General features: G+C 33.0%; 17 protein-coding genes and 1 non-coding gene across 38 annotated transcripts in view; 10 read left to right on the plus strand and 8 right to left on the minus strand.

Moving 5' to 3' along the window:
* LOC101249019 (U-box domain-containing protein 33) overlaps nt 1-6,253 on the plus strand; it is an 11,607-nt gene extending 5,354 nt beyond the window's left edge. For 4 of the 7 annotated variants that reach the window (XM_004229840.5, XM_019216099.3, XM_019216101.3 and 1 more), the window contains 5 exons: nt 223-649; nt 795-962; nt 1,234-1,764; nt 2,618-3,379; nt 3,778-6,253. In XM_004229840.5, coding sequence (XP_004229888.2) covers nt 223-649; nt 795-962; nt 1,234-1,764; nt 2,618-3,379; nt 3,778-3,960 — 2,071 coding nt within the window. In that variant the 3' untranslated portion in view covers nt 3,961-6,253. The remainder of the gene's footprint in view (nt 1-222; nt 650-794; nt 963-1,233; nt 1,765-2,617; nt 3,380-3,777) is intronic. The other 3 variants (XM_010328167.4, XM_069287986.1, XM_069287991.1) reach the window with 1 other exon arrangement.
* On the minus strand, nt 4,061-6,038 carry LOC101254132 (aberrant root formation protein 4). Its single transcript, XM_004229858.5, has one exon. The coding sequence runs from the start codon at nt 6,036-6,038 to the stop codon at nt 4,275-4,277; it is 1,764 nt and encodes a 587-aa protein (XP_004229906.2). The 3' UTR covers nt 4,061-4,274.
* A 7,242-nt stretch (nt 6,254-13,495) lies between the features above and the next one.
* On the plus strand, nt 13,496-25,782 carry LOC101252720 (signal peptide peptidase-like 2). Of its 2 annotated transcripts, none has more exons than XM_004229854.5 (14): nt 13,496-13,900; nt 16,031-16,189; nt 16,293-16,404; nt 16,727-16,846; nt 17,019-17,170; nt 17,316-17,498; nt 17,811-17,845; nt 19,953-20,115; nt 21,247-21,300; nt 22,734-22,826; nt 22,953-23,095; nt 23,509-23,579; nt 24,095-24,178; nt 25,153-25,782. In XM_004229854.5, the coding sequence occupies exons 1-14, from the start codon at nt 13,754-13,756 to the stop codon at nt 25,254-25,256; spliced, it is 1,620 nt and encodes a 539-aa protein (XP_004229902.3). In that variant the 5' UTR covers nt 13,496-13,753; the 3' UTR covers nt 25,257-25,782. The 2 variants fall into 2 exon arrangements, with proteins under 2 accessions (XP_004229902.3, XP_069144104.1); XM_069288003.1 differs by having other exon boundaries at nt 13,670-13,900; nt 16,538-16,846.
* Nucleotides 25,783-28,148: 2,366 nt separating this feature from the next.
* Nucleotides 28,149-30,944, plus strand: Aqp2 (protein). Of its 2 annotated transcripts, none has more exons than XM_069288177.1 (4): nt 28,149-28,551; nt 29,500-29,795; nt 29,872-30,016; nt 30,449-30,880. In XM_069288177.1, the coding sequence occupies exons 1-4, from the start codon at nt 28,227-28,229 to the stop codon at nt 30,568-30,570; spliced, it is 888 nt and encodes a 295-aa protein (XP_069144278.1). In that variant the 5' UTR covers nt 28,149-28,226; the 3' UTR covers nt 30,571-30,880.
* Nucleotides 30,945-36,107: 5,163 nt separating this feature from the next.
* On the plus strand, nt 36,108-39,245 carry LOC101254424 (glycerol-3-phosphate 2-O-acyltransferase 4). The gene is made up of 2 exons (XM_010328173.4): nt 36,108-36,972; nt 38,203-39,245. Exons 1-2 carry the CDS (start codon nt 36,343-36,345, stop codon nt 39,076-39,078), a joined length of 1,506 nt encoding a protein of 501 aa, XP_010326475.1. The 5' UTR covers nt 36,108-36,342; the 3' UTR covers nt 39,079-39,245.
* A 4,604-nt stretch (nt 39,246-43,849) lies between these two features.
* LOC101263257 (ascorbate transporter, chloroplastic) lies at nt 43,850-50,018 on the plus strand. The gene is made up of 11 exons (XM_010328176.4): nt 43,850-44,132; nt 45,486-46,072; nt 46,538-46,645; nt 46,940-47,095; nt 47,412-47,627; nt 48,080-48,289; nt 48,852-48,989; nt 49,110-49,211; nt 49,298-49,363; nt 49,499-49,583; nt 49,686-50,018. Exons 1-11 carry the CDS (start codon nt 44,078-44,080, stop codon nt 49,781-49,783), a joined length of 1,821 nt encoding a protein of 606 aa, XP_010326478.2. The 5' UTR covers nt 43,850-44,077; the 3' UTR covers nt 49,784-50,018.
* Nucleotides 50,019-53,838: 3,820 nt separating this feature from the next.
* LOC138337730 (uncharacterized) lies at nt 53,839-56,668 on the plus strand. The gene is made up of 3 exons (XM_069288009.1): nt 53,839-55,190; nt 55,476-56,045; nt 56,146-56,668. The coding sequence occupies exons 2-3, from the start codon at nt 55,629-55,631 to the stop codon at nt 56,587-56,589; spliced, it is 861 nt and encodes a 286-aa protein (XP_069144110.1). The 5' UTR covers nt 53,839-55,190; nt 55,476-55,628; the 3' UTR covers nt 56,590-56,668.
* On the plus strand, nt 54,346-55,616 carry LOC101263555 (uncharacterized). Its single transcript, XM_069295017.1, has 3 exons — nt 54,346-54,542; nt 54,640-55,190; nt 55,600-55,616. Exons 1-3 carry the CDS (start codon nt 54,346-54,348, stop codon nt 55,614-55,616), a joined length of 765 nt encoding a protein of 254 aa, XP_069151118.1.
* Nucleotides 56,669-57,376: 708 nt separating the features above from the next.
* Nucleotides 57,377-64,685, minus strand: LOC104649288 (uncharacterized). Its single transcript, XM_069288005.1, has 12 exons — nt 64,557-64,685; nt 62,904-62,959; nt 62,602-62,822; nt 60,750-61,577; nt 60,173-60,634; nt 60,012-60,089; nt 59,815-59,925; nt 59,476-59,601; nt 58,910-59,384; nt 58,483-58,824; nt 57,864-58,390; nt 57,377-57,764 (listed from the first exon to the last, which is right to left on the minus strand). Exons 1-10 carry the CDS (start codon nt 64,580-64,582, stop codon nt 58,619-58,621), a joined length of 2,589 nt encoding a protein of 862 aa, XP_069144106.1. The 5' UTR covers nt 64,583-64,685; the 3' UTR covers nt 57,377-57,764; nt 57,864-58,390; nt 58,483-58,618.
* Nucleotides 64,192-66,700, minus strand: LOC101262353 (cytochrome P450 86A22). Its single transcript, XM_004229886.5, has one exon. The coding sequence runs from the start codon at nt 66,319-66,321 to the stop codon at nt 64,741-64,743; it is 1,581 nt and encodes a 526-aa protein (XP_004229934.1). The 5' UTR covers nt 66,322-66,700; the 3' UTR covers nt 64,192-64,740.
* A 2,362-nt stretch (nt 66,701-69,062) lies between these two features.
* Nucleotides 69,063-73,444, minus strand: LOC101260082 (origin of replication complex subunit 5). Its single transcript, XM_004229878.5, has 5 exons — nt 72,207-73,444; nt 71,160-72,016; nt 70,659-71,072; nt 69,673-69,988; nt 69,063-69,561 (listed from the first exon to the last, which is right to left on the minus strand). The coding sequence occupies exons 2-5, from the start codon at nt 71,993-71,995 to the stop codon at nt 69,508-69,510; spliced, it is 1,620 nt and encodes a 539-aa protein (XP_004229926.2). The 5' UTR covers nt 71,996-72,016; nt 72,207-73,444; the 3' UTR covers nt 69,063-69,507.
* A 174-nt stretch (nt 73,445-73,618) lies between these two features.
* Nucleotides 73,619-78,820, minus strand: LOC101260970 (ATG8-interacting protein 1). 2 transcript variants are annotated; one of them, XM_004229882.5, is made up of 5 exons: nt 78,653-78,803; nt 77,467-77,780; nt 76,937-77,355; nt 74,078-74,202; nt 73,619-73,999 (listed from the first exon to the last, which is right to left on the minus strand). In XM_004229882.5, the coding sequence occupies exons 2-4, from the start codon at nt 77,762-77,764 to the stop codon at nt 74,098-74,100; spliced, it is 822 nt and encodes a 273-aa protein (XP_004229930.2). In that variant the 5' UTR covers nt 77,765-77,780; nt 78,653-78,803; the 3' UTR covers nt 73,619-73,999; nt 74,078-74,097. The 2 variants fall into 2 exon arrangements, with proteins under 2 accessions (XP_004229930.2, XP_004229929.2); XM_004229881.5 differs by having other exon boundaries at nt 76,937-77,780; nt 78,653-78,820.
* A 1,631-nt stretch (nt 78,821-80,451) lies between these two features.
* LOC101268429 (uncharacterized) lies at nt 80,452-83,246 on the minus strand. Of its 2 annotated transcripts, XM_010328193.4 has the most exons (4): nt 82,692-83,246; nt 81,917-82,045; nt 80,807-80,946; nt 80,452-80,725 (listed from the first exon to the last, which is right to left on the minus strand). In XM_010328193.4, the coding sequence occupies exons 1-3, from the start codon at nt 83,016-83,018 to the stop codon at nt 80,809-80,811; spliced, it is 594 nt and encodes a 197-aa protein (XP_010326495.2). In that variant the 5' UTR covers nt 83,019-83,246; the 3' UTR covers nt 80,452-80,725; nt 80,807-80,808. The 2 variants fall into 2 exon arrangements, with proteins under 2 accessions (XP_010326495.2, XP_025887754.2); XM_026031969.2 differs by having other exon boundaries at nt 80,677-80,946.
* Nucleotides 83,247-87,559: 4,313 nt separating this feature from the next.
* Nucleotides 87,560-90,619, plus strand: LOC101255033 (bifunctional L-3-cyanoalanine synthase/cysteine synthase 2, mitochondrial). The gene is made up of 9 exons (XM_004229861.5): nt 87,560-88,152; nt 88,699-88,808; nt 88,891-88,948; nt 89,130-89,393; nt 89,478-89,615; nt 89,707-89,838; nt 89,966-90,025; nt 90,161-90,241; nt 90,338-90,619. Exons 1-9 carry the CDS (start codon nt 88,021-88,023, stop codon nt 90,434-90,436), a joined length of 1,074 nt encoding a protein of 357 aa, XP_004229909.1. The 5' UTR covers nt 87,560-88,020; the 3' UTR covers nt 90,437-90,619.
* Nucleotides 90,620-90,871: 252 nt separating this feature from the next.
* Nucleotides 90,872-90,957, plus strand: TRNAY-GUA (transfer RNA tyrosine (anticodon GUA)). Its single transcript is given in 2 exon segments — nt 90,872-90,908; nt 90,922-90,957. It is a non-coding gene; the product is annotated as a tRNA-Tyr (tRNA).
* Nucleotides 90,958-99,780: 8,823 nt separating this feature from the next.
* LOC101245796 (ATP-dependent helicase BRM) lies at nt 99,781-112,158 on the plus strand. 4 transcript variants are annotated; one of them, XM_010328205.4, is made up of 15 exons: nt 99,781-100,099; nt 100,365-100,582; nt 102,490-103,824; nt 103,935-105,278; nt 105,606-105,718; nt 106,053-106,140; nt 106,253-106,339; nt 106,583-106,675; nt 106,750-106,833; nt 106,922-107,125; nt 107,647-107,889; nt 107,961-109,520; nt 109,612-110,151; nt 110,784-111,035; nt 111,328-112,158. In XM_010328205.4, the coding sequence occupies exons 2-15, from the start codon at nt 100,421-100,423 to the stop codon at nt 111,952-111,954; spliced, it is 6,732 nt and encodes a 2,243-aa protein (XP_010326507.2). In that variant the 5' UTR covers nt 99,781-100,099; nt 100,365-100,420; the 3' UTR covers nt 111,955-112,158. The 4 variants fall into 4 exon arrangements, with proteins under 4 accessions (XP_010326507.2, XP_069144116.1, XP_069144119.1 ...); XM_069288015.1 differs by having other exon boundaries at nt 99,921-100,099; nt 101,865-103,824; XM_069288018.1 differs by having other exon boundaries at nt 99,930-100,099; nt 101,492-103,824.
* A 1,185-nt stretch (nt 112,159-113,343) lies between these two features.
* LOC101265863 (ubiquitin-conjugating enzyme E2-23 kDa) lies at nt 113,344-118,431 on the minus strand. Its single transcript, XM_004229897.5, has 6 exons — nt 116,461-118,431; nt 116,255-116,334; nt 115,554-115,668; nt 115,409-115,461; nt 115,170-115,298; nt 113,344-113,668 (listed from the first exon to the last, which is right to left on the minus strand). The coding sequence occupies exons 1-6, from the start codon at nt 116,502-116,504 to the stop codon at nt 113,535-113,537; spliced, it is 555 nt and encodes a 184-aa protein (XP_004229945.1). The 5' UTR covers nt 116,505-118,431; the 3' UTR covers nt 113,344-113,534.
* A 635-nt stretch (nt 118,432-119,066) lies between these two features.
* LOC101263855 (AT-rich interactive domain-containing protein 1) lies at nt 119,067-124,244 on the minus strand. Of its 8 annotated transcripts, none has more exons than XM_010328229.4 (4): nt 123,794-124,069; nt 123,399-123,441; nt 122,444-123,317; nt 119,067-120,179 (listed from the first exon to the last, which is right to left on the minus strand). In XM_010328229.4, exons 2-4 carry the CDS (start codon nt 123,431-123,433, stop codon nt 119,373-119,375), a joined length of 1,716 nt encoding a protein of 571 aa, XP_010326531.2. In that variant the 5' UTR covers nt 123,434-123,441; nt 123,794-124,069; the 3' UTR covers nt 119,067-119,372. The 8 variants fall into 8 exon arrangements, with proteins under 8 accessions (XP_010326531.2, XP_069144138.1, XP_010326535.2 ...); XM_069288037.1 differs by having other exon boundaries at nt 123,816-123,965; XM_010328233.4 differs by having other exon boundaries at nt 123,545-123,925.
* Between the last annotated feature and the right edge of the window lie 1,776 nt (nt 124,245-126,020).

The raw sequence follows: 126,020 nt of genomic DNA on the forward strand, positions 1-126,020 counted from the left end.
GATGTTATTTGGGTGGACAAGTGGGGATAACTTTGTACAATATTCTGTGTTGTTTTGTAAATATCATTTTTCTATGGATTTTTGTGTCTGCCGTTTCTCCCGGGAGATTGACCTCCCTTCGGATTGGGATGCGTGATCCGTTGGGACAGGATGGGGTTCATTCTCTTATGTCACTTAGAAAACATGGGGAACTCTAAATGGTGACTACATTATGTCCTGCAGAGAAAGTAAGTCAGACAGACTTAATACAGACAGTGTGTCACTGTCAGTTCCAGCAAGTCCAGTTAATGATATTATTGTGAGATCAGGATCTGCGACAGAAGGTTACAGCGAACAAGTAAAGCTCAGGGGGGCTTTTACAGAATATCCCAGAGTTTCTTCTGACAGTCATGGGACAATCTTCTCTGGACATCCCTCTACTGGGACTTTACAGGCTAATTTTCCATTTATGAGTTCAGATAGAAGTGCTGATAGCTGGGATGGCATACCGCAAATAAGTTCCTCAGTGGCTTCACGTTTTTCACCAAGTTCATCTGTTGAAATGGTTGATGATTCCTTTTCAAAGACTGAAAGGAACGAGACTGCATTCGATCCATCCGGACTGCGCTATTTCAATTTCGATCCATATCAGTCGTCTGCTCCAAGTATAGTAAGTAAATCATGTTATTTCTTTTGTCTCTTTAAATTGCTAAATCACAAGCAGTTCCTTCATTTCTTGCTTCCTAATGAAATGGGCCATTTCTGTTCAAAGAATCAGAATTAATATGCTTTTTAAATTTTGGATGGTTCTGGAGATACAGGCAGAGAAGGTGAATAACGAGCTAGCTGGAAGCATGAACGATGAACTCTATGATAGATATGAGCAGCATGTTGCAGAAGCAGAAACCGCTAGGCGGGAAGCTTTTGAAGAATCAATCAAGCGTAGGAAAGCGGAAAAGGATGCAATTGAGGCTAGACGAAGGGTGATTTATTCATTTTATATTTTACGTCATCTTTTAACTGAATGTTATGGTACTACAATTTTGTTCTCTCAGTTGTTTGCAAATATTACCCCTTTATGTCAAGTTCCCGTTCGTTGCTTGATTTATGAGAAGCTTAATTTGATTGAGATAAGACGGTAAGACCTAGGCTGCCATTTTTGAGGAGGAGATTGTTCTTTCAAGCATGTAACTCTCCTAGGGAAGCGGGAATGATGGAGAATCAGAGATTCTTATTCTGATAGTTTTGTTTCAGGCAAAAGCATCAGAAACATTCTATGCTGATGAGTTGAGATGGAGGAGAGAAATAGAGGAAGCACTTGCAAAAGACAGAGAAAAAGCTGATCAGATGAAAGCACAGCTAAACAAACTTCTGAGAGATCTGCAAGCAGCTCAAGCACAGAACTCTTCACTGGAGGGTCAACTCTTAGTTTCTGACGCTCAGGTACAAGAGTTGGAACAGAAAATGTTCTCTGCTGTCGACCTTTTGCAGAAGTACAGGAAGGAGAGAGATGAATTGGAGGTGGAGCGTGATGAAGCACTCAAATCAGCAGAGGCACTGAGGGAACAGCACTCAGATGGGTCTTCATTAACATCTACATCTTCACTATTTGCTGAATTTTATTTTCATGAAATTGAAGAAGCAACTCGGACTTTTGACCCAGCCTTGAAGATTGGCGAAGGTGGTTATGGATGCATTTATAGAGGCCTTCTTCGTCACACACAAGTGGCAGTAAAGATGCTGCACCCTCATAGCTTGCAAGGGCCCTCAGAGTTCCAACAGGAGGTCAGATTTTTTTGTGTTTTGCTAATTCTGTGTCGGTCCATAGAAGCTAAAATGTGTGTCGTCTCCTGAATTATTGTGTAATTTCTATTTCTTTTGGGTCTTGATATTTTCCCTCTCAATTGTATACCTTGTTTTGTGCATATTCTACTTATATCCTTGTTTTTGGGAGGTAAAACAACTAAACCCAGAAATACTTAGTTTGGTGTGATATCTGCTGATGGTGGTATCACAAAAGAATAGTGAAAAGTAAGCGTACTTTCGTGTTTATTTGGTATAGTAGATGTTATCACACATACAATCATCCTCGATTCGAGGGAATTGTTTGATCTTAAAAGGTATCATATTCAATATATTGTGGCTACACTTAGTTCATTGCCATTTCCCACTCACTAAACGAGAACAATCCTTTCATCTCTGAAGAAGTTCTCTCCCACAAATCTCCTCTTAGATGGTAAATTTTCTGCTAAATGGATTTTATGTTGGTTGGACCAATAGGTTTATCTTGGAAGGGTAACTTTTAGTGATCCCATCTAGAGATAATTCTGCACGTTGAAATATCTAAAAGCCAGTCATCTTGTCTGTTTTGCTAGAATGTATTACCTTGTAGGGCTTGTTTACACATAAACCTTGAGTAGTATCAGTACACCTGATATCTTCCATGCTCAGTGGTATATACACCTATTCAATTTGATGCATACTAGTATGTTCTTTAAGTCCATTTTCTGTTCTACTTACCTTCGTATATTTGCTTTGTATACTCTGCTTCTCTCTTAAGCATGTTAAACACAACGTTTTATTTCTTTACCGCAGATATCTTTCGGACAATTCATGATATTTTGTTGGTATGATATAGGTCAATATTTTAAGCAAATTGAGGCATCCAAATGTTGTCACTCTTATAGGAGCGTGTCCAGAAGCATGGACTCTTGTATATGAGTATCTTCCCAACGGAAGCCTAGAAGATCGTCTTACCTGCAAAGATAACACGCCTCCACTGTCGTGGCAAACTCGAATCCGTGTAGCAGCAGAGCTCTGTTGTGCTCTCATCTTCCTCCATTCCTGCACTGCTCGGGGCATAATTCATGGTGATCTAAAACCAGCAAATGTTTTGCTTGATGCGAACTTTGTGAGCAAGCTTAGTGACTTTGGAATTTGTCGAGTTCTCTCAGAAGATGAATTTTCAGAAAATAGTACTACACTTTGTTACAGAACTGACCCGAAAGGCACATTCGCATACATGGACCCTGAATTCCTCCAAACAGGAGAGCTTACTCGAAAGTCCGATGTCTATTCGTTTGGGATTATATTACTTAGGTTGTTAACTGGAAGATCTGCATTCGGGATAAAAAATGAAATCCAATATGCACTGGATAAAGGAAATTTGAAAAATTTGCTGGATCCAACTGCTGGAGACTGGCCATTTGTGCAAGCCAAACAGCTGGCTCACTTAGCTATGAGTTGTTGTGATAAGAACAGTAGGTGCCGGCCTGAACTTTCTTCAGAGGTGTGGAAGGTGCTTGAACCAATGAGAGCTTCATGTGGGGCATCATCTTTTAGAATAGATTCCGAAGAGCATTGTGACATCCCATCCTATTTTATTTGTCCCATATTTCAGGTTAGTATATTGCTTGTTTTAAATCTAGCAGTCAACTCATTATAAGTTCCGTACAGTTTGAACTGAGCAGTCATTACACACGATTAAAAGAGTTAAATGCTCTAGTTGTCAGATAGTTCTGGGGAATTAGCATCTCTCACTCTTTTGAACCCCCAACCACCACATTTGACTAGAAACCAGAATCCCTTACTGTCGGTTCTCAGTTCTGCAAGATTATAACCCGTGCAAGTTTGTTTTTTGGTTTACAGTTTACCATCCAACTGGGGGAAGTAAGGGTAGTTAAGAAAGTCTCGGTTTTATCTTCAATCGAAAAGAAAGTCTGTGCTTTCTTTGTTCTTCCCTCTCAGAAATCATCCATTTTAATCATTTCTTGTCGTTCATGTGTTTCACTACAACAGGAAATCATGCAAGATCCTGTAGTAGCAGCAGATGGCTTCACATATGAAGCAGAAGCATTAAGAGGATGGTTGGATAGCGGGCATGAGACCTCCCCCATGACAAACCTCACGCTGTCCCATAAGAACCTTGTTCCTAACCATGCTCTCCGTTCTGCAATTCAGGAGTGGCTGCAACAGAATTGACAGAAGTTTTCGAGCTCTATGTAATTATCTCATTATATCCCTTCTTTTTTACCTTAGTTTTCGACAGATGTTGATCTCTAGTTCTATTGTAAATCAATACTCCAAAAAACATGTTTAGATAAAAATAGCATAAACTGAACTGAAGTCTGAGCATGGACAAAGTGGTTTGATAAACATACAAGAAATAGAACAGGTGGAGACTTGTTTTATGTAAATTTGCTCTAAGGTCCATTAGAAAGCGCAAAGCCGAGGCGAAACACTCTCACAATTAGGTTCTCAATTATTTATAATATTTTGGTATATTAGTGATAAAACTATGCATGTTTCAGATTATCTTCAACGAGTTCAATACAGCGATATAAAACTAACTCAATGGGATTCAAGGCACACATTGTGTCCAATGCTAGTTGGTCATGATCCTGCTGGTTTGCTGCCATGACTCCTGTGGCTAATGTACGCAAAGGAAGAAGCCATTCGTTGTAAGCCTTCTGCAACATGTCCTTCGAGAGCACTCCAGTATAGTTTGTTTTTCCTGTTGACTCTCTGATCACTACAAACCGATAGAGATTGAGCGCTGATAAAACAGCATCACCGTACTCAGGAAGAGATGGAGGGCCACCATTTGGAGGCTTCACAACCAGCTCTACTAGTTCCACAACCCTAGCACTCCAAAATGAGAGACATTGACTGTTCAGTGAGATACAACTACTATATTCCTCGTGCATTTCCCTTCTGATACAATCTAAGAGGATTGCAATCATAGAAGAAGACTGGCTGTTCTGTATCAAAGCCGTTAAGATGTCAAACCTTAAAGAACTTGGAACATCTGCAAGCACTTTCATCATAGCATCAAAAGATTTCTTCCGCAAAACAGCATTCGGTGCATATATAATGACCATTTCAATCGCCTGCAATGACGCATATAGAGTAGGCACATATGTGGAGTAGTCCATTGCATCATTTTGAATTTCTTGATGCGTACATCCATCCATGACGCAAAGCAGGAAATCAAGAGCGTGCACTTTCAATTCCCATGATAGATCAACACTTGAGAAGACGTGCTTTAACATGCCTATTGCCTGCCATCTTTTAGTCTGGTTCTTCTGAAGTTTATTTTTCACTGCTTCAAAATCTGTACATGTCTCATTGGATTTGTAACCCCAGATTACTGCAAGTGATCCACCATGCTTGACATGAGAAAAGCAAGCCATGTTATCATCTCCACATATGGTTGCAAACTTATCGACATCATGTCCAGTAATTAATCCCTCGTATGATAAACCACAAATTGGAAGAAACTGTGATAGGTGTACCATAATGGGAAGAACACTTGAAATGTTATGCCCCATTGCAATTGAAACAAGAGCCATGACTTGCAAGACGAACATGCCCAACAGAGCACAGAGTTTTTTCTTATCGTTCTGTTCCAACCCTTCGCAAACAGCTTGTATTGAATCTGCAATAGCAATTGCTTTGTGGAATATGTCCTCAGTATCTTTGCCTTCCTCGTCTGCCTCTAAGGACATGGACTTTAAAACACCAAGAATAACAGGAACTGCAGCTTTCACTTGCTCAAATTGCCGTCTTTTGATGAGTATTAAAACTTTAGCGAGGCCACCAATAAGAGGAGAGAAATAGCAAGGAACCCTAAACATTTCCGTTGGAGAACTTAGCGCCTCGCAAAGAATCGATAGCATTTCCCGCGGAGAACACATACTAACGAGATGCTCAACAATGAGTTGAGCAATTTCAGAGCATCTTTTGGATGCAGATGCATATTTACATACCAACTTGGGCAACTCAAAGGACAAAGCATCAATAACTTGCTGGTTTCTGGAAGGTGAAGTTATGAAAGAATGAATTTCAGTAAGAATCTCGAATGATGTGATCTCTAAATCCAGATTTGATGGTTCTTCCACCACTGAGACGGAGATCGGAGAAAGGAAATCGGCAAGCTCGGTGACTAATCCATCGGAATCGCTAAAGTGACCGGCTTCAATCAACTGAGAGCATGTAGTCAGGGTCTGTTGGAGGCGAGGAATGAGGGAATCGGAGAGATGTGGTTTCTCTTCCGACATTGTAATCGGCGGCGATGCTGTGGGAGGGGGATTAGGGTTCTAATTATCTACTGAATCGATTAGGTTAGTTTCTAAAACCTAAAAGAGTACTGACAGAATTTATGGTAAGTTTAATAATTTCAATTGATTATTAAACTTACATACTAATATGAGTAGCAACAACACAATGAACAGAAGAATTTGTATGAGATGCATGCTTCAGAACACAAGCACACAAGAGTTTCTTCTTGTTATTTATATCTACTAGAATTGTGTATTAGACTTTTAACTAAATTATAAAGGCAGAATAGTTTAGTACCCTCGTATTTGTATTAGATTGTATTATGGAATCTTCTATTTATGTGACATTAATATAGATGAGTTGGCACTAGAGTGTAGACACACGTGTAAAGGCAAGTGAAGATGATATTTGAAATTTCAATTTTTACTTTTAAATTATTAAAAAAAAATTTAATAAAAATAAATTTAAAAGGAAAAAATTTTCATCTTCTTCCTCACACTACCTCCAACTTCCTCCCCACACTACTTTTTTTCCTGTCACCCCAAGTCCAACCTATTTTTCTTTCTTATCCACACCATATTGTTATTTATTTTTCATTTTTCTTTCACTTCTTTCTTCTTTTCCCAACCTATCCTTATATCTTTCCTCTTCAATCATCACTTTCCTTCTTTTTTCCTCTCACGTACCTGAATTTCTATTTTTTTGCCTTTCTTGCTCTTTTTCAAGTTCTTTCTTGGTTTTTTTTGTTACCCTAAATAAAAAACGAATTTAGCAAAAAAATTTGAACATAATAAGCAAAGAAAAATCAGAAATTGATAAAATTATTCTTGTATTTGTAAGCAATTTGAGGTGTAAATAGTAGTTAGCATTGGATTATGAAAAGTTTGGTTAGGTCAGGTTGTTAGGTGACTTGGTTATTGTTATTGTAGTTGTTAGATGACTTAGGTTGTTGTTACTTTGATCTCGCAGGTAAAATTGGCGATGACGCCGGCAAAAATGGACGCCGCTATCAAAAATGGAGACGGCGCAATGACTCAATCGATTTCTCCGGCATCGACGAGATCCTCTACCTTGTTCCGACCAATTTGTATTGCTATCCATGCCGAAAAATTGAAAATGCTAAATTGGGTTTTACAATTGAATTCTAATGGTTTTTACGACGCCGATTTGGTGGTGAAATAGTGAACATATGGAGGATTAGAATTGTCAATAATAGATTAAAATGATACTAGCGGGGATTGAAGTAGTTTCATGACTTCATCAGATTGCTGGATTGTGAATAAATCGAAGAAGAAAAAAATAGGGATATGGAGATGGTGGAGTTTTGACAGTGATGGTGGGTTAGGGAAGGTGGAGGAAAGGTGTACAAAAATAATTATTTTATTTTATTTGATAAAATAGTTTTTTTAAAATTTATCTTTTATTTAATATTTTTACTAATAATTAAAAAATTATTATAAAGAAAATTATGACTTGATATTAATATATATGACATTGATATAACATGTCATCTATATAAGGGAGAGTGAGGTACAAACATGGTTAGAGGGATTTAAAAATCTCATTTTTGTTAAGTTCAGGAGTCCAGATGATAAAAATTTAAATAAAAAAGTCCATAATACAATCCGATACAAGTACGAAGGTCCACCAAACTATTCTGTTAATTATAAAATGATAGTTATTCTATTCGTTCACTTTTACTTACTAGTTCCTGGACACGTGCATCGCATGTGTTATCCAATGTCAATTGCATCATAGAAAATAATCTTAAATTGCTTACTTAACTTTTTATTTTTCCATCACCACAATAATTAACTTCAAAATTAAAGATCTATTGAACCTCGGTAAAATGACAGAGAATAAATTTTAGAAATTAATTAAATAAAAATAATAAAGCAAGATTGTATTTCATCTATAAAACGAAGTAATTATAATAAACTATAAATAATGAACCAATTGACTAAACTAACAAAATCAGTATACCTGAGAAATCAATTATCTAAGCTTTTGAAGCTTCCTTTTGAGTTTTTTAAAAATAATTTTAATGGCAATTTCAATTATTTTTTATTTCTTTCAAGATCAACAATCCATCTAGTATAGTAAAATTGCATTACACTCTAATTTATTGATATTTATAATCATAATAAAATTCAAAATAAAAATATGTTAAACCTTAGTAAATAATGACATGGAACAAAATTTTAGAAATTAATTAAATGAAAATAATTAAGCAATATATCATTTAAGACTCCCAACAAATACACTATACACTTCTTTAGTAGTGTAACATATTAAATTGTACACATTGTTTTTCATCTATAAATAATATAATCATAAGAAACTATAAAGAATAAATCAATTAATGATTATTATAAATTTCTTTCATACCTCATGAATCTTGCTAATGTTGATGATGAAAATGGTAATCTTCATATATCATCCCACAAAGTTTGAATTTGACAATTCTCTGATTTCATTATATATACCATCTATTATTTCATGCAAATGTTACTTTAAAGAAAAGGGGGAAATGATGAAAAAGAAGTTGTAAAACAAAGATTAAAGAAATCCTACTCAACTGAAATAATGTCCATGAGAAAAATAGAAACATTTTTCTTTAATGTTCTTTGAGATTCCTTTAACAGATTTATTGATTATATGTATTAAATTAAATTAGTTTACATTTAATTACTATAGAGCTTTTGAAATTTTACAAAAAAAAATAAATAAAATAATAATAATAATAATATATATATATATATATATATATATATATATATTATGCATAGGACATGTACCATTTATTATTTATTGGGGAAAATGCACAAGTACCCCCTCAACCTATGTCCGAAATTTCAGAGACACACTTATACTATACTAAGGTCCTATTACCCCCTGAACTTATTTTATAAGTAATTTTCTACCCCTTTTTAGCCTATGTGGCACTAGTTTGAAAAAAAAGTCAGCTATCGTTGGACCCACAAGATAGTGCCACGTAGGTCGAAAAGGGGTAAAAAATTATTAATAAAATAAGTTCAGGGGGTTAATAGGACCTTAGTATAGTATAAGTGTGTCTCTGAGATTTCAGGCATAGGTTGAGGGGGTTTTTGGGCATTATCCCTATTTATTGTAAAAAGTTATTTTCTTAATGGTAGTTTATCAATTAGTAATGACTTTCGAACTTCTTCATTGTTTATCACTTAGAAATAACGTTTCATCTTTTTTTTCTTATAAAAATTTCATGATTTTTGATAATGTAGTACAAATGAAATAGATACATGAACTATCTAATTCCATATTTAATTTCTTTTTCAGTTTTTCTTAAGATAAAAAATAGTTAATGAATTTTGTACGTGCATTTAATATTTAAATAATTTGATGTGTTATAATATTTTAATTTGATGAAGAACATTTTCGTAATTCAACTTTAAACTCAAAATTTCCCCACTTATAATAATATATGATATGATTATATTTGAATTTGACACACATAACTAATTAATACTAAGGGTAAGACATGTGGAAAATTTTAAAAAAATTTGTTCGTTAAAAATAATAAGTAAAAGTGAAAATTAATTTTTGAAATTGTGAACAAAGAAAAATATGCATATATCGATTCAGTAGTGCCATACCACTTTACAACGGTGAACAAGTAAAATCGAACAATTAAAGTACTTATATATATAATTCATATTTTTTTTCTTCCCTATTTTTGTCTTATCCTTAAAGAAGCAAATTTTGTTTTGGTTAGTTATTCGATTTGTTCGCATCAAATTTGTTTATAGATTCACAAATTAATCTAAAAATTAAAAATTGACCTTAACGAATATTCAAATTAATAGGCCTTGTAAAATTCTGATACCAAATAACTGTATAAATTTAAATATATTATTTTGATTTAATTATTCAATTTCCACCCCCTTGATTTGGCATTTAATTTACGTGACATAGAGGTAGTTTGTAAGTTGTTAGAAATAATAAAAGTATTTTCTATAAAATAATTCATTTTCTGACAATCAAATTTCTCCTAAAAAATTATCCTACTGTCCCAAAATGTCCGGATATTAATTGGTTGTAATAATAACAATAAAAGTATTAGCAATTAAACCTAGAATAATAGTACTGAAACATGATAGAGATGTTTATATGAGATTTTAAAATTATATTATTATTATTTTAGAATAACTAAAAAAAAAATGAGTTATATAAATTAAGAAGAACTATTTACTTATACTAGTAAAACAACCACGTAAGACTAATGAACTTTTAATATGTACTCCTTTTGTTTTCTTAGTTGTTATATTGCGTTTTCTGAAAATCAGTTTGAATAACTTTCGCAACTAAATTAGATTGCTTAATTCGATATATTAAAATAAAAAATTAAAAACATTCAAAAACTATAAAATTGTGATCTTTTTTCATATTAATGTGATTAAAATACACATCTTAGAATGTTCATCAAAATTTATATCCCCTGACTAAAAAAAAAACGTAAATTATATATGAGTATGACAACTAAAAAGGAGGCGAAGAAGTACTATATTGTGTATTTTTATTGTTAAATTTAAGTTTTAGTTTTTTTTTAACTTTCTTAGGAAACTTTCACCCTTTTTTCTCTCTTAGTGACTCAAACTCGCAACCTTCAGATTGAAAATAAGGAATTTTTACATCCGAGCAAATCTCTCTCGTCAGATTTACATTTTAGTGAAATCCTAAAAAAGTGAAAATACATAAATAAATCATTGAGTAGTTTGAACCAATTAGGTGAAAGGAATAAAACTAGACACGTGAGGTTGAGTACAGGTGATTATGACCGGCTACCTAAATGTGAATCTCAGACCCATTTACAATTATGGCGCTTTTCTTGTCGTACGGTTTATACGGACATCTCTGTTTACCGGTCCCATGCGTAGCCGGTAACAACCTCCATTTTTCATCTACGCGCTTTCTAATTTTCCTTATACTTCACTCTTTCAACTCTTTTTTTTATTCACCCGTTATTTGGAGTTCACGTTAAAGTTTCGATTAAATTTGGATTACACATTATAGGGTTTACTCAAGGTATGCTTTCCACATGATTTTTTTTTAATACTAAGGACTCGAAAGTCAAACCTGAAATCTCTGATTATGGCACGTCTCTCCACTATTCATATTAAAGTGAGATTTTTTTTAAGAAAATTGTATGAAATAACAAATTCTGAATTTTAAATTAAATGATATAGCTATAATTTATTTTAATTGTAATTTGCAGCAAATATCCTCTTTTTTGTCATCTGATTCGGTATATACTTAGCCATTTTCAATATACAATTAGTCATTTTATACATTCGATATAAAATGTATAAAATATGTTTATATTTTTATAAAGCGGGAGAAAAATATATGTACAAATACAAATACATGTATTTTCGTCTATTAATTATACAAATACAGATCTTATTATAAAAATTACGATGTATAAATGAATTTATACAAACCCAAACAACTTGTATAAAATTGAATCTTTATAGCGAATAAATACAAATCAAAAGTCCCATAGCAAACATAAGATATGCTATGAAACACAATTATGCAAATTATATTATAATATTACAAATATAATTTTTATTGAAATGCTACATATAAAAATTACTCTTTTTTATTAGCAAATTTTATTGAAAACAATCTCTAAGACTTCATATCCACTAATAAAATGATATTGCTAACCTTTATTAGAACTTTTATTTATTTTCCCTGATTCAAAAACTTAAAAATCTTAATATTGAAGGTGAAAAATGATTACGTATCATTGCTGAACTTTCGGTTTCGAAATAACGGAAAAAAGATGCGTATAATAATGTTGAAAAGCTTGCAACGAGAAAAATGTGATCGTGACGGTTTCGGTATCTAGGCACAAGGTTTGTCTATTTTTTTGTTGGACGTGTAAGAAAATGATTGAATTTTAAAAAAATAGTAGTACTATTGAAAATAAAATAGTTACTCCAATAAATAAATTTCCACAAATAATTGTTCATAAAATATACATTCTTCGTTTCAAAAAAGGATGATTTAGTTTGACTTGAAACGAAGACTTTTTAATCTTGTGATTCTCAATTAAAGTTATGTCACATGTATCAAAATGCCCTTAATCTTGTGGTCTTAAACATTGCCACGCGAAAAGTTAAAGTGTTGCTAAAAAAGAAAAGTGGACATTCTTTTCGAAACGAACCAAAAAAGAAACATGAACATTTTTTTTTTTTTGAAACGGAGGGAATAATTTTATTTCTTTTTTAAGACGGTAACTAATTTAAGTAGATATATCAGTATAACCTTTTTTTCCCTCCAAATTATTTTACAAAAGTTTTTCCGAAAACTAATTTATCAATCGTCATTGATTGAATAACAATTTCATACTTCATGACTTCAATTAGCTTCTAGTTTTTTTTAATACTGTTTGTTTTATCTTTTAAGTCCTTTCTATAATTTGTTGCATTTTTCACATGATTTGACAATCTAAACTAAAAGAGAAAATAACCTTAATTAATAATGTTTTGAATTGAGATTTTTTTGAAAGCAATTGCGAAAGATATACCTTATAGTTATATATAATCACAAATATTCAAAAAAAGTTAAATAATAATCGATTTTTTATAATTGTGCTACTTCAATTATTTTTAATTAAAATTAATTATCATGTGATACTCAACTATAGTTATTTAATTTTTTCTTTATCGAAGAAAAATAAAATCAAGAAAATAGGAACGATATGGGTGTACTATCACTTGATTGGCTCCACCTAATTATTAGAGATAGGTTGTGTGTGTATTCTCACTTGATTGGCTCCACAAAAATAAGTGCACTTTAGTACAAAAAATCCATTAAGAAATTAATTATAACTAAATTACAAGATTTTGAATATTGATTATCATATTCCAAATATAACTTTAAAGTGGTATTTAGAATTAACTTATTTTTTGATTATTTTTATTTAAAAAGACTCTTACTCTTTTCATTTTATTTAATGTTACATTGTATCACCATTTGACTTAACATAAAATTTAAGTTTTTTTTTTTTAAAAATAATCTTAAATCTAAAACAATGTTTAAATTTTTACGTGATTCTAAACCATTTTAATAAGAATAAAATTATTTTTTCTTTTAATAATAAACTAAAAAAATATGTTACGTAAACTGAAATTTCGTATCATACCCCTAATAGGTGTTTCTAAAAATCTCAAAGGCAATGTCACATTTCATTAAGAAATGACAATACATAATAAATATACCAATTAGTGACACATCTAATAAGAAAGTTTCCACTACAAAAATTGGAGGTGACTTATTAAAATAGTCAACTTACCTTAAAAGTACGTGTAGTTCACGCGTCATTAGTGAGAGTAGAAAATAACTCACAACAAACACAACAACTAAATTACTAATAATAATTTTAAATAAACAAAACAAATTAAAATAAAAAGACCAAAACAGTACTTCAATTGAATATTATCTTTCTTTATGTAATTAACTCATTGCTTGTTTTCATACATATATCCCCCACTTCCCATGTCTTTCTTCACATCTTCCACCAAAAAAAAAAAAAAAAGTACAAAAGGGAATAATAAAAAAAGAACAACACCCATTTCACCATTTTACTTTTGATCTCCAAGATTTGCTCAAAAAAATAATTAAAAAAGGAGTTTTTTTTTTAATAATTATTTTAGGGTTGTTGAATTTCATGGAGTTGAAGAAATTGGATTGTTCAATTTGTGCTGTTTTTGTTGTTGTAGTTGTGCTGTGTACTGGTTTAGTTAGTGGGGGTGATATAGTTCACCAAGATGATATTGCTCCAAGTAGACCTGGTTGTAACAACAATTTTGTTCTGGTAATCTTCTGATTCTTGATTTCAACTGTTTTTTTTTGTGTTTCTGTTCAAAGATTGAGTCTTTTTTAGCTACAAGTTAGTTAATTTTTTAGTTACAACAAGTTAGTTCACTAAATATGCATTTTTTAAAATTTTGGTGACATTGTTCTATCTGTACTGTACTAGTATTGTAGAAAAACTTGATTTTTTCCCCCACTTCTTGTGTTTTTGTTTTGGGGGGTGTTGATGTGTGTCTGTTAATTAGTTAGTGCTGAAATGAAATTGATCTAGAAGAGTGAAATTGATGTGGAGAATTCATATAGCTGCTGAACTGATGGAGACTCTGTTACTTGATTGTTTGTGTTTGTCTGGCGATTTATCAACAATATTTGAGTGATATACTTGCTATTATTCTGCTATATGTGTTTAATTATATTATCATTTGAACAATTTAAGGGAACTATGACATTAGCAATCAAGGGCGTGACCTAACAGTTGATAAAAAAGTTAGGTGATTTCTTCTCATGTATCTAAGTCCGAGATGATAAAGTTATCCAATGTCTGTAACGGGCAGGTATAGTGCGAAATAGTTGAGGTTCATGGGAGTTTCCACCTTTATCCTATTCACAATAAAAAGGGTTTGGTTCACGTTTTCTTTGTTCTGGTGCTGATTTGTGGGTCTCTTGACGATTAAGTTGCTTAAGTTAGTGATATGATGCATCGCGTGCCTACTTTATTTTAAAAAAAAGGGAAGGATGCATTGGTTTCCTAAGCCCTCCATTGTGCTCTCAATTTCTTTCCTCATTGTCCCATGACATGTAAATTAAGAAATAAGAGCTTGAATGAAGTACTGAATCTACTTTATTAAAAAGGAAAAGAGGTGGCGGATCTAGGATTTTAAATTAGCGAATGCAGATTTTTATTGCACTCCTTTCACTTTTCCTGAAGAGGGTGCAAATTTAGTATAATCTTTAGAAGTTCCTAATACACTCTCACAAAGAGGTTGAGACTTGAGCCGTGGGCGCTCCCACTTCCAGTTACTTGTAATTGCCCCTGATTGAGCGGCTTACCATTTAAGAGTTATGTAAAAATATGATTGTACTTCCACAGTTCCTCTTCAGCAGAAATATTATTGCACCTCCCCAATTAATCTTCAGTTAATGTATGATTATAGTTAATCACTTAATTGAATTTTGAAGTGGGAAAGTTTGTTATCTAGATGTTGTATGGTATATCGTAAGTTGCTCGGACACTTTATTTATAACTCTAGAACAACATACTCAGTGTAATTCCACAAGTGGGGTGTGGAGAGGGTAGTGTATATGACTATACGTAGCCTTGCCCCTACTTTGTGAAAATAGAAAGGTGGTTTCTGATAGAACCTCTCGGCTCATATTTTTGTAACTCATTTTTAGATATTTGAATTATTTTAGCTGAATCCCGTACTCCCCGAATCTTTAATTAGATCATGAATGATCCGATCTCTAGATCCGCATCTGTATAGGACACCTCCACCCAAATCTGAGCAACTTAGGTTATATCAAGACAAAAAGTAATATGGAACTCTACCTCTCAAGTTGAAAGTCTTTCAATGAGCCATTAGAAGTAATGGCCAACTTTCCTAGACAAGAAGCCCAAACAGGTGTTGTGTAACAAAATGACCCCCACTGAATCCCATCTTCCTTCTTCCTAATCCTAAAAAGAGATTATGTCAATGCAGGTTCCAGCATCTATACAATGTATAGTACCTTTTTTACTCTTTTCCCAAGTCGAAGTTGGGTGATCACTTTCAACATGGAAAAACAAAAAGTGAAGAATAACCACTTTCGTGATTTGTTCTATGACCTCTCTTTTCTTCCACTATGGGATATGAGACATTAGGTGGTTGTAATTTTGATGTAAGCCTAATTGGAACACGTGACTGTTGTATCTAATGCTCATATTGGATAGTCTTTGCATAAGATATCAGTCCAAAAGAATCTAAAAAGGTTGAACAAGATTGAACTGTTGTCAGTTTCAAGTGGAAGCAGACTTCCGTTTAGATGTTAATTAAATTTTGCTTGGTCAAATATGTGATTACTTGTATATTTTTATTGGAGTCTCTTTGTCTCACAGTAGTAATTGGACATATTATCTAATTTCCTCAAATAGGTCAAAGTTCCGATCTGGGTTGACGGTATAGAAGTAACAGAGTTTGTTGGTGTTGGTGCTCGATTTGGACCAACATTGGAATCAAAGGAGAAGCGTGCTAATCAGACAAGACTGGCTTTTGCAGACCCTCCGGATTGTTGTAGCACACCTAGGAATAAGGTTGTTTCACATTTATTTCTCCTGTTGAAGCATATTTGGCTTAAAGCTCAAAAAAATGTCATTTGTATAGTGAACTCAAAATTTAGGTTTCTAATATGTGTAGCTCACTGGTGAGGCCATCCTGGTGCACCGAGGTAATTGCAGTTTCACTACCAAAGCTAACGTTGCAGAAGATGCCGGTGCTTCAGCTATCCTCATAATAAACAACCAAACAGGTTCAACTGCTCTTCCTAAGTATTACTATCTGTATTGTTTAAAAACTTCCAATATGAATTGGCTCATTCTTGATTGTCTTGTGGAAACTGCATTCAGCCAACCAACAGTCATGATTTATTTTTTGAACTACAGGCAGTGCTATTTCCTTATTATCAAATTTCAGTGACCAATTTTGATGTTGACTTGGGAACATCATCACAGTTTGCCCTATGGAAAAACTTAAATCATCCGATAAATTCCTGTATTACCACCATTGCTTAATATTTTGATATGCACATGCAAACGGCTACATATAACTTATGTTCTCTTATTGCTATGTAGAGCTCTTCAAGATGGTTTGTGAACCCCATGAACCTGACTTGGACATTGGCATCCCTGCTATCATGCTCCCACAACATGCTGGCACAAGCCTGATAAAGTTTCTTGGAAATAGCTCTTCTGGTGAGTCTCGTGGTATTGTACTTTTTTTGTAGGTCTATTTGGGAAGGGTGGGTGGGGGGTGGGGGCACAGCTTATAGCTCCATTTGCATAGTTAGTTGAGATTATCTGACATGGTCTCTATTATTGCTGATTTGTTTCTGAAATAATGACTAAAAGATTTTCTGTCTTTCAGTTTCTGTACAGCTGTACTCTCCAAAGCGCCCAATGGTCGATGTAGCTGAAGTCTTTTTATGGCTTATGGCAGTTGCTACCATATTATGTGCTTCTTATTGGTCTGCATGGCGTGCCAGAGAAGCTGCAATTGAGCAGGACAAGCTCTTAAAAGTAAAGTTACAAACATTCCTCTCTCTCCCCTATTTATTATTCCTGCTCTTTAGCAGCATTCCATGTATTTTATGATTTTGAAGCACGAAACTCACTGCATCTTTCCTTAGCAGTTTGGTTGAAATATGTATCTTAAATCTCGCAGGATGGCTCAAATGAATGCAATGTCACAGAGGGGTTTCGTTCCGGTGTTGTGCTTGAAATCAACATAATATCAGCAGTTCTGTTTGTGGTGGTTGCATCCTGCTTCTTGATTATGCTTTTCAAATTGATGTCCTCCTGGTTTATAGAGGTTCTAGTGGTTCTATTCGCCATTGGGGGTGTTGAGGTATGTCATACCAATAGAAGCAGACTAAATTCAAGGGTAGCAATATATAATATTTTACGCAAATAACAAGACCGTAAATATGAATGGAAATCAGGACGTTTTCTTTTTCATGTCACAATTCCTTTCATAGTTGTTTCCATTATAATTTCATCTATTAGTGACCCCTTTCGTTAATCCATCAGAGTTAAGAACTTGCTAGCACATCCTTCTTCACATGTAGGATAGACGTGAATGGCTTGAATGAGGTTTAAATCATTCTATCTTCATGCGGAGAATATTTGAAGTAACACCTTTCTCACATTGTCCTTACAGGGTCTACAAACTTGTTTGGTCGCTTTGCTATCATGGTATGTATCTTATTGGTGCTATTCATATATGATTTTCTTAGCTACAGTGTGTCAAATACTCCACTAAGCAAAACCAGGTTTGTGTTGCTTCCAGGAGAAGCTTTTGAGAAAAGTAGATTTTGTTTAGTTGTTTTGTTGAAGTTTGTGAGAAATTAATTAAAAGAACTTCTTCAAATATCTGTATGATAAACTGTCCAAGCAAACGCTCTGCAAACTAGAAAGGCTAGTAAAGCTTTCCAGAAAAAGAAGTGATGGGAAAGTGAAGTTTCAAACATTGATGGTTGAGTAGGTTGGCTGACTTCATTGCTGCATATTTTTGTTCTGAACATCATCCATCGTCACAAGAAAACAAAGGAAAAACATCTCTTGCTTCAAGCAAATTCTCATTATTCTTACTTTTCCAACTGGCAGTCAGCACTCTTCTTGTTGGCTTCAGAAATTCTATAGTGAAACTGCTCCAAGAAAGACCAAGAATGAAAATCAATCTGTAATTAGGCAGCTGTGCATGGAAAACAAATGCAAGTTTCACATCAACTTATACAATTGCATACTTAGATCTTGTTAAAATTCTATCTAGGATTCAGGGCCCGAAAGCCTAACTTCATATCCACTATTAGATATGATCTGATATAACTTTTTTTGATTTGCTTTATCAAAAAAAGTTAGAGTGATATCAAAAAATAGTTAGAGTGATATCAGATCATATCTAACAGTGGATATGAAGCCCCCATCATTGGTTTGAAGCAAGTTTAGAGCTAGTCTCTCTCCTTCTTTGGCACCACTAGCACAACTTATTTTTCTATTTCTGACGCTCTGTGATATGTTCTGCAATCCTGGCCCTTGGTAATATTGACCTGTGGTTGCATTGTGCATAGATCTTGATCATGTGATGATAAATACAAGTGAGATTCTTGCAGGTTTTGGTGGAACTGAATGTGACATCATTTTGGTGTCTTTCAAAACTTTTATACTCCCTCTGTCCAACAATAGTTGTCCACTATTGACTTGGTACACTTCTTATAGATGGGTAATTTTATTATATCACCCTTTGAATATAATAAATACAATGTCTTGAAAAATATAATAGGGAAATAGGGAAATGAGTGAAATGACTATAATTTATGATAAGGGTAAATTAGGAACTAAGTGTAAAATTATTCATGGATTTCATGAAGTGGACAAGTATTGTTGGACGGAGGGAGTAATAGCTTTCTTGGAAGTCAACAAATTAAAAGGCAAAATGGAAAAGGAATTTCTTGTTTTCTGACTTTACATGTTATCCCCTCAATGTTTTACATCACACTTTTCAAGCATTAACCGCAATTGTATTTTCTATCATAAATGGCCACAATCATACACAACAGTAGCATTCACATTAGCATTACATGTTCGTTCTTTTGAAAGTCTGTTTCCATAAACCTGCCTTTTGAGAGGCATTTACCTTCTTACTGTACCTATATAGGAAGAAAGGCTTTTACCATCTCAAAGTTTGACTATACCATTGTTTAAAACTTCACTCAACCAAAAACACCAACCATTTATGAGTGGCATAAAGAAAGATTACGGTGGCTCTTTCTTCAAAACAAAACAAAGATTACGGTTGTTGCTGTAAATCATTCAACATCTGTTGTTTAAACATGATCACAAACTGTAACTCATGATGTTCCTTTCTAATAACGATTTGGCCATGTGAAATGTTGTTGTTGATCTTTTTACATCCTTTCATGTGTGATGGGTTATTTAGTTCCAACCAGAGTAGTACTAGTTATAAAGGTCCAGCTTTGCGTGCTTTGATGAAAGTGACTGTGGCTTAGACCTTCACTGTAAAGTACAGCTGTACAGGAGCATTATCAAATATGCCTTTTATCCTTCTTTTCCTTTTCTTATGCTGGGAGTAGGGGCCATGTCCTCTTTCAGATCACCCTGGGCGTGTGCTCTTTCATTGTGGTGCATTATATACACCTTGTCATCTATTGTTTTTGTCAAAGTCTTTGCTACATAATTCATATTTATATTTTTTTGAAATAAGATTTAAGTTCATTTTACATGCCACAACTCAAGTTGCTGGTGGTTCTTAGAAGGTGTAGCTAACATTCATTATATATAGTTTCAGATGGTTTGAACGTTTTGGACAGTCATACATTAAAATTCCTTTTCTGGGACCTGTTTCATATCTGACGCTGGCGATTTCTCCATTCTGCATAGCCTTTGCAGTTCTGTGGGCAGTTTACCGTCACATCTCCTTTGCTTGGATAGGTCAAGATATACTTGTAAGCGTTGCTGCATTTTCACGCTATTCTTTTGTCTAATATCATCTCAGTTGCTTGTATCTCCTCTATGTCCTTTTTTTTCTTCACAATTTTAACCCTGATCTATTGGAGAGAGAGTTGCACTTATCTAACCATGGTTTTCTTTTTCCCTTTTCTTTTATGGTCTTGGTTGGTGGGATGTCAAACCACTTCTTATCACCTGCTTTGGATTTAATCTTCTTGGTTAGTGGAAATTCTTAAGGTTAACATATTGTGTTGGAGATAACAAATTCATAGAAACAAAACTTTACCTCGTCGAAAAAGCCTATTCTTCCCATCTATCCTAGCCTTGGTGGGCAAAGTCACCTGGTACCTGTTGCTGGTGGCAGGTATCTCATGGAATTAATCGAGGTGCGAGAAAGCTGTTCCAGACACTACAGTTATAAAAAAATTTAAAAATTCCAGAGCAGTAAATCCTTTCTGTGTGCTACAAAAGAAAAAAAAAATCTTTTGCAGATGCTATCTTAAGGATGACACCATATGCTTAAAAAGAGTAACATGTTTTTCTATTTTATTTAGACAGTAGGTATGTGTTTAAAAATGTTGTTGTGAGGGGGGAAATGGAAACTTTCTTCTGTATTATCAGATTACTGTTAACATCTTTGCTATTGAATTGACGTACCTATGTGCTTGAATTCTTTTCATCTTTGGATTTCAAGAGAATAATATTGGCTCCGGCTTCTTTTTTTTCCGGTATTCTTTCTTTGAATTATCAAGTTCTGTTCTCATTGTCTTTTGTTCTCTTGGAACTGCTGTACTTCTGGTGCAATTTCCTGGTTCCTGTAAGAACCTTTATGATTTAAATCTGTAAACATTTTACTCTTTTCCAGACACTTGGAAATATGTTTTTTGTTCACCCTGCGACATGGGGGTGTTTTAGGCATACTTTTCAGTGTTGGAATATCAACTCCTATTCTTTGGCTACCACTACTTCCAATAGGTATGATTATATATCTAGACACTAGGGAGAGCTACCCCAACCCCCAAGCTGAAGGAGAAAAGGAAAATAGGGTAACTTGATAATTGGATAGCTTACTTTTATTCTTATTAGTATTGACTCAATGTAATGGATTGATGATCTCTCTTAACTAGGGTATTGCATTGATCATCACGGTTCTCCAGGTTGTGCAGATTCCAAACCTCAAGGTAAAAAAATTCATGCTGCTGTTTTTAATTGTGTTACAGCTTTACAGTTTATGTAGGGTGTGTTTGGATGAAGGAAAATGTTTTCCGTGGAAAATGATTTCCTAGAAAGTATTTTCGACTTATTTTCTCATGTTTGGTTGGTGAGTAGAAAATTTTCCGGAAAAGATTAAATTTTGAAGTAGAAAAAATTTTTTAACAACAAATTTAAAAAAAATTGGGGTAGGGGCTGGTTGGGTGGTTGGGGGGTCGAGGGTAGGGGTGAAAAAATGAAATTTTGAATTGAAAATACTTTTTTGAAAACAAATTTAATTTTTTTTTTTGGGTGGTGGTGGTGGTGGTTGGGAGATTGGTAGGGGGTGCTGGGTGGGGGGCTGGTCGGGTGGGGGGTTGCGGTCGAAAGAGAATTTTAGAAAATGTTTTCCTTAAGTTTTGAAAGGGAAGTCATTTTCCTTAAATTTGAGGAAAATGAGTTTATTTGGAAAACATTTTCCAAAACCTTTAACCCAACCAAACATAAGAAAATTGGAAAACATTTTCCGGAAAATGTTTTCCTCCATACCAAACACACTCGTAATGTTTTGGTTTTAGGAAATGGTATATTCCTGAACTCTCTCAATAATGCTTGAAATTTTACTGTGGATGAGCAATGTCTTAATGTATTGTGGTATCCCTGTTCTCGACATCAACTATTAAGTAGATACGTGCTCCCCCAAAACCTAAACTCTACAGAAGTTAACCTTTTTCATCATTAGAAATTCTATTTTTGCTTTTCAATTGTCAACAACTAATAAGAAACGAGGAGAGAGTATGGAGAAAGTTGTGAATCACCTTTGACTTGCTTCTTTATATATACTTTAATACAGAGAGTTACCCCTAAGTAATCTCAATTACCCTTTATTCTATTAAATCTTCTTAAGCTCAAAAAGTTTATCAAATGAGTACAGTCCCTAGATAGATATGCATGTAACTCACTTTAGAGCCACAAAAATGCCGACTAAACAAATCAGTGACCTGCTCTATTTATTTGGAGAAGAGGGATAACTCAAGTGGGAAGCCCCTTCAACCTCCAACTTTAAGGTTGTGGTTCAAGTCACTAAGGAAGCAAATTACCATATAAAGGAATATTTGTAGAAAAGGTTTAGAAAGATGAGATTATGGTTTCAGTATCCATCATTTGTAGTCATCTCACTTCTCTTCCTAATGGGAAAATGCTTCACAGCTGGTTTTCTGCAGTTTATGTTGTATCTCTTTTGTCCTGCAGCCAAACAACTACAAGAAAAAAAGAACAGTTTTTACCAATAGTTTGGTTCAGGAATTATCTTCTACTGTGTTGATTTATTGGTCAATCTAGACTTGAATTCTTGGTGAGTAGTGCAAAGATTGTCAGTACTACTAGAAGTCTGACATTATTTTATTTTCCTTGATTGTATCAGGTGGGAACAGTTCTTCTGAGTTGTTCTTTATTGTATGACCTTTTCTGGGTGTTTCTTTCCAAAAGTCTGTTCCATAAGAGTGTGATGATAGTGGTAAGCTCTTTATTTGCTTGTAGAGTTTCATATTTCTGTTGTTTGTCTACTTTTTTCCCTGTTATCAGTTATCACTGTGAAGTTTTGAATATTGCTATGGAAATGTGATCATTTTCTCTGTTGTAGGTTGCACGAGGTGATAAAACCGGAGAAGATGGCATTCCTATGTTACTGAAAATCCCACGGTTGTTTGATCCTTGGCATGGCTACAGTATCATTGGGTTTGGTGACATAATTTTACCAGGTTTACTGGTAGCATTTTCTTTAAGGTTTGACCATGAAGCTGAATGAGACTATTTTCTGTTGTGTTGTTTTTATTTTTATTTTCTACCTTGATGTGGTTCCATCAAGTCCTATTCTTGGAGGCTTCAATTTTATTTTCAGTATACTTATTTTTCCATCCTCCAAAAGAGCCTATGAATGCGCCTCTGTGAGACACGGCTGCATAATTAAGTACTTTCATGTTGAATATTTCTGATTCTTCAGATGAGCAATTTAAGTTAATTTCAAGACTAAAAAGAAAGCCTGAATATTAGGTTATCATTTGAAATGATGAATGCTTGTAAGTTCAAAAAATTAAAGATGTCAAAATCTTTATACCTTTTTTTTGTTTTTGTTTTTTCCCATCGATAGGAAAATCTTTCGGCAATTTCATTTATTGAGCTTTTGTTCTTCGTTGCAGGTACGACTGGTTGTGTAATAAGAAACTTCGAGATGGATACTTCTTGTGGGCTATGCTTGCTTATGGTTTAGGTATTGAATCTTCAAAAAATGGGAGTAAACTTATTTAGCGCAATGTACTTTTGATTGTGACCAAATGGAACAGCATTTACTTGTTGTCAATAGATTTGCTTGCTGGTTGGTGTTTTCTATGTTTCATCCCTCTCTCTTTCTCCCTTCCCTTCACCTCTTTAATCTGAAATAGCAGGGGACTATCTCACAGAAATATGCAACTCGATCATGGTTAAGTGATTAGCTGCTGTCATGATAATCGGTTTATGCCCATTTTCCTACTAATAATAAATAATTCAATTGTAAGTGTTTCAGGCATTAGGCGAAGTTTGAGTAGTGATATGTTTTCAGTGTCTGAGTTTGATATGTATGTCTTTAACCATGTCAAGAGAAGTTAATATGTTTTATGTGAACAGCCGAACTATTGCATATATATGATGTTTGAACATCCGTTTGTACTGTTGATCAGTGTTTTTCAAGATTTAGAACCAATAAAGTCTCTGTTTGCCTGTTAATTCTTTTTTTTCCTTTTACAGGTTTGCTCACAACTTACGTGGCATTGAATTTGATGGATGGTCATGGTCAACCTGCTTTGCTTTACATTGTTCCTTTCACACTAGGTATGTTACAAGAAGCACAAAAACCATCTCTCATAATGAAGCAGCCAAGCCGATAATGTTTGGTTCTAGTGGTAGTCTACCACTGTGCACTATAATCTACCACCACTAACACACATAGGGTCACTCCATGTAAAAGAAGCGAGAATTAACATCGGAATGGATGAGTGTAAAGAAATGGACCTTCAAGTCTAGATGCTAGCTTATGAGGTGAGGTATTATTATCCAAGTCATCATTTTAGGAGATGAAAGTTCATTTCCTTGACTAATATAAGAAATTCTATCATCCCCATGCCAAGGGCCTAATATTATGAAATCTCTTTGAGAACTCTTCCACAACCTACAAGGTGTAAATTTATTTTGTAACATCATCCTGCACATGCAACTCGGTTATGGATTTACTTGTGGAGGGAAATTGTTTTGGTAATTATTTTTATTCATCTTTTCTTTTTCTTCATTTGAGAAGTTATGAGACACCAGTTGAAAATGAATCTAAGAGTGAAGAAAGTTACGTTCAACAGGCTTAAGAGTGGGATTAGAGCAAAGTCAGTGTTCTAGATGGCTGAGGGAGCCCATAGGCATATGGGGCTATTGTATTCTGAGAGAGAGAAGCCTAGAGCAATAGAATAGGTTGGGGAGCAGTTGTGAAAATGGTGGGTGTTGGTCAAAGGTTATGAACGAAAAGACGAGGGGTACTAAGAGAGGAGAAGAATGAGGAATTCACAGTAGAGAGAGTACTACTCTGCCTCTTGCTCTAATACCATGTAAAGGAAATGACTTTTAGGTCTAACTAAACTCCAAAAGCTACCTCACAACGGGATGGATGAGGTTTGCCCAAGTCTATAAGTAAACCACTAGTCCATTCCCCAAACAATGGGACTCTAAACCCTCACTCTAACACTAAACAATAAAAGCTGACTTTTCATTTTCTATGTTAGTGCGCATCACTTTTGAACATCTGTTATTGCTCATGTTAGGCACATTTCTGACGTTGGGAAAGCAAAGAGGTGATCTCAAGCATCTATGGACAAGAGGAGAGCCAGATAGGCCTTGCCCGCATGTCCGGCTTCAACCAGAGTAACTAGATAGTAGACGAGCAATCAATCTGTAATCCACGTATAACTCTGATTTTTCCATATACACGTTGGTGTACATAAGAGTAAAATCGTACAAGAGGGTGGAACTCTGAAGATAGCTGGACAACTTTAGTAGACTACCCTTGTTATGAACGCCAAGCAGAGACATAGCACTGCTTAGCAGAAATGCTGAGATGTAGAACTTGTAGTTTAAAGTAGAGTTGCTAAGTCGTGTACTGCCTGTGCACCTGCCAAGCTTCATGCCTTAAGCTGTTCAAATCCAGGCACCATCAGGCAGTAGCTGTTATCGTGCTTCTTCGGAGGAAGCCAGTGTGCAGTAATTTCATCTATAGTAGGATAAAAAAGACAACTTTTGTATAACTTAACTTGTTTTAGCTTACATTGTGCAGCTTTTGTACTAAACTTTTGAAGGCTGGTTCAGTGAACAGTAGATGTTATCTACTCAACTATGATTTTGTTTCTTTGAGCTGAAATCATTTTATTAGTGAGTTGTGTTTACACTTCTAGCAACATTATTTCTCTTAAGACTATTTTTACAATCTATTACAGACGAAATTGCGAGTGGTTTGAAACTTGAGACCCTCATGGCAAATATATTTTACACTAACACATATATTAAGCGATAATATATGTTCAAATACATATTATATATTTATCGATTAATTTGATATAATCGCTTGATATATTTTAAATTTTTTGCCACTAAAATAATAATCTTATGGTTGAGTTGCCAAAGGCCCCAAAAAACACAAAAGCAGCAACATGATCATCAACGGCATGTGCGACCGTTAGCGTTGAATTTCGTGAAATACCTTTTGAAACTTTCTCTAACGTACCCTTCTTTTATAGGAATAGTACGTTTTACGACTTCAAAGTTTTAAAAATTACATTCTGGCTACTTTAATACTTTTATTCGTCTGATATATTTTGAATTTCAAAATTCAAAGTTTTCCATATATTTTTTAAATTGTCAATTATTGTAAACTATAATATTTTTTACGTAATTTTATAATATATGAATCTCTTTTTAAAAAATTTTATATAAAAACTCTCTATCAAATTTAAATTGTCTGACTGTTGAAAATTAAAACATATAAAATAAATAGAGACGGGAGGGATTACTCCCTAATGAAGGATCCTTTTGCTTTTTTGCTTTTCAGTCCATGTTTTTGTTTTTTTTTCTTAATTTATAGCAGTATAGTATTAGATAAGGTGATAAAATAAAAATTTAAAGAGCTTCTTAATTAATTCAAATTTTGATTTATTAAAGGTAAATTTTAACGTTATGCGATCATCATAAATTATCAACATACAATTACTATTATCAACCACTTTTATCCTAATAACGATCATTATAAACCATCAATCACCATATATAACAATCACGATCACATATTACAACAATCACTCACTAGGACTCTGCACCAAATGATTTTGAATATGTGAATCAGCTTTTGTTAATTAATTAAACAGTTTAGATTTAAGATAAAACAAGATTAGCTAATTACATGGTGATTAATACAAATTGTGAAAATAAATTAAATTAGTAAAACTTTAGAAAAAGGTTTGTTTGTTTAATGGAAAATGAGTATGACAGCTCAACTGACCTGACCCCTCACTTGTTTCTCTTTTTATTACTTACATTTATCCAGAAACATCTAGCCTAATGGTGCTCTTTAAACTTTATCACACACAAAACTAAAGAGAAAAAAGCAAAAAATAATAATTATTAAAAAAAAAAAATGGACCAAAGAGACAAATATACTTGAGTATGAAAAGAAGAACTTTACCTAAAATTAAACTTCAATCCCTAATTTCCCATTCTTTCTTTTTCTTCATGTCCTTTTCTTTTTTACATAATTTACACTTTACTCCACCCTTTTATTTCCTTGTTTTAACAGCTAAGCATTTACTTTACATAGTGTTTCAACTCATAGATTTTTTTTTCATATTGCTTTAAAACTAAAATTTAGCAAAACATTGATTCTTTAAGTAATTATGTTTCTTTGTTCCTATTTATGTCCTCATTGGAGTTAAAATAATAATAATAATACATTTACATAGCTAAAGTATGTATTTCTATACTATTAAGTCTCAAAATTAGATTAAAATACAAAAATAACAATCACTATTTTTACTTACTTGACTAGAGAATTATATAAATCGCTTTGTAGTTTAGTTTAAAGTAAATTTATATTTTTTATAGATAAATTTGAGCGGAAATGGACAAATATCTCTCCGAAGTATCGTAAATGAGATAAAAAAAACCTCCGTCATACTTTTAGGATATTGATGTTCCTGCCGGCTGTCGTTCAAAAACTAAAATCATATATACTCTTTATACTAAAAGACACACTTGTCATAATCTTTTCCATCGATCCGACATTTATTGACGGATATCATTTGCATCACATGTCCCTATTTAGTCTTTCGTTAGAGTGAAGGACATATATGTTTTAATTTTTGAACACCGAAGCATCAATGTCCTAATAGTATGACGAACGATACCTGTATATCATTTACAATAATTTGAAAATATATTATCCTTTTCTCCCCTAAATTTGAGTGTGATAGTAATATAATTATTTGTTATTTTGTTGGTAACTAATAAATTGCTATCAACAATTGGCAAATAAACCTTGCTTTGCTAATACAAAGAAGTCAAATTATGAGTTTTCTTTTCAAAAAGTAACACAATTGATAAACATGGAATGATATATATAGGCATAGGCTTAATTTTTTGAATTGATTCCAAAATTGTCAATTTCTCATAAATTGGATACTTGGTTGACAATATTGGAAACCTCAAGGGTCACAAATGAAAAAGTAAAAACAATATTTGTCAGCAAGGGAAAATTCCCTCTATAAAAAGAATCACCATCTCCACAATCTTGACAACACACAAAGCAAAAAGCTGTTTTCTTTGGCATAATTTTGAAGAAATTTTTGTAAAAATGGAGGGGAAAGAAGAGGATGTGAAGGTTGGAGCAAACAAGTATTCAGAAAGGCAGCCATTAGGGACTTCAGCACAGAGCAAGGACTACAAGGAGGCACCACCAGCACCATTATTTGAGGCTGGTGAGCTACATTCTTGGTCTTTTTGGAGAGCTGGGATTGCAGAGTTCATGGCTACTTTTTTGTTCCTTTACATAACTGTATTGACTGTTATGGGTTATTCAAGGGCTAACAGCAAATGTAGTACTGTTGGTGTTCAAGGCATTGCTTGGGCTTTTGGGGGTATGATTTTTGCCCTTGTTTACTGCACTGCTGGCATATCAGGTATACATATATCTCTCTTCACTCTTTTTTACATCCATGGTTTTTATGTATTCACCCTAAAGTTGTGTGTTTTGGCTTCAAAGATGAGAGCTTTAATGTGTTCTTTTCACCTACCTTAAGTTGTGTGTTTAGCTTCAAAGTTGTAGTCTTGTATCATGTTAGTGATATTTTACTTCAAAGATGAGCTTTATTTTTTTGTCCTTTTTACCTCTACTGTTCATTTCTGAAATTGTGTGTTTAGCTTCAAAGTTTGTCTTTTATCATGTTCATTAGTGGTATTTTGCTTCAAAGATGGGAACTTCAATGTGTTTTTCTGACTCATGTAGAAGGAATACAAAAAAAACCTATCAAGTTGCAGTCTGTACCAGCTTTTGAGTTTATTGTATCTAGTACTCCTGGAGTTTTATAAAAAACAAAATTAAAATTTCCTTTTGGACCATTTGGTGAACAAAAGATTCTTTTTTGGTTTTATCTTTTTGTATGTAATGTTGTTAATTGTTCCTTCTGTTAGAGCTTGATTAAATTCTAAGTAGTGCCTTTGCCAAAGATGGCCAGATCCTGGAGAATTTTTTTTTTTAATGGAGTGTTAAGTTTTATTACACAGTCTGATTACTTATTAAGGCAGGTGACAAATAAATTTCTTTGATAAAAATTAAAATGTTAACCAAGTAAAACTGGTAATAACTTGCTAACATAGGTTAAATTACTATTAATAACTTGCTAACATAGGTTAAATTACTAAAATACTGCAAGAATCTTTATCTTTACTCGTGGCGAGGGTCTAGGGGTATGGTCTGCGTATACACCACCTTCCTCAGACCCCACTTGGTATGTCTTTGTTGTAGTGCAAGAAATCTTTATGCCGCTAACATATATAACTTGAGTACTTTTAAATTTGTTCTTTGTGTTCTTACATTGACAAAGTTCTTGGTTTTGATTGATCATCAGGTGGACACATTAACCCTGCTGTGACATTTGGTTTATTTCTGGCAAGGAAATTGTCCTTAACCAGGGCAGTGTTCTACATTGTGATGCAGTGCCTTGGTGCAATCTGTGGTGCTGGTGTTGTCAAAGGGTTCCAGCCATCTTTGTTTGAGACTAAGGGTGGAGGTGCCAATGTTGTTGCCCATGGTTACACCAAGGGAGATGGCCTTGGTGCTGAGATTATTGGCACTTTTGTTCTTGTCTACACTGTCTTCTCTGCTACTGATGCCAAGAGAAATGCTAGAGACTCCCATGTCCCTGTGAGTACTTGGTTGACTTCTCATTTCGAGTTTAATTAAATGAATATGTATGCTAACTCTTGGTTGTGTTTTGTAGATTCTGGCTCCTCTCCCAATTGGATTTGCAGTGTTCTTGGTTCATTTGGCTACAATCCCTATTACAGGCACCGGCATTAACCCTGCTAGAAGCCTAGGCGCTGCCATTGTCTACAACAAAGAACATGCATGGGATGATCATGTAAGTTTCCTATATTATTTACTTAATAAAAATTGTGTAATCCCACAAGTGGGATCTGGAGAAGGTAGAGTATGAGTATATGTAAACTTCACCCCTATCTTGAAAAGTTGAGAGAGGTTACTTTGTTTTTGATAGACACTCGTTTTTGATAGACACTCGACTCAAGGAGCTCCGAAACAGTTTGACATGCACGATAAGGCTTTTTAAATGACTAAGATGAGTTTAAATGGAGCTTTGACATGCACGATAAGGCTTCATAAATGACTAAGATGAGTTTAAATGGAGCTTTGACATGCACGATAAGGCTTCATAGATGACTAAGATGAGTTTAAATGGAGCGACATACATGATAAGGATTCATAGAGCTAGTGACAACTTGCTTATCGATACGAGTTGCTAGACGATTGCCATAATTTTGTTTGTTTTGAAAATGCAGTGGATTTTCTGGGTGGGACCATTCATTGGAGCTGCACTTGCTGCCTTATACCACCAAGTTATCATAAGAGCCATTCCATTCAAGAGTGGAAACTGAGGAACACCTTGGCCTATTGGCTATAGCTATGTCTTATTTCAGTATTTGGTTGCTTTGCTATGATTGACAATGAAGTTCATTAATGTTTGATTATCATGTACAAAAAGCTGTTGTAATGCTTTATTATTGTATTGGTTCTTCAGTTCATCTTGTTTATTCTGCCTTTCATTATTGGCATTGTTATTAATGTCTCTCTTTGCTTAGAGTCTTTAACTTTTGGTGGTGTGATTTTTCTTCATAAATAAGTACAGAGTAAATTTGTATGATATAAATTAATGATAACTTGGTTGAAATGACAACTCACTTGTTATTACAAGTGTAAAAATTTTGTTGCTACGTCAAGTGTGTGTATATATATACCTTGTACTTTGTAGTTATCTGCAAATAACATACACTATGATACCTCATCTTCAATATGTTGCGTTAAAACATCCATCACCAAGTATATATATATTTATATAAATAAGTTAAATTCTATTGTTATAATGTAGCACATTTTAAAATGTTCAGAACATGTAAGGCATCTAAATAAAAAGAAAAAATGTGAACTTGAAAGGCATCTTTTTAAGTGGGCTATAGGAAAATTAGGCTAATATATAAATGGGCTAAGATTGGACATTGGATCCTTCAAAAGGAGCCCAAATTGTTTCTTTCTTTTCAGTTGGGGCCAGACACAAGAATCCAATAAAGATCAAAGGAAAAAAATGACGAATATGTCCCCAAACAATCATAAATGGTATTTGCAGATTTCCTATGTCATACTGTTGGACATTGATGTCCCTGTAATCCAAAAACTAGAGCATATATAACCTTTTATACTAATGGACATACACATGTTATAAGATTATCCGTTGACCTAGCGGATATGATTGCACATGTTTCTATTTAGTCTTCCGTTAGAGTGAGGAGTATATATGCTCTAGTTTTTGGACGGTATGGACATCAATATCCCAAAAGTATGATGGATGATATCTGCATACTATTCAAGGTAGTTCGGGGGTATATTTTTCCTTTGTCCCAAGATTAAAATATTAAATATCATCCTAAAAATATAAAACATACAATTTTATGACACAAGGACGATATAATAGCTATAACTTAAATTCAAACTCAAGAGATTTCATATGCTTCAAAAAAAATGCTATGAGGGGATTGATTATAAGCTCGAATTTGAGGATTAAGTTGTTTTTTCATGATTTGAAACTTGTTAAGTATTTAAAGTCAAGGTGCACTTTAAACTAGATGAACCTGATTTGTGTATAACTTGAGACGAACTCGTAAACTTAAATAAACACATAAAAAATTAGTACAATTCCTATGATCCATATATGTATATACACACACTCTAAATGGATCAATAATTAGACCATCAATCTTGTTGAGACGATCGCGAAAGAAATAGGAGAAAATAAATAAAAGGGACCAATAATTAAGTGAGGAGGCAAATGACATATAATATAGGTGGAAGTTGGTGGAGCTGTGAAGCTACTGCATCCATATAATATATATTTCTAATATATAACAATATGTAATGTGGAAAATATGTATGGTGGTGAGTTGTTGCATCTAATAAATTATTACTCATACATTAATGAATTTGCAACAAGAAAACATGGGGTCCTAGCTTCCTGATTCACTCCCCAACTACTTCTAAATTTTTCATTTTTCTCTACAGTCAATTACACTTCATGTCCTATGTCTCTCACCACCAATAATGCTATTGATTTCTTTCGTAATCAATTCAGAATTTAAAGTTTGTGGAGTTAACGTGATCACGATACTTTTCACCCAACTCTACTGCAGTAGGTCTCTTTAGTTGTTAAAACTCATATGCTTTGTTGGGTTTAGAATGACTAAAATAGACACCAAATGACTAAAAAGTCTTCATATAAATTAGTTTGTGAAAGAAAATTGGTACAAGTAAGCCTATGTGTAATAAATAGCTAGCCAACTACATGTACAAAAAGAAGCACCAACTTGACCTACTTATTAGACTTCCATGTGTTCATAAAGGTATTAAATTGCGAAGAATGGTAAATAATTTTTATTTTCAATGAGAGATTTTAAATTTTAAGTATTGTAGATACAAAATTTGTTTTTATCATAAAGACGCTTTACCTTTTTTTTTTTATACTGTGAACTTTTTGACACGAATCAAATTCTATCGAATTCGAGATTAAAAAGAAAATGAAGGCACCAAATGTTGATATAACTATTTAAGACTACATGCATTCTACTTTCAACTTTCTTCTTGAAATGGGAAATTGATATGCTTAAGGTTTCTTGATATAATGGAGTGTGTATATTTTAGTCAATTGGTTCTGCCACCTCACCCTCCCCCCACCCCCACCCCATTCCCAATATTTTGTGTTGATAATAATATTTAAATACTAAAAAAATTACTCAATTTTCATTGAAATGTTACATTTATAAATATTCAATTGTTATATGCACAGATTTTTTAATTAAATTAGTGAGAAAAATGTTTATTGATTCTTTCTATAATACTTTCTCTAGCTCTTTTTACTTGTCCACTTATGAATTGACGCACCTAGTAAGAAAATAATGAATGACATAGTGAGTTTACCATTTTACCCCTATTAATTATGAAGTGGATGAAAAGTTATACATTTTTCAAAGTAATTAGTCAATTAATTGTGGGTATAATAGGTTAAATAAATTATTCTTTCTTGATTTATCAAAATGGACAAGTAATTAGGGACAATTATAAAAGAAAAAGTGGACAAGTAATTAGGGACGAAGATAGTATTTTAATTGAATCAATGAAAAGAAAATGTTAGTAACTAAATTCAATATTTTAACGGAAATATATTTTTACCCTGCAATTTTTTAGTCATGAGTTAATTTGAAAAAAATTAAATGAAAAAAAGGCCCATTTTATAGCACAAATTCTTTATGATTCATCTCATTTTTACAAATGAATCCTCCGTAGTTTGACAAAGAAAAAAATAAAATAAAAACATCCCTTTATTCTGATGTTTCATCACACAGAATAAAAATATAACTCGAATATCATTTTTTGTATTTATTTGGCCCTCCAATTTATCATATATTTCCCCAGAACTATATATGGAGAATATTCAGAAAGAGAAAGTGGAATAAAAATTTCATATTCTTAATTGCTACTATAATATTCATATAGTTAATGATGTTTAGTCTCTAAAAATAATTTAAGGATTAAATAATTAAGGCTAAAGATCAAAATTCAAATATACATGAAAAAATTATTATATTTTCTTTGATATATTAAAAGTTATATATAAAAGTGAAAATTTGAAAATAATAGATAAGTAAAAGTGAACAGATAAAATAATTTGTCCATCTTAAAAGTTTTGTAAGAGATAAATAAGTATTCTTAACATATATTTTATTTATAATTTTTCAAGAACTATGTAAAAAAAAAGTAGAAAACTAATATAAAATAGGAAAAATTGTATATAATAGCAAACTAATAACCTAAATTAAATGGAATAGCTAGGGTTTGATTTAATTGTGCTCCATAGCAAACATTAGCTAAAATTTGTCAGCGTCTCTATCCCAAAAATCTCGCTCGCCACTCTCCATTCTCGCTCGTCTCTCTCGCTTTATACACAAAAGTGTATAATTCTGTTTCTGTTTTGTATAATGCGAGAGAAAATTGTATATACACATGCAAAAATGTATATCTTCGTGTTATACACTTAATTATACAATTTACAAACATTTTACTTCAAATATTGCAGAGAAAAAGGCCAACAAATTATACGATTGCGAATTATACAATTGCAGTAAAATACAATTTTCTCTAGCTTTATACAACAGAAGTGTATATATTGTGTTTCTGTTTTTGTATAAAGCGAGAAAAACATAAATCTTTTTGCTATACACTTATAATTATGCAATATACATACATTTTAATTCGATTCAACTGTATGCAAAATAAATTATACAATTGCAGCGAAATAGGCCAGCGAATTATACAATTTAGGTCAGCGAATTATACAATTGTATATGTATAGCAAATTATACAGTTTTATGTTTGCTATGGAGCGCAATTATGCAAAGTTTACTATAGCATACAAATATGAATTTTTTATTTGTTATATGTGAAAGTTACCGTGTAAAATAAACGGAGTAATGCTCAATTATTTACTTGGATTACTACTTCAAGCTATTTGGCCAAAAAGCTTAAGTTATCAATCCATTCCAAAAAATAATAAATGGCCACCAAAAATTACAGCTTTGCAATTAATAGCACAACTAAATTAGGAAGAAATAATGAAATTGAAGGACATAAAAGTCTAGTCGGTTGAGGAAGTGAGTCAAAGAATTGTCCCAAATCACACACAACAAATTGCTTATATGCTTAGCAACCATAGACTAAAAAAAGATAAAAAAATATTATTCCATATTTACGTCAAATTAATAAATGTATAATATTAATAACAAACGTTCCCATACCTGTATTAAGTTCGTGACATTATTACAAAACTTGCATAGCTGGGTTCTTTTTTTCCTTTTTCATTTATCATCTTTTTATCGCCTTTCATATAACAATCCAATTTACAATAATATTTGATTAAGAGTGTGTTTGATATAGAAAAAATATTTTTTTTCACTTATCAAATAAACTTGTAAATTATTTTCGGTAGATGAAAATAGAAAAATAAAATTTATAATGAGCGGTAATCTGCATTGATAGTGTTCTTCGTGCATTTTTTATTCATATATTAGACAATTTTTTTTTTTTACTTATATTCATATAAAACATTACGCCTTGAATATATGAATATGTTTCGAATTTTTGACCTTCGTTGACACATTTCATATTGATTTGTTCCTTTCTTTCTTTCCTAATTTAACTACTTTTGTTAATCAAAGTTAATTAACCGTGATTACTCGCCAAAATTTTTAAACACAAGTTTCACTTTAATAAACAGAAATAACTTGCATTCAACCAAAACAATTATTTATTCACCAATTTAACTTCTGATAGTATAAATATATTAACTTTATTTCAATAACTGTCTTTTTTTTAAAAAAATATATAATTTTTTTTTATCTTGATAACAATAATTCTAATTAAATTGGATAAATAAAATTTGAAGAAAATAAATGTAAGTAATTGTATGTGTTTCTAATTTACATTTCTTTACGCATAATACATACATATGTCCTTTCACTTTATCTTATTTATATTTATGCCCTTCACTTTTATTTCTGTACAAATAGACACTCAAACTTGTACAAAATTGAATAAGTAGACACATAATTTTAATGTGACATAAAATACGTAAAACACTACGAGAATGTGAATGTGTGTATATTTATACAATTTTATATAAAATTAAAGTGCATAAATATAAAATAAGAACAAAGAATATCTTTTTTTTTAATTCAGACTTGTAATAATGTAAAATTTACACCAACAAATATTTTGTAGATACACGAGTCTTGTAATTCAACAAATTTTATAGTTTATAAAGAATGAAAGTCAAATATAAATTTAATCCTTATCTTCACAAAAAATTATAAAGGCACAAGCAAACACCATTTTTTTTTTTAAATTTAATTAATGTTAGCATTAAATTCAAGCATGGATATTTAGGTCATTTTACCATCTTACCTCCAAAAAAATTCCCCAACTATAAAAACCATCTCAGAAGGACTTTTATGTACTTTCACACTCAACCGCTTTCATTTAAAACCGGATCTTCCCTCGCCTCTTCTTCCATTATATCCTTACCCCCCCCCCCCCCCCAAAAAAAACCTCTGTTTTTCTCTGCAATTCACCAAAAATGTCACTTCCGAAATCCAAAAAATCCTTCCCGTCGGTGACGACATGCGATACCTCCGCCGTTAACCACCACTCCGTGGCGGCGGATCTCGACGGAACTCTGTTGATTTCCCGTTCATCTTTCCCTTACTTCATGCTAGTAGCAATCGAAGCCGGGAGCCTTTTCCGAGGACTGATCCTCCTTCTCTCTTTCCCTCTCATCGCGATCGCGTACGTGTTTGTGTCCGAAGCATTAGCTATTCAGATGCTGATTTACATTTCCTTCGCCGGACTCAAAGTCCGGGACATTGAGCTGGCTTCGCGAGCTGTTCTCCCGAGATTTTACGCGACGGATGTTAGGAAGGAGAGTTTCGAGGTTTTCGATCAGTGTAAGAGGAAAGTTGTGGTTACTGCAAATCCGACTATTATGGTTGAGCCTTTTGTAAAGGATTTTTTAGGAGGTGATAAAGTACTTGGAACAGAAATCGAGGTGAATCCGAAGACGAAAAAGGCTACTGGATTTGTGAAGAGTCCTGGGATTTTGGTAGGGAAATGGAAGAAATTGTCAATTTTGAAGGAATTTGGAGAAGAAATGCCTGATATTGGATTGGGTGATCGAGAATCGGATCATGATTTTATGTCCATTTGCAAGGTATAATTACTATACTAATTTTAATCGCAACTCAATACTCTGTTCTAATTTATGTCCATTATTTGCAAGGTATAATTACTAGTATACTACTAAAATTTATTATTTCTTTTAATATTAGCCTTATTATTAGTAAATAACTAGAGTAATTGTAGTCAAAGTTAGATTTCTAAAGTATAATTGAAAAGATTAGTTTAGTATAATCAATATTTTATTAAGAAGTGTTAAAGCAACTCGAGTCAAGTAAAATGAAATGGAGGGAGAGTGGTCCAAACTCTTCATTCTTTTAGAAATGGCGGTGTAGTAAGGAACTTAGTTAAGAGAGTTTAAGATTTAATGTATATGTATGAGAATAATATTTTTCCTAATATACTTCGTATAATCTTTTATACATATAGTATAATTTTTTAACGAATAATGTCAAACTGACACTCTAAGCTATTTAGCCATTAGTAGGAAGGAGTATAACTTGTATCTTCTTAAATATGTACATAGTTGCAACATTTTTAGATTAGTATACTGAAATTCTGTTAGTATGAACCTTACGTACAGTGTAATGTTAATGGAGCTATTTTCTTGTATATGGAGGAAAATCTAACCATATTTAAGTCTTTAACGTTTAGTTTTTCCATTTCTATCTTTAGCAAATTATATTTTGATAGTGTAATTTGTTTCAATTAGTGCATGATGTTGTTAACCAAACATATCTAATTTGTGACCAAACTTGGTCATATTATTTTTTTAAATGGGTTGCGTGAAGAAGTCTTATTTATCTGATAATATTTCTTAAAATGGAACCTTATCTTTGATTTCTTGAAAAGATGAAAAAAAAAGCCTCCAATGAATACGTTTTCTTACAACTCTATACTCTTGTACAATAAATTAAAACAACTAGGCCATTTAATAAAGTGGTTGAGCCAAACATGTGAAAGTAATTAAATTGTGGAGGGGCCTCACCAATTACTCTCCTACCTGCCTCTTAGCTGAATCACAGTGGTCCTTCAATCTCACTTGTATGTCACAATGCACTTAGATATTCGTACTATTCGCTCCATCTCAAAATAAATGTTATTTTTTATTTGGTCATTGTTATAGTGAGTGGTTGATTTTTCTTTATTGAATAATAAATGCATCTAAAGATCATAATGTTACATCAAGTGTACCAACACCGAACCAATCAATAGGTGATCTACATGGTTGTTTATTCGCTAATATATGTATGTGAATTAACAGGAGGGTTATATGGTGCTCCCTAGTGAATCAGCAAAGCCAGTACCACTTGATCGCTTGAAAAGCAGATTGATCTTCCATGACGGTCGTTTGGTGCAACGCCCAACTCCATTCAACGCGTTAGTCACCTACATTTGGTTGCCATTTGGATTTGCTCTTGGAGTTTTCCGTGTATACTTCAACCTCCCTCTCCCTGAGCGTATTGTTCGTTATACATATGGGATGGTAGGGATCAACCTCGTGATCAAAGGCCCTCGACCACCTCCACCATCACCGGGTACCCCAGGGAACCTCTATGTGTGTAATCATCGTTCAGCACTTGACCCTATCGTCATTGCTATTGCACTAGGGAGGAAAGTGTCCACTGTCACATATAGCGTGAGCAAGCTCTCGAGATTCTTATCCCCAATTCCAGCCATTGCCTTGACACGTGATCGTGAAGCTGATGCTGCAATGATCAAGAAATTGCTCGAGAAAGGTGATCTCGTTGTATGCCCCGAGGGGACTACATGTAGGGAGCCGTTTTTGCTGAGGTTCAGTGCTCTGTTTGCAGAATTAAGTGATAGGATCGTGCCAGTAGCAGTGGATACAAAACAGAGCATGTTCTTCGGTACAACAGTCCGCGGAGTGAAGTTTTGGGATCCATATTTCTTTTTCATGAACCCAAGGCCAACTTATGAATTGACATTTCTTGAACCATTGCCAATGGAAATGACATGTAAGGCTGGGAAAACATCAATTGAAGTAGCCAACCATGTGCAGAAAGTGTTGGGTGGGGTTCTTGGATTTGAATGCACTCAGTTGACAAGGAAGGATAAGTATATGTTGCTTGGTGGAAATGATGGCAAAGTGGAGTCTATGTACTCCAAGAAAGCCTGAATTACAATTTCATTGGGGAAAAAAAGGCTTAATTGCTTTGAGAGGGGATTCTGTTAGTAAAATTTGCGAACTCTTGTTGTTGAGAAGAGGCTATGTTTGTTACATGATTAGTTACTTTGTATTCGTATTCAATAGACAATATTAATTGGAATCAAATTTGTGCCTAAGACTAACATTCTCTTTACTGTTTATTAGTTTGGGCATAAAAGATGAAGCACTTTTAGTGGATCCTTTGTGAAATTCCAGGATTGTTAAGGTCTAGCTCGAATTTGTGTGCCAATGGTATGAATTTGGCCTTTGACAATCTGGCTTATGAAAATGGATGTCCCACATGCAATTGGATCACAAATTAGAACAAGGAGTTCACGGACAAGAAAATGAAGTTCTCACTCTTGGATAAATTAGAAGTGAATCAACCACAAGTTATATACATAAACATTATTCTTAACTTGGTGTCATTTGGCAATTATATCTTTGACTTTAGATGTGCGTAAATAGACACTTAAACTTGTACAAAATTGAATAAATTAACACATTCATCCTGCATGACAACCTATATAGCAATTTTACGTTCTACGTGTATTATATTATTTAGGACATGTGTGTCTACTTGTTCAATTTTATACAAATTCAAGTGTCTACTTGTGTACACTCAAAGTTGGAAGGCAAAGTTGTCCGCTGAAGTCAAGTAAAGAGTTATTTTTTTTATATATTTTACCTAATTAAAATGATGAGAATGAGTCCATGCCGAGTTGATTATTAGTCGGATCGAACGAGAATCCTGAACTCCTTATAAATTTTGGACTTCAATTCTTCTCTTTGAATTAGTTTTAAGGTGCGAGTTCAATACCTAATTTAATATGATATCAGAGTTATGTCCATTGAATATGTTATGGGACGTAAAAATCATATTGTATTATGAGAATACTCGGTGTCCATGAAACTCCGGATAAAGTCCTGACAAAAAGAAACAGTTGATATTGAGTTAAAGAATTCACAAAACAAGGGCTAAAACTATATTTTGAGAGTGAATGAGTTGTTTTATATTTCTTTTCAATTATAGCCTATTATCAAGGGCGGGGGCCTAAAGCGAAATTTTAATTCGCAAATTAAAATATAAATATACTTCATATACGTATTTATTAAAAAATTTACACTATTAAGATGAAAATTATTAGTATTTAATGTTACTTTTTCAGTTACTAGTTTTAGGCAAAATTTTATCAACTCAACATTGAAAAACAATTTTAAGTGAGAAAATTATTATAGGTGTTGTTAACATAATGATACAAGCAATCATCATATCATACATTACTAAAAGTGGAAGCTCCAAACATGAAAAATTAAATTACTATTTTACCCCTAGACGAAATTCAAACTTTTATAATTTTCATATCGAAAAAGGACCTAAAATACCATTCAACTATACGAATTGGAATAAAATTATCCTTCTTATACCTTTCGGGCTTAAAATGCCCTTGACATCAATCTTTAGGCTCTATTTTATCCATTATTTTGAACAACTTAAATAATAACATCATATCAAATTCATTTATGATGTGTCGCTTTCCTATTGGCTACCCTAATAACTAATTAAAAACAAAATAAACCCACCCAAAAGACCCACCCATAACCCAAGTCTTTTAACCCAATATTACCCAAACCTTTTAACACAATATCCAAACCCCAAAACTTTTAACCTTAAATGAATTTAACTAAAGATACATATTCCTCTTTTATTAAGTTCTTTACACATTTTACAAGTACATTAACAAATTTAATTTGCTCTCATCTATAATACTAGCTAGCTTCCCACCCAAAGCCGAAGGTGAACTTAATTTAGTAGTCGAATTTTATTATAATAAATTTAATTAGAGTAATGCTTGAAATAAAAATTTAAAAAGAAATAAAAAAAAAAATTTAATTCACTTTGTAACACTTTTCACTGTTAATTTTCATTTTTAACAAAGTACAAAAGATGTTAAAAGTGGATAAAATAATTTATTTTTAAAAAAACTATACTTTTCATCATTAATAATTGATTTTACTATAAAAAATTTAACACGTAATTTATTTTTGATAAAAATTTGAGGCCCCTAAAATTTGAGGACTTAAGGCAAAGGCCTTATTTTTTAATACATAGAGCCAGCCCTGCCTATCAAGTTATATCATATTAATGATATGAAATTAAAAGATTTAAAAGATCATTGTCAATCATTCTATTTGGGTGTTTAAAAAACGAACCTGACCATAGGTAATCCGTTATATCCGTCTAAAATTTTAAGGGTTGAGCTCAAGATAATTTAAATTGGGTTCAATCCCAATCATTTAAATTTTTAATCCATTTGAAAAGAATTATCAATTGAGCCCAATTCAATCTCTAATTTCAACCCATTTTTTAAAAAAATTATTAAGATATGTTCGTATATTTAAGGTATGAATCAATATCTATTTAACATCTTTTAGGATTTACCTATCCATTTATTACTTTTGAAAATAAATTCTTGAGCTGAAATTCAAATTGTGATTATAAAAGTTAAATATTAGTATATTAAAGTATGAGATAATTGTAGGGAATGACAAACTAATGAAGGTAATTATATGCAGTAACTTCCCTTTCAGTTATTCCTTTTAAAGGGCAAAACATCGCTCAATTTTGCTATAGTAGGACCCATTGAATTGTATAAAAATTTCCCCCCAAAACAAAACCCTCTTTTTTCTCTTTACCCTCCATATTATACAATCTCTTCTTCTTTTCTTCAACTTCTCCTTAATTAACTCCACAAATTCAATTTTAAATTTTCAACTTCTCTAGCACGTCTTTGCGGTTTACTAAAGTATTTCAAAAATATCAGGTGCCGCCATAAAACTCATTTCATTTTATCATTTTTTGTTAATTTTTTTCTATTTCTTCAAACTAATTTTTCACTTCACTTCATAATCCCTTCAGATTTTTGGTTCAAACAATGGATGTTCAATCTCCATCTAAGAGATTCACAAGAGGTATACAGCTGCATGTTGAAAATAATCTTAAACTTCCATCGTTTTTCTTGGATCTAATTCAGGATTTTTGGGAGATTTCAGGTTTAATGTTTAAATCGAACACCATGCAAAAGATCAGATCCAAATTGAGGAATGACCCAACTAGATTTGTGGATGAAGGTGTGAAAGATCATGCCGATGTTGTTGCTGGGTCAAGTAAGAAAATGAAAGTTGAAACTGACGTTTATGTAATACACAATGATAAAAATGAAGTTGTTGGTTATGGGTCATTCGAGCATCATAAGGTATTTGTATAATCATTGTCTAGATGCTTCAATTTTATATTATATTCATATTTTTGTGTTGAATCGTGTATTATACTGCCTGTTTATACAAAAGTGATTGTATAAATGTATAAATGTATAATCTATCTTAGTATCGTTTTTGTGTTTGTGTTGATTCATGTTTATACAATTTTGATTTTATAAATGTATAATCTATCTTAGTATCTATTTTTGTGTTTGTGTTGATTCATCTCTTATATTGCCTGCTTATACAATCGTGGTTGTATAAATGTATAATCTATCTTAGGTATATGTATACAACTAAATAGGTATATGTATAGAACTGACAAATTCGTATAAACATACAATAGTTTCATACACTTATACAACAGTTTCAGCCTTTATATACACAAATTAAAGCTTTATACAAATATAAAATTCACGAAAAAACACTGTATAGGTATATGTATATAATTGACAAATTTGTATAAACATACAACAATTCCAAACACTAAATAGGTATATCTATATAATTGACAGATTCGTATAAACATTCAACAGTTTCATATACTTATACAATTCGTATAAACTGATAGTTTCAATAGCTTGATCGATTTTTTGAACTGATTACAATGGGATTCTTTCAGTTGAAGGATACGAAGAAGGAATGAAATTATACTGAAACAGAATCCGCGTGATTGCTGGGATTTTTTTCCTTTTTCATCCAACTGAAAGTACTACCCTTTTTAATTTGAACAATGAAAATTTTTAAATTATACAAAAAAAAAACATCCGTAGCAAATTACAATTTTTCTATGAAATGCAATTTTAAAAACTTTGTCGGCGCACAAAATTATTAATTTTTTATTTGTTATACATAAAATTTGCCCTTAAAATATTGAGATTAATCGGTTCAAATTGAATGGGTCAAGACCCAATCCATTTTTAGCCCATTTGAGCCAAATCCATCTGAGTCCAAAGTAAACTTGGGTGGGTGAAGACCCAAGCCACTTCTATTTCAATTCAACCCGTCCATTTGACACCCCTAATTGTACCGATTGATTTGATTATCAAATTATAAACTCAACTTATCCTCACTTTATACAAACAATTTTTTTAAAAAAAATTAAATATATTTTCAAACATAACTTTAATTTTTTAAATATTTTCTTTTTTTTTTATGTTGAAACAACTTTGATTTTGTGTAAAAGAAGAGTGGATAAAAAATGACCTACGCTGTACCTATCTCACATCAATTTATTCCTTTTAATGAGATTCAACTATAAAGGGCTTTTCAGTAAAAAGCCCATAGCACGCAGCTTTCATTTTGAATACCCTAAAATACCCTTCTTAACATCTCCCCTTGTTTTCATCGACTTCTCAACATACAAGGGGTATTCCCGAGATTCTAACTACTTCGCAGTGGATGAAACGCCACGTGTCATATTCTGAGCCCTCTGTTTGCTTTGGGTTGTATCGACAGCCCACTGAGATTTTTACTTTTCCCGCTTTTTAACAGGAAAAGAAAATAAAAATAAAAACAGAAAAAATATAAGTAGCAATTTTATTGTGAAATTTGGATGAAGAACGTCACTCCTCTTGTTATCTTCTTTCTCTGCACAGTTTTTAGAGAGAGAATTTTGGATTTTTTTGCTTGAATCTGACGGAGAACGAATTCGTTCGTGTGAAGCTGAGATACTGGTAGCTGCCGGAAAACGTAGTCGCCGGAGACAATGGCTATCGGCGCCGTTGTTTCTAACCGGAATTTCGGTGGTTTCATCGGTTCAGGTAAATAATTTGTCGGCTTTGAACTTTGGATGCTTACTTTAAGTGTTTCTGCTTAGATGTTTAACAGTTAGCTGATTAGTTTAGTTTACGGAAGTTGTGAATTTCTTATACGGCAAATGTTCGTTTTGAGAATTAGTGGAGAAGTACTGGATGGCGGATGCATGTGGCTGATTGATTGCATGTTTGTTGAATTTGTGAATGTAGTTTTTTGTGATTAGGAATATTTAATTTTGGTGGAAATTTGAGTTCGAGTCACTTAAGGAAGTAAAAAGAAAGAAAAAAGGTACTCGAGATTCATGATTTTGTGCTGGCTTCTTGGATTTCTGTATGAGCTTTTTGTGCTGGAGTACTTGTTTGCCTCAATGCTTGGTTTAACCTGTAGGTATCTAAAGGAATCTTTTGCTGGCAATTGGATAATTGTAGATTTTGTGTGGCAGAGATTTTACTATTGGTCATTTAGGTGTATAATTTAGATCAAGAATACATTGGATGTGAAAGAGGTAATAGAAATGGAATTCATATAAGCGACTATATCAAGCTGATTCTATAAAATTGTTTTAACTAAGATAAAACTTAGTAGGTGTTCGGATATGAATTTAAATCATTTATTTGGCAGAGGTTGCTGTGAAGTTCAAATTGCATGGCCAAACAGCCCCTTAAATTGGTTACGGCTCGACGACGTGTAACAATGACAGTTTGTTTCTTTCACTCATTAAGAATCATTGTAGAATCATTTTGGTACTTTTTGATGAGACTAAACAGGAAAGACCTATTCTATCAAGATAACATTCACAGTCTAACCTCTCTGATCTCTTAGCTTATAAGAATCTCTTGCACACTTTCTAAAGGACCATCCTTTAGCATAAATTTGTTAAAGTACTGGATTATTTGATAAATAGTTCGTATACATTACAAAACTAAGGGAATGTTGACTCTAAATTGGGATCAATAAATGAACATATGCAAATTAACTCATGATTTGACTCAATTATATGGATATGTGGATACTATGAATTTAGGGAATCTTGTGATTCCTGTTGATCATGGAAAATGCTGCAATAAGTTGACCTCGGGATAAAGCGAGTAGTTTTTGAAAAGTAAAGGGCAGAGTCTTCTAACTTTTTCTTTTTTCACTTCGCTTGTAGTTTCTGGGGATTACTCTGAATACTGAACTGAAGTGAAATGTTAAGATCAGAATGTTAGGCAGCACTTGTGGCTGCAAAAACTAAATTTTACACTTCACTGAAGCCTTTTCCTGATTTTGTCATCTACTTGATCTATTCAGTTCTTACTTCTTAGTATCTTGCATCTTTGTGGTGCCTTCATTAATAAATCAATGAATTATGTCAACAGGCAGAGAGCAGTATACAGTACATCACCACGGAGAGCAATTGGGGTTTGCTGCTTTGAAGTATGTTCAGAGGAATATGTTATACAATGAGCGGTGTCGCTCAAGGATTGGCTTATCGCACTCGGGTTGCATATATAGCTCACATCCCCAATCTGTTGGACCTTTGGATGGTAAATCTTTTGGATCGGTATCACCATTTTATGTTGAAGTCGTTCTACCTAACCGGTTTAGTGGAAAGTCTCATGTCATCAATCCTAAGCGAAGAACCAAAAGATGGGAATGCTATCTTTCCTCTACCGGCTCAGGTAACAGTTGGATTCAACCAAGGAAACTGGATAAGTTTGGTTTCATTGATGGACAAAAGCAGCAGACAAAGCATGCTGCAGTGAATAGAGCCCAAGCCGACTTCAAATCTGATGGATATGACATAACTGGAGCATTGGGGTCTCTTATGTCATCGGAAGGGGCAAGTGAAGCCATTTTGGTGGAAGGGGTTGAGCAAGCAAAACCATGGTGGGAGCAATTTCCAAGAAGATGGATTGTTGTACTGCTGTGTTTTGCTGCATTTTTGTTATGCAACATGGATCGTGTGAGTAATTCATCCAACTTTTACTTCGATCCTTTGCTTTCCATTCTGATCGTATGGCCCCTCCTAAGATTGGATATTATAATGCCTATTTGGGATGTTTGAATATAGTGTACTTACCTTTTTCAAATAAAAATAAATTAAGACATCTAAGCATAACCGGTTCAGTAGCTTAAACACATGCAAAAATTCATGGCCATTATATTAACTATTGCACATCCTATATTTTCAATGATCACCATCAAAATTTGTTCGTTAAACATGATTATGAGGCTCTAGATACCCTGCCTTCAAGCTTTTTATTATAGATTAAGTCGCTAAAACTCTTAAAGTTCTTAAAATTAGCTGAATAAAAATGAGTTTCCTCCTTCCGTACTTTTTCTATTTATCTCTTTGATGTTATTTGATACAAGACCATGTGTGATCATTTAATACTGTCCTAATTCGTGTTTCACTTTTTGCTTTTAGGTAAACATGAGCATTGCAATTCTTCCAATGTCAAAGGAATTTAACTGGAACAGTGCTACGGTTGGTCTCATCCAGTCATCCTTCTTCTGGGGCTATCTTCTCACTCAGGTTTTCTTCATTTTAACATTGTCTTGGTCTCTTCTAGTCCATGAACTCTTTCCAGTTTCAGTACTAGTATTTGATCAATCTATTGCATGATGGATGTGGTTTTCATGTACTCTGCCCATATCTCAACCTAAGGTTTTATCTATCATTAAGTTCTAAGCTAACCTTAGAACTCTACTTTATGCAGCGATTGAATAGGGACAAACACGTAGGAGAATGAATTTAATTTTTGGTATGCTATTCTCATGTGCTCGATAAACCATTATCTTACTTTCATTTGACATGTTCTTTATGCAGATTGTTGGAGGAATATGGGCAGATAAACTTGGTGGGAAGGTAGTGCTTGGCTTCGGAGTTGTCTGGTGGTCGATTGCAACTGTTTTGACTCCTTTTGCTGCCAGACTTGGACTGCCGTTCTTACTTGTTGTGCGTGCCTTAATGGGTATTGGGGAGGTTAGTCTCTATATGTTTTTTCCCTGTTTCTTCCAAAATCTCGACACAGCTGATTTTCCAAACATTGTAAGTTGTCTTCATTTTGTGTGTAGCCTGAAGCTATTCTTGTTATGGACATTGAAAGACAAACCAATTGTTTCATGCTTAGCTATACTAAACATAGTAGATTTGAGTAGGTACATCTCATAAACTCATGGATCAATTGTGGGGCCTAACCGCAAATTCTGATTCTTTTGTACCAGTACTGTAGTTGGTGAGGAGTTGAATCAGTCATCACATGCATAGTTTTTGTTCTGACTGTGTAAGTTCTTGTCAGGGTGTCGCAATGCCTGCCATGAATAATATGCTCTCAAAATGGATTCCTGTCTCAGAAAGAAGCAGATCTCTTGCTCTAGTGTATAGTGGAATGTATCTTGGTTCTGTTACAGGATTAGCTTTCTCTCCTATTTTGATCCAAAAATTCGGATGGCCATCTGTATTTTATTCCTTTGGTTCCCTTGGAAGCATCTGGTTTGCACTCTGGTTGACCAAGGTGAGTTTGTCTGCTTTTTCTGCATTTCGACTTCTGTTATTTTTTTAGTCTTCCAAATTTTTCATGACTTCTCTTTATTTCCCCACTTTCACTGCTTTCATCAAATCGGCTTAAGATAAAATGAACCTTTGTGCTGCTAGTTATGAAGTCCTAAAGATGCAACAGAGTTATTATTTTTAGCTTCTAAGATCATTGCTTAGACCTAAAACTTAGGTGCATAAGTTTCATGTCAATGGCTCAAAAATGTCTGGTAGTTGTTATTTTCTTTCCATGATTTTTCATGGTTGAAACATCACCTCGTGATATAGTTTTAGCTACAGTAATTGTTGGTTCTAGTGAAAAGGGTGACCTCTTGGAGTCCAGTTTTGTCTGGTTTAGTTTTTCTATGCCATCATATCTGAGTCCTACCAGTCTAACTCATTTTGTTATACATTGACTATTTTGCTTTCCAGGCATATAGCACTCCGAAAGATGATCCAGGGCTTAGTGAGCAGGAAAAGAGGCTGATCTTGGATGGAAGTGTCTCTAAGGAACCTGTCACTAACATCCCATGGAAACTAATTTTATCAAAGGCACCTGTCTGGGCCCTCATTATCTCACATTTCTGTCATAATTGGGGAACATTTATTCTACTGACATGGATGCCTACATACTATAGTCAGGTATCTGATACATCCTTCTTGGAATAATTTCTTCTCTTGGCATATTCATCACCATGGAAAATGGAGTATGAATAATAAACAGAACTTTAAACTTTGTCTTGGTCCAAGTGGGGATTTTAGTAGATTCATGCATTGTTTCCTGGAGGCTAATCCGTTCTGCTCTACTTTCTTTATTCGAGTCCATTTTCTGGCATTGTAATATCAATATTTGACATAGCATCATGAAATATAGGGCTTGCTTTCATTCATGAACCTGTTAGATCTTCAGAATCTTCGAGACTCTAGAATTTGTTATTATGATGCTGAATCTGAAGTAAAAGATTGCAGTTACTCATTCTACAACTTGAATTTGGATATTGGTTTGTTTTTGCATACCTTTAGAAGTGCTTACATTACTAGCTCTAATGGCTCTTGTCATTTTTCTGTGTTCTGTGGGTTCAGGTTAAATTACCTGAAATGACTCAATGCTCATCGATTATTAAGAAGATGCTACCATATTTAGAATAAATCTCACTGTACAAGCTATTTAAGGTCTTACTTTCCAATCCTCTTATTTCTTCAGGTTTTGAAGTTCAACCTCACTGAATCTGGACTATTCTGTGTATTGCCATGGCTGACCATGGCCGTATTTGCAAATTTAGGTGGTTGGATTGCCGATACACTTGTGAGCAAAGGATTCTCCATAACATCAGTTCGTAAGGCAAGCACTGATAGAACTTCCGTATACAGTGTATAGCATTTTAGTTTAACCATCTAATGATGAGGGATTATTTGTATTTATTTTGTTCTAATGAATAACAACTCCTAAATAAATTTGCAGATTATGCAATCGATTGGTTTTCTGGGCCCTGCTTTTTTCCTTACGCAATTAAGCCATGTGAAGACTCCTGCGTTTGCAGTGCTGTGCATGGCGTGCAGTCAGGTTGGTACCATGGATAATGGAATGACATACTTTTGGGAGATTCTTGCAAGTGTGTTGATTTAAATAATAATTTGATCTATTTGCAGGGATCGGATGCCTTCTCTCAATCTGGCCTCTACTCTAATCACCAAGACATTGGACCACGTTATGCTGTAAGTACTTCTACTTGTTATACATGGCATAATGAAAAAGAAAAGCTCTTGACTTTCTCATACAAACAAGCCATTTCATAGCTTGTTTTCTTAATTTAGATGTTTGAAACTTTTGTATACTTTCCTCTCCCGCAGGGAGTGTTGTTGGGATTATCTAATACTGCTGGTGTGCTAGCTGGCGTCTTTGGTACAGCTGCAACCGGATACATACTACAGAAAGGTATTTATGTTGTATATTTTCTTATCAGCTTGGTGGTTCTGGATTAGAATGTCGGGTTTGAGTTAATTTATTCAATCGTATTCCTCTATTCTCCTTGTGCAGGTTCTTGGGATGATGTATTTAAGGTTGCTGTTGTATTATACATCATAGGCACGTTAGTCTGGAATTTCTTCTCAACCGGAGAGAGGATCCTCGAGTAGATAATCTTTGTTGCCCAGTGAAAGTGCAAACGATCATAAAATATAGTCAAGAGAACAAGAGTTGCCTATGGGAAGTTTCTCCTTAAAGGTGCTCTCTACTAGCATAAAAACTTTGAACCATGCTTCGTTAGTAGCTATCTGGGTAATTTGACCATGTAAATGTTGTTATGTTTACTGGCATGAATTTTCCGTAGAAGCCTGGAGACATTTCTTTAGCCAGAGTAATTTCCATCAACCTCTATACTGTTAGCTAGACATGCATCGCGTTATTATGGTGTCATCGTCCATGTTTAATACGTCTCAGGATGCTGATTGTGAACACTCAAAATTTTAAAAAACTTGAGATAGGATAGTACACAAATTTATGTTAGTTCCAGGAAAGAAATAGAGTTGAATTTATGTTACTTGCACTCAAATGCACGCAAGAGAGGATTTTGCAAGTCCGTCAAAAGAAATAGAGTTGAATGTATTAGGAAAATCACTAAGAGATACTTCATTGTGATATACTCCATGATCCATCCATCCCATTTTAAATATAGCTTTATCTCAAAAAAAATGATAATTTTGTTTCTATTTATATCCTATTACCCAGGGGTTGGATAAAAACCGATCCAAATTGAAAAATCAAACCAAAATTGATTTAATTTAGATTTTGAATTGGTTTGTTTTTAGATTGTCAAGAACCAATAGTATTTGGTTTGGTTATGGTTCTGTTCGAAAAAAACCTAAGAAATAGCCGAACCGAACCAACAAGTTATATACATAAATTTTATTACTATACATACATAATATTTATATTCATAAACAATTTTAAAGATTTTATATATATTTCATCAAAATTTATTTATAATTTACTTAAATGAGAAAAATGTCCAAGGTGAGAAGTGAGAACATTTTTCATATTGATTTCATGTATTGAGTGTCTATCGAAATTCTTTGTGGGACTGAAAATGTCATTGTCGCTTCCTTCTAGTGCTAAATAGTGAATTTTGAAGTTTTATTCGGTAAATTCAATGATCGAAAGTTTTGTAATGACATTCATTCCAACTATTTTTTCGTTTGAATGAATTGTTTCTTTTATTTTTATGCATGGTTAATAACCGAATAATCAAATCAATTCAAGCTAAAATAAAAAATAACCAAACCGATAAATGTACAGTACATTTGATTTGGTTTTGATAATTTTAAATCCGATTAAATTAATTTGATATTAATTTTGACCAATAACCAACCCAAACTAACCGGTGAATATCCCTACTGTTGACTACTGTTGACACCCAATTTTGACCATCTCTGATAGACATTAATTCATGAGCTTCTTAAATTTTCCAAGCAATTTAAAATAATTAGTTTTATAAATTTTTAAGAAAAAAAAATAAAGTTTGTGTTATTTTGAATAGTTTTGTCATTTCTTATAACTTTTGAATAATATATATATTTTACATAATTATGTATATAATTAGTATATTTTATGATTATTCAAAAAACCATCTCAAAAATATTTTAATTTTAGTAAGTATTCTATTTAGCTAATATAGTTTAAATTATGGTTATATTTTGAACCACTATTTTACAATTTAAATAATTATATTACTAAATTAAAGAAGCTCGTTGATTAATTAATACAAATTCGTTTTATTTAAGGTTTAGCCGAATTTGTCATCTTAACTCAATTTGGCTATTTATCAAATTTAACCCATTCTTTAAATCCACCAAAAGATCTTAGTTTTGGGCCACTTACACACTCTCTTTAATTTCTAGGCCCATTTTTATTTCTTCTTCTCCCAGCCCACTTCAGCAACCCAACACTTTCCCAAACCCCAAGCCTAATAAATTTCCAGCCCACCTCATTCCCTTCCAGGCCCACTTTATTTTCAGACACCCAGGCCCAATTACATGGCCCATTTCGTTTTAATTAATTCCCAACCCAATTCCCTTTTTCCCTTTCCCTCCAGCCTTACCCCTTTTAAAATTCAAATTCTAAACAAATTTCCCCCTCTTTTTGCCATAATTTGGCTTATAAATAATCCCCATCTTCTTTGTTGTAGGGGGTTGGTTGAGAGAAAGAAGAAAAGAGAGAGAAAGAAGAAAAGAGGGAGAAAGAGAAAAGAAGAAAGAAGAGAGAAAGAAAGGGATGGTTTTTGGAGAGAATTTTTTTTTACATCTTGTGATAGAAATATAAAGAATTATTGAAAGAGTTTATTCATAGGAAGATTTTACAATAGCTTAAGCACACCTATATATCTATTGAAGTTGAATTAAAAACAGAAGGATTGCGGGGTTTTTGATTATCATTTGAATTCGAAGTTGTGTAGTGGAAGGTCATCCCCTTGCTCGTTTCGTCTCCAGCTCGCTGCCCCGAAGAAGGTGAAATCCTTTTTTTTTCTTTCTTCTTTTTAGATGTTGTCATTCCACCTTGCTAATGTTTTTTTGTTTTGTTTTCTTGTGTGACATCGATTCGAGTCCACTTTGGATTCCATTCTTGCATTCCTCGTTGAGCCATAAAGGCTCAAAACACTTTTTCCGAGTCAGCCAACCCCTGAAAGGATGTACAGGTCGAAAGCAAAACCAACGGAAGTTGCTGGAAGGGCGGTTTGCAGGAGCTTGGCTGTGATCTCTTTTTTTTTTTTTTTTTGTTTTAATGCTGTGTATCTGGTTTATACACAATATATACACTGTGATACAGGTCAAAAATCCACAGGAGACCCGAACACAAAATCTGAGTTGACGACAGGAAATTGCACTACTGGAAAGGAGTTTTCAACTTTTGAAAGTTGAAAAACAGGCAGATATACAGCCTGTATACATAGATATACGGGACGATATACTATATATATGCTTTAAAAATATGATTGGCAGGGGAACATAGAGTAACGCCTATTCTAATTAAAATTCGGAATTAGGCAAACAATGTGGATGTAGGGTGCAGCCCGTATACATTAGTAAATATTATCGGGTGATGATATACACTTGTTAAGAAAGTTTGAAAAATGATACAGGTACAAATACGCAGGGCTCAAGAGGTCCAAATGGGTCAAATATGTGTTGTATACAGCATGTATACATTTGTGTATACCCTTTATGATTTTTTTTCAGGATTGGACCAGGCCCTTCAGCCCTTTTTTATTAACAGGCCCAAAAGTCATTTGTTTCTGCAGGTCTCAAAGAAGGCCCTATATAGGAATTAGATAGGACAGGTGGGCTAAAGCCCAATGGAATGAATTTGGGCAATAAGGCCCAAGTTCAAAATTTTTTCTCCTCTTTATTTATTATTTGCTTGAATTAATTAATGTGTGGTATGATTTTTTAAGGGGAAATTTCATATATGACAAACTTATTAGATTAAATAACATTATATGGGTTTAGTTTACCTAATTACATTATATGGGTATAGTTAAGTTATTAAAGGTGTCTTTAATTTTGTATATAATTTTTTTTATTATTTATACAATTCTATTTTAAAAAGTTGTTTGTAACTGAATCCTTAAATATGGTAACAATAAATCAAGATAATGCCACATATTTAGGGAAACGTCCCAATTTTCAAGCCAAGCGTTCAAATTCAAAAAAAAATTCATACAGCCATCGAAACAAAATAATAATAATTTTTTTTTCTCTTTGTGAAACTGAAGTTCAGCAATTTTGGCAATCGAATACAGGTTAGTTTTTATTCGACGAAATTTCATGTTTATTGGTTTTAGATTTGTGAAGTGTTTTCGATTGTTTTTTTTTTAAAAAAAAAAAATTCAAAATATGATTTTGTTAAGCTGAATTTGTGTTCATTCGTTAGTGTTTTTATTTTTTTTAAAAAAATACAAAATATGATTTTGTTAAGATGAAAATTTGCAATATACAATTATATACTGTTCATGTCATTGTATATGTGATTCGAGGTATTTGTATATTTTGAAAGCGTCATTATTAATATCAGTGTTCATAATTGTATAAATTCATAAATCATGTGTTTTTTTTTATATAATTATATATTATTGTAGATGTAGTTTTTGTATATTAAAAAGAATAATAATATAAAAATTCTATGTCATACAATTTATTTTTGGAAGAAGTATACACTATTGTAGATGTAGTGTTTGTATATTAAAAATTCTAACAATATAAAATTTCAATAATTTGATTGTATAAAAATTGTTGTATTAATTGTATATATGATCTCATTGAATTATTTGGAATATATATAAATATTCCTTTTCATAAATGTACAGATAATGGGCTCATCAGCTATTTTGGTTATGCATTCTGGAAAATGGGACGATACAAATTGTTACGTTAATTATACTATAGAGGGAGTAGTTTGTAAGGAACAATCAACGTTTCTTGATTTTTATACTACTATTGCAAAATAGATTGGTGTTGATATGAATAATAAGACTTTGAAGATTGAGTACAAGGTTGAAGAAAGCAATAAACGAATGGTTATACACAATGACATGGGTGTCAGGGTGTACGTAATGCTAAAAAAGGCGAACATTGATTTTAACAAATTTCCTATTTGTATAACTTTTTTGGATTCATGTGATAGACAGATTTCTCAGTGTAAAGAGATGGGGGTGTTGGCAACTGTTGCAGAAAATGATTGTCATGATATGATTGTTGTTGAATCGGAGGATATAAATGTTGCATGTTTATCGATTGATACAACTTGGGTGATTTCAGACGAATCAATTTTGAAAGCAGTCATGGAAAGATATGCGATTAAAGAGAGATTTCAGTATAAAACTACTCGGTCAAATTCAATAAGGTAGTGTGCCTCTCAAATATTGACTTTTAAACTGTATAAATGTTTTTATTGCCTATTGTAAACTAAATTTGTATACTATATTAAAAATTATATGCAGTTACACTCTGGAATGTTTTTCTAACGGATGTGAATGGTTAATGAAGGCCTCTAATATCAACAAATCTGGAATGTTCAGAATTCGAGCATTCAACCGAAAGCATACATGTCCTTTAAACGATAGAGTTTATTCGCAAAGACATGTAACTAGCAATTTAATAGGAGGGATTATGAAACCTAAATTTGTAGATCATAAACGTAAATATACACCAGCTGATATAAGAAAGGATGTTAAGATTGATCTAGGAGTTGATGTTAACTATAAGAAGGCTTGGAGGGCCAGGGAGAAAGCATTAAAAGCTTTGAGGGGTACACCAGCTGCATCATATGCAAAGTTACCTGCGTATTTGTATATGATGGATATCACTTACCTGGGGTCTTATATACGTATGAAAAAGAGCACGAATAATGAGTTCTTGTATCTATTTGTTGCATTGAATACATTTATCCAAGGATTCAATCATTGTAGACCAGTAGTCGTGGTGGATGGTAGTCATCTGAGAGGTCCATATAATGGTACATTTGTTGCAGCAAGCACGACAGATGGCGCAGGTATATATATATATATATATATATATACACACACATATATATATATATATATACACATATATATATATATATATACACACATATATATATATATATATACACATATATATATATATACACATATATATATATATACACATATATATATATATATACATATATATATATATATACATATATATATATATATACACATATATATATATATATATGTAATAATGTATATGTATAAACGTGAATCTGTTGTATATGTACATTTAATATATGATTTTGATATTATTGTAGGACATATATTTCCACTTGCGTATGGTATTATCGATTCAGAAAATGATGCTGCGTGGACTTGGTTTTTTGAGCAACTTAAAGAAGCATACGGTGAGAGGAGTAACATGTGTGTTGTGTCTGATAGAAATGAGAGCATTATAAAGGTTGTTACAAATGTATACAGTAATGTCCCACACTATGCTTGTATCTCATGAGAAGTTATCTGGTGTATTCTATACAATGGCAAAAGCTTGCACAAAGAATGAATTTGATATGTTAATGGAGACTGTAGAAAAAGAAGATATAAGAGTGAAAGAGTATTTGGATTTAGCTGGATATGAAAAATGGGCTCTTTGTTATGCACAAGTACATAGAGGATGGCACATGACATCAAATATTGCTGAGAGTATAAATGCAGCACTTGTTTCAGCTAGAGAATTGCCTATTTTTGAATTTCTCGAAGAGGTAAGGCTATTATTTGGAAGGTGGAATCATTACTACAAGAAGGAGGCAACCTGCACATTCACATCATTGATTGGAAAATACCATGATATACTAACAGACAATGAAGCATTGAGCACAAGAATGACGGTAATATTTAATAATAAGTATATATTTAGGAGTTGACAAAATTTATTTGTATATATTAGTATGAACATCATTTCATTTAATTGTATTTATAAATGAGCAGGTTGTACCGTCAACGGAATATGTGCACAATGTTAATGATGATGGGAGATATTTTGTTGTCTGTCTAAAAGAAAAAACTTGCACCTGTGGAAGATTTCAGTACGAGGAAATACCTTGTGAACATGCTTGGGCGGTATTGAAATGGAAGAGTCTACCACTAGATGAATATTGCTCGGATTTATACAAACCAAAGACAATGTTGAAGACATATAATATGCCTATACATCCTTTACCGGATGTAAAGGCATGGTTGATTCCGAATAGCGTTATTGCTGATGACGTATTACCTCCAAAATTTAAAAGACCTCCTGGCAGGCCAAAGGGTAAGCCTCGGAAAAAAACAGCAAGAGAGTTATCGAGGATTAAGGGGAAAAATACATGTAGCACATGTGGAATGGCAGGTCACAATAGGCGTTCATGTAGAAATAAGCCAAAAGATATTTAAGGCTGATTGTTTTTTCCTAATTAAATTTGATTTGAAACTATATGCATTATGACTTAATTGAAATCTTTGTTTTTGTATACTTATATTACTTAAACTACGTCTTAATTTTGTTATGTGTTGTACATTAATGTGTGTGTTGTATGACCTACAAAAGTAAATATCTACTCAATATGCGTAAATTAAATTTGTATATATACACGCAACATGATAAAATGTTCAACACTAAACAAGTAGATCGTATAAAAATAAAACTCTTTTATCCTATATACAAATAAAACCTGAACTACGTATTGAATATGCATATATAATTAATAAAAACAATGAGCAAGTGCTATTATATACTATATACAAATAAAAACCTGAACAACATATATCTTTTGCAATTTGTACATGTATATTTATTCCATAAGATAGAATTTGTATATATATAGCTATCTAATTGTATGTGCATATACATTTAATAACATACATTGAATACGTGATAGTATATACTATATACAAATAAAAAATTGAACAACATATATATATGTATTTATTTATGTGAATATAACAGTTAAGAATATACTATATACAAATAAAAACCTGAACACTAATATATAGTATATACCTTATACAATGAAATGAGTGTGACTATAAAATATATACAAATAAAAACCTGACAGTATATCTTTTGTTGTACAGATTCGTAAATGTAAGACTCTTAGTTTTAAAAGTAGTTTTTATACAATTAAATTGTATATGTATATATGTATTTATATGCTACTTTATACTAAATAACACAAAAAGATAGTGTCATATATTTTTATAACACTAAAATGATAGTTCAAAACAAAGAAAATGATATTACGAGTTAATTAAAACAAAAATTATCGTAAAATTGTTAATCTCCAACTAATATCTAAAACTGTCAACGCAAAAATCAAAACAATGCTACGACTAAGGTATCAACCTACTGGATTGTAATCCTTTCAGAACTGTTGTTTTGTGTGTGATTCCTGACGGGTTTTAAAGGCGCTTCAATATCACTGGCAGCTCCAGCTTGTATCTTTTGATTATCGTAATTCCACAACAATGCACCGTATCTAAGGCGAATTTCTTCTGGGTCTAAGACTGCTGGAATGTCTTTCCTCTCACTCAAGAACTCCGCGTATGACGCAACATACACTCCACAGTCCCTAAAAAAATTATATAAAAAAACAGCTCAACTGTTACTATACTACTTAAAGTGTAACTATGTTCAATAAAATATAAATTTATTGAATTTTATAACTTACAAACTAGCAGCTGGTTGTTGGGGAAGGTCTTCCACATATACAATTTCGAATGAATCATATACGGTATGACCTTGATATCGATGGTGGCTTGCAATATCCAGACCTTTCTTTTGATAGAATTCAGACTTTACAAGATACATTGGTATAAGCTGTGCATACTTCTTGATGTGATTTACAACAAATGAGTGGTGAAGAGAATTGTTGATTGAGTCATACACCTTGATGCATCGATCATTGAAAGATATGACAATCAGAATCCAATGTAACCTGCCTTCTAAGTTAACCGGGATGAATACATCATCGACTGTGTGCCATGGTGCATACGCTAGCATCTTGTATCCATTAATATAATCAATAATCATCTCGTCTAACACTTCCTTAGAAAGGTCACCTTTTATTCCATAATATGCATTCCAAGCATTTAGAAAAACAGTGTTGAAATTGCAACATAGATTTGTGAATTTGTATGTGCTACTGTTGGAGTATTTGGCCTTTTTCCTTATATAGTAGAATAAGACATCTATGTGCTGTGATATAATGAGTAATAATGTTATAATTTATACATTATACAATTTCATTTAATTTAAACATTTTTAATAATATAAAAACAGAAACATACCGAGTTATCAATCAACTGGCGCTCAAACCCGATATTGTAGAACCAATTCTTGTTATCAATTGTCGCTACACCAAAATTAAACAATTGTGGTAATATTGCCTTTCCTTTCTTGTAGCGATCCTCCGCATAGTTCCTATTAAACATAATACAAAATAACTACACAAAATAAACAATAAAAAATGCAAGTGTATAAAAAAAATGTTACTTTTTTGTAATGCTTGACGAGTAAGTCTTCTTTCAGCCATATCCAAAAATTTGAAAACAAATCAGACTCTTCCTTATCAGACAATGAAACAAATGGATGTTTCATGTAAAACACAACTGGCTGTCGGGACGAACTACCTGAAAAGATATGTATATAAATATTTACATCATGAAAACAATATGGTTATTTATGAAAATGTAAACATAAATAATTGTTGCTTACCAGAATCCAAACCAAACGAAGTCATGTACGGAGATATGTTGAATGGACCTGGGCGTTTATGCCTAACAGCTGGCATGGGTGTTACTTCAGCTTCAACTTGTTTTTGTAATACAATGTTTTGCAGTGTGTTAACGCTTGGAAGAAGATGGTCTGGCAATTCAACCTGTGATTCAGTTACAACTGTTTCCTGATTTGAATCAGGCATGTATACCATTTGTATAGGCGCTGCAACTAAAATAGACTCCTCTGCTTCTGCAATTCGCTCGTGAGATGCAGCATTGTATATGTTATATATTACCCGACTGTTTAAGCTACTTTCAGTTTCCCTTTGGACATTTTGTTGGGCATCCACATTAGCATACAACACTAATTGATCTTGTGAGGCAGTGCCACTTACATCATTCAAATTATCACCCAAAACAACATGATCCAACAGTGGGGAATTCTGGTTTAGTTCTTGCAAGTTATCTCCCAGCTTAAAAAGAAAATAATAACTTAAATATCTAACAAATTGATTATAAACTATTATATTAAATTTTAAAATGTATATAATCATTTACGGATACCTCACGATCTTTTAATGCACTATGATGACCTATCAGCTTTTTTTGTGCACCTAACTGTGAAGACTTGGTATTTAACTGATGAACACGAGTGATATGCGTTTCTTGCATGACATCTTCAAATGTAGCCTGATTATAATTTAAACAATATAAGAAAATATGTTGTAGTATATTCAGTATAAAAATAAGTAATATGCTTGTGTATAATTTGAGCTATACTAGTATATAGGTCTTAATTATTTAATTTCAATATCTCTATAAACTGAATTTACTTATATACAATTTATTTCATTTCAAAATGTGTATAAACTGAATTAATGTATAAATAAAGCAAAATAATACATCTTGTTCTGTCACATTTGCATATTGACTTTGGGGTTCATGTGGAGTGTATGTGGGCTTGTGATGAACATCTCCGATGGGTGATTCTTGATCATCATCAACGACATTACCCTGGAAAAAAAATATACACTTGTATTCATAAGTATAAAGTATATTGTATATAAATAATTAAAACAAAAAATTTATACATGTGATACTTTGGAATTCATGGCTTCCAACACTATTTTGAATTTGTCTTCAAGCATTTTTCTCAAATCAGCGAACTCGTCCTTGACCTATGTGAAAAAGGTGCATATTTTATTAATAATTGTATATAATATTTTCAAATAACATATATTTGAATTGTATATTTGATTACCGATTTTTTGAATGCTTCAAATTCATCACGCGATATTGTAATGCTTGTTGACTTCTTAATTTGCCCCATTTGTGTTCTGTCTTGTACACTTTTCTGCTCTACATTTTCATTGTTGTGTGACGTACCTGCATCACTGTGTTTCGCAACACTGTTGATATTGATGGACTGTGATCGTGTGGCTTTGCGCGCCATTGATCTTCGTGTGTATGTCTTAACTGCCTTTGTTGAAGAGATGACTGTAACAGATTGCTTTTTCTTTTTCCTAATCGGTGAAGAACATCCAATAACTTTTTCTTTTCCTTTTATGCTTGTTATACTGGGCGGGTTTTGGAAATCATCATCCGGATCTGTAACTTTATTGTGATCAGTCTGCAGGCCCTGAGACATTGATTGTTCTGTCGATTGTGAAAGTTTGAGGATTTTAATTTCCATCGCTGTTGGCTCAATATTTCTGAACTTAATCTGCATAATAATTAAAAATTATAATTCAATATAATAAAAATGTAATATAAAACTTGTAGAAAGTAAATGTATACTAACTTCTATAATTTACAAATTGTATTAAGTAAATGCATACCGGATTATCTGCATCATTAAAAATTGTTTTCATGAAATAATCAAACCGAGGATGGTCGTTCTTAGTCACCCAATTGATAATCCGAGGAATGTGACTAGAAACCTTGACAACAATCTTGTCATCAACATAAGAGCAACATTCATAGAACCAAACTTGCATTGGAAGTGGAAAGCCCTGAATTCTGTAGTACTGTCCACATGGCTTTATCTTGTTGTTTATGGATTTAGCAAGTTCATTAAAAGCCTTCCGACCCCAAGGATAATCCATAAATCTACCTGTTTCAACCAGATCAAAGTCCAACCTATCTATTGTTGTTGTAGTAGGTTCTGCGGACATGATAAACTCATGTATATAATATAGAATCCCAAACTTGTATGCATCTTCCTGATTGTCACCCCATACCTTTGCTTTAAAAGCTTCAGCCAAACGAGCTTTAGTGACAGGAGAATTCCCTAGAAAATACTCATCGATGATTCTATTGGGTTGATCAGTATCAAAGTTGAAGTCAGCAGCATTATCAGAACAATTCAAACCAGAAATAATGGCAAATTCCCGTATTGTGAATCGAAGCGTTGTGCCATTTATATAAAAAATTATTGCATTCACAGAACTACCTTCCAACTCCTTCAACATAATGCATCTAAACAGTTGTGCTTGCACGTGACATCGTCTCATTGCTGTTAACTGTGCAAAACATGATGATGCACATATACGATTATATTGCTTTGGAGGCAGTTTATTCTGAAGCTCATGCAATGTGTTTATTTGCGTATAACATTGCATGTGAATTGTCCTTTTTTCACGGTTATTGCAAATATATCTGACTTCCTAAAAAATAAAAAAAAGTGTATGAAATAAACATAGTATATATATTCAAAAAAAACAATTTTATAATAAGTCATGTACAAATTAATTTCTGAATATACATACCTACCTATATATACAAAAAAAAAAAATAAGTCATTCACAGATTATTTTCTGTGTATATATATGAACCCATATATTTTTGTATATAGTATATAGTATATAACTAATAGAATATACACATTCTAATCATATATTCAAATTTTCCATCTGTATACCTAATTCCAATTAATTTTGAAGGATCCGACACGCACTTGCCGATATTTTTGAAGAGATCGAGCAACATAACAAATGAATATACAAATATCATGCTTGAGAAGTTCCATAAAACACAAAGCACAACACAGAAATATAAAAACTTTACCTATGCCCCTTTATTCCACAACACTAAACAAGTCACAAACACACAAAAAGATCATGGAACATAATCAAAAGTCAAAACCATTTTGACATTCACCTAATTCAAGACATGAGCAGAGCTATAAAACACAAAGAAACCCCAGAGTAAACTTATCCATATTTTGTATATATATACAAAAACCAAAGTTGGGTTGATCAGTATCAAAGTTTTTGAAGAGATCGATCAACATAACAAATGAATATACAAATATCATGCTTGAGAAGTTCCAGAAAACACAAGGCACAACACACAAAGACAAAAACTTTACCAATGCACCTTTATTCCACAACACTAAACAAGTCACAAACACACAAAAAGAGCATGGAACATAATCAAAAGTCAAAACAATTTTGACATTCACCTAATTCAAGAAATGAGCAGAGCTATAAAACACAAAGAAACCCTAGAGTAAACTTATCCATATTTTGTATATATATACAAAAACCAAAAATAACATAAACATGCAATATACTATATACAATTACTCACATTGAGTATACTATATACAATACTTAATTTAATAGTTTTTGTATATTGACAACTAATTAACAAAAAAATTGTATCTAAGTTTTTGTTTTAAGACACTACCTCATGATTATGAATTTCTTCATATCCGACAACTTCAGAATCATTTTCCTCCGATTCAATGATTGCCGCTTTCCTCTTTCTTGTACCTTGTACAATTTTAATGCCTCTAGCTTTGGCATTTTTAATCACTTGTTGAACTGCCATAGGGTCGTTTTTCTTCTTTGATCTCAGCTCTTCCATGGTTTGTTCTTGTATACGTTGCTTTGATTTTCCCAAAGACCCTACATTAACCCCAAATTCTTGAGTTAGCCCCATTGAAAAGGATGGTAAAATGTCAACAACATTGACATGCAAAGGACTACCTCTGGTAATCCTCAAAGATGTAGACGATTCGTTCATTGTTTGACGAATTTTTGATCTATCAAGAACAAAAAAACGATTATTTCATCAAAATATATGGAAAAAAAACAGAACACATATACCTACAATTTTTAGATAAGTTAGAAAAAAAAAAGGTAAACAACTAAAATTTAGGATTACTTACAAAATTGACTTCGACTAAGGGAGGGACTTCAACTTGGGGAGGGACTTCTGAAATTTTGGACAAAATTCGAATTCAAATCTGATATTGGGGTCTTAATTGTAGGTGAAGACGTTATAAAGAGGAAAGGAGAGAGAAAATTAATTGTGGAAAGGAGAGAGAAAATTAATTATGAAAAAGGAGAGAGAAAATTAGATTGTGTATAATTATATACAAAATTAGAAAATAAAGTTTTTATACAATTGGTTACATAATAGGTTGTGGGCCCCATTAATTATAGCAAAATAAAATAAACTATAATTATATAATGTAAATAAATTAAACTATACCCCTAATATATAATTAGTTATGAATGTTTGCCATTTCATATAATTTTCCCTTTTTTTAATCTCCTAAAGGGTAGCCATTTTCATTATTTTAAATTTTACTATTTTATTTACTTATTTTATTTTATTTTTACTTTTATCACAAATTAATTTTCCTTAAATTAAATCCCTTTAAATATCTCCTTTAGAAATAAATAATAATAATAATAATAATAATAATAAAAATGAAATAAAAAATATTAAAATAAATTTTCTTTTTACTTAAAAAAGTCATTTAGTCAAATCGCCGGTCAATCGCAAGTTAGCGGGCATCCCGAGGGCCTAATACCTTCTCGGGATGTACATGGAACTTCGAACCTTTTTCTTTCAATTGATTTTATCTGTTTTAAATCTTTTGAAAATTTTAAATTTTTTCTTGATTTTATCATAAATCAAGTGGCGACTCCGTAATTTGGAAAGTCGATTTTTCTTAAATAATAAGATTAATTGATTTTCAAAACCGAGTCATCTTCAAAACCATTTTTAAAACAAATTAGTTAATAGTATTTTTTTAAAGTAAAACACCTACTATTAACAATAAAGAAGTATACATAATATTTCAGAGCGGGAAAAAAAAACAATTTAACTTTATTAAATAAGAGTAACCTAGCAAACCATAATTTTATCGCCTCTTAATACTTCAGAATTTTGAACGAATTTTACCTTCAAATTCTGTTTGCAAATGTCATATAATTTTAACAAAAGAAAAAAAAAATTGAATTAAGCAATTCAGTAAGATCTTCCTAATAGAAAAAAGAAACACCATAATTCAAAAATCTTAACAAGATACAAAAGAATCACATACCAAAAAAGAGTGAAAAAGAAAGTAGAAAATACAAAGAATTGAAGGTAAACAACCAACCAAAGTAAAATAAAACAAATAAAGAGGGTCAGCTTTTAGGACAATAGAATAATAATTACTATAAAGTAAAAAAAAAAAGTTCTAGCTAGTACTTGTACAACTTATTACTAGCAAAAACAAAATAAAATAAAAAATTATTGAGAAATGTCCCTCCTCTTTCAACCTCAAAATCATTTCCAGCTGTTCCACAAATAAATTTTTTTTTTTTAAAAAAAAAGTTTCTCCCACAATGAATGTGATAATGTACCTTAATATCATGAATACCAATACCATGCTTCATGTGAGAATTCAACCACCATAATTAACCTCAACCAATTCAACTATACTTAGATTGCAATCAATATTTTCCAACACCATTCTTTAATCCACCTCAACCACCCCCCTACCCCTCTCTCTCTCCATAATTATTAACATTCATCTTTGTCCCCATTCTATATTTGGATTAATTGCACCTCTTTTACACTATTCACGAATGGTGTGAGCTCTCTCGGACGAAGATTCACTTTAAGTCCGTCTTTCATAAAAAGCGTTAATGACATTTTTTGCTCCACCTTGTGGCCTGGAGCCACTGTGAGTCGGTGGCGGAGTAGTACTGCAGCCGCCACCGACTTCATTTGCAAGTATGCCAAGTCTTTACCTAGACATATCCTTGGACCAGCATTAAATGCCACAAACTTATATTGTTCGTGCATAACAAACTTTTTACCGTCTAGGGTTAACCATCTTTCTGGCTTGAATTCTAAACAATCTTCTCCCCATGTGCTCTTCATTCTTCCGGCTGAGTATATAGAATATGTTATCGACGAACCTGCGGGTACAAATGTCCCGTCAGGCAAAACGTCGTCGACCACCACGTGCTTCGAGTCCTCCGGCACAGACGGATAGAGCCTGAGAGTTTCCGACAATGCAGCTTTCAAGTAGGTTAGCCGATCAACCTCCTCGAACGCTAACGGCTCCTCGAGCCATGATGACGTGTCACTGCCACGTGTCTCAACCAAGACCGTGGATATTTCTTGTAAGATTTTTTGTTCAACTACTGGATTTTGAATGACCAACCAGAAAAACCAACTCAACGCGACCGATGACGTGTCACGTCCAGCTAGGATGAAATTAAGTGCCACGTGTTGCAAAAACTTATCCGTGTATGATTCTTTTTTCTTCATAAACCTTGATAACAAGTCATCATGTGGATTTCCATCTTTTTGCTGACTCATCAACTCAAGCTTACGTGTATTGATGATGTCAGACATGTATTTGTCCAGCTGTACAAGGCTTCGATTCAAGCTGACTTCCATTCCAAGCCCAAGCCATTTCTTCAGCTTCCACACAACTTCAGGCAAAATAAACCGCTGCAACGAAGCCTCCGTGGCTCGATCAAAAGCCGATGCAAACGTATTATCGGGCAAGCCGGGAGCCAATGTTTGCGGGTCCTTACCAAAAGCCAAGCCGCAAATATTATCAAAAGTAAGCCGAAGCAATAGATCTTGCAAATCAACCGGCTTCCCTTCAACCTGAGCCGTTTTAAGAATAGGACAAAACCTAAGCTGTATGGCCCGATTAACCCATCGGGCCATAGCTTGGCGCAGCGTTCGAGTCGTAAACTCGAGCGCAGCCGTTTTCCTTTGAAAAAGCCACGTGTCACCGTCAGAATTAAAAATCCCTTGTCCAAGCAGCTCATGAAAAACAGCTTGCCACGTCGGACCTTTCGGGTAATTCTCGAATCGGGTCTTCAATATATGCTCCAAATTCTTCGGGTCGCACGTGACCGTCACGAGCCCTTGTTTCCTAGCCAAAAACGGTATCGCACATATGCATGTTTGGTACGTGCCACCACACGCGCGGAGATTATCTACTATCCACTCATGCATACGTTCCGAGTTTTCGATCAAACCCGGTAAACTACCCAATAAGGGCCAAACACGTGGACCCTTTAAAGATCTCGAAATGAAAGTGAACCACAGCAGATAACATGTTATGAAACTAAACAGCAACAAAGCTATAGCAATATCCATAGGATTGATTATTTTTTGGTATGGAGTAGTAGAAAAAAAGATATAAAATGAAGTGAATTTATAGGGAAAAAAAAGGAATTAATTATAGTAGTTGAAGTAGAATTGAGTAGCAATAACTAAATGACAGACTGTTTCTTGAATTTCACCATCTAATTTTTTTTGGATACAATAAATGCATAGCAAAAGGACAATAAGTGAAATACCACACTATAGAAAGAAAAAAAAAGAAGCTTTCTTCCCAACTAATTTGTGCAGAGAAAAGAGGTGGACTTTAAATTGAAGCATTGAATGAAATTAGTTGAGCAAGTTTAAAGAAAGACAAAAATTAAAAATAATGTATAGATTCCCATAGTTTTAGTTATGGAAATTTTTTTTTTCTAATATAAGTTATGGTATAGTACTAGTTAAACTATAAATGGAACATGAGAGTGTGATCATGTAAAGATAGTTAAGTGTTGGGTGAACGACTTGCCAACAACAAATTTATAGTCTAAGTACCTCACGTTACGTGACACTTATCTCATCTAACTATTTTTTTTTAATCTTATAACTCTAGTTTTACCATTACAAATATAATATCTTTCTTTATAATGACGTTATTTGTCTGAATTTCAATACTTTGATTGTTATAGCAAAAAGCAAATTATTGTTATAGAGAATATATAACGTAATACTTTAAATTTATTAGCAAAAAGCAAAATTTGTTGTAGAGAATATATAACGTAATGGAGAGGCGGAGTCAAGATTAGGAGTTTCGAGGTTTTGAATTTTAGGATAGAAGGAAAATAATCTTGCAAAATATGCTTCTTTTAACGGAGTTTGAATCCATAACTCTAGCATGGAAAGAATTTCCACATGGCCTATTCCTTACCCACTGAGCCGTCAATCAATTTTGTTTATAAGTTAATATATATTTAATTTTCTAATATAAATATTGGGTTTACGAAAAAATTATTAGGTTCGTTCGAACTCCCACTTAGCTTTGCCCTGCAACAATGTAATATTAACAATTTCTTTAAAGAAAAATTGATTGTTATAGTTAAATATTGTTATACGAAGGATCTATTAAGTGACGGATGATATGAACCTGGTGTGGTAAATTTTGTCACTCCTTCTGTACACTTTTACTTGTTCATTATTTCTAAAATAAATTACTTTTACTCTGTCACTTTTAACGTATCAATAAAAAATATAGTAATTTTTTTTATTTATTTTATCCTCAGTATTAATTACTTAATCATTCATTCTTTTTTTTTAAAGATAAAATATTATACATCAATTAATATATTTCCTCTGTTTCAAAAAGAATGACCCTGTTTCCTTCTTAATTTGTTTGAAAAAAAATGACCTATTTCTTCTTTTGGTAACATTTTAATTTCAACTTTTCACGTGGAATGTTTAAGGCCACAAGATTAAGAGCAATTTTATACACTTCACATAATTTTAATTTAGGATCACAAGATTCAAAAGTCATTATTATTTTCTTAAACTTTGTTCAGTCAAACTAAGTCATCTTTTTTTAAACGGGTTGAGTAATAATTATTCTGAAATATTTATGCTATTCAATTATTATTTTCTTAAAAATCCTGTAAAATATAAAGCGAGTAACTAAAAGTCAACGGATGAAACACAATGACAGGAGTTGACTTTGACTATCTTGAATGGAAGAATTGACATAAAAGAGCAAAAGTCAATGACCATATACATAAGGACTGTCATGGTTTTTGGGTTCTGGGAAATTAAAAAAGAAAAAGTCAAAGGTATCAGAGGTTTTTTTTGAGCAGAACAAAACCTTAGCCAATTGATTGGGAAATGAAGCCTTTCTTCATGCAAATGCAAAGTGTAGATAGATTCTGCAGGCACCTTCATTGAAGTCAACTCACAATTTCTTTATCTTCAGTTACCTCTTTTTTTATTTTTTTTATTCGAGTAGAAAATGATAAAATATCGAGAGTAGTATTGAGAACATTTTTAAATTTAGTATGAAATATTAGTTTCATTTTTAAACTATAAAAACTTGAGATCACTTGCTATGTCATGTTACATATCAAAGATGTATCTAAGTTTAACTAATCAAGTAAAAGTATATCCTTAAGATTGTCAATAATTTACAAATAAACTAATAGTTTACGTTAAGTTCAAAATTACTTCTCTTAAGAAATGTTTATTCATCTATTGAGAAAAATGATAAATGTAAAAGGAAACTTCTAACTATATGATAGATTAGCAAATTATCTTCTTAATTTGGTTAAGTCACTTCACCAAGTTCCTTGTTTTCTTTTTCTTTCTTTCTGAGATTGGTGCAACTGTCTCCTACTAATAATTTAGGTGATCAAGCTAAATGTCATTGACAAAAAATCCTAAGAGAGACCATCAAGTAATACAATTCAAACCTTATTACTATAATAACAATACTTTTGTGGAAATTTCATTGTATGTTACAATGAGATGATGTTATATTGTATATTGATATATAAAGTTTTATTTAGTTGTTATAAACAATAGTACACAAGATTAGTTTGGTCATTTTATGTATCAAGAAAGAACATATTTATTAACCAATATAACCAAGGGAAAAAAAACCCCAAAATACACAAGTGTGACTTCATCACAGACAAGTCACCTTTAGACAGATTAGTTGCCCATCTATTCAGTAGCTCAACTCATTTTAATCCGTCCAAATTCAGTCAAACCCGCTCATTTGACACTGTAGATATTGTTCCACTAAAAATCAAGGAAACTTTATCAAGAAACAAATCCAATTAGAGAAAGGTAGTACTAGGAATCAACTATTCCCAAAGGATTATGACAATGAGACATCCATCTTAAAAATGTCTCCCATCTTTATAGGTCTCAAATGCATGTATTTTAACAATATTGAGGTCAATGGCTGCAAAGTAATGGACTAGCTTAGACTCTTACACAGGAAAAATCAAAGAACTCAGCGCTTGGGTATTTCGATAGATGATACTGTTTAATTGTTCTTCATGGAGTACAAAAAATCAACTTACCCTTTAGCCTTTCGCTGCTGAGTATACAATAACTATAAGTAGAATCTTAATCGTACATTCACCTTGCCACAGGGGTTGGTTAGGTGATGTTGCATTGTTGTCGACTGCATCATGTTCACATGTTTCTCTTGCTTGACATGCAAAATCATTTCAACATGAACAGACATCTTCTATATCATCCTCCTCTATATAAATACTTTGCCAGAGGAAATTTTAGACTCTTTGCAACCTGCAGAGTTCGAGAAACAAAATGAGCCACAGTGGGAAGTGAGAACAGCTTCTGAAAATACGGCCATTTTTTACTTTTAAACAATTATGGAAACAGTTTTTTAAAGGTTACCTTAAGAGCCATAGCTTCAGACACCATAGATCGATACCGATTAGCGCCTTCCAAGGGGCAACTTCCGCCTTTACTGATAAAATTGGCATTACACAGACTTGATAATTCCAAAAGAACATCAGACAATAGCCCGTTAGTCCAACTCTCTCCTTCCAATCCACCATCTCCTTGTGCTTCTTCATCAGGTAAGCATTCTGACACAGATACAATACACTGAAAGATAGCTAATAATCTTTCCAAGGGAAACGTTCCTGGTCCCTTCAAGAGCAATTCTTGTTCTGCAATTTCCTTCTTCTCTTTTGACTTCTCTGAGCTCCTAAAAGATGAGATCATATCTTTGGCGTGTAAGGGAAAATGAAGTAAGATAATAAAAGACAACTAAAATATGATTTGCATCAGAACAATAAAAAACACTCAAACTTTAAAAGGGATTGAGATCATCATATACCTGGAAGGTAAAATAACAGTTTCATACAAATTCTTAAGAGATATAAGTTGATGCATAAGAAGTAGCAACAGTTCAAATGCCAATAAAGGATCCACCAGCAAACCTAATCATCAGACAACATCACCACTTCTTCAAAACTTAAATCTCCTCAAGGAAGTCTCATGAATGAGCCAATAGGACTTCAAAGCTTCATAACAATTACCAGAATGCCTCCTAGTAATTGCTTCGATGATAAATAAGATGATAAGGAAGCAAATGGTCATTCTTACATCTGGCTATTTCAGTAATTCCTATATCATCAAGTACTCCAATTTATCACCCCTGATAATTTCGGTAATACAGATGTCAAGTATTGCGATTTATCATGCAACAAAGATGTACTATATTTGTTCTCTGCTGAATTTAAGAAAGAAGTCATGACCAAAGCACTCATGTTAAATGTGAAGAAAACCATCAATACAAGCAGTTTATCTAGCAAATGAAGGAAACTAGAATTGATAGCAACATAAGAAAAACAGAATCCGGAATTACTAACTACCTCTTTCGTTTTTTGTTATTGGAGCCTCCGGTTGAGTCAAACATGGATGCGTCAAGGGTAGCTGGATTTCTTGAAGCAAGGAAAGCACAAATAAGAAGATACTTTGCACAAGCAGACATGTGAAAGTCTATCTCATTGGAAGATTCACTAACTCCAACTTTCTTGGCAATGCCTTTGCATTTGTTCGTGTTAGCTGAGGCTTCAGAAGACAGCCTGCTTTCAACTTTGAACGTTTCGTTCAGAGATGGTCCAATATGTGGTTGAAGATGAGAAAATAATTTTCTTTTTATATCTTCATTTGGTACAATGCCTAAATCATCAAGTGGTTCACAATATATCTGATATAATGACGAGAATGCAGTCAATAATTCATCAACTTGCCGAGTAACTCGACAAAATGGCCTCAACACCACTCTGTATTAAATAAGAAAGACTGTGTAAATGTTAATTTTTTAATAAAGCCACCAAAGTGATTATGTCAAATTGAAAATTCAAACTTACTCAAGAAATGAGGAATATAGCTTTGGATTTTTCTGGTTTTTCATTAAGATTTGACGAAGCTCATCCTCGGTGTAATCAGGAAAGTAAACAGGAACGGGTTCTACATAACCAGTGTCCGAGTAATAGGTGTCAGGTGAAGCATTACTGAGAAAAATCAAACCCACTTCTGGCATTTTCAGAATATCATAGAGCTTAAAGAGAAAAGGCAATATGTTGGAACTCTTATCCCATTCACGAGCAAGCTCCAAGTTATCAAATACCAAGTAAACCATTTTCCCACTCGCCCTTCCTACCGACTTCTTCGAGCTTGATTTCTCCACATTTCCCTTCAAACTATCTACCACATTATGAAGAGCCTCCTGCAAAAGATTTACAAAATCGGAGGGCCTTTCACAGCGTTTCGTACTGGAATAACGATTGCCTTCATTTCTTCTATGAAGCAATAACTGGTTCAACACAGATTCAAATAGTATCCTTGGGTTGTAGCACGTTATACAACTACAGTAAACAAATGGACGTTTTAGGTACTTAAATGTCTGAAGAATCGAACTTGTTTTCCCAGTTGAAGCACCTCCATATACAAACACAGGAAACATTGGAGAATCCAAAGGGCCCAAAAGATGTAATAATTCAATAATTTGTGCACGTCTACCAGGTAAACTAGAAATCAAATCATTGAAACTAATTGATTCATCTCCATAAGCGAGGTCATGTATTGTCAAAGGCAACAGATTACATGATTTTAACTTCCCTTTCGAACTTTTTGGATTCGGTGTGCTAGACAATGATGCTCTAGTGGTTCTTCTAGGAGTTTGTGGATTTCCTTCATCGCCCATTTCTTCTTATGTGCCAAAATCCTGGAAATTTCAAAAAAAAATAGCAGTATAACCATTCGATTACTGGGCCACGGAAGAACCCTAACAGTATCTATAGTTACATCCGAACTTCTATACAGACACTTCAAAAACTGAACACAACTTAATTGCATATAAATTCACACAAAAACAAAAAAAAAAACTGAAAGAGAAGAGAGAGATGACGACGCACCTTGCGGTGCAGTTTGCTGGTCGTCGGAGAAACGAAATCTGCCGGAATTTTGCGGTGGCCGGTGAAGGAAGAAACGGAGTTGAAAAGAGTCTTTAATCAATTCAACCCTAGGTGTATGACATCTAATTTTCCCGCCAATATGAAAGATGCGAGCTGTGACTATACTCTTTAAAAAATTATTTTATTAATTATATTTTGAAAACTTAAATTTAATAATAAATATTTTATATAATTATTTAATGAAAAGAAAATAATAAGTTTCTCTGAATATGTGTATTGTGAAGTAAAACAAGTCACGATTTTACCCATAAATCCTAAAAGAAAAGTCAATTTTAAATTAGAACTTCAAATTCAAACATCAGTTATCATCGAATCCATACAAAATTAATTCGAAACATATTGATGATCTCTTAAAGCTAATTTATATCAAGGTATAAATATGTTATTTATTGTAGGAAAAATAGATATATCGTTGATCCATTAGAGCAAGTTTATATAAAGATATAAGTTATTATTAACTAAAAGAAAAAGTAGATATATCGTTATTATAAGAAACAGCAAAATAGACATCAAAGCTTAATACAAGTGTAAATATATTAATGATCCCGCAAATTATAACCTACAATCAAGATTTTTAATATAATAATACGAGTGAAAACCTCTCACATGATAGGTAGATATTAGTAATTGTTTTGTCAAAAGGAAAGATAGGAGATTAATATGAAATTTATGCACCCATCTCCTGCGACTACTCATGTATACACTAATATTTGGCCATAGATTTCCCAAATTAACATTTGGGAGAAAAAATGGCAAACAATATTTATCTATATAATTTGCTATTATTTAGTAAATATTATTTAGTAAATATCGCAAATTTTTAAATACTAATTTTTTTTAGTATTTGACTCAAATCTCATTATTTGCGATCTTTTAAAAATTTAAATTTTACCCCAAATTTTTATCTTTTACGAAAATATCGTTATTTGAATCATATTACATAATTTTTTACGTGAACACCAAAGTAAAAATGAAATAGTCAGCAAATATTAAATAATGGTATGATTGTTGAGAATATGATGAAAATTGACTCAACATAACAAAATCATATGTTCTGTCTACTTCACTTATGTCTAGAATGATGTTTGTTGCACTTGCTTCAAACTAACACATTGCTTTAGTGTCATGAACAATATTTGTTATTGTTGCAACATTTAACTTGTAATACAAACTTATGGTTAGTTTTACTAATTTTTAAAACTTATGGATATAAATTATATTTTTCTAAAAAAAAATGAAATATATTTCCCAATTACTAGGGCCAAACACATGATGAAATTTCATCCAAATAATATTTGCCAAGAATATTTAGAAATCTATGATGAAACCCTAGCTAATAATAGAGGCTGTAATTATAAGCAGAAGGTAATCCAAAAAACTGTATGTAAAATCCAGCAACGATCTGACACCAGATATGTACAAACTGACGAGCTCTACACCTGCTCAAAATTAGATCATGAAAATAATACAGTACATTTTTTTTCCAGAAACCCCAAAAGAGAAAAATCAGACAGCAGACAACTTAAACCTTTTGTGAACAAATTGTATAAAAGATATAAAGTTTCCAGATGCTATTTTTCAGAACGTAGCTAGACTCTAGTGCAAAGAGCGAGAATCAACATCAAACAGGGCTGGCTGCTGCGACCTTTCATACTTAACCCACAATCAAGACACCCTAGTGCGTGCATAATATACAACCCCATCATAAGAACATAACATATTCGCATCATGCCCTGTCAAAAGCAAGTTAATCAGATACACTGAAGAAACAAAGCTAGCATATCAAGTAAACAAAACATTGGCTCACTCACTCATTTTCATCATCATCATCTTAATGTTGAGCTGCTCCACTCCCTCTGATGAACGTACCACGGCGATCACCCCCAACAACCACATCTTTCAATCGAGATAGTGGACCAAACATCCTGCTAATCCTCTGCCAACATTGAAATACAGATCAATGCAACTAAACAGAGTGAAATTATCAGTCCAAATGGCATTTCTGAGAACCAAGATGTTTGAACTGACAACAAGAAACGTAAGCGGGACTAACAACATATATAAGGATGACTTCCAGGGTTTAATGTTCTTCTATACCACACTAAGTGAAAGGCTAATCCTGGTTTTGATCACCTAATTGTTTGTGTGATTGAAGTCTCCGGTACCATCTTAATGTAAAGGCTATTTACTAGACCAACAGGAAGCAACACAAGCTTTTAACTTCCGAGAACCAACAATGGAGATCTTGAAGAAAACATGTAATCTACAGCAAGTGTTAAATGGCAAACTCCTTTGCTAATGAGGAGGTCAAAAGACCTGCAGATTCCGTTATTCAGGTTCACTTATTTTAACACCCATGAATTTCCAGACTCAACAAAGAACCATATTCAGACAATAATACTGCAAGCTAGTCTAAGGCCAATGAACTAATATTAACAACAATAGTGAAATCCCACAAGTTGGGTCTGGGGGGGAGCAAATGAAATAATAACCCTCCTAAAGTCATTTGGTATTGTTGTGTAGGGCATCGTAGTTGGTGAAACTTTTTTTATAAGGTAAGGTAAATTCCGTTTTATAAGTACCAATAGCATACAAACTACAGCAAAGCTGTATCAAATTATAATCTCATAAGTAGTTAACTACTATAAATTCCTCGAACTGTCCCTAATTTTCTATCATATTACCCCTATACCAGAAATATAGATTTTGAGGCGCCTACTGTTTACAATATCTAAAATGATTCTCAAAACATCTCTCATTTATTTTCCAACCAAATGGTCCAAAAGATGCAAAGGGGTATTGTTTTCTAGAATCCAGACTATCTTCAGTCTCTTCCCAACTTTCTGATTCTGCCAGCAACCCAAAAGGTCTTTCAAGTTCGTTGGCATCACCCATTGCACACCACTAATAATTCAGAAGAGATCCCATAGCTATTTTTTGTGAGACTACAATGCAAATTAAATTCCGTGCAGATTCCAGAAAAATTTCACAGGCTAGCTTGTGTGTTGTACTTCCAGTGCTTTTTTTAATGATAGGCAACCCCTTGGTCGCTATTTTGAGTCTTAGCTTTTCGCAAGGCTTCTAGATTTATCAATTAAAGAAGATCATAAGTATCAAACAAAAAGAAACAGAAACCATGGCAATAATCCTGCATCTTCTCCTTTACCAGTGGAACCTAGAGGACTTTATAGAGAGAAATGTTTCTTAGGGAAATGTTGCACTTTCGAGGCTTAGCAGCATTCATTCTTCAAACAATCAGTATGAAAACGTAACCAAAAAAAGTCGAAAACCTTATCCTAACGTGATTTAAAAGTTCAGTAATTCACCATCAAAACAAGAGCAAAAAGGAATTCTGAAAGCAAGTTATGTCTACAGATTGAGGCACTAACTGTAATTAGAGAATGTGATTTGCAAATCCTAACTCCTAAGAACCTTGAAGACTTAATTGTCAGATTGGAATGATATGGTGTTGTTCAAAATCATACAAGGGTCTCTCCATTTTCCACTAATAAAATAGCGCAATTATTTTCTTCCCTAATTCTCTATATATACAGGTATAAGAATTGTCAACCATTTAAAAATAGGCAGACCATAGGTGTGCAGTACAAGTATATTTCATCCCCTTCTGAGGCAGATGGATAGTGGAGTTCACTTATTCCTGAGAGAGATAAATTACTTTAATCACAAATATTTTCAGCACTGGTTCGAACCTCCTTGGCAGCATTAATTTTGTTATTTTTTTTAAAAAAATACTTAATCAGAAATAGATGATGATGAGTAAATGCAGATGACAAGGGTCTACAGCACCCAGAGAATCCGAGAAAAAAGAACTCTTGCATAAACAGTAACATACTAACATATCCCACAGAACAACAGGAAGGAAATCAACTCAACTGTAAGATCTGCAAAGTAGTTTATGTATTTATTGTAGGGGAAAGATTGTACTCTTCCAGAGTTTGACAACAAAATTTTTATATACTAGATTCACCACAAGAAAACATTAGCAACTGCACTTTCGCCAAAAGTAGGTCATGAAAGAATATAATGAGATGCCCATGTGAAAAGGAGCTTGCGCAAGTATACGTCAACATATGGTACAGGCCTCAGAGTGCATTCAAAATTCATCTTCATGAAAACAACTCTAGTAATGGTGCAAAACTGATGAGCTATCAAGGACCTCATGTGACCAATAAAATGAAAACACAAAGAGGAGAGAAGAGTGAATATAGTTATGGAGGAGGGAGGAAATCTAGTAAGGTACTTGATAATGTTGACAAAGAAAATGGGTTGCAGGCTTGCAGCAAAGCTGAAGACATTTTGATCAGCTGGATCTTGTTTAAATACACCTTTTCAAGGTCAATCTTATGTTTCTTCTTTTAGTTATCTCAATCAGAATATCTGCTTTGCTAGTTAATTCCCTGGATTTTCTAATTGTCAGCCATGAGCCAACTGACAAGTATTGCATCAACAAAAAATGCAGAAAAGACCACCTAGAGCGACTTTGTAATACTTTAACTGGTAGATCAAGTATTACAAAGTGACTCTAGCTAGTTTTTCTACATTTTCCTTTCTTAAAAGAAAAACCCATTTGCAGAGAGACACAAAGTTGAACTATTCAACTCAATGGGGATACCATTTTCAATTATTTTTAACAAACAGCAACAACTCACCTCACTATGGACTCCAGCCTGCCACTTCATTTGCAATACTTGCCACCTTTCTTGCTGCCACTTCTGACCAATCATCACAAGACCCATAACAGCAGCAGCAATGAAAATAGACCATAATGCATTTGTGTCTTTTGCATGGGCAACTAGGGAAGCAGCCCGTCTTTTCCACCATGCTTGACAAGGAAGGTTACCGGCATCATAATCATCTTCATCTTTTGTATTTGGCAAATTCGAACTGACCGACTCTAAGCCCTGGTGAGAGGGTTCAACTGATTCTTCAAGAATGTTGGTTTCCTCTGTTGTTACTGAGAAACCCATGTGTTCTTCACTCTGGTATGAACTATAGTTAGCAACACCAAAGATACTCTGCTCTTTGTCTACCAAACTTAAGCGTTGCAGGGCTGCATCTTCTTCAAATTCTGCACCAATAGATAACCGGTTACCCTTTTCATCAAAAAATTGAATACCAGGTAATTCTGGTGTGCTCGATCCTTTAGTTTCTGTACTTCCTTCATAAAAATCTGATTTACCCTCTTCATTAGCAACAAGTTCTGGAGCAGCATCTTCACCTTCCTGATCATTATTGATCTCATTAACATCAGGTTCCAATGGCAAATTCTCATGTTGGCTTGGTGGAAAGACAAAGTGTCCAGACATAAACATTGCCTGGGAAGTTTCTGCCACATACTCTGTGCTACTGCCATTATCATCATTCGAGTCAACCTGCTTTGGACCAGGGGCAGCAGCATATGCTGATTGTGTGAGTGATACAACTTCCCACTCATTTCCACGAGGAGCAGTTTCTTCACCTTCCTCATTACTTGCCATCTTTTAGAAAATGAAACTGAAGAGATTTAAAAAGAGAAAACACATGAAATCAGAGGTCAAGTGCTTAAAAGGCATCATGCCTTCTGAATAACAAAATTTCAAATTTATCCCGAAGAAAATCAGTAAGAAATTATGAGGAAACATATGATAAGTTTATTGAACTAATACATTTCTGCAAACTTCTGGTACCAAAAATGCACGAAATTAGCTAGTATGATATCAAGTAATTCTTTACAGAATCGTGGATCTTACAAGTCTTATAACAAGCTACTTGCGACATTGAGGACACAAAACCACAAGATTTCAAAGCAATTACACATAAAAGTTGCTCAATACCTCTGAAGTCACATTTATTCCAATGGAACCATCTCTTGTACTTTTCAAAACATGCAAACTGCAAACATAATCAGGAAAAACTTGAAGAAAACTTATGGTGCCTTTTTCTCTGTGTGTTTGTCTTATTTCTGTTAACTGTGAACTTTTGAATTCATTCAGCAATTTACAATTTTTCACTATCAAATTCGTCTGCCAATATTTTTCAATCTACGGATCAGTTACTTTTGAACAACACTACTCTAAACTCTAAAAAGTTCCAACTTAGAGTAAAATCAATGTAATTTATACAACAGAGATAAAAAAAAACAGCAACATGTACAGAATCGTATTGACAGAGAAGAAATTACGTAATAAACAAGCATTCAGCAGACGTACATAGCTCAGATCCGAAGAGCGAATCCACTGCACTAATTAATATACCGAACAAAGCTAAATCAGATTAACAGATTGAACTCAAAATAATCCAACAATCAAATAATCCGATCAACAAATCAGTGGACATAAAATCACTAAACTAAAATTAAAACCGGAGCTGAATTTCCGAATACTTACATAACCGATAAGCGGTGAGAGATACGTGATCGATGAAGATAACGTCGGAGCTCCGGCGAGAATGATTGGAAACTGTGTCGAAAAATGGGCGGAGAGAGAGAATGGTTTATATATAGTTAAGATCTTTTTGGTGAATTAGATAAAGACAACCGGCAAAACCGGTAAAGCTGCAGTATAAATGACTTGCTCATGAAGTGAGGATAGCGGTTTTACTCTTTCTCAAAACGATGCCGTTTGGCCAAATTCTGTGGGCCCGGTTCAAGTATTCCCGGTTTTTAGCGGTTTGCTTGTACGAGTGGAGAAGTCGTTGACGTGCCTTATGTAATTTTGGGAAAAAATGTTATTAGTGAAGTTATTATTTTTATCTTAATTTTGCCTTTTGTTAAATGAAATTTTCGTAGATATTATTCACATTTGTCCAAATACATTAACATACCTAATTTTTAAATTTTACATGTGATTCATGAATTAGATACGTCAATTTTATATTTAATAATGAGGAAATTTTGGAAAAAAATATTCTTTTTATGTTGATGAATATAAATAAATATATTGAGACTAAATTATAAGTGAAAAAATATATATTTTTTACAAAAAAAAATATTTCATATGTAGTTACATATTTATCATTACATCATCACTAATAATTACTCATAAATTATCAAAACGAGTTAATTTATTTGCACAGTTAAATCTCCACGTACTTCTACAACAATCTTAAGGAGTGGAGGAGATGTTAGACACGACGCACATGATGTCTATAATTGTTGAGTAAAGTTTATTGATATATTATTTATTTCTCATCATTAATTATTATTAAAAGGAGAATACCAAGACATAACTAGTAGACAGAATATGATTCTTTCTATAACTTATAATAATGGCGTTCATGCAAATTTATATACATCTTAACCCTTCAATGAAATCATTGTATTATTGTTCACCGATACAAAACATCTAATAATTCTACTTACCAAATCTTGAACATGAAAGGAAAAAGAGTCTGATATACCCTTCAACTTTGTCATTTAGAGCTGATATACTCCTTTTTATGAAAGTGGCTCATATATACCCCTACTTGTAAACAAATGGCTCATATATACCCTTTTCCTTTGACGGAAATGAAAAAAAAAATTAATCTAATTTTTAATTATTTTTTTCTAAAAAATATAATCCCATATGAATAAGTATAATCCTCGTCAAATATTATTTTTTTGACTTTATTTTATTTCAATAACTAATTTAGAATTATTATTATGATAATTAAATTTATTTATGTTTCACTAAAATTCTTGTAAAACTTATTGTAGATGACCAAATTTTTTTCTTCGAATACAAAAATCAAATTAAAATATAGACAAAAATATAATTAAAATTTTTTCTTCTTAAAGGAATGAAAGAAAAAAAAATAGAAATAAGAATAAGAAACTCAAATAATTATAATAAAAAAAGTCAAAAAATAATTTGTGTATGAAAAAAGTTAAAATATACCTTGAACTTTGATTGAAGAATCATATATAACCCTAAATAATTTTGAAAAAAATTAAAAGAAAAAAGTATAAATTTAGAACTAACTTTTTTAACTTCCGTTTAATAAAGGATATATATGAGCTCATTTTGTAACGGTAGGGGTATATGTGAGTCGTTTGTATAACGGTAAAGACATATATGAACCACTTCCATAACAAGGGATATATCAGCTCCAAATGACAAAGTTGAAGTTGAGGGGTATATCAGACCTTTTTCCCTAAGAAGAGACTATTTCAAGAGTGTATTGCAAATGACCACAACTCGTGAACTTTTGAGATATTAACACGTATTTCCTGGTATAAGATGTTCAATATTATAATGTTAGCATCCTACTGCAACTAACTTATGGAATCTACATGTGTAAATTATTAGTCAAGCAGAGCTATAATTTAATAAGCTCTTGGTTGCAAAAAATATCATGAATGATAGAAGGGAACAAGATGGTAACCAGAAAACTCAGGAGAAAAATAGTGAGGGATAAGATGACTGCCATGTCCAGTAACCTGTCTCGTAATAGATGTTGTTGGAGGACCATTGAATGAACTGCACGGAAGAATGAACTAATGTACAAATTCCTGCAAATCAAGAAAGGAATAGAGGAGAAAAGAAAGGTTTGTTTCTAACCATTACAACTCAGAGTGTCTGCTCTTCTCTTCCTCAATCTCTAATACTTCATCAAAAGGAGGGTCACCTGGTCTTCGAAATAGTTGGTCTCCTATGTTAATCTCATATGCTTCTTCTTGTTCCAGCAAAAACTTTTTCAACTGCGAAATTGACTTACAAAATCTCAAACCCTCTAGCATTCAGAATCTGAGTTAAGCCAGCTCAAAACATGCAATAAAAGCAGTTGCAGGGGTAAAATTTAAAGCTAACTGATTGTAAATTGGAATTTGCATGCACACTTTGAAAAAAAATTGTGAGTCAAGTAAAAACATTTATAACAAAAGAAGGAAACCGTGACTAGCAACTAGTAATACGGCACAAATTGGAGATTGTCCAATGATAATTAGCAAAGTTACCATAAGGTTAATATCCAAACAATGAGAGAATGTTCATTCTACTTTCCTGAATGATCATAACAACAACACCAAAATATTGACATATTGAAATTCCCTTAGCATAATTAAGTAACCATATTTAATAGTTTGCATTTGAGAATACCTCCTTTGAATAAAAGGAATATGGTTTGTTGGTAGCACACAATGCAATTGAAAATGCAGGGTTAACCCTCAAGTTGCTTGACATTATATCTGAAATGGAGTAATGTAGTATCGCTAGAGGTATTTTTCTGAAGGAGTAGTAGTTGTTTTCACCCTAACCCTCCCCTGCTACATCACCTTCGGGTTTAGTGGGCTTACTTATTGATTTTCAAGGAGAAAGAGCTAATATTTACAGAGAGTTCTGGGTTGACATTAAACAGGTTTAACAATGGGAAAGTGTTTTCTTTATGTTTCTTTGAAGCTTCACTTTTCATTTCCCTATTACAAATTCTCAAAAATCTTCCCATAAAGTTCCTTCAAGTGATATTTAATCTGCTCTTCATTTGTGGTATGTATTAAGATTGATTCTCTTCCATCATATCCTCAACTAGTTAATAAGGAAAAACTTACCAACTTTCTACCAAACTCCCTAATTGTTTCAACCTTTTGAACAATCTCTTTGCAAAAAGCATCCATAAGCAATATCAGCAGTTACAGAATTAGAAGACATCTGATTTGGGAAAGTAAAACAAACCTCTGTTGTGTCTCGACCTTTTTCCATGGTGAACATTATCGTGGTCCAATCAACACCTATGAACTTCGTCTCCATTCCTTCAGATCTTGCTAGATTAACCCACCGCTTGGCAACATGAGTAACCATCTCCTGAAAAATGAAAATCATTATAATCTAAACAAATACGGTTCTATTACCTTGCATCCAACAACAATACTCAAACAAGAAAATTAACATTGATATCTATAACTAAAAAGTTAATTCTTTTTCAGTTAGTCATACGATTTTGTGTAGTAACAGCTCATTTTTAAAGCTCCCAACCTCTAGGGTACAAGTTTTGATCCTTAGTGGATCCTTCCCTTTACCACACACTCAATTAAAATCAATCAATCATTATGTTTTAATCCCAAACTTGCTGTGCATATATGATTTCAGTATATCCCTTCCAATCTATTATGACCTCTTTCACCCAAATACGGAAGAAACATTAAAATGTAATCTCCAGGCCAGAGGTGAAGCTAAGTGGGGTTCATGCTTTATGCATTCGGTATTTGTACTAGAAAATTAAATAATATATATACATATATTAACTTGTAATCCCAGATAAAATTAATTGAGGCAACTAAGAAAGGAAATGCTCTCTAGAGTTTGTGGGTTGAAAGCCCTCTCTCTGCTCAAGGCAGCCTAGAAATTGATGATTTTCGAGATCTCACATTTACAACTAAACTACCATATAAATCAGTAATTAAATTATCAATGAAAAACAAAGAATTCAAAGGTAAATAGAGATACCGACCGGAGTCCGACGAGTTCCGAGTCGGAGCTTCACGAATCCGAAAACGGGTCCTAGGACCCGCCTCATCATTTCAGATTGAATATCCGATGGGCTCCTTTTTTCGACATCATTTGAGGGCGGGGCGGATTCGGAGTTTGGGGGTTTCTTCTCGCCCCATTGTTTCAATTCTTCGCCCTCTTCATTGTCTAGTTCACCGTTAAGATCGTCAAAAACGTGGATCCTCCGTTGTAGGCCTTCAACGAAACGGTGAAATCTTAGGGTTCCGGTGGTAATCAAGAGCAACAAGAAGCAGATTGTGTAGGAAAATCTACGCAATTGATTTAACATTGTAGCTTGTTTATTTGGTTTAGATAATCTGCATGTATATTTTTAGGTTTGGAAATATAGGAGTTGGCGTAAAATGATGCTTTAAAAATATAGTTAATAATATATAAAATATATGTATATTAGAAAAAATAACATAAATCGTTTACTAGAAATATTGCTACATCCGATAAGGCAATAATGTACAATCTTTTATATTTAATCTGAACTATCATATCTAAGGTCATGTTCTCATTCAGTTAAAATGGTGTTATATTTTATTTAGGTTTAATTCATAGCTGACTCCTTAGTTGGCACTAATTTTTACTTAGACACCTCATGTTATTTTTAGTGTGTCATTTTGAATATTTTTTTTTAATAATCAGGCAAATATGTAAGGTGTGTGTAACACACTCGTTGATGACATGTCAAAATGACGAATTAAACAATGACACATGACATATATATCGAAAATAATTTTTAAATGATGAATTTTGAATTATTTTTTTAAAAAAAAAAAGATCAATGATTTAATAATTTGTGTCAATTTTTATCTTATCAAATAATTTTAAAAAGAATTGACCACTTACAAGTGTTATGTTATTTTCTCTACCACCATCATCCCTGATTCACAACCTCTCCCCCACCAGATTTCTCTACATTCCGCAACCCCTAACCCTAGATTATTTTAATTTTATTTGATATATTTTTACAGTAATTTAACTATTTGAAAGGAATTGTTTACAAAAGCACAATTTCTTTTGCAAAACTGATTCCTCATATTTATAACTTCAAATAAAAACAAATTCTTCAAATTTAAAAAAAGAGTTCCCTTTTTTTAAGAAAATATATTTCAATTTTTTTCAAAACATTTCAAGGAGGAAAAATGGCAACAAAATAAGAAAAGTTGTTTAAGCTTGAAATTTCTTGGTGTTATAGCACTATTACATTTATTTCTCCATGTAAGAAGTTTAAGTTTTTAAAAACAGTTGCTGAAATGGGAAAGAAGAAGAAGAAAAAATTAAATAAAAATAGATTCAATATAAGCTCTCCACGGGCTGGTAAGAAGTATATCACACTCACTATGTCATGTCAGCAAAAAGTGACAAAATGACACAGCGAGACACGACACGAGGTGTCTAAAATAAACAAAGTCAATTTGGGGTATCTAAGTAAAAATTAATGTCAAATTCTAGGAGGCCACTGATGAATTAGACCTCTTATTTAATTATCTCTCTTAAATTCTTTTTTCGATCTAAACCTACCTCTCATAACGCTTGCTACAACTAACATCTCACATCAACTCAGTGGCACAAAGCATTTACACTTAAGTTACTATATTTTTTGAACATGAAAATTTATTTTTCAACCCTGTCCAACATAGTAGTGTAATAATCTACCCACAGTCTTGCAAATCTTATATTTAAACCTTGGTAGTAAATTATTGTTATGCAATAGTACCCAAGAGACGAGCTTCCATGTATTTCACCAGTTATGTTTTAATAGTTTGCAGTATCAATACCCCATGAAATATCTGAAACTCTCTCGACCAGTGTATCAATTTTCACTTCTACTTTCACGTCTTATGTCGTGCTGCTAAACTTGCTCAATTCGATGTAATTTAGCTTAATTTGCTGAAATTTAGATGGGTTGGGCTTGGTGCCTCCAATCAGGCCAAGCCCAATATACTTTTAATAGGACAAAGTCACATGAAAGATCTTTAATTTCACACAAAAAAAAAATAAAAATGTCTCTATTGAAAATAATTAATCTATACTTAATATTTTCAGCAACTATAATTTTATTGACAAAAGAAAAAAAAAAAAGGACAAGCACATGCTATTAATGTTATAACAAGGATCTCCATTTCGAAAGATAAATAGGCTATCGTTAAATCTAAAGTTGCATATCACTATTATGGTATTAATTAGGGGGTCAAAAATGAACTCAGACATAGAAATTCCGTTAAGGTTGGATTCAAAATAATTTGAATTATGTTCAATCTCAACTCATTAAGTCTAACTTATATTAAGCGGATTTTCAATTAAGTCCTATTTAATCTCCAATTTCAAGCCGTTTGAAAACTCTTTATTAAAATATGTTGTTATATTAAAGATATTGTTATAAAATCAAGCTCATGGCAATATAAATATAAAGAGACGAAAACAAGAGAAGTAAGATGGAAGAGAAGACTTTCTTCTTATTCAAGTGTATATAAATCTCATATGTATATATTACAATAGTGAATGAACAACCCTATTTATAGAGTGAGAAATCACTCCAAAGGTTACCATATTAAGTATCATAATAAATAGATACATTCTTATCCAAAAAGGTTCATGTCACCTAGTGAATATGAATGGTTGTTCATGTACCAACCTTATGGACTATCCACTTAATTCAATGTATTTATAACAGATATGGATTATTATCTATTTAACATCTTTTAGGATTTATTTATTCATTTGTTACATTTTTTAAAAAAAAAAATTGAGCTGAAATTTGAATTGTGATTATAAAAATTAAATATCACTATGTTAAAATTATTGAGATTAATTGAATCAAATTAGGCGGGTCAAGACTCAACCCGCTTTTTAGCCTATTTGAACCCAACTCATTTGAGCCCAAAGTAAATTTAGACAGGTCAAGATCCAACCCGATTTCTATTTTAATATCTCTAATTTCAATTCAACCCGCTCATTTGACACCCCTAGTACCAATAGATTCACTACTTCAACTCGTTATTAGATATTGCAGGTTAAACATTTATCTATCCTAATAGTGAATTCAACATCAAGTTAAAGGTCTGATAAAATCCAATCTTTTTTTATTAAACATTTTTATATATGTGAAAAAACATCTTCGATGTATATTTCACCATTTATTACATGTAAAATTTGAGTCTTTCGCTATTTACTTAATTATTATTATTATTATTATTATTATTATTATATTACTAAAAAGTGATTAAAGGACAATTAATAATGTATGTGCAACATTGAGATGATTATATGGAAGAAGACAAATGCATTGATTTTTACGGCCGATTGCTACAGCTGTTTTTCTTTTTAAAGGATTTCGATTCATTGCATCACATGGATTCTTTTAATCTGCCCTAAATTAATTATGTTGTGATTAGTGTTTTTGCCAACAATAAAAATATGTTTGCTAACTTAAACCATTATTGATTTTCACAATTTAATTTTTAATTATTTTTTACATCGTATTATATACTTGAGCTAGATTATTTTAGATTTGTGTTGTGTGGAGTGTCATTCGAAGGAAAACGCTTCTTATTAAGAATCACATATCTAGGGGTCAAATTCAAAATCTTTGATTTAAAAATGAACAACTGTATTCACTGCATACCATATCTGTCAATGATCGCTAACTCACTATTTAATTCAGCTAAACAATACACATGATAAAGTACTACTAAAAAATATTATTCCTTCCGTTCAATATTCATATTATTTATCTACATTACAAAAATTTCTATTAAATTATTTATCAATGTACAAAATCAAAATAGAATTCTCTTATTTTTTTCCATTTTGTCTTTAAATTGTTTTTTATTTTTTATTTGAAAGTATGAATATTGTAAAGTTTCTCCATTGTTAATTTTGATACTAATGGATAAGATATCTAAATATAGTGTCTTAAAAAATTGAAGCGTAAATTAGTATAGAAGTATATATATATATATTTTTATAACTTTTTAAGAGATGTGTAAAACAAAACAAAAAATAATATTAGAGGAATTATATGTACCAAGTACTTAGAATCTCTTTTTATTATTATTATTATTATTATTATTTATTTATTTATAGTATTTCTATTTTACACGCTTAGGCTTAAAAGAGTACTCACTTACCAAATTTGATAAAATTTAATAATTTAAATTATAAACTATATATTTATAATTTAAAAATTAAAATCTATAAACTCTAAATTCTGATTTCACCGGTCCAATATTTCCTTATTTGGCTTTCGTTATAAATTTTTTTAGGCAAATAATCCATATTGGTCCAATCTTCAATTCATGGTGTACAATAATTGCCCTTTCTTTCATTTTCATTTTTCTTGCCTTATCCTAATGACACAAATTTAAATACATGCATTTATTATTATTATTATTTTCAAAAATGTGAAAATTGACATTATGATCTATACATCTCCTGGCCTGCGTAATTTGATTGTGACAAATCAATAAAATAAAAATAAGATGATAGATTTAAATGATTTAAGATATAATATAAATAAATATAACGCTCAAATTTTTATACTATAGCATATTTTATATAATTTTTAATAACTCAATTGATTAACTATATCGATCTATAATCCCTCCATTTACACTATATATTCCTTTCTTCGTTGAATATAAATATCATTATTTTCGACTTTTTAAATTTAATATGTATTAGAATTATCTAAGAATAGGTGCATGCACACTGTACTGATTGATTACAATTAGCTAGTGATCTCGAGGTCCCACATCCTCTCATTTTCATTTTGATAATAATAAAACAATTTGATATGATAAAAATAACTATTTTTTAAATAAGTTAAACAAGAAATAAATTAAAAACCTGTATTTGAAACAACATGAAATAGAGAATTTTTTATCATTTCTTTTTTAAATGAAGAAATAGTAGTACGAGAGAAACGATATAACTAGGAACGTATGTAACATAATAAACTCGATGATTTGGAGTTGAACCCAACCTCTTTTCAAACGCATCCTTTATAAAAAAGTTAAACCCATCAAATTTAAATTTCGAAAAGGGACATGTAGTTTTACTAGTTGGCATATTTTTTGTTGCTAACTTTCATGTTGAAGAGTCCAAACAAAAAAATACAGCAAAGAAGTCTGGTTGAATAGTACAAAACTTTTTGGTTATAAAAAAAGTGTGTCCTATCTTTCTTTTCCAATGTGAGGTACACAAAAAAAAAAGGTCAATTGCATAGAGAGTACCTTTTTTTGTGTAAAATTTAAAGTGCAATAATTTTGAAGAATTCATCAATGGCAAGTTTAAGCAGATTCTTGAAGAAAAGATCATTAGATTATAATAATGTTGATTTGATGAGAGCAGCTAGCAACAGATTGTTCTCTACACAACTTCCTCATACTAACATCAAGTCTGAAGTTTCTCAAGTGAGTTCAATTTTCACTAATAGCATTATTTTTCTCTGTTTTTTGGTCTTCACTAGTATATATGCTGTATAATTTTCTCATGGTGTTCAACTAGCCAACCTTTTGTGTACCAAACTATTATTTTTATCCAAAGGGCAAAGTTATAGCCACCCGAGGTGTCCGACCAGATAGTCTTTGTTGGAAAATTACGTTATATATATACATGTTAAATTATATTTATTAAAAGTTGGAGACGGGGGCGGAGCCAGCCTTGTGTTAGGGGTTCATCCGAACCCCTTTATACATGATTAAAATTAATGTTTATGTATATACAGCAGATGTTGAACCCTTTTTAATTAGCTCGTGTGTTTAGTTCTTCAGATTTTAAACTCCGCCACTGATTGGACATCATTGATAGTGTTAATCCATAAGGAAAAGAAAGGAGTTTCGGGTTCAAATCCCTAATAGGCACAGTTTTTCTTTTTAGCTTCATCTGATTGTGTAGAAGAAACTCCACAAATGTCATATTTTGTGATAAATTGACATGTTAAAATCTCAAAATTTCAGTTAATTGGGAAAACACCAATGGTTTATCTTAAAAAAGTGACAGAAGGATGTGGAGCCTATATAGCTGTGAAACAGGAGATGTTTCAGCCTACTTCTAGCATCAAAGACAGGTACAAAAATTGTATTTTCTCATGTGTATTTTTATTTACTTCCACTACTATGCTTTAAAGAATCAAAATTATTTTGCACCAGACCAGCATTGGCAATGATCAATGATGCAGAAAAAAAAGGCTTAATATCACCTGAAAAGGTATGTTTTAACGCGATTTGTGTCTTTTACTAGTGGAAGAACTTATTAGCTCCTTTAGTTGTCAGTTGAGGTGTCTAGACGTGCAGTGTCATAGTTAGTTGGAGTGCTTACTTTCCAGTCGAGGCCCATGTTTGTGTGTGAATATGTTGTTGTCTCTGACATGCTTGTTGATTATAATTAGACGACGTTGATTGAGCCAACATCAGGAAATATGGGGATCAGTATGGCATTTATGGCAGCAATGAAAGGCTACAAAATGGTTTTGACTATGCCATCGTACACGAGCATGGAGAGGAGAGTGACAATGAGAGCATTTGGAGCCGACTTAATCCTCACCGATCCAACCAAAGGAATGGGAGGCACTGTTAAGAAGGCTTATGATCTTTTGGAATCGACACCTAATGCTTTCATGCTTCAACAATTTTCCAACCCCGCAAACACTCAGGTAATGTTAAGAAACTTAATTCATATATATGAATTCTCTGTTTTACTACAGAATTCTCAGTTGTTTCATATCGAAAAAAAACAGGTTCATTTTGACACAACTGGCCCTGAAATATGGGAAGAAAGTCTAGGTAATGTTGATATATTTGTTATGGGAATAGGAAGTGGAGGTACTGTTACTGGTGTTGGACAATATCTTAAATCCAAAAATCCTAATGTCAAGGTAAATATATATACTCTTGGTTCGTCGAGACAGAATCAGTAAACGTCCAAGATAGTTAACAGCGTGCTTATATTTTCTCCTCTTATGCTAGATATATGGACTTGAGCCAACTGAAAGCAATATACTGAATGGTGGAAAACCAGGTCCTCATCATATAACGGGAAATGGGGTCGGGTTCAAGCCAGATATCCTTGATATGGATCTAATGGAGGAAGTACTAATGGTGTGTTAAGTTCTTTGTTTATCTCATTTCTCTTCAAATGGAAAAACAACAACAGAATTATATGACTATATACTATAAGTTTTGTTTGGTATTTGTAGTGATGATTCTGTTCTTGTTTGAGTTGTAGGTTTCTAGCGAAGACGCTGTAAACATGGCTAGGGAGTTGGCAGTGAAGGAAGGACTCATGGTAAGTTTCTCTGTTCATCGACTATAGAAACAGAAACGAAGCATTAGTGCATACCAACTTGATCTTTGTTTGTATGAACCATTTCACAAAGTATGTCTGTCCTGATAGTCCAAAGCCATAAACTACATTGTGTAGGTTGGGATATCGTCGGGAGCTAATACAGTAGCAGCTCTTAGACTAGCTCAAAAACCAGAAAACAAAGGCAAACTCATAGTGGTATGAATCAAACTCATCATGTATTAATAATAGGCCAACGATCACGTTACTTTTTCATTTCTTGTTATGTAATTACTAGTTGGTTTTCGATTACAGACTGTACATGCAAGTTTTGGTGAGCGATACTTATCATCTGTGTTGTATCAAGATCTGAGGAAAGAAGCTGAGAATATGCAACCTATTTCAGTCGATTAAATATCGAAAACTCATCAGCAAGAAAAATGTAAAACTTTTTTTTTTTTTTTTGTTCATTCTAAATGATGTTTGCTGAATGTCTGCTGTTTGGTTGATTGCCTTTTATGAATCTACATCTTAGCATGTAAAATGAGCAAGTGAATTTATTGTTATTGTTTTTGATATGAAGCATGATTGTTATTACTATTGGACTTCCGTAATGTTTATAGTGCAATAGCGCTCTCGCTTTTTTTTTTTTTAAGCTTGTTCTTTCACTAGAATTTCAAAATTTGGGCTACTTCCTGCTTCACCTAAATAAAGTAAACCTTATTAGAAACATATGCTTTTTGATTATTCAATACGATAGCTTTTTCTTTCTTTTTTTTAAATCAAAAATTAATTTAATTTATAAAATATTACAATATGTACAAAACGTTTCGCATAATCTATCAGTAACCGACCTTAGCTCAGTTGGTAGAGCGGAAGACTGTAGTGTGAATGCTGGAATCTTTAGGTCGCTGGTTCGAATCCGGCAGGTCGGATTTTTTCCTTTTTTTAATTTTTTTTTTCTTTACCACAAATAGACTTGGGGCTGGGGCATAATTAGGGCCCGTTTGGATGGGCTTAATAAAAGTAGCTTTAAAAAAGTACTTTTGAAAGTGCTGAAACTTATTTTTAAAATAAACAGTTATGCGTTTGGATAAAAGTGCTGAAGTTAACGTGAAAAAGGAAAAATAGAAGAAAGAGATGTTAGGGTTATATGGGTAATTTGGAGATTGTATAAAAATATTAAGGGAAAAAACATAAAAATGTGGTCAACTTAAAACAGCTTATAAGCTAAAAAAAAAAAGCACCCCTGCCCCAACTTTTAACTTTTGGCTTAAAATAAGTTTTTTTTTAAACTTAAAATAAGCTATTTTGAGTATTGCCAAACAGTTAAATAAGTCAAAAACCAACTTTTAAGCTGAGCCAAACTGGCTCTTAGATTTGGTATGAAACATCAGTATCATTTGGTATTCAATATTTTATGAATATCGAGTCGTTTATGAAGTTATATATCAGTCGAATTATTTGACTTGAAATTTAAAAATTCTGAATCAAATACCGAACATCCACCACTACATACTTTCAGATCAATTTTGTTCATAAATGTGATATGAAAAACTTATATACTGCTTTCTAGGGATTGACATTTGGGTATACAGTTTGGGTTTCTCAAATTTTGGATTTGGTAATTGGTAATTTAAAGTAGATACTAAATATTAATTTTTCAGAATTGAGTTTGGTATACGGAAAATGATAAATTAAATTTTGATTTGGTACGGTATTCGATAATATTGAATCGAAGTTACAGCCGATTGTATTATAAACTTAATACTATTTCTCTGATTATTTCTATCTTTTTATGTGAAGACACAATATAAAAAAATTAAAAAAAAAAGGGATACACCTAAAATATATGTATTTGAATCTTTCATGCTTATTCTACAACTTTCTCCTTGAACTTGTACTAACGAGTAATAAATATGTTGATATATAACCTTTATTAAGTAACTAATCTGATATTCAAGAAATACCGAATACAAAATATTACTAATTTAATATCTCATACAAAATCTAAATTCAAACATCATAATTCTAAAAACTCCCAGATATCATTCCAAATACCAAATTATTAATAATTTCAATTAGATTGGATAATTTAATTTTTTTGATATTTTATGCTCAGACATAGTATTTTTCTTTTATTGGATACTTGTGAAATGTAGGTGACTAGGCATATATATACAAATTAGCCTATCGTAACTCTCGTGACAAGTTCCTAATTTTAATTAATACATATTTCCTTTCTTTCTATTTAGTTGTCATTATTTTAGTTTTCACGCTTCTTAAAAATTTAGATAAATTTGTTATTATACACTTATTTATTGTATTTCTAAAGTCGAATTTTTAATAAATAAACATAAATAATTTATTTTGATTAATTAAATAGTAGCGCAAATATAAAATCTACTAGCTAGGTTGATTCTGGAAGAAGACAAAATGTTTGTATTGAAATTTTAAATGTCTATAAACTGAATTTAATCATCTAGTGGAATTAATATTAAAATATCATAAAATCAGCTCATACAACGTTATTTTATTTTCAATTCCTAAATTTTCGAACTTATTTTATTTTCAATTCCTAAATTTTTTGAACAAGATCGATATGCCAATAATTTTTAAGCCATATTTTGACACCTATTAGTCCCCTATGATCATAGATTTATAAGTACTCTCCATGAGAATTGTGATTCATAAAATCAGAAAAAAAATTCACTAGCTGTGATTGATGTGCAACATGATGAACAAAGCAAGTTTGGCAATTCGATATGACTTACGACTAATTAAAATTATATTTATTTAATAAATATTTATATTTATCTATATTTGTATTACCTTAAAAGAATGAATTCGTAACTTAAATGTCAAATTACTATAATATTTCTAACTTAGTTGTGACTTTTTTATGAGTTGTGAATTTTTTTTGATAAGTTATGACATTTTTCAAAAGATTGTGAGTTTTCGATGAGTCGTGAGTTTTCCAAAGAGTTGTCAATTTTTCAATAAGTTGTGATTTTTCTAAAGGGTTGGTTGTGACATTTCGAAAAGATCGTGATTTTTAAGATAAAACACAAAAAAATACTTGTTCATACTACCCTTTGTTGACTACAACAATTTTTGTTTTGATCTTCAACTTTTCTTCTTCTTACATTTGAAATTTTTTTTTTGTGATTTATTATTGTTCAGGAAGTTCAAAGTTTAGCAGAATATGAGGTACAACCTTTTTGATGAAGTAAATTTCTCTACCTTAAGAGGGTAGGATATATTTTTAACCTCGAGTACTTGATGAAAATAGTTTTGATGATATAATAACTATTTTTTTTGCCTAGTATATACATTAGATGTGATATTCCAATATATGAAGTTAACATCATTGAAGTATATATTCATTTGTTTTTTAACAATTTCTATTGTAATGTAAATATATGCTTCTGATTATCTTTTTCAAAAATTATTTAATTTCTCAATAGTTAGAGAATTGTCATAATTTGTTTTTTTAATATTCAAGACAAAAGAATGATTTTATTTATCAGTGCTACTTATATGATTTTGAATGTTAAGAAGATTGCTTCAAAATAGTTATTATTATATAAACGTTGACATTTTGTTTTGTTGGTGTATTACTATTTTTTAATATTTAAGTATTATGGGCGAAAAACAGTTTATACGACTTGTAATCACGTCAGTTAAAATTCGTATTAACTTAATTTTATTGTAGTCAAAATTCATTTGTTTCTATTAATAATTTCTCTTGTGATGTAGATATATGCTTCTGAATATCTTTTTCCTAACTTATTAAACTTTTTAAGAGTTAGATAATTGTCACGATTTATTTTTTTGATGCCCAAGACAAAATAATGACATTATTTATCAATGTTAGTCATGTGATTTAGATTGTTATGAAGTTTGCTTCAAAATAGTTATTATTTACTATTTCTTGACGTTTTAATATTTTTGATGAAAAAAAATTCATATGACTTGTAATAACGCCAGGTTAAGTTTGTATTAGTTTAATTTGTATTGTAATTTAAACTCATTTGTTATTGTTAACAAGTCTGGATATCTTTTCCATAATTATTACACTTCTCAAGAATTGGAGAATTGTCATCGTTTTTTTTATACTCAATACAAAAGAATGACTTTATTATTTATCCATGTTACTTATATGATTTAAATTGTCGAGAACTCTGCTTCAAAATTTTTATTACTATGTAAACATTGCCCATTTGTTTTACTAATTTAATATTTCTTAACACATCAATATTTTCGATGAAGAAAAGTTCATATGACTTTTAATAACGCTAATTGAGGTCTGTATTCGTTTAATTTTATTATTTATTTAATAGCTAATTTTTGTGAGATATATATTATTTATTTTATAGCTAATTTTATTATTTATTTTATAGCTAATTTTATTATTTATTTTGATTAATGAAAATATATATTAACAAGATTTTCTAAAGTTAAAATATATTATTTTAAAAAATTTTGTGTTGTTTTTTTTTTAAAAAAAAAGATACTCACAACAACTGTGAAAATACATGAATATATATGAGTCGTTTAAAACTTTTCATTAACAAAATAAATTTTATATTCAGTAATATGGAATAAATATTTTCATTTTATCTTACACAAACTTAAAATACTATAACTATAAAATATTTTGCAACATTAATTAAATACTTATTTATTATGTAAGTATAAGTTATTACTAATTATCAGAAATGTTATTCACCCTCTTTTATATTATTTAGTTATAATATTATGAAGGGCAACTTTCACATATAGCAAACAAAAAATTCATATTTGTATGCTATAGCAAACTTTGCATAATTGCGCTCCATAGCAAACATAAACTGTATAATTTGCTATACATATATATAATTGTATAATTCGCTAGCCTAAATTGTATAATTCGCTGGTCTATTTCACTGCAATTGTATAATTTGTTTTGCATACAGTTGAATCGAATTAAAATGTATGTATATTGCATAATTATAAGTGTATAGAAAGAAGATATATGTTTTTCTCGCTTTATACAAAAACAGAAACACAATATACACACTTCTGTTGTATAAAGCTAGAGAAAATTGTATTTCACTGCAATTGTATAATTCACAATTGTATAATTCGTTGGCCTTTTTCTCTGCAATATTTGAAGTAAAATGTTTGTAAATTGTATAATTAAGTGCATAACACGAAGATATACATTTTTGCATGTGCATATACAATTTTCTCTCGCTTTATACAAAACAAACAAAATTATACACTTCTGTGTATAAAGCGAGAGAGGCGAGCGAGAATGGAAAGTAACGAGCGAGATTTTTGGGAGAGAGACGCTGACAAATTTTAGCTAATGTTTGCTATGGAGCACAATTAAATCAAACCCTAGCTATTCCATTTAATTTAGGTTATTAGTTTGCTATTATATACAATTTTTCCTATTATGAATTCTCATAGTAAATACATTAATTATTTTTATCTTTCATTTTTTTATATTAACTTTTGGCCAATAATTTTTCATATTATTATACTATCTTTATATTTGTGATCACACATGTTATTATTTTTTCTTTGACGAATCCTGATTGGTTGAATTAATTTAGAATTACTTACAAGTATGTGAACTATATCTTTGTTGGGTATAAAAAAAGGTGACTATATATATGATTTCACAGCTAGGATATATTTTCTAATTTTAATTTTAGTTTTACAGTAAAAAGAAGGAAACCTTTCTTAGTTAATTATGGACAGTTCGATAACTATCTATCATTTATGTAAACAGTCAAACGAGAAGTCAAATATAAGAGCCAACAAAAAAATGTCATCTATTATGTTATAACTTATAACATAAAATTTAATATACAAAAATAGTTCTAGAAATAAAATATAGTTGTTCTCCACATGTTTGTATGTCATCGAAACAAATTAAGTGAAATACACGTGAAGCACATCTGATTAGATGACAAAGAAAACACAAAACAAATGTAGTTTATAAGGTAATATTGGTGAGATACGACTAATTACATGATTGAACCTCATTAAATTGCAAAAAAATATACAAATTATTTCATTTAACTAATAAATTTTTTATATTTGACTATCTTCATAGGTTCGTATGAATATATAAAGATCCACATTGAACATTAAAAAGAATTTATAATATTTTTGTACAAACCTTATTATTTGAATCTCCGCTTAAATTTTCTGAACTGACAATCACGTGCTATGCACGTGTTGAAAAACTAGTTGTATTTAAAGTTATGATCTCATAAAAAATAATGATTTTTCTTCTTCTTCTTTTGAGTGCGTAGTGTTTGAAATTTATTGTTTCTCTATTTTTGTTGAAGAACGGTGCTCATGTTTGTGGAAACACCTGCCCACAGGGTCCCACCTGCTTTATCCAAAAACGGCTCCTAGCTTGTCGAACTAGCTGGACCCTACCACGAGATACACGACAATCATATATATTAAATCGATAAATTTGAAACAAAAGAAGTTGCTCATTGAGAATTTTCTAAATTGACAATCACGTGTTACATACGTGTTGAAAAACTAGTTATATTTTAAGTTATGATATCATCAGAAATTAATGATTTTTCTTCTTCTTCTTCTTTTGAATGTGTAGTGTTTGGAATCTATTGCTTCTTTATTTTAGTTGAAGAACGGTGCTCGTATTTGTGGAGATGTCCGCCCATAGGGCCCCAACTGCTTTATCCTAAAACGACTCACAAGCTAATCGATATAGTTGGACCTCATTACAGGATACATGACAATCATATATATTAAATCGATAAGTTTCAAACAAAAGAAATTGCTCATTGAGAATTTTTTGAATTGACAATTGACAATCACGTGCAACACACGTGTTGAAAAACTAGTTATATTTAAAGTTATTATATTATCAGAAATAATGATTTTTCTTCTTTTGAATGTGTAGTGTTTGGAATCTATTGCTTCTTTATTTTTGTTGAAAAACGGTGCTCGTGTTTGTGGAAATGCATGCCCATAGGGCCCCACCGACTTTATCCAAAAGCTGCTCATTAGCTAGTAGAACTATCAGACCCTACCAATAGATAAACGACAAATACATATATTACATCGATAACTTTCAAACAAAAGAAGTTACTCATCGAAAATCGAAAAAAAATAGAAAACGTGATTGGCCAAGTAGGACAAAGAAAGTCCTCCGACCTGATCGAAGCACCAAAAAGTTTTGAGTACACCTCGATACTACATAACTTAAATAGCTTAAAAGGAAAAAATATCTGAAATATGTCTGAATTTTGATTAGAATTGTTGTTATGATACAAAACTTTGGAAATGATCTTTTGCCCCTTTGCTAATGAATAATGTATTTTAAAGGTATATATGTGTTCGCACGGACATAAAAGATATTGCATAATTATAAACAGTACTATATTCACGTGAGCACATATATATCTTTAAAATATACTATTAAATAGTGAAGGGGTAAAATATTTTTGGAACTCTTTTTCCTTAACTTCAATACCTTAAAATTAGAATCAACCCACTATTAGGGCCCGTTTGGATGGGCTTAATAAAAGCAGCTTTAAAAAAGTACTTTTAAAAGTGCTGAAACTTATTTTAAAAATAAGCAGTTATGTGTTTGGATAAAAGTGCTGAAGTTGTTATGTCAAACGTGAAAAGGGATAAATGGAAGAAAGAAATGTTAGGGTTATATGGGTAATTTGGAGATTGTATAAAAATATTAAGCACAAAAAGATAAAAATGTGGTCAACTTAAAACAGCTTATAAGCTAAAAATAAAAAAGCACCCATACCCCAGCTTTTAACTTTTGGCTTAAAATAAGTTTTTTTTAACTTAAAATAAGCTGTTTAGAGTATTGCCAAACAGCTAAATAAGTCAAACACCAGCTTTTAAGTCAGTTTGATCAGCTTTTAAGCTGAGCCAAACAGGCTCTCAGTGTCATAATCCTCACTAGAAAGCTATTTATTTATTTGAGAACTCCTAATATTTGATATCCTTATTTACTTAAAATAATTTATTTTCATTTCTCACGTAATTCAATTAAAATGATATCCAACATATACTTTCCCATCTTGCAAGATAGTCTGTTTTTCTTTTTGATATTTTAAATTATCAAAATAAGTAAATTACAGGTTATTTCCATTTTTAAATTGCTGTACACATATGATAGCCAACATTTGATAATTAAATTAATTACACAAAAATAGTTATGTGTTTCCTAATTAAAAAAACCAATATTATTTACCACTCCACTATTTTTACTTTTTTTTTTTGGTCCTCGTAATTCATATTCATGGATTTAAGTTTGTTTATTTTTGGATATTCCTAGCCACTAAGACATTTTTTTTAGTGTTGATCTTATTTTGATATCAAGATTCAATTAAATTTATATTTGTGCAAGAGTTATTTAAGATATAAGTATATATACGTTTATTTCTAAAAATTCAAACTCAATTCTCTCTTCGTAACTAATCTTATCGACATTATTATTTAATTACAAATGTGGTAAGTTATTATGTCCAATAGAGTAAAATAAAATACGTGTAAATAATCTATTTAGATTTTTAGGATTCAAATATCTCTTTTCACGATTTCCTTTTCATAATTATAGTTGCCAAAACAATATTTATCAATTTATGTGATTTTCTTTTATACATTCATATTTATACAATTCAGACAAAAATCAGTTAAAATTCGAATTGTAAAATTCTGAAGTTATGCTCTATATAATAATTTTTCAAATAAAAAGTCGAATGAATTCCTTTCGCGCATATTTCAATAAATAAATTATTTTACTTTTAATTTAACATTTTTTTATAACATACATAAAATAAAATATATGTTAAAATTAATATTTCTTAAATTGGTATTATTTTTTATTCTTATTATTATTATACTAAAAAGAGACTGAAAATGCAAAGCCAAATAGGAATATCCGTCGACACACGTTATTACGTAATCAGATTTCCATATATTATAAAATGTTGGTATTTTGGTAAATATTACGTTTTCTGAGGTTAAATGAATTCCACTAACCTAACCTCTCTATACCTTAACCAGCCCTTAACCCAAGGTAAACCCAAGTTGTTGAGCAAAAAGACAACAAAAATTTAAAAGAATCCATACATACAAATTACAAAAATAATTACAAAAACAAAAATGTAACCAGTTCCAAAATAGTATTCAAAATTAATTTAATTGATTATCAACATTAAATTAAATTAAAAATTTAGATATTTAATTTTTTTTTTATAAAAGTACAATAAATTGTAAATTTTCTCCATATCTATATGATAAAAATATACAATATTTATATTATTTGATTTCTTAAAAGAAGAGTGATAAATTTTTTACCAGTCAAAAAATCTTTTATAGCGTTCACATAATTACTTGTAATGTAATAATATAGTCTCACTATAGAAAAATAATCACATCAATTATAAAGGTATTTATTTATTTAAATAATAATGATATCTATTAATCATGATATGATAAAATAATAAATACTTATTATCATGCTATAACAAGTTAAATTACCATATTTTAGATTTTGAGTTTCACAAGCTCATTAATCATCGCACATTTTTCATTTTTCATTTATATTACTTCTTTATATGACTTTTTTAATTTCATATTCATAATATATATGTCAATTTACACGTATATAATTTATTTATTATTGCTCATCAAATACATTAATAGAATCCATTAAAACTTAGATAAATAGAAAACTCTTTTAAGGGGAATATAATTTACAAAAATATTGCAAATTTTTTCACAAAATTAATTTTTTTTTTTCAAATCTCTAAAAATTGTTTGTTGTCATTTTAATGTAATAGGAGTAAAAAAAAAAAAAGGGAAAAAGGAGAAGCACATAGAAATAACAGCTGTTAGGGCTTGGACTAAAAATGCAAACTGCGTGAAAATTCACACATACACACACCAGACAGCATATATAGAGAGAGATTCCGGCAACTTCGGAAGATCGCCGGCGACTTTTCCGATCTTATCATAGGCCCACAGATTCGCGCCAAAATCCATTCACCATTACCCTCAGCAAAATTCTCGGTAGCTTTTTTTATCAAGAAAATAAGGAAATTATACATACAGGAAAAAAGAGAGAAAATTTTTATAGATAAAGTACAGTTGTGTGGGACAGAGAGGTGTAGAGAGTGGTGAGGTAAGGGGGGTGGGTGGTTGATTTGAACCTTGGGGATCGGGGAAAGTGGGAAATCTTGGGTTTTAGGAAACTACAGGGGTTTCCACTGAAATTAATGTTTCATTACTTATTTTCTTGATGATGGGGTTCTGAAATTAATCAATTAAATTTCAGGTGAGTTGCAACATTTTTGGAGGAAATAGAATTTTTTGCTGAATTTTCAAGGGTGCATGCAATCTGGGGGTGGAGCTCAGCAAGGTGGTGTCGCCGGCGCCGGTGGTGGACATGGGCGGAACACGGCGGCATCAGCCTCAGCTTCTCCAACATCATCTTCTTCTGCCTCTCATATGGGGTTGGATCAGCAGCAGCTGCATCAACAGCATCAGCGGCAGGTTAGGGTTAACAACTTTTTTTCTGAATTTTACTTGTGCTTTTGAGGAAGAGGGGGTGTTTCAAGTGGCATTTTGTTTTTTTCTGAAGTAGGATTGATGTTTGTTATTCTATTTTGGAAGTGGGTTTCGCATAAGACATCAAGTTCTTTTTTTTTTTGTATGATGTTGTTCAACACTAGGTTTGAAGTGACATGAATTTGCTTGCTATGTGAAAGACATTCTTTTTCTTGTTCAATTAGCACTGAGATGCCAGCTGCTAAACTACTTAAGCTTTGGAAGTAGGAGGAATTTGAAAATCTTTGTATGAAGGAGAGAGTGATTTGCTTTTTGTAAGAAAGAGCATTTTTTGTGCTGAAAAATGTATTAGCGCTTGTTGATTTTTAGAGTTATCCAAAATTCACTTTTCAGAGAATTAACTCTGTGTATCTTAGTCTTCCCTCTAATGGAAGTGTTAAGTTCCACCAAGTACGTATTGTCTAGCATGTTGTGATTCCTATTTTTCTTTTTCTTGATAGATAGTTCCACCTTTTCTTCCTTATTTTAAGTGCTCGTCTCTGCCAGGTCTTTAATATTTTAACCTTGACCTATTCAAAAGGTTTATATTTCCAACAGTATTGGAAGTTAATGTGATTCTTAGCTGCAATGATGTTCTCAACTCATACCAGATTAACTGTCATTGCTTCGGTTATGGAATGCAATCTTCTATTTCGTCCATCCACATGACACATTTTGTCCATGTGATTCTTAACTGCAATGATGTTCTCAACTCATACCAGATTAACTGTCATTGCTTAGGTTATGGAATGCAAACTTCTTTTTCGTTCATACATGATATGACACATTTTTTCCATGTGATTCTTAACTGCAATGATGTTCTCAACTCATACAAGATTAATTGTCATTTCTTAGGTTATGGAATGCAAACTTCTATTTCGTCCATACATGATATGCCACATTTTGTCCGTGTGATTCTTAACAGCAATGATGTTCTCAACTCATACCAGATTAATTGTCATCTCTTAGGTTATGGAATGCAAACTTCTATTTCGTCCATACGTGATATGCAACATTTTGTCCATGTGATTCTTAACTGCAATGATGTTCTTAACTCATACCAGATTAATTGTCATTTCTTAGGTTATGGAGTGCAAACTTCTATTTCGTCCATACATATGACACATTTTGTCCAAATTTGATACTTAATGATACTCTGAAAAGTTGTAATTGTCCTCATTTCTAAAATTTTACTGTATTTGATTTCTGAGTTGATTATCCTTAACAGGAAACACATTTATTAAAAGTGAACTGAAGAAGACGAATTGCAGCACAGGACGAAATAAGATGTTGCTTAACTAAACCAGAGTATTTTTGTCCAATATGTGCATAGAATGCTGCAAATTTCCCGAGAAATTCTTTCATGCTTTTGACTGGCAGTATTTGTCCTTCAGAATGCTGCAAATTTCCCTAGAAATTCTTTCATGCTTTTGACTGGCAGTATTTAACCTTCAGCATTATCAACTTTGTCAGTCATACCAGTTTCTCTCGAGTTTCTTGTATGCTATATTGTTATAATATTTTTCCATGTACTTTTGTTGCGTTGTTTGCTTCCAACTACTGATGTCTGGAGAGATTGTTGTTCCTTTTTTTAAATTATTTTTGAAACAATATTTTACCAGGTATGTTTTCAAATAAAGTGTCAAAACTTGTTATGTTGAATCATGATAGCTGCTCTTTTCGAACTGATTTGTGTTTAATCTTAGTGTCTTATTATGTTCCCCTGCTGAAAATATCGTGGTGGCTTATTGTCAAAAATAAGGAAGATCACAATAATCTAGGTCTTATTTAAATTACTCACCTTCTTTTATAAATAACTTTTACATATCACTTATCGGATATTCGTTTTGTAGTCATTACAACAACAGTTACTTAGAAGGCCTGAAGGAAACGAAGCTATTCTGGCCTTCCAGACTGGCAGTCCCCATGGAATTTTAGGTGGGGGTAATTTTGTTGGACCTTCTGGATCCATGCAGCTGCCTCAGCAGTCGAGGAGGTATATTGAACAGCATGATTCTCCCACCATTCGAGAGGATGGACAGAACAGGAGCCAGGGCTTTGAGCAACCGATGTTGAGTCCTGTCCAACAGGCATACCTGCAGTATGCTTTCCAGGCAGCACAACAGAAGTCCGCTCTTGGGATGCAACATCAGCAGCAAATGAAAATGGGAATGTTTGGGCCTTCTGCAAAGGACCAAGATCCTAGACTTGCTAATATGAAAATTCAGGAACTCGTTTCCATGCAGGCACCGAACCAGGCCCAAGCATCATCATCAAAGATATCCTCTGAGCAACTTTTCTCTCGTAGCGAGAAACAATCAGACCAGGGACAGCAGTTTATGACCGATCAGAGGCCAGACCCAAAGCTTCCTTCCCAGCCAACATTGCTTGGCCAAACGGTAGCTACGAAGCCCATGCAGGCGCCACCATCTCAGCAAAGCATGGCGAACATGGCGAGTAACTCTCTTGCTATGGCTGCACAGATGCAGGCAATGCAGGCAATGCAGGCTCTGGCTTATGAACGTAATGTTGATCTGTCACTACCTGCAAATGCTAACATTATGCAACAGCTAATTCCGCTCATGCAGTCCAGAATGATTGCCCAGCAGAAAGTGCCTGAAAACAATGTGCCAGTTCAATCTTCATCAGGTCATATGCCAAAGCAGCAAGTTTCATCACCTCAAGTTGCAAATGACAGTTCGCCCCATGCTCATTCTTCAAGTGATTTGTCGGGGTCAAGTTCTGCTAAAACTAGGCAGGCTGTTACAACTGGTCCTCTCACTGCGTCTCATAGTGTAGCTTCAGTGAATAACCCAAATAATATTCCTCAGCAGCAGTTTTCTGCTCATGGCAGAGAGAACAATTTGCCTCCTAGACAACCAATTATGGCTAGCAGTGGATTACCTCCGATGCATTACCCACAGTCATCTGTAAACCCAAACCAGGGTGCGGATAACACCTCGCTGCCTAAACCCGCCTCTAATGCCCAAGAAATCTTGCAGACGCAGTATGCCAGGCAGTTGAGTCGACCTTCATCACATTCTGCAGCTTCTTCTCCAGATGGGAACTCGGGGAATCCCCTTATGTCTCAGGGTGGAAATGTCCGTCAGGTGCAACCACAACTGGGTTTCAGTAAGCAGCAACTGCATGTTCTTAAAGCCCAAATACTTGCATTTAGACGTATAAAGGTTTGTACATTACTGTACCTGTCAGGTTTACATACTTTACTTTTCCTTGTTCAAAATACTCAAGTTTGTTATTATTACATATATCTTGATCTTCTTTTTCTTGCTTGTAGAAAGGAGATGGGACATTACCACGTGAATTACTCCAAGCTATAATTCCGCCACCTCTGGATGTGCAAATGCAGCAAACATTTCCACCTGGTGGTATAGTAAATCAGGAGAGAACACCAGGAAAAGGTTCAGAAGATAACAGAAGACCCTCGGAACCAAGTGAGAAGGGTCCTCAGCTTGTAGTACCATCTAATGGACCGAATGGTTCAAAGGAGGAGGTCACAAGAGAGGAGAGTACAGCTGCCGCAACCGCAACCGCAACCGCAACCGCACCTGTGCCAGGTAGCACAACTGAGACAAAGGAGAATGCATCAGTGGTTCTTCCTGGAAAAGAGGAGCAGCGAATCATGGGACATACTAGTAAATCTGACCAGGATGCTGATCATGCTATTAAGAACACTACTGGCAGAGGTGATATTGCACCAGATAGGGGTAAAGCTGTTGCATCACAAGTTACTGGTTCTGATACTACTCAGGTGAAAAAAGCTATGCAATCTAGTGCTACTCAACAAAAAGATACGGGCCCAGCTCGAAAGTATCATGGACCATTATTCGATTTTCCTTTCTTCACTCGAAAGCATGATGGTTTTGGACCATCCATGATGATGAACAACAACAATAATTTAACATTGGGTTATGATATCAAGGATCTTCTAATGGAGGAAGGCTCAGAATTTCACAAGAGAAAAAGGGAGGAAAGTATAAAGAAGATTGGTGATATACTAGCTATTAATTTAGAGAGGAAAAGGATTAGACCAGATCTTGTTCTAAGATTGCAAATAGAAGAAAAGAAACTCCGACTTGCTGGTATACAGGCACGAATGAGGGATGAGATTGACCAACAGCAGCAGGAGATAATGGCAATGCCTGATAGGCATTACCGAAAATTCGTAAGGCTGTGCGAGCGTCAACGTCAGGATCTATCTAGGCAAGTGCAGGCCTCCCAGAAAGCTAGCAGAGAAAAACAATTAAAATTAATTTTTCAATGGCGTAAGAAGCTTCTTGAGGCTCATTGGGCAATACGTGATGCTCGAACTGCACGCAACAGGGGAGTAGCTAAGTATCATGAGAGGATGTTGAGGGAGTTCTCAAAGAAAAAGGATGATAACCGGAATGAAAGAATGGAGGCGTTGAAGAATAATGATGTTGAGAGATACAGGGAGATGTTGCTAGAGCAGCAGACCAATGTTCCTGGTGATGGTGCTGAGAGATATGCTGTTCTTTCATCATTTTTGAGTCAGACAGAAGAGTATCTTCATAAATTGGGAGGTAAAATTACAGCCACAAAAAAGCAGCAGGAGGTTGACGAGGCTGCAAATGCTGCTGCGGTTGCTGCACGTGCACAGGTACTTCTCTTCCCCTTGCCTTGTGCAATCACCTATCTTAAGTTGTTTTGCATGTGTTGCGAATTGCTATACTTTGGGAAAAGGTCGTTGGTGCAATTTTACGGATAACATAGGGTAAGGCAGGAGTTACCAGATGCCTTTTCCAGTACTGGTATCTTATATATTGTTATGAGCAACAAGAATAAAACCAAACTTTGTCTTTCAACTACACACTCTTTATTTGAACATATGGACCTCCTGTTGTACCGGATTTGCTTGATAAACTTCCATTCCCTAGTTGATGACCGTTTTATTTGCATTCATTCATATATTTCTCCGTGATAACAGGGCCTCTCTGAAGAAGAAGTAAGAGCTGCAGCAGCCTGTGCTCGGGAGGAAGTCATGATTAGGAATCGTTTCTCTGAAATGAATGCACCCAGAGATGGTTCATCAGTTAACAAGTAACTCATTTTCTTTTCTTAGTACATGCTGTTTAATTTGGATCATTCTCTTAAATTTTGGCATTTCGGGACATATCTGGATGTGAGAAGTTCTGTGCAGCGGTCGATGATTTGTTGCTGATAAGTTCAGTTTGCTCTTGAATAGCAGCTGAGCGGTCCTAGGTTATGTGGAAGAAAATTAGTTATCTGGTCGCTGTTCATTTTGTCATTGGCATTGTGGTTGCTTACATCTAGGATAACCATCACTTATCTTAACTGACTACACTTGTCTTTAACATTCTATGCAGTGTCATTGTTTAGGTGCATTAACTGTGTACTCTTTTAATGTCTCCAGGTATTACCATCTTGCCCATGCTGTGAATGAAAGGGTTATCAAGCAGCCTTCCATGTTAAGGGCTGGAACTTTGCGAGACTATCAGCTTGTAAGTTGTAAATTTTAATACATGCATAAAAGGATTGACTTCATTTTCTTAGTTTCAGTTTCTCACTTTGTGCTTTACATGAGATAAAAAAAATGGTATCAAAATGTTACAGGTTGGGTTGCAGTGGATGCTTTCTTTGTATAATAATAAGCTAAATGGTATATTGGCTGATGAGATGGGTCTGGGGAAGACTGTGCAGGTGTGAATATTTCTACCCTTTCATCTAATCTAGTGTCCTTCTTTTCTCTGTTAGTTGGATCTTTATAACTATGAGTGTGTCAACTGCGTGAAAAAGAAGTTGAACATAATTGAACAACATGCTTAATTTGAAACAGAGGGAAAACATATTATTGTCCATCTTCAGGGTGCTACTTTTTTAGCAGATAGTCAGTAGCTTGTGGGATGGTGATATGTGTCTGATCCTCATTCTCTGTCTCAACAGGTTATGGCATTAATTGCTTATTTGATGGAATTCAAACAAAACTATGGACCACATCTTATAATTGTGCCAAATGCAGTTCTAGTTAATTGGAAGGTTAGTAATCAATTGCTGTTGATAGTGTGTGCATTTCTGGTTTCCCTTTGTGCTTACCCATTTTATATTTCCAGAGTGAGTTTCTCAATTGGCTTCCATCTGCGTCCTGCATTTTCTATGTTGGTGGAAAGGATCAAAGATCGAAGTTATTTTCGCAGGTAAGATGCATTCATGCTGATGAATTTAACCAGTTTAAGTTGTTGAGTTTGGTTTGAAGATTTTATATGCTGCTTCCACATCTTGTAGGAAGTTTGTGCGATGAAGTTTAATGTACTTGTCACTACGTACGAGTTCATCATGTATGATCGTGCTAAACTTTCAAAAGTCGATTGGAAGTATATAATAATTGATGAGGCACAGCGTATGAAGGATAGGGAGTCAGTTCTTGCTCGCGATCTTGACAGATATCGATGCCAAAGGCGCTTGCTTCTCACAGGGACACCATTGCAGGTGCATTGCGTCAATGATTGCTTATGTTAGATATTTTTCTTCTGCTTATGTTTGGATCTGCATTATTGCCATAAGTATTGCCTATGTCCTACCTTTAAGTAGGCCATGCTAGATTCAAATGCTAACAAAACTATTCAAGCCTGAGCGCAGTTACTCAATTGTACATCTTTTGAATTCAGTCATATGTTGCTCCATTGGGATTTAATTGGTTGTAATTGGGTTTCCAGTCTTGATAACTTTGTGAACCTTTTTGGAAGGAAATTTGTGATAGCAATATTTATTGTGTACAATCATAATTCATCATTGAGACCCTACTACAGCTTAAGGAAAGACCCCTGTATGAATGTTTAAGTGTCCTGTTTTAGTAGTAACTTTAGTTTTTTTTTTCATATAATATTGAACATTTTTCAGTGGTTGGTTGCATCTGGATGCTAATTTTCCTTGTGACCACATGAACTCTTCCTTATCCCATCTCACCTACGAATTAGCATAACAAACTTTGTTGATTGTGTTTGATGCAGAATGATCTGAAGGAATTGTGGTCACTTCTAAATCTACTACTTCCAGAAGTATTTGATAATCGCAAAGCATTTCATGATTGGTTCTCTAAGCCCTTTCAGAAAGAAGGTCCGACACACAATGCCGAAGATGACTGGCTTGAGACTGAGAAGAAGGTCATTGTTATCCATCGACTTCACCAAATTCTTGAGCCTTTCATGCTCAGGCGTCGTGTTGAAGATGTTGAAGGTTCACTTCCCCCCAAGGTATACTTTCATGGTTGTCCTTATAAAACTTTGATGTAGGAACTCCTCTCTAATGACTACTTCAACTACAGGTCTCAGTTGTCTTAAGATGCAGAATGTCAGGTTTTCAGAGCGCTGTTTATGATTGGATCAAGTCTACTGGTACACTTAGAGTTGACCCTGAAGATGAGAAGCGAAGGGCTGAAAAAAATCCAAATTACCAGCCTAAAACATATAAAGTTTTAAATAATAGATGTATGGAACTTCGGAAAACTTGCAACCATCCTTTGCTCAACTATCCATATCTCAATGTTACAAAGGACTTTCTTGTTAAATCATGTGGGAAATTGTGGATTCTTGATCGAATATTAATTAAACTTCAAAGAGCAGGGCACAGGGTGCTTCTTTTCAGTACCATGACAAAACTGCTTGATATCTTGGAGGAGCATTTGCAGTGGCGACGACTCGTCTATAGAAGGATTGACGGGACAACAAGCCTAGAGGACCGTGAATCCGCTATTGTGGATTTTAATAGTCCAGATACTGATTGCTTTATCTTCTTGCTAAGCATTCGTGCTGCTGGTCGTGGATTAAATCTGCAGACTGCTGATACTGTCATCATCTATGATCCTGATCCAAACCCCAAAAATGAGGAACAGGCAGTTGCAAGAGCCCATCGCATAGGGCAGAAGAGAGAAGTTAAAGTCATTTACTTGGAGGCAGTTGTGGACAAAATTGCAAGTCATCAGAAAGAGGATGAATACCGTGGAGGCGTAGTTGATTCTGATGATGACCTCGCAGGCAAGGACCGCTATATGGGATCGATTGAGAGTCTCATTCGGAACAACATTCAACAGTATAAGATTGATATGGCTGATGAAGTTATTAATGCTGGGCGTTTTGACCAAAGGACTACACATGAAGAGCGACGTTTGACTTTAGAGACATTATTACATGATGAGGAGAGATATCAGGAGACACTTCACGATGTTCCCTCTCTTCAGGAGGTAAATCGCATGATTGCTAGGAGTGAAGAAGAGGTAGAACAATTTGATCAAATGGATGAAGAATATGATTGGGAAGAGGAGATGACTAGATATGACCAGGTTCCGAAGTGGCTTCGTGCTTCCAGTAAGGATGTTAATATGGCCATAGCCAATCTAGCAAAAAAGCCCTCAAAGAATGTCTTATTCAGTAGTGGTGTTGGTGTGGACTCCAGTGGATTAGCTCCTGAATCTGAGAAGAAAAGGGGGCGGCCTAAAGGTAAGAAGGTTCCTATTTACACAGAATTGGATGATGACAACGGTGAGTTCTCTGAAGCAAGTTCTGGGGAGAGGAATGGATATTCAGCCCATGAAGATGGTGAAATTGGGGAATTCGAAGATGATGAATTTAGTGGTGCAGTTGGTGTTACACCAGTTAACAAAGACCAGTCAGAAGAAGATGGTCCCAGTTTTGCTGATAGATATGAATACCACCAAGGTCCACAAGGTGCTATAAAGACTCGTGTACCCGATCAATTAGGTTCATCAGGATCATCTTCAGACAACCAAAGGCCGACACAGATAGTATCATCGTCTGTTTCATCTCAGCAGAAATTTGGTTCTCTTTCTGCATTGGATGCCAGACCCAGTTCTCGGGCCAAAAGGATGGTGAGAAGATTCATTCCCTTTTCCTTTGAAGGTGTACATCCAGTACTCATAACACTTAATAACTTCCATATTTTTCATCTTTAAATTTCAGGCAGATGAATTAGAGGAAGGAGAAATTGCAGTATCTGGAGACTCACATGTGGATCTCCAGCAATCTGGTAGTTGGATCCAAGATCGTGATGAAGGTGAAGACGAACAGGTGTTGCAGCCCAAAATAAAAAGGAAACGCAGTTTGAGGGTTCGACCAAGGCAGGCTACAGAAAGGCCAGAAGAGGCGCTCATTGAGAAGCCAGCTGTGCAGCGTGGAGATTCTTCTCAGATGGCATTTCAAGGGGATCGTAGATATGATCTCCAAATGAGAAATGACCGTGGACACAAAACGCATGCAGGGCCTAGTGGTCCAAAGAATAATCAAAATGATGCATCCTTTAAGAGTAAGCGAAGCATACCTTCAAGGAAATCATCTTCTAATTCAGTGAAGGTGTATGGTTTAGGAAAACCTGGAAAAGTCAGTCGCTTGTCCCCTGATGATGCTTTTGAACCCACAAGGGAAAGTTGGGATAATAAGCTCATGAATGCCAGCGGGACTTATAGTGGAGGGACTAAGATGTCTGAGGTCATTCAAAGAAAGGTAAAATTTAAAAATACTTGGAAGTAATTCCCCTGTTACTTAAGTATAAACTAATTTTTATTGGATTATTTTATGGATACTGCATCTATACTGGAGTTAGGAAGAAGGAATCGGTTGTGTGGCGCATTTTGTCATAGGTTCTTCTTTATTATTCAAATGAGTATTAGAGCTGAAAGGATACAGAAGATTCATATAGCCAACTGTGATTAGATTGGGATTGAGGCCTAATTGATTGATTAATCTAAATTTTAAAACATTGAATTGTATTATATACCTTTCTAGCTGAAAGTTTATACCTCAATCTATGATCAGTTTCCTGTTATCTGAATATTTAACAAGGCGACAGCTTTGACAAATATATGCTTGATTAGGCTAGGACTATATTTCTTTTCCCTCAGTAATTATGGTTGGATGGCTGCCTTACTTGAACACAATGGTGGACTGGTTCAGAGTAGTGTTAATCAACTATGCCTCAGCCTCAAGCAAGTTGGAGCTCATTTTGTATCTGTTTGCATAAAGAAGAATAGAAGAAACATTACTCATGGCTGTGTGTCAGTCTTTCCCTCTCTTTTGTTGCCGATATTATTCCTGATCTTATGCATGTGTTTTTTCTTTCTATTGGCTATTTGCAGTGCAAAACTGTCGTTACCAAACTCCAAAAGAAAATAGAGAAGGGAGGTCATCAAATAATTCCGCTGCTACACGGTCTGTGGAAAAGAATTGGTAGTTCTGGTTGCATGGGTGGGTCAGAGGATAGTCCGTTTGGTTTACAGACAATTGATCTACGCGTTGATGAGTCTGAGTACAGCGGAGTGCTCGAATTTGTGTCTGATGTGCAGCTGATGTTAAAACGTGCAGTACAGTACTTCGGTTTCTCACATGAGGTATGATCTAATTCTGCTCAATGTTACGGTCATTATGGGCCATGTGTTCATATTCATCTCATCTCCTTGACACTACCTTGGCAGAAAAGATATACAACTGCCAGTCTAAGAAATTTATCTCTACGTTCGTTTTCCTGATGTTTACTACATCATTGAATAAGAATTATGTATAATGAACTGGCATAACCAGTGAAAAGAGATCATTGTTGAGTGGTTCACCAATTATCATGTCATGCTCATACCCAGCTTCCTCCATGTTCTTTCTGTAATTTTTCTACTATTATGATCACAGGTGAGATCTGAAGCAAGGAAAGTGCATGATCTTTTCTTTGACATCTTGAAGATAGAATTTCCGGAGACTGATTTTCGAGAAGCAAGGAATTCCATTTCTTTTGCTGGACCAGCAGCTTCTACTACACCCGCGTCTTCACGGCTGATGCCTGTAGGTCAAAACAAGAGACACAAACTGATAAATGAAATGGAACCCGACTCTAGCCCACTGCTGAAGCCGCAGACACGTGGAACACTCCATGCCAGTGAAGATGCCAAGGCTAAGAGTCATATGGCTCAAAGAGAAACAAGATTTGGTGGTAGCAGTAGCCGGGAGCTTAGCCAACAGGATGATTCACGCCCATTCACTCATCCCGGGGAGCTTGTTATTTGCAAAAAGAAAAGAAAAGATAGAGAGAAGTTGGGTTTGAAACCCGGGAGTAGTTCTGCTGGTCCTGTCTCACCACCTGGTGTCAGCCGCAGTATCAGAAGTCCTGGCTCACTCCCAACTGTGAAGGAGGGGGGAAGGTTAAACCAGCAGACACCCCAACAGTTGAATGGCAGTGGTAGCAGCAGCTCTGTTGGCTGGGCAAACCCTGTGAAGAGATTGAGATCAGATTCTGCAAGAAGACGGCAAAGTCATTTATGATTATTGTTTTGTTAAAGGTGTACACTGTAATGCAAGTAGTAGCTGTACTGAGTGAGGTGCTGTGAATAACCGGCCCTTTGGTATTTTCATACCTCCTGACCTGTGTACTTCCCCATTTCATCCCCAGCCTCACCTGTATGATAAATTTGCTTTTAAACATAGGTTTCTTAATGTCTACCATTGGCAACTGCTTGTCAGTGATAATTCTCTCCTTCTCCATCTTCTTAATTCTATTTTTCAGAAATAGTTTTTGAGTGCCAAGATTATGAAAAGCTAACAAAAGGTGTTGGCTTTATTTACCTGCATAAACTCTTTTTGGGGGGTTCAACAACATGTCTGTTACTGAGTAAAGTTTGATGGACTCTCAGATGATCTATATATTCAAATTGTTTGCCATACCTTACGACTTCTACTCTTCTAGGGATTTGTAGGATCATACTACCAGATGCATGTACATGTCTATCCTTTGCCAGACCTTACGACTTCTACTCTTATGGGGATTTGTAGGATCACCATAACAGATGCATGTACATGTCTATCAACTGATCAACCAGTCAGACTGAAACTATGGGATCTTGAAGATGGACAATCCAGCAGGTGGATCGAACATTCCATCACGTTACCTGAAGAACTAGTTAGATGTAATAGTGAAAGCTGGTGCAGTTTTAGTTACCTTCCAACAGGTGAGATGCTGCTGGCTAAATCCTAAAGTTAATGATAATTCTAGTTTGTATGTTTTTTCCAGTATGTGATCCAGCTGATGTTGTATCCATTGTGTTCAAACGCCCGTTAATCCATGTTGTATAGGATGAAAGATGTACTGGTTTCTGTAAAAGATCTACATGGTTGTGTGAGACACAAGTGAGCAAATCACGGAGATGTTTAGTAATCCTAGGATCACATCCACAGTTAGTCCATTCATCCTGGCAGTTCCAGCTCCATATCAAGGTCAAGATCGATATCATCACTAATATCAATATCGTCATTATGATCAAGCAGAAAACCTTTAAACTTGTTATCCAAGACTTGTTTAGAAATACCGTGGTAAAAAGGACAAACGTCGATACCTATTTAACCAAATAGGATCATCAAGTTCCTATAGAACCTATTATTAAAATGCCCCTAGAGGGGGATAAGGCTTTTGTAGTTCCATGTCCCTCTTACAAAGATAAGGAATCGAACTTTCACAACAAGATGAAACTAAGCTCAAATGTCCTGTCAAGTAATCAACCAACTGAGTTCATATGTCTCAAAATCAATTACTTGATCAGAAAATAAGTGCTTCTAGAAAGTAGCACAAGTTATTTTCAAAGACTAAATAGAAATCTTGGCTCCGCCACTCTCCTACCCCAGGGAGAAAAAACACAAGGTAAGGAACAACGCAGCAGATAACAGCAAATATGAACACAGTAATTAAAGGGTGAAATTATTTACATTGAAGCTAAACTAATAAAACAAGGGGAACATTGTTTTGCATCTTTCCCCAGTGAATAGTCTTGAACTTTGTAGTTCAGCTTGATATTAAACAGGACTAAGAACATCATTTACAGATACATAAAGTCAATGAGTGCGGGAGTCGGTCATGGATCAACAGGGCCTGCAACTGCATCATCAGCTGAATCATATTCAGCTTCACTCAACTCCTCATCACTTGACTTCTCCTCAGGGGCAGCAGCTCCAACATCTTCAGGCTTGGCATATTTCTGACAAAATTCTGGATACAAAGCATGTAAACACCACGTTAATAACATATGTTGAGCTCTAAGGAAAATGCAGAGAAGTGACCTATTAAATGTAATGGTTCCAACCTACTAGCATGTTCAATCATCATTCTAACTCGTGGTACACGAATCTATAAAGGTAATAACCTTCCATATATTCATGCATCAGAAGAGAAAAAATATCAGCTATACTTGCTATCGCATAATGGACCATGACATTGCAAACATCTATTCAGCTAATCCACTTGCGGAATGACACAACGTTTATACCATCAACATTTTTATGCAAAGGCTAAAAATAATAGATTTCCCTCCACTCAAGCCTATTAAACCAGCAAACTTGTTAACCCTGCAACTTTTGAGAATCTCTTCACACTCCATTATTGCCGTGCCAACATGTGCAGATACACCAAGACACATCCATCACCCCATTAACTCTTAAACCAGTTAGAGAATGAGTAAAACGGTGGAAAATAAACATTTCGAATAACAATAGAAGACAAGCACTTCAGTTTAGGAAGTTGCACAACCATTTCACTGCCTTCCCCATTTTCAAAAACCAGAACATAAAAAAAGAGCATCTAAACACTTGTGCAATAGAGCAATTATGCTGCACACTAATCATATGACCTTTAACTTTAATGCTTCGTCTCAATACTCGTCTTGGCCGTTCATTTGCAGTGCATACAAACCAATACTTCGTAAAGAATTTTCAAAATTTATCCAAATTTGCAAGGACTTGTTTAGTAATAGACAGTGTGATACCCACAAGAGACACAAAGGAAATAGGAACAATCAATTGTGAATAGCAAATAGTCACAATTGAAGTTGACAGTATCACCAAAATCAGAGAAGCATAAATGGGTCGCGCCTGAAAACGCAGGTCTCAGTTTAAGCTATCTTGGTACCAGTACGATTCCCCAGAGCATTAAGCAAAGAAATTTCAGTTCTTCTCTAAGTACTCAACTTGAATTTCACGGCGATAATATTCAGTTTGGTTTGTCCCTACTTCCTACCAGTACAATTCCCCAGAACCAATCAGTGTTCCCATCTCTTTGATTTTAGTTTTGACTTGAAGGTCCACATAAAATGCAGCAAAGACACTAATTACATTATTTCTTTTTGTATTTCAATTTTATAAGTGGTGCTAATAAGGACATCAGGATTGGAGAACAATGTAGTTTGTAAAACAGGACTAGAATTGGGAATGCTGGCCACACTTTGCTTTTACCCACCAAGATTGCTTCTTCTATGGGAAGAAGGTGAAGCGAGATCTTAAGCCGATGTTGGTGCATTACTAGATGGCATTTGACAGCTTAAAACATATATGTTTCTAACGAATGAGAACACCTCATTAGAACTTACTCTAAACTTGAAAAGGTAAACACAGTTTAATTATAGAACACACTGTCTATAACAGAATGCTTATGGTTAGTACCTTGAACCTGCAATTGATTCAAGTGAGTAAATAAAGGCATTAGAATGTGTCAATACCTTTAACTCTTAGTTCATAGGCAGCCCGGTCTCGCATCATAAGGGCAGCAGCCTCTCCATTCAATGGGTCTGATGGATTTGGATACAAGAGAAGTTGTGGAAGAAACACTTCAAACACATTTACCAAATCTGCAAGGTTGTTTAATACTTAAATAACTTACTCATAATTATATTTTTAGAGAAGTAAAACTTTTCAAAGTACAGAATTATGATTTATAGGTGCTGTGATTTCTAATTACCAAACATGGGACTCCAAGTCTGATTGATAACATCTAAACAAACTGAGCCAGACCTGAAAAATGATTACTTGTAAAATGTAAGACCTTCGTTAAAGAAAACAAGAATGATTAAATCTCCTTCACTTGTACCGGTATCAGCACTTACATCTCATCAACATTTGGGTGGTAGATTTTATTAATAAAACCAATGGATGGAGATTTATATGGGTAAGCATCAGGAAGTTCCACCCTTATTTTCCACACACCACCATGATAAGGACCTGCCAAAACCACCATCAGTATGAGCAGAAGCTGAAGAAAACGACCCATCTCAATAACAACCACTGCTACTATGCTTCAGTCCCAAACAAGTTGAGCAAAACAACCCCACCCCCACCCCCAAAAGAAGTCTTTCAAATTGAATTCCACTTAAAGCAAGATGTAACTTGAAGATCCACTGGTGAAGAGACAATAAGCAGATATAAGCAAAACTACTAACTACAGAACCAAAAGATGACCCTTTATCTATTCTACTTTAAGACCCAAAGGAATTCCAGACATACCCAAGCAGCCTTAATGAATTTTAATGGCAATTTCCTGATTCAATTTCACAAATAGAGGGCAGATAGAAGCAAACTGGGGTATACATTAACTACCCAAGTTAATTTCCACTCTTTTCCTCATACCCTTTAAAGAATCTTGATCAAAAACCAAAACAAAAAACACCATCAGAGGACAACTCAAATAAACACAATCAATAATCAAAAACAACAAAGACCCTCTCAAAGAAAAACCTCAAAAAGCTAAAAGCTTTAACACAAAGGCAAAAAAAAAAAAAAGATTGAGAAAAAAGGCAAAGAAGATTACTTTCAGCAGGTCCATGAAAATGCACATAAAACTCTTGCATGCCATCATTAATCATCTCCACCTTGTAATCGCTCATCATTCTAATATAAACAAACAAAACAAATATATAGAATCAAAAGAAATAAAAAAATCAAACAAAAAACTAACTCAAACTTAACAAGAACAAAAAAAGATCAAATTTTTAACAAGAATGATTAAAGATTCACAGTTTCATAAGGTCCATTTCACGGCGTTTGCTTGGAGAAGACATGGTTGCTTTCTTCTTTTGGATGATTCTAGAGAGAGAAAAAAAAAAAGAGTTCTTTGTAATACTAAAAATGTTCAGACAAAGAGAGAGAGGGGAAGAAGGAAGTAGTGATAATAATGATAAAGTCTTTCTCCCATAAAATATTAGACTACTCGGTTATTTCTTCGTTTCAAAATAAGTGTAACGTTTAATTAATCTAAATTTATATTCACTAAATCTTTTTTAATATTTTTTGATTTAAAATTAAAACCTTTGTAAACTAGATTTTATAATCACTAAAGGAATAACTAAGATTGCCTTTACTAATAAATATTTCTTGAAAAATTGAGCATGGTTAAAAAGAAATAGTACTTCAATGTAAGAGGGAAAAAATATTTAGTTTTGATTTTAAAATTTTGAAATGATGTATATTTTTAGTTAAATACATTATTTTATTAGAATGATACTTATTTTAATACGGTGAGGTACTATATTTATAATTTATCATAATTAAGAAATCTGCATCTTTCAAAGATTCTTCATATATATGCTTTTTGTCACCTACCATCTCTAATCCTATCCATATTATTCAATTTTCATAATCTTTATCTTCCAATAATTTTTTCTTGTCAACTTTAATCCATTATGAGGTAATTAAGAAAATTTAAGGAAATGGGTGCAATAATGTGGCGAGTGATGATATTTCTATTGGTAATATTGTTAAAATATGAGAGTTTTAAAAAAAGGACTCGATTTTATAAAAATATTGATAATAATGATTTGAAATTAAATAAATTTAATTTTATTAATTAATTTATTTAGATAAGTATATTGGCTTTTCTTAATTATTAAGTCATAATATTTAGATTGAAAATATTCACAACCAAATTATTATAAATACTATTAAATAAAAAGTAGAGTAAACAATGTAAATAGTTTTATGGAATTAAGTCAATAAATAAATAATTGATATCTTTGAAATGAAAGGAACTTATCACAAATAAGTGCTTCAAATGCTAACTCTTCTCATAATTGAGAGATAAGAAAATAATTGAAAATGGCCTAGCAAACAAAGAAAATGTATTACTCCGCTCGTTTCAATTTATATAACGTAATTGGAACAAAAAAAGATTTAAAAAATAATTAAAAAATTTACAATCTTAAATATATTATAATATTTAAACAATTATAAAACCTTTAAAATTTATGAGTTTAAATATATCATAAGAGTAACATTTCGAAAGAATCCATGATATGTAAAACCAAATAATCATGTTTTTGTTCAATGAATTACATTATGGAGAAGTGTGTTTTTAACCAAACTAAGTCATTATATAAAGTCATTCACCAAAATAATATGTTTTTCTAAAATTTTACAAAACTAGTATAAACATATTCCACAGTAACGTTTTAGGATATATTTTATTTTTTAAAAACTGCTGACGTCAGATTGATATATGTTACTGTAAGTAACGTTTTACTCCTAAAACGTTACACATATTAATGTTTTAGGAGTAAAACGTTACTGAAAATAACGTTTTAGGAGTAAAACATTACTTACAGTAACATATATCAACCTAATGCTGTTAGTTTTTAAAAAATAAAAATATATCCTAAAATGTTAATGTGAAATACGTTTTTACTAGTTTTGTAAAATTTTAGAAAAATATATTACTTTGGTAAATTATTTTATATAATGACTTAGTTTGGTTAAAAATCTGTAAAGCCTCACACTTTTTATTATTTTTTATTTTTTTATTTTGTGGAATGTCGACATGTAATTAAATTAGGAAAATGTATATGGCTGCCATTACGTTGAGTGGACAATTTTTAAGCATTATTATAAGTATAACCTATAGTTTCTATTTTGTTTAATTGTGATGAGTAGGAGAACTTTCATTTGTCACCTATTTATTTAAAATTGAACCAAAGTTTCCTTTTCTCAGTTACTATCAAATACAAAGGTCAATTCAACTGATTGAGACCTAAAGAAAAATAAAATTAGGAGATAGACACTATACTATCACATTTAAACAAAAAAATAAATTCATAACTAAAACTCTAGCTCCGAATGTCAATCCAAAGAGGATTCTAACTACTAACATAAACTGTCAAATTAGCTAACAGAAGAATAATACAACACCGTCCTATAGATTCTTTGTATAATGCATTATTAGACCTTTTATTTTTCAATTATTTGGTGTGGACCTATAATTATAATTCAAGAGTGAATTATTCTATCAACAATTTAACTCATAAAAGTAATCCAAGGACAACTTTGTAATAGGAAGGGCTCATTTGGCGTGCGGAGATTATTTTATCCTACGTTTGGTTGTTTGGATAAGAGATAACAATATCATGGAACATACTAAAATGATCTCGATTAGCTATACTAAATGTTAGTCTCATTGGATATCTTTGTCTATCACATCTCACGTACCAAATGAACCTGAAGAGTATACAACAACTGGTCTGAAATACTCAATAAGGACAATTCAAAAGCTTGGCAATTTCAGAGGTTCATAAAGTAGCAAAAACAAGATAAATAGTAGAAAAGAAAATCATCAAACAAAGAACAATGGTAACTTTAGTAAAGAGCAGCATGTATATATTGATATATAATCTCAGAGACTTGCTGCTAGATGAAAGTTTGTGTTCTTAGAAGTCTTGTTTCTTTGATTCAAGCACTGCTAATCTAAAGGGAGTATAAACTGTATACATTGAGAAATGCAGAACAAAAATTGATATCTGTAAAACTCCCCTCAAACCCATTGTATCCACAGACCCAAAAAATATTGCTGATGTAAAAGAGAACAAGAGACTCCGCGAATTTACATTTCTGAACAAAAGCCATTGATGTTAACATCCATCCATCCATCCACCTGTTTGTTACTATATGGGATCTAGACGTGTTTTCTTTGTGGAACAAGAGATAGAGGACTTAGGATCCCGCCCAAAAGAAATAGACCTAGGTCCACACCCTGATTCATCATCATCACTGTCAACGTAACTTGTATTCATCCTATTCTGCTGACCTATGCGGTGTAGATTGTAGACATTGAAGTAGTAGCTTACCAAAGATTCTCTGCTTCTGTGAGGGAAGAACTTAAAAAGGTCAGGCCAGTAACTGAAACTTTCATCCTCAGATAAAGGGATCGACTTTGCTATATCATGGAATTTCTGTTTGTCATCTGATGTCCAAGAGAGTGCAACCTTTTCACCCATGCAGTCAAATTTCCAGTGATAAAAGGCGGATCCTAGCTCAACTTCAAGCTTCTTTCTCTTCTCAGATAGGTGAAACCTAATGCAGTCATAAGAACCTGCATATTCACAACCACATGTATCATCCCTTCCTTTCCCAGCAGGATCTCTTTCAATTAATATTCTGCGCTGTTCATTTTTATCCAGTGGCCAGATTCGGGTGCCCAACCATTTAGAGTCAGATTCATAGATGTCCTTATTACACTCAGGAATATCTGCTTGGAACTCCGACCCAATTGATGCTATTTTCTTACGCCGACGGTTCCACCAAACTCCTGACTCTGCAGAAGAGTCGGTAGGTCTGTTTATCAGAGTTGCATCAATATGAGAACCTGATTTTTTCGAATAATCTTTTGCAGATTGGACCCTTTGGCTGCACCTTAGCTGCTCAGACCCACTATTATCATCATACATAGATGGATGCATTTTCTGTTTTTGCTACAATGCGAAAGAAAACTTGAATTAAACCAAGCCAGAACTTGAGAAAATTAACAATCTTCAACAGCGCCTAAATGTTTGTATCATCATGATTGACTAGATGAGTTTGAAAGCTGGAGTAAGATAGAAATGGTAAAAAGGTTCAAAAGACACCACACTACTTTGAGTTCTTCATACTGTGAACTACACATTTTAAGAATGTAAAAATACTGAATAAACTGAGGAATGCTACTTGGTTACTGAATTAACAGCTTATCTAGCATAAGAGGGCACACTGCATAAAAAGGGTTCACAATTGGAAGCACAAAAATCTCTCCAGATGTATATGCTGTAACACATTGGATACTGTGGAAGTCCATTAATTATGAATATAAAACATGCTACACAAAAATGGAAAATGGAAACAGATAATTAGCATTTCCAGGTAGAAATTTGAATGAAGTATTTTAGATCAGGGAAAAAAAATACTCAGCCATTAAAGGAGAATAATTGAATTGGTAGACATAAGGCCTACAAGGATCCAACATGCCTTACTTTTACTAAGAACACGATCTTCAAAACATCAACTATGGCAAATTCAAACAATCTGGAAAGCGAACTTCAGCCATCCCAATTTGCTGACATTTTTAAGCAATACACTAAAATATGACAAATCATACACATAAAGAATGCCACTTTGCAGCATCATAATTACGAAAACTTTTCAACTCAGCATCCTATTAGAACCTCTTGAATCTGTTCAAGTTGAAGAATCTTCCAAGAAGTGTCTGCCCATCTTACACTTGGAGAAACCAAAAGTAGCAAAACCATGTTAATGGGGACCAAAAGTGTAGATATTAGACTAGGGATTTCACTGGTTCTCAGATTAGAAGAAATTGATCTACCATCCATATATTTAATAGAAAGGGCTCATATTAGAATATTGAGCATATTGACAAGTTCCAAAACACACTAATGAGTAATGACATGTTAACTCCTATTGAAAATGGATACGATTCTAGCATTTATCATTCCAACTGAGTCAATGTCAGTAGAGAAGAAAACAAATTATCATGTTTCACACCATACATCCACTTTCTTAAGCTTTCTCATGAAAAGTTCCTCTCCCCCTCTTCCCAATACTCCCTGGAAAAAGGAAAGCTGAATGGAGCGGTTGAATAAATAAACTCTGATATAATCACATAAGCAATTTCCAGTTTTTTCTGAATTCCTCACAATCTAAACATGACAAATTGAATACATACTAACTTGAGCTTTTCAAATTTGAGTTTGAAAATATATACTTCATACTCCTAAAAACTATACTAATGCCCTTTTAATAGTTGAACAGACTTCGAAAAATACATGTCATTTGGAAATTATAACTCATCTACACTTCTATATTGCAGCCCTGTACTAAAATATTTGCCATACTTTCCTTTGAGTTGTACCAGAATGTTGTCCATTTTGAATGAGAAGTATCGGTACAATTTAAAAAACACAAAGTTTACAAGCCTAATATTCTCTTCTTAATAAAAATTTATCATCGATTCTACTATTCCACGACACAAATTTGAAAATATTACACATGTTTCTCGATAAATATTAAATAGTTCACATTTTCAACTCTTCTTATCAAACATGTAATGAATTGGAACAGATGTAAAATAGAAAAGTAAAGATGCACTGTTGAAACTTGAAAGGCCAATTTGACCCTGAAAGTCAAGGAAAAGTAATTCATATGAACCTTACTTTGTGTAATAAAACCTTCCATCTCTGAGGCATTATTGAACTTTTAAAATTATAACTAATAAGATAATGCACGGCACATGTAAACTAGATTTGTTTTGAACAAGCAAAAGTAGTCTTTGCATCGCCAGTTAAAGGTGATTTCTAAAACTCATAGATTTTTCACTGCCTTGACCCCTTCTATGTTTCAACTTTTCCAAAAATCTAGAAATCCTTAGTCAGACCCAACCTTGCTGTAGAACTGTTGCATACCCCCTAATGTAATCATTTGAAAACATTTTCTAATAATCAAGAAGAAATATTGAGCAAAATGCGACAGATATGGATAAAGATAAGTTATAAGATGCATGAAGGTCAATCGGACATGCCCGCTTTCAACTACAACATTATGTCATCAACTTATTAAAATGCAGTTGACATTCCACAGGAGCTACATACATGAAATACTTTATCTGGTAAATCACAATAAGAGATGTTGAGAAAAAAAAATACTTAATAAACACTTTGGAGTTTCTATATATAGCAGAATGAAGTACCTGCCATATGGAGTTTCGAGTACTTGTATCCACATTCCCTTCCAAAAGCATTTCATCTCGTAACAAAAGAACCTTCTTCCAAACAACCTCATTCCCATAAGACTTCCACTTAGATTTTTCAGGCAGATTCCCAATGGCAGGATCACATGGATCCTTTGCAAGTTCAATAACCCACTTGAGCATGTCCAAGTTAGAATCTCGCTTCCTCTGCCTAGTAATGCTATCTTCCTTATCCCCTCTAAACTTTGTTAGGCCAATGTCATCTGAGCCACCCTGAACATCTCCATTTCCATCATCAATCTTCAGATGTTTTTCATCATAATTGACACCTATCTTTCCATCACTATACTTCCTCTTCCTAATAATGCAATCGTCCTCATCCTCACTTAACTTCATTAGCCTATTGTCATGAATCCCCTTAACATCCCAAACACTACCGTCCAAACTTTGCTTCTCAACAAAATCCTGAACCTCAATATGATCGCTCAAATTTCCATCAGCCGCAGGATCAAACTCCATCTTCCCATGTTCTTCGTCTTTCTTCTTTTCATCACAAATTTCCATCAAAACCCCCTTCAAATCCAGCTCAAGGTCCATCCGAACAGCACTAAAACCCAAAGCACTCTTCTTAACCTCACTCTTTTCATTATCAGGTTGCTCAAGTTTCACCATTGCTCTGTTCAATGCATCCAAGTACTTAACATACACCAACTTCAAAGCCGAACCAGTTGTTAAATCAAACCCACACTCTACAGCAACCACACCCCAAGACCGACTTGCACAAACCCTTTCGTACCCACCCTTCTCCCTCACAACCAAGAACAGTTTGCACAAATCCACCGCCTTCCCATCACCGAGCATCCGAGGAAATGGCCTAAAACACAAACACCCATTAACCTCTTTTAACAAACGATTAACAAGAACACTATCAAGCTTCGAAACATTTTCTACTGACCTGAAACTTTCTAAACCAAACCCATCAACTCTCATCGACCACCCTGCCATTTTGCAAATCAAAAACCCATAAAAATCTCTTTTATATCACACCAACACGAAAAAAGAACAAGAAAACAAAAACCCATACAAGTAAACAAGTGTTACCATCTTTTAAACAAAATGAAAGCAAGTAATGTTCATGAGCATCAATTAATTTTCACCATTTTTAGGCGCCAAAAGTTTTTGACCCTAAAAGATATCCAAATTTTACAACTTCAAGAGGGAAAACGGAGTTGGGGGTGGGGTAGGGGTGGGGTGGGGGGTCTAGGTAGGGGTGGGGTTAGGTTGATTTTCGAATTCTTGAATAGGAAAAAATACTCTGTAGAAAAATCTTTAAAATACAGAGAGAAATACCAGTTGAGAGGCTGAGGATGACCTTTTATTTCTTTTTTTCTTTCTTCTCTTCTTATTATTTTTCTTGGTCCTTTGGTTTCTCTAAGCCATTTTTTTTTTCTTTCACAAAGTTTTGTTGTAATCCTTTAAGATAAAGATTTGGGGTTTGCTTGTAGATCTAAAATTTATGTGCAAAAAAGGAAGAAAAATAAGAGTAAACAAAAGAGAGAAGGGGTGGGGTGGGGTGGAGTAGGGTAGGCGAATGATTTATATATTAGGGTTTTTTTAATTAATAATAGAGCTAACTGGGTTGGACTGAGTCGATATGATATTTTTATGGGCTTATACTATCGAGTCGATATGATACTTTTATGTGTTTTATGACACTTTTATGGGCTTTAACAGATTTACCGTTTTCTTAAAAAGGCATTCAGATTGGGTACGAGAACGATTTGTTTATTTAGATTTCTATAGAGATACTAGAATTAACTTGAATTTTGTATTATATAGAGTTGTCAAATGGTTGGACCGATTCAATAAGGTACTTTCATGGGCTTTAACAGACTTAACATTTTATTTGAAAGACCTTCAAATTGGATAAAAGTGTATATATAGTCAATTTTAGAATTTCCTTTTGAATTTGCCATTTTAGTTACAACTCAAATTTAAAAATTTTACCAAAAATTGACGTGCGAAATTCGTGTTTGAAGATTTATAAATTTGTCGAAAGTTTGGCTTGGGTAAAGTGTGTCATATAGTCGATTTTGAGATTTTCATCTAAGTTACACTTAAGTTTAAAATTTTTTGAAAGTGTAGATATATTAATTGACGTGCAAATTTTGTGTTGAGAAGATACAAAATTTGTCAAAAGTTTGGTATATTTAGTGGGAAGACAACTTTCAGTATACATGTTATTTTTAAAGATGGATTAGCAAAAAAGGGTTAAAATTGTCTCTCAATAATTTTTATCAAACATAGGATATATTTAAATACCTCATTAGTGCTTGTGATTGCTTGTACACCTAAGATCTGTGCACTAGTAAACAAAGAGAGAATAGAGAGAGGAAAAAAAAGGGAAATGAGTTTATATTACGATTTGTCAAGCGATAATAGAGATAACAAGGATTTTGTAGTAAATAAAATTGTCAAAATGAGTTGGATCAATTTAATACAATACATTTATGGGCTTTAGCGGGCTTATAATTTTCTTTCAAAGACCTTCAAATTGGGTAGGAAAATGATTTGTATATTAGTATATCTTTTAGGAAATCAAAAGTTAACTAGGATTTTGTAAATGGATTGGACCGATTCAGTGTGATACTTTCATGAGCTTTAATAGCCTTCATTTTCTTTGAAATGCCTTCAAATTGGATAAATGTGCACATATAGTCGATTTTGAGATTTCCATTTAAGTTCCAACTTAAGTTTAGGAACTTTGTAAGTGTACACTAGAAATTAACGTGCAAAATTTGTGTTTGAAGATACAAAATTTATCGAAAGTTTGGTTGGAGTAGAAGTGTACATATAGTCGATTTTGAAATTTTCTTTGAAATTTTCATTTAGGTTACAACTTAAGTTTAGAAATTTTGATAAGTGTAGATACTATACATTCACAAGCAAAATTCGTGTTTGAAGATACAAAATTTATTGAAAGTTTGGCATATTTAATGGGGAGCTCAACTTTCATAACATGTGTTGTTGTTAAAGATGGATTAACAAAAAAAGGTTGAACACGTTTGTCAATAATTTTTATCAGGCATGTGAAATATTGAAATAGCTCATTTGTGCTTGTGATAATTGTTATCAACCATAGATAAGATTTAAATAACTCAATTTGTTGAATTCATCCCATTGTTTTAGTCAACTTTAGCTATTCAATTGGTACAAGCAATTGTTAAAAATGAATAGTAATTGGAGTTGAAAAGAAAAGATTTGGTAGTAGTGACATAGGTATGGTTTTATCCTTCTATACATAGAGCATTCTTGCTCATTTGTAGAACACACCAAGTTAGAGAGAAAAACCATTTTGAGAGCAAAGTGAAGTATTCCATAGACTATATAAGAAAATAGTCTGTGAAGAAAAATAGAGTGTGAGCGATATTTTAGTAAGACGGAAACCAAAAGAGTGTTGTTCCTTTTGAGTGTGTAGTAGTCACATTGAGTGTTGTATTCGTGACTACACAGTGTAAAATTCCTTACTATAGTAATATCAGTTGCTCCTCTTGGCTCGTGGTTTTTTTCCTTATTC

The sequence above is a fragment of the Solanum lycopersicum genome, chromosome 1, assembly GCF_036512215.1.
Source record: "Solanum lycopersicum chromosome 1, SLM_r2.1".
Lineage (NCBI taxonomy): Eukaryota > Viridiplantae > Streptophyta > Magnoliopsida > Solanales > Solanaceae > Solanum > Solanum lycopersicum.

Excerpts from the sequence above, each read along its gene's own strand:
- LOC104649288 (XM_069288005.1), bottom strand. The coding sequence starts at position 64,582 with ATGGTATTGGTATTCATGATATTAAG. Across the intron at positions 60,635-60,749 it reads TTAATGATGCAGATAATCCG|ATTAAGTTCAGAAATATTGA; the intron begins GTATGCATTTAC and ends ATTATTATGCAG. Across the intron at positions 58,825-58,909 it reads TTCGTTTGGTTTGGATTCTG|GTAGTTCGTCCCGACAGCCA; the intron begins GTAAGCAACAAT and ends ATATCTTTTCAG.
- LOC101262353 (XM_004229886.5), bottom strand. The coding sequence starts at position 66,321 with ATGGATATTGCTATAGCTTTGTTGCTGTTTAGTTTCATAACATGTTAT.
- LOC138337730 (XM_069288009.1), top strand. The coding sequence starts at position 55,629 with ATGTATACAGTAATGTCCCACACTATGCTTGTATCTCATGAGAAGTTA. Across the intron at positions 56,046-56,145 it reads CATTGAGCACAAGAATGACG|GTTGTACCGTCAACGGAATA; the intron begins GTAATATTTAAT and ends ATAAATGAGCAG.
- LOC101268429 (XM_010328193.4), bottom strand. The coding sequence starts at position 83,018 with ATGTTAAATCAATTGCGTAGATTTTCCTACACAATCTGCTTCTTGTTG. Across the intron at positions 82,046-82,691 it reads TCGGAACTCGTCGGACTCCG|GAGATGGTTACTCATGTTGC; the intron begins GTCGGTATCTCT and ends TTCATTTTTCAG. Across the intron at positions 80,947-81,916 it reads AAGGTCGAGACACAACAGAG|TTGAAAAAGTTTTTGCTGGA; the intron begins GTTTGTTTTACT and ends TCAATTTCGCAG.
- LOC101263855 (XM_069288021.1), bottom strand. The coding sequence starts at position 123,448 with ATGGCAGGGTGGTCGATGAGAGTTGATGGGTTTGGTTTAGAAAGTTTC. Across the intron at positions 120,180-122,443 it reads CTCGAAACTCCATATGGCAG|CAAAAACAGAAAATGCATCC; the intron begins GTACTTCATTCT and ends TTCGCATTGTAG.
- LOC101260970 (XM_004229881.5), bottom strand. The coding sequence starts at position 77,764 with ATGGCAAGTAATGAGGAAGGTGAAGAAACTGCTCCTCGTGGAAATGAG. Across the intron at positions 74,203-76,936 it reads AGGCTGGAGTCCATAGTGAG|AGGATTAGCAGGATGTTTGG; the intron begins GTGAGTTGTTGC and ends CAATGTTGGCAG.
- Aqp2 (XM_069288177.1), top strand. The coding sequence starts at position 28,227 with ATGGAGGGGAAAGAAGAGGATGTGAAGGTTGGAGCAAACAAGTATTCA. Across the intron at positions 28,552-29,499 it reads CTGCACTGCTGGCATATCAG|GTGGACACATTAACCCTGCT; the intron begins GTATACATATAT and ends ATTGATCATCAG. Across the intron at positions 29,796-29,871 it reads CTAGAGACTCCCATGTCCCT|ATTCTGGCTCCTCTCCCAAT; the intron begins GTGAGTACTTGG and ends TGTGTTTTGTAG.
- LOC101254132 (XM_004229858.5), bottom strand. The coding sequence starts at position 6,038 with ATGTCGGAAGAGAAACCACATCTCTCCGATTCCCTCATTCCTCGCCTC.
- LOC101255033 (XM_004229861.5), top strand. The coding sequence starts at position 88,021 with ATGGCAAGTTTAAGCAGATTCTTGAAGAAAAGATCATTAGATTATAAT. Across the intron at positions 89,616-89,706 it reads CCAAAAATCCTAATGTCAAG|ATATATGGACTTGAGCCAAC; the intron begins GTAAATATATAT and ends CTCTTATGCTAG. Across the intron at positions 89,839-89,965 it reads TAATGGAGGAAGTACTAATG|GTTTCTAGCGAAGACGCTGT; the intron begins GTGTGTTAAGTT and ends TTTGAGTTGTAG.
- LOC101252720 (XM_004229854.5), top strand. The coding sequence starts at position 13,754 with ATGGAGTTGAAGAAATTGGATTGTTCAATTTGTGCTGTTTTTGTTGTT. Across the intron at positions 17,846-19,952 it reads TTGGTCGCTTTGCTATCATG|TTTCAGATGGTTTGAACGTT; the intron begins GTATGTATCTTA and ends CATTATATATAG. Across the intron at positions 24,179-25,152 it reads CATTGTTCCTTTCACACTAG|GCACATTTCTGACGTTGGGA; the intron begins GTATGTTACAAG and ends TGCTCATGTTAG.
- LOC101260082 (XM_004229878.5), bottom strand. The coding sequence starts at position 71,995 with ATGGGCGATGAAGGAAATCCACAAACTCCTAGAAGAACCACTAGAGCA. Across the intron at positions 69,989-70,658 it reads AATAACAAAAAACGAAAGAG|GAGCTCAGAGAAGTCAAAAG; the intron begins GTAGTTAGTAAT and ends CTCATCTTTTAG. Across the intron at positions 69,562-69,672 it reads CTGAAGCTATGGCTCTTAAG|GTTGCAAAGAGTCTAAAATT; the intron begins GTAACCTTTAAA and ends CGAACTCTGCAG.
- LOC101265863 (XM_004229897.5), bottom strand. The coding sequence starts at position 116,504 with ATGTCTTCTCCAAGCAAACGCCGTGAAATGGACCTTATGAAACT. Across the intron at positions 115,462-115,553 it reads CACCCAAATGTTGATGAGAT|GTCTGGCTCAGTTTGTTTAG; the intron begins GTAAGTGCTGAT and ends ATCATTTTTCAG. Across the intron at positions 113,669-115,169 it reads CTATGAACTAAGAGTTAAAG|AATTTTGTCAGAAATATGCC; the intron begins GTATTGACACAT and ends CTTTGTATCCAG.
- LOC101263257 (XM_010328176.4), top strand. The coding sequence starts at position 44,078 with ATGGCTATCGGCGCCGTTGTTTCTAACCGGAATTTCGGTGGTTTCATC. Across the intron at positions 48,990-49,109 it reads CCATAACATCAGTTCGTAAG|ATTATGCAATCGATTGGTTT; the intron begins GCAAGCACTGAT and ends ATAAATTTGCAG. Across the intron at positions 49,584-49,685 it reads CGGATACATACTACAGAAAG|GTTCTTGGGATGATGTATTT; the intron begins GTATTTATGTTG and ends CTCCTTGTGCAG.
- LOC101254424 (XM_010328173.4), top strand. The coding sequence starts at position 36,343 with ATGTCACTTCCGAAATCCAAAAAATCCTTCCCGTCGGTGACGACATGC. Across the intron at positions 36,973-38,202 it reads ATTTTATGTCCATTTGCAAG|GAGGGTTATATGGTGCTCCC; the intron begins GTATAATTACTA and ends GTGAATTAACAG.
- LOC101245796 (XM_010328205.4), top strand. The coding sequence starts at position 100,421 with ATGCAATCTGGGGGTGGAGCTCAGCAAGGTGGTGTCGCCGGCGCCGGT. Across the intron at positions 106,676-106,749 it reads CAGTTCTAGTTAATTGGAAG|AGTGAGTTTCTCAATTGGCT; the intron begins GTTAGTAATCAA and ends TTATATTTCCAG. Across the intron at positions 109,521-109,611 it reads GTTCTCGGGCCAAAAGGATG|GCAGATGAATTAGAGGAAGG; the intron begins GTGAGAAGATTC and ends TTTAAATTTCAG.
- LOC101263555 (XM_069295017.1), top strand. The coding sequence starts at position 54,346 with ATGGGGGTGTTGGCAACTGTTGCAGAAAATGATTGTCATGATATGATT. Across the intron at positions 54,543-54,639 it reads ACTCGGTCAAATTCAATAAG|TTACACTCTGGAATGTTTTT; the intron begins GTAGTGTGCCTC and ends AATTATATGCAG.